Below are 115902 nucleotides of genomic sequence, written 5' to 3'. Positions count from 1 at the left end.
ATATATATATATATATATATATATATATATATATATATATATATATAAAGTGAGCAGGCAGGCAGTTTAAGCCTGGGAACTATCAGAGGAGGGGAGTTTAACCTGGCTATAGGAATCAGGGAAGTCTTCCTGGAGGTGGAAGGACAAAAGAAAAAAGTCATCGAGGATGGGAGAGCCACAAGATGCCTTAGTTCTATGAAACCTGGGCAAAGAAGGCCCAGGACCTTCAAGATCAGGAGGGAGACACACTCACATTTATTCATTCAACAGATATTTATTGAGTGCTTACTACATGCATGATGCTGGGGACACAGTAATGACCAAGACAGATACGATCCCTGCCCTCCTGGAGCCAATCAAGTGGTGGAATATAAAAATAAATGTATAAATTAATAAAAAATGAGCAAGTAAAAAGACAAAAATTAGGGGCTTCCCTGGTGGCGCAGTGGTTGAGAGTCCTCCTGCCGATGCAGGGGACGCGGGTTCGTGCCCGGGTCTGGGAAGATCCCACATGCCGCGGAGTGGCTGGGCCCGTGGGCCATGGCCGCTGAGCCTGCGCGTCCAGAGCCTGTGCTCCGCAATAGGAGAGGCCACAACAGTGAGAGGCACGCGTACCGCAAAAAAAAAAAAAAAAAAAAAAAAAAAAAAGTTCACGAATCTTAAGTTTAACAACTTGAAGGACTGTCACAGTACCCCAGTCCAGAAATATTAATACAATATTACCAGCACCCCAAAAGCCTTTATTTTACTCCCTCCAAAGCATTTCACCTCTCTCCTTCCCAAAGGTAACTACAATTGTGAGTTCTAACAAAAGAGATTCGTTTTGATTGTTTTTTCCCTTTGTATAAATAGAAAGTACAGTATTCATCCTTTGCTGTCCGGGTTTCTTTCACTAAACTCTGGGTTTGTGAGACGCATCAATGCTGTTTGGATATAACTGAAGTTTGTTCATTTTTCATTGTTATGTACCATTCCATTTCATGAATAAACCAGAATTTATTTATCCATATTAAGACTACTGGACATTTGGATTGTTTCAACTTAATGACGGTTATGAATAAAGCTTCTATGAATGTTTCTGCACATTTATTTTGATGCACATGTGTGTGCATTTCTGGTGGGTATGTACACAGGAATGAAAACGGCTAAGCCATTGGGTATCTAGATCGAGGCAATTTTAGTGGCTGCACTACATAGATGCATCCACAAGTTGTCCACAAATCGCACATTTAGATTGCTTTCAATTTGGGAGAAGGGGTAAAGCAAAATAGCAATTTTATAATTTGCAAAAATTTAGCAATCTCCAAAAAGGGCTTAGGCAATTATGGTAGTTTGTATGCTTTGATAAACAATGAGCTCTACTTTATTTATTTATTTTTTTTGAGATAAAGAGCTTACTCTAGGAAAAGAGAAAAATTCAATGAGAGTTGCCTTTTTTGTTTTAATGACCAGGACTTAATTTATTAACCGACCAAGCTCTGCTCTCAAGTTTGCTGGCGTAATAAGTCCTTGATGAAGATGTGGCAGGCACTCTGGGCATGAAATTAGGTGAAATAGCATCTAATCTTACCAATGCCACAGATTATTAATATAGTCTTTTTTTATGGCCACACCATGGCTTGTGGAATCTTAGTTCCCTGCCCAGGGGTTGAACCGGGGCCCTCGGCCGTGAGAGTGCAGAGTACTAACCGCTGGACCACCGGCGAATTCCCTGCTAATATAGTCTTTTACTTATTTTTGAAATCTCTTTGGGACTTGATTTGCTCATAAATGAGAAGATTAGACTATATTATTGCTAAATTAATTTCTACTCTAAACTCTAATATGATATTTTAATATAAAATTCATATTCACTCATTAATCTTACTTGTAGGCTGCATTGAATTTTACAGGACTTAGTAAGTAGTAAGTATTTGCAACCCCACTGAATATAACAAATTATCTAGTATGTTATTAGAGTAGCCCAAAATTGTTTCTGATAATTTTCCAGCATGAATAATTATTCTTCATTTAGAGAAGAGATTTTTATCTGTGCATTCATCCTCTAATTCCACTACTGTCATCTTCATAAATTAGATTTGGAGCATTGCAATTTCTATTTTAAGGCTTCCAATTAGAGGAACGACATACTGAGAACAATCACAAATCTGTGATTAGAAAACATTATGCTCTCTAAATATACCAGATTTTAGTTATTTTCTATGAAAAAGAACTCTGAGAATTTCAGAATGTATTGTGACTGCATGGAGTGGAAGTAGAGACACAATTAAAATTGCTTTAATGCACATTAATGAATGAACAACCATCTTCCCGTCACAAAGCTCTTTAAATGAGTCTTTTTTTGTTTTTTTTGTTTTTGTTTTTTTTGTTTTTTTGCGGTACGCGGGCCTCTCCCGTTGTGGAGCACAGGCTCCGGACGCGCAGGCTCAGCGGACATGGCTCACAGGCCCAGCCGCTCCGCGGCATGTGGGATCTTCCCGGACCGGGGCACGAACCCGCGTCCCCTGCATCGGCAGGCGGACTCCCAACCACTGCGCCACCAAGGAAGCCCCCTAAATAAGTCTTTTTGATTCTCCAAATATGCAGTGAGAATGACACTCTATTTTAATAATGATTATGACAGTGTTTTGTGTTTTTTTTTCAATTTCACCTATCCATATTTCTTAAAGCCCTGGCTGCCTTCAGACTGCAATTTCACAGTTTATCATGTTTCTAGGACATAAATGGTCACAAGAAATTTCGAGAGTAATGGTAGAGGAAAAGCAGGCAGAAGCAGTATCTCCTTAATGGGCATGGAAAGAAGTGTCTTAGAAGACAGTGAAAAGCTATGTAACTTGAGGTTTGTGCATTTGAGAAGCAGGTCATCTTATTTTCAGTGGGTTTCCATGAGAGCCTGGCACTGCAGGACTGGCCATTTCATGGTTTTAAAGCTCCTTACAGCCCTGTGAGTGCAAAGTACACCGAAGAGCTCCATTTGGCTCCGATTTTACTACAAGGCAACAGTAGTTCACAAACACAAAACTAAACAAAGACTGAGTGATCAAAAACAATTTTTTTTTGATAGAAAGAAGTGTTATACATGAACGGGAAGTGTTTCAAAGCAAATTGAAAGTTACTTAAAAAGCATTAGGAAAGCAAATAGTAATGTCCAAGGAGAAAAATGCAAAAGTAAGCCAAGACCAAAAAGGCTTCTGAAATTCTTTGTATGTTCCTAAATGGATACAGAAAGATAAGGCTAGAACAGGGAAATAGAAATTGAACAACGGACAGAATTAGAAGGAAAAATAGTCCATTAATGAAGAAGGTAGTATGTTATCAATGAGATCATAAGTTGAGATGTCACCAAAAATACATGTGGAAAAGATTCATAGGTATTATATATATATATGAAATTAGGATTTAAATTTAGTATGAAAAGGGGATCTCTTGGCTTCTATGTACTGCATTCCTAAAATGACATTTAGGGTTAAGAAGCGAATAAGATTCCCAAATGATCTGCAGTGAGAGAAAGCATATATAGTGCTGCATTACTCATGACAAATGGAAATAGATTATTATGCCCTGTTCTAGAAGCAACATTAATCTCATGGAAAGATTATATTGGTGATAGTGCAGAGATAGGTTTTCCTTGAGAATTCTATTTCCAAGAGTCCTCTAAAATTCTGAGTCTAGATAGAATCTGTATTAATTCCTTAATAAAGTCTCCCTTAAACATCCAAGACAGTTGGTTCTCTCTGCTGATAAAATGAGAAATCTTTAAAGTCCTTTATAAAGCCTTCCCTGAAAGCCCCAGTGGTAGGAGAAGGATTCAGATTTCACAGGTTTGAATGAGTGGCTTTGAAACAGCCTTACTGCTAGTGGTATCACTCTTGAGGCATTTGCTAGTGTGAAGGAAGTGGGAGAGGGATCACGCAAGGGGATTTTGAAGACAGAATTCCTAAAACATGTTTGTAGGGTAATGGATATAATGCAAGTGATTCAGATGAAATTCTTACTGTGCTGCAGAAAATGTTTTCTCTTTGCTCACTTATCTTTTTTTTTTTAATATAAATTTATTTATTTTTGGCTGCGTTTGGTCTTCGTTGCTGCACGCGGGCTTTCTCTAGTTGTGGCACGCGGGCTTCTCATTGCGGTGGCTTCTCTTCTTGTGGAGCACGGGCTCTAGTCACGCGGGCTTCAGTAGTTGTGGCACATGGGCTCTAGAGTGCAGGCTCAGTAGTGGTGGTGCATGGGCATAGTTGCTCCATGGTATGTGGGATCTTCCCAGACCAGGGCTCAAACCCTTGTCCCCTGCATTGGCAGGCAGATTCTTAACCACTGTGCCACCAGGGAAGCCCCTCACTTATCATTAAATAATGATAGATATATCCATTTCTGGTAATTACTTATGAACAGTGTCCATAGATTTCCTCCATGGTCTTTCTCAGATTTTATCAAGTTGTTGATTAAATTCCATTGTTATTTCTATAGCTGGAGCTCAAGTCCTCAGCCCCTAGATCAGTTCCCAGCATTCATTCATCCATCCATCCATCCACTCATCGACTCAGCATGTTTTTGTAGGTTTTCTGTCTGCAAGATGTTAAACTAGGGTGGTCATTTCAGATTGAGACATCTGAATTCTGATCTTCAATCTCTCTTACTTTGTTCTGTTATACTCTTAACTCATTCAGAATATGAGAAACAAACAACTAAACAAATAAAAAATCATCTTCTGTATGAACTGCAAGGGGTCTTACCCCCTTCTCCTTTGCCTCCACTGGCAGAAACTATAACAAAACAAGGATTAGATTAGAAAAATTAGCTTTGTGAATTAAGTTAAGAGGCAAAGCACAAACTGCAAAAAATGTTTATAATACATGGTGAAGTATGACTGATATTCTTTAAAGATTTAAAAAAATCAATTGGAAAAGAAAGATTACCAAAAATGGGAAAAATGATGAATAGGCAATTCTCCATAAAACAAAAAAGCAGATCATAATAACATGTGTTCAACCCACATAGTAAAAAATAATGAGAAAACATATTTTCCCTTTTATACTATCAATGAGTATAAAGAATATGAAAACCTAGTGTTGGGGAAATATTTAGAAACTGCCACTTTCCTATAATGCTAAGGGGAGGGTCAATTGGTATAACCTCTTTTTTGAGGACAGTGTAGACAACATGTATTAAACCTGACAATGTGAATTCTTTTGAACCTAGTAGTACCACTACTTAAAATTTTTTTTAGGGAATTAATCAAAATCTTATGCAAATATTCATGAATAGTGGGGTTCAGAGCTATTATCTATAATTGCAAAAAGCTGGAAATATCTAATTACCTTTCTTATAACAAGGATTTGGTTAAGGAGATTATATTGTATTTGTATAATGGTATACCATATAACAATTAAAATTATCTCATAGAGAATATTGACATAAATATGTGTGTTATATTTATTATTGATAATATTATGCATTTAAAATACAGATATATATGTACATATAAAGCATTTAAATATAGATATCCACATTTGTTTTATATGTACATGGAGAAAGAGGAATTAATACAAAAATGATAATATTTAAATGGTGAGATCATTGTTGATTTCTGTCATACTTTTTTTCAATATTTTTTTGTACTGAGTACATATTATTTTTACAAAGAGAAATAATTGCTATTTTTAAAACATAAGAGTGAATTATGATTCTTTCCCTAATTCCTAATGTTTAGATTGCAGAGAGTTGCAGTTTTTGGAGGTATGTATAAAAAGAGATCATGACTTCTGTTTCAAAAGATTAAACCGATTACAGCCTCTCTTTTCTTTCTCAAATCCATAAAAATAAAAAAAAACACTTTTAAATAATATTGACTTTAAGATTCTATAAAAACTTGGGAAAACAAAAGTGGAACTCCTTGATGAACTAAAAGAAGTAAGAAATCCCTTTGGGAAGAAAATTAGTAACACCCAATTAAAGAATGCCCAACAATGGGTGAACAGATAAAAAAGATGTGGTATACATGTATACAATGGAATATTACTTAGCCATCACAAAAAGGAAATACTGCCATTTATGACAACATGAATGGACCTTGAGTATGCTAAGTGAAATAAGTCAGACAGAGAAAGACAAATTCTGTATGGTATCACGTATATGTGAAATCTGAAAAAAGCAAACTTGTAAAAACAGAGAGAGAAATGGTAGTTGCCAGGGGCTGGGGGTTTTGGGAATAGGAGAGATGTTGTTTAAGGGTACAAACTTGCAACGAGTAGATAAATAAGCCCTAGAGATCTAATGCACAGTATAGTACATTGCGGAGCACGGGCTCTAGGCGCACGGGCTTCAGTAGTTGCAGCTTGTGGGCTCTAGAGCTCAGGCTCAGTCATTGTGGCGCACGGGCTTAGTTGCTCTGAGGCATGTGGGATCTTCCCGGACCAGGGTTTGAACCCGTGTCGCCTGTATTGGCAGGTGGATTCTTAACAACTGCACCACCAGGGAAGTCCTCTGTGATTCTTTTTAGTGAATTATTGAACCTGAGGGTAGTCTTGAGGACCTGATGAATTGCACTATGCTGCGTCATCTTGCGAATACAATCAGACTAATCTCTCCCTCTTCTCGATTTAGAACAATCAGAATTCATCCCATACATATTCCCCAGGTTTCTCTTAATATACAGCTTAGCAAAATCTTTCGTTTAACTTCCAGCAAAGAAGAGACAATTATGAAAATGTGACTAGCTTAATAGGTAGAAGAAATGGTCTAAAACTGTTAAATTGAGATAATGAAAGGCTAATGGTAAGTCCTTTTCCGATTCCCCTCTCCCTCCCCCTTCCCTATGGTGGTGTAGGGAAATGGATGGAAGCAGAAAAATAAGGATTGCCAAAACAATAAATCCCAGGGCTGAAGTTCTCAAAAACAATCTAGCTAAATGTGGCTGTCGAAAAAGAAAAATATCCCATATTTACCTAAAAAAAATAATTGTTCCACTCCTTTTGACATTTTTCAGATCTCATTAAAAGTATTATATTCAGACTATATTTTGTCATTACAATAGAAAACAGATCTTCATGTCATAAATAAAATGGAAAGCTTCATTAAGTAAAGTGTTTGAAAGTTCATGAAACTGATTATGTTCAGTCTGTTAGAAACATAGTAATAAAGCATGGTTATTTAATGGTACATAGGAGATCACTGTCAAGGAGATTTGGGTCACTTCTTCCTAGTTAATAGGAAGATAATTGTAAACTTAGGCCAGAAGAATTAAAATTAATCAGTAGGGACTGGATGAGGTAGCTACACATAAAATTTCATCCTCTATGTTATCCAGGCTTGGTCTAGATTGTTAACATTCCCTTGTGATTTAGCCCAAATTAACCACTGACCTCAGGGCATCTATCTACTTAGGTCTAACAAGAAAAGTGTACTCCAAGTACTTTTGCAAACGTGTATAGAGAATACTTGTACAGGTGATTCTGGAAGGAAGTTATTACTGTCATGCTCCCAGGATCCTTCCTGACTGCTTAACATTTTTGCCAATAACTTGGTTAAAGTTTTCTCCATGTTATCCTGTAATTACTGATATTACCGTCTGTCTTCCCTTAAGGGATTCTAATTTCTGGAAGGCAGGGAATATGTCCTATCAGATTTTTGCATCCTTACAGCCTAACATGGGGTCTTATACATTTTAGAAGCTCAGTAAAGGTTTAATAGAAAACAAAACCATGATAGACTATAACAACAGCCTGGGAAAATATTTCAAAAAAATCAATTTTAGAAGAATAAATGTAAGTTTCCACATATAGTTCCAAAGGTCAAAATTCATGATCACATAATGCAGCATGTGTGCTGGCAAACTGCATGCATTAAATGAAGGCTGAAGAGGTTTTGGATGACAATACAACCTTAAAATTCTCAACAGTATAATGTCATTGTCTAAAAACAATATTGATTAAATTATAATACCTTGACTAGAAGTGTTTCTAATTTTTAAGGGCTAATTATGGTGCACATGGAATTTGGGATTCATTTTTGTATGTCATGCTTTAAAAGTAACAAAGTGTAATGTATAATAATTGTTGAGATAAGAAAGCATAGGAGGCAAGGTACTGCCAAACTGGGGACAGATGTAGAATAGTTGAAGGATTTGTGCTGATTATTTTTAGAGAAGGGAATGAGGAAGAAATGATAGGAATTATTTGAAGAGTTGCTATGTGGCAAAGGGATGGGAAATTTTCTCATATGGTCTTTTAGGGCAACATTAGAATTATATATATATAAGGGGACTTCCCTGGTGGTCCAGTGGTAAAGAATCCGCCTTCCAATGCAAGGGACGTGGGTTTGATCCCTCGTGGGGGAACTAAGATCCCACATGCCACAGGGCAACTAAGCCCACATGCCACAAACTACAGAGCCCACACACCCTGGAGCCCGTGTGCCACAACTAGAGAGAGAAAACCCGCACACCACAGCTAAAGAGAAGCTGGCATGCCACAACTAGAGAGAAGCTCATGCCACAATGAAACATCCCGCACGCCTCAAAGAAGTTCCCACGTGCTGCAACTAAGACCAAAAAAAAAAAAAAAGAAGAAAATAAAAAAGAATTGTGTGTGTGTGTGTGTGTGTGTGTGTGTGTTTTCAAATCAATAGAAATACCTCTCACACTAGTCAGACGTATCACAAGAGAGACTGAGCTTAATTCCCTACCAATGGAACCTACCAATTCCCTACCAATGTTGTACCTAATGCACATCCACTTGGTAGCAAAAATATTGGGATTCAGGAAAGAGATGAGCCGAATGACCTTTAAAGTCACTTCAAACCTTTTGAAATTCCATAATTCTATATGTTTTTCATCAGTCTAGTATTTAACCTTGAAACATCACGAGCAAAAAAAAATAGAACTTGGTTCCTGTGGCTGTATTTCTTGGCGGCATTTTCTTTGTTATCTTGTAAAACTCTTATCACGCCATACTTATGACAATACTTATGCAATACTTATGCAATACTTATGACAATGGTTTCTAATATAATAAAGGAGAGAAGAATACTTAAAATTGGCTTCCTTTTCTCTTTCCAAAAACAAATGTCCAGGCAATCACAGTGGGCAATGTCGGTATGAAAAGGCAGATATTTGGAAGGAGAAACCCTCTATTTAGAGTGGAATTCAGTCAGCAAATACTGACTAGGCACCTACTATATGCCAGGCGCTGGACAGACTCCTGTAACACATGACAGGAGTCTGCCTTCAAGGAATGCATCTTCCGGGGTTAGGGGCAGGCATATAATAAAATGGCTGTTAAAGTAAGTGAATGGCACTAAAACAGAGATGTATGCAGGAGGCATAAAGGGAACGGCTGGAGTGAATAAGATGCCTTGAAGAAGTGACAGGAAAACATGTGTGGAACAGACAGGTTTGGGGACATGGGGATGGGTGTCCTTGGCAGATATTGGATCACGAATGTCCTCAGATACAAGATCAATGATTCTGGACTTAGAGACATTTCTGACAGCTTTCCTTCGTACACCAGGTCCTCATGGTCTTAAAATGGTCTTATTATGGTCTTCACATGTACAACATGAGACGAGGAAACTCTGAGTCCCATATTTGAATCACAGCTCGAAAAAGTCCTGTGGTACAGAAGCCTCTTTATCATTGCTGAACCAAGGTTTTCTAAATTACTAGCCCAGAGAACCTTAAAACGATGAAATGCTTTTAAACATCTCTTAAGAATCATCATGGAAAACAATTAGAGAGATGCTCTCCCATAGAAAAGGGGAGCCTGGGGAGTTATTGAAGACTTTACATTGGGACGACACATGAACAAACTTTTATTTGGCAAAAGGTCATCCTGAATGCTAAGTGGAGGATGGGCTAGAGGGAGGGAAAGCGGTCCCCTGAGAATAATCCATGTAGGAAAGATCAAGCCTGCACAGTCAGGAACCTTTACTGCCTGGAACCAAGGCTTTGATTTCTGGATGTCAGGCACCACCTTCAAAGCACTCCATACATGGTCTCAGCTCTCAGTGCACATCTTCTATTTTGTTTCTGAGGTGTCTTGTGTTGCTGTTGTGTTGTCTGAGGTTTTGTAAAATGGCCTCTTGAAAATAACATGTCAGCCATATCTTTTTCATGTGAACATCTTTCATGAGGTCTATGTGTTTCCTGTTAAAATTACTCCTGGATATATAGAGGTTTTTATATGCTCTCTCCTTTGTATATTTTGAGTCAGGAGACTACCTGAAGATGTGACCACTTCTAGCAGATGGCATTTCCCAGAAAAACAAACATGGAGAAGCAAACAGTTCCCCAGAGGCAGCGTGTTTCACAGGTGAAGTTCCTTTCTTGGCCTCTGCTCCCGTGTACCTCATTCTTTTTTTTGTTGTTGTTATTTATTTATTTATTTATTTTTGCGGTACGCTGGCCTCTCACTGTTGTGGCCTCTCCCATTGCGGAGCACAGGCTCCGGACGCGCAGGCTCAGCGGCCATGGCTCACAGGCCCAGCCGCTCTGCGGCATGTGGGATCTTCCTGGACCGGGGCACGAACCCGCGTCCCCTGAATCGGCAGGCGGACTCTCAACCACTGCGCCACCAGGGAAGCCCTGTTGTTGTTAATTTTTATTTTATATTGGAGTATAGTGGATTAACAATGTTGTGTTAGTTTTAGGTGTACAGCACAGTGATTCAGTTATACATATACATGTGTCTATTCTTTTTCAAATTCTTTCCCCATTTATGTTATTATGGAATATCGGGCAGAGTTCCCTGGGCTACACAGCAGGTCTTTCTTGGTCATCTGTTTTAAATACAGCAGTGTGTACATGTCCATCCCAAACTCCCTAATCTATCCCTTCCCCTCACCCTTCCGTGTACATCATTCTTGTTCCTTGTTTTGACCCATCTCTGGGCCCTGCCACCTCATGGGGACTTGATTTCCATTCCTTGCAGTCCTGACCTCTGACCTGACTGGCTCTGCACTCTTGCAGTGACAGTCCTTCTCCTGCTGCTGTATGGTTTATTTCACCGGCGTTTCCCTTCTCCTTGGGGCAGCTCGCTGAAACGGTCAGTATATGCCTGACCCACAGCAACTGGCTCCTCGCAGGCCAGCTGAGAATGTGTCTCTCAACTGGGAAAAAACAAGGTCAGAACAGATATCCTAACAAAGGATATCTCTCATACTTGAACAAGAAAGAGAAACCACCCCCAGTAATAACTAGGGGTCGGCATTTTTTCCAATGGAAATAGAAACTCTTTAGAAATATAATTGGCTAATAAAAAAGTTTTTTGCTTAAGTGATTTTTAGAGCTTATTTTCTAGGGATCTTAGTCTTTGGCCAGATTCAGCCAAAGCTCACAAAGTTTAAAGCTTGTGAAAGTAGACATGATGGCAATGCTTTAGAATATGACATTGCCATTGAGAAGGAAAGAAAACAACAACAACAAACCAGCAACTCCCGACATCTGAGAACTCGTCTGATGCTCACCGCTAGCCTATGTTTTTCTCATGTTAGAAATAAACAATCTCAAAGAACACCAGCCTCAGACAAGGTTACTTTGAGATCATCATAAAATGAGGCCAAAACAATATCTATTTTGGACTCTACTACCAGCCAAATATAAAATATCCCCCATTTACAGCTAATATGAGTGACTGCTGCTTTTTTATAAATTACAGCTTTAACCCAATAAATCTTACCTATAGTATAAATAAATACACTTCAAAAATAAAATAAATTTAAAATCTGACAGATAAGATATATTGAGATACCCAATCATAGAATCATCACTCCAGCTTCCTGTCAGCATCCAAATCCAGCCTCAAAAATAATTCACAGATAATACTGTTATAAATTTTTACTTTTTTCTAAAACATAATAATATATAAATATTAATAGATTAACAATAATATAAATCTTATAAAAAGGAGAGTAAATCAGTTCCAAACCTCATCATTTTAATTATCTTATGCTATACAACTATATAAGTGTAAGTCAACATCTTCAAAAGAGTCAAGCATGTGGTATTACCAATTAAAAAACAAAAATGTTGCATAATAGATAAAAATCTAATCAGGGCTGGATACCTATTTATTGTAGAACCCCACTTTTACAGATTGTTTAACTTTGGTTCTTTATAAAGACAATAAAGAAATTCATGGCCATTAAAAATGGAGTGACAAGTAGTATACAATTAATCCAATTTAACATGTAAAACTTTAAATGAATAATGGTGGAGTCTGATATTAATTTCCAACTCCTTCCCACTAAGGCCATAGTGAAAACCTTTGGTCAAATGAGGCAGAGAAATATCTCCATTCAGCCTAATCTCCTTTTCTGTATGGACTACATCTTGCCTCCGGGTGTGCATATAGATACTACTTTCCTCTTTCAAAGCCTCTGTTATTTGCCAAAAATGGTCTGTCTCTAAATCTGCAATTATACAAAGATCCGTTTAAAGGCAGATATTTGTTGTCAATGATATTCCTAAAGAGGTCATCATCATTGGAAAATCCCTACCCCTAGTTGCTTATTACTGGGGAGGTTTCTCCTTCTTGGTCCAGCAGTAAACTATCCATTGTCTGATTATCTGTCTTACCTGTGTTCTTCCCTGGCTGTGGGACAGGATGGTGTTCCCTCTGCTTCCCCGTGGGTGGGTCCAGATTGCATCTCAGGTGAAACTGAACTCCTGCATTGTCCAGACTGCATCTCAGGTGAAACTGAACAATAAGATATATACTGTGTGACACCAATAAGCGTAGTCTGGGCACAGTATATCAGGCATTTTATTATCCAGCTTTTTAAAACCAAGTCACTCTTCTCATAGACCATAGAATTTAAGTGAAAATTTAATTTCATTTTTTTCTTTTTTTCCCTCTTAACAGTATAACATAAAGTTTCTATGTTTCTATAAAACCTTCACAAATATCATTTTAGTAGGGTTCTTAAAATATTTCATCTAATGAATATACAATAATTTAGTAAAACAATTCTCTATATTAGATATTTAAATCTTGCTACCAAATATTTGGAAGCTTGGTTCATATTAGAAGATAAACTCATTTTCTTCACATATGTGCTAGAACAGAAAGGTAAAAACAGTCACCATAAATGCCAAAATGTTTGTTTAGTTAGGCAAATTAAATAGGTAACTTTGGACATTGCAACAAAATTTAAAAGCATATTGATTTTTTTATGGCAAAGAACAGCAGGAGTTGCCATTCCTGGTCAGAAAAAGACTTGCTTCCATAAGCCTGGTAAATAATTGGTGATTCAATGACTGACTCACAGATTGAATACAAAACAGCTACTTTACCAGAAGTTGAGAACTTTGTGGGAGGAAAGAGACAGGAGCAAGGAGAGGAAAGAATGGAGAGGGAAAGAGACAGGAAAAGATGGAGAAGAGAGAAGACAGCTGCATCTACCTTCAAGCAGTTACCCAGTTAGAAATTCTCCAAGGTTTGCTTCCTGGAGCCTTGTGTTTAAATTTCAGAACTACCTTCACAGACACATCTACAGACATTCTTTAACCTCCCTTTCTGTCATTCATTCTAGCAATCCTTTTGTCACATTTATACACCTTACTTAACTTTTTTAAAGTTTTCTTTTCAAAATAATGTTAAAATTTCATCTAGTTTTTCAACTCCATTTCAACTCCATTACATTGAGTAAATGAATATTTGATAAAAGCCTCTAATAAACTCTCCTCTTAGAGAGCAACATGTTTTTTTCCTAAATGAAAGCTACGAGCCTAACAACATCTTTGTAAGGCTCCAATAGGGTTATATGAAATGAGCTCCTTCTTTTGGACACATTCCAAACACTTTGCTTCTGTTTATTTAGATTCGTTGTAACTCTTTCTCTTTCAAGGTCATTCTTTTTACCTCTCAAATTCAAGATTGAGAAGCCCTCTCGGTGCAGGTGAGGATGACCAGGTAATTGTGTAGGACAGAGTCACAAAGTGGGGTGGTTAACACTTCCTTGCCTTCTGCACGGGGCAGCCTTTCCTCAAAGTTGTTGCTAGTTAACAAGGCAGTGGCACTGTTCTATTTTTTTTTTTAATTAATGACATTTCTCAACTGTTCTGACAGCATAACAGAAAACTCAGTTAATGGATTTGGATACCTTTTGACATTGATTATAAGTTGTGTGACTGGGACTTTCTTTTATAAGTCCCTTGAAAAGTTGGATATTAATCTTTTCAGCTAACTTGCTTTATGTTACATTGTTAGCAATCAATCAGGCTTGTAATTGACTTTTATAACAATTCTAACACTCATATGACTTTAAGGATGATTGAGCCCACTTTTGTTCTAGCTTCTTCATTGAATATCAGATAACCCAGAAAGACTATAAGTCATAATTTTAAGAAGCTTAAAGTAAAAACCTCTCTAAACTAAAACATTAAAATTGACAAAATGGGCAAAACTTTAAATCATAATAAGCACTAAAAATTGTCTTAAATATGTACCATGTTAATAAGTCAAATTTTTTTTTAAAATTATATGCCTTTTATGAGTATACACACATACACAAATATATATTCTCTAATGTATCAGCAACCACATCTAATAGATATTGTCCTCAAAAACTAATATTCATCAACAAATGCTTTGAAAGCCATTTGAGGATTGAATAGTTCTATGTGTTGTTTTTGTTAAAACCAGAAACTTATTTCACAGCAACTTCTACCTCTTCCATTATTTGCAGAATACTAATAATTTTTCCAAGATCCTTTTATGAGCAAGGAGAAGCAAATCATTTTCTCATTATTTCAAACAAATCAAATTTCTAATTATAAAACAGGATACATACAATTATATAACTGAAGAGTAAGATAGTTTGGGTAGAGTTGCTATTTAATAAAAACTTTTTAGACTTATATTTTATACCATTAATTATGAGTAAGTATTAAATTTGTAGGGATGATGAGTCCAGATAAATTGGGGAGAGGAAATCTGATTGTCTAAATTTTAATTTCTCAAGGAAATGAAAAACAAAAATAAGTATTTATTTTTGGAAAAAATTTATAATAGTTGGGAAAATGAGTTATCCCCACACTTTATTCCCTAAATCGATGTACTAAAAGTGGATGCAAGAGCAGTTCATGCGTAAATTTCTTGATTCATCCTTCTATTTCCCAGTCCAAATTCAACTTATACATTCCTTTGTACATACTTACTTATATAACCATAAGGTCCTTGTACCTGAACAACAGAAAATCCAGGCTTCATAAACCGAGGCAATGAGGCAAAAGTAGAGATCTACTTTAAATTTCACCCATGGATATAGATACATTTTAGCATGGCAGCTCTCTGGCAAGCTCAAAGTTTGCAGGCATATAAAATTATTTCCTCTGCCCTTTGCCAAAATGTACTTGCAGTAAGTGTGGTTGAGGAGTTTGGGGACAACAGATAGGATGGAGTATGAAATGGACAATAGAACTGTTAAGTAGAAATGTTTTTATCACTCTCTACAGGAAAAATGATCTTGGTAACTGATGTAAGTTGTGAACTATGAAACCGAAGCCACCAGATGTTTAGGGTTCTGTCATCTCAACTGTCCTACTGTGGACTAGATACAATGCTATGTTTTTGGATAACTTCAGTAGAATCATAGAGCTAGAGAAGACTTCCTAACTTCTTGAGATATTTCAAAGCAAAAAAATCTACTTCGAAAAAATCGATTTATATTATTCTCTTGAAGATTTTTAGGGATTATCACTTTTGCCTCCATTGAATTTAAATTCTACTATTTACCCAAAATATATGTCAGAAACATACACTTTCCCTCCTTTTGTTGAATTCTTTCACCATTTTGAGTACAGGCTGGAGTAAAGAGATTATTATGTTCAAGTATAGTTAATGGTTACAGCATTTCAGTCCAATTGCCTTATTTGATTCTTCCTGAATTTGTTTTAAAATTTTATTTATTTTTTTATACAGCAGGTTCTTATTGGTCATCGATTTTATACACATCAGTGTATACATGTCAATCCCAATCTCCCAATTCATCACACACCAACCCCACCTGCTGCTGCTTTCCCCCTTTGGTGTCCGTAAGTTTGTTCTCTACATCTGTGTCTCAATTTCTGCCCTGCAAACCGGTTCATCTGTACCATTTTCTAGGTTCCACATATATGTGATAATATGCGATATTTGTTTTTCTCTTTCTGACTTACTTCACTCTGTATGACAGTCTCTAGATTCATCCACGTCTCTAAAAATGACCCAATTTCGTTCCTTTTTATGGCTGAATAATATTCCATTGTATGTATGTACCACATCTTCTTTATACATTTGTCTGTCGATGGGCATTTAGATTGCTTCCATGACCTGGTTATTGTAAATAGTGCTGCAATGAACATTGGGGTGCATGTGTCTTTTTGAATTATGGTTTTCTCTGGGTATCTGCCCAGGAGTGGAATTGCTGGGTCATATGGTAATTCTATTTTTAGTTTTTTAAGGAACCACCACACAGTTCTCCATAGTGGCTGTATCAATTTACATTCCTACCAACAGTGCAAGAGGGTACCCTTTTCTCCACACCCTCTCCAGCATTTGTTTGTAGATTTTCTGATGATGCCCGTTTTGGTGTGAGGTGATTCCTCATTGTAGTTTTGACTTGCATTTCTCTAATCATTAGTGATATTGAGCAGCTTTTCATGTGCTTCTTGGCCATCTGTATGTCTTCTTTGGAGAAATGTCTATTTAGGTGTTCTGCCCATTTTTTGATTAGGTTGTTTGTTTTTTTAATGTTGAGCTGCATGAGCTATTTATATATTTTGGAGATTAATCCTTTGTCCATTGATTCGTTTGCAAATATATTTCCCCACTCTGAGGGTTGTCTTTTCATCTTGTTTGTACTTTGCTTTGCAAAAGCTTTTAAGTTTCATTAGGTTCCATTTGTTTATTTTTGTTTTTATTTCCATTACTCTAGGAGGTGGATCAAAAAAGATCTTGCTGTGATTTATGTCAGAGTGTCCTTCCTATGTTTTCCTCTAAAAGTTTTATAGTGTCTGGTCTTACATGTAGGGCTCTAATCCATTTTGAGTTTATCTTTGTGTATGGTGTTAGGGCGAGTTCTAATTTCATTTTTTTTACATGTAGCTGTCCAGTTTTCCCAGCACCACTTATTGAAGGGACTATCTTTTCTCCATTGTATATCCTTGCCCCCTTTGTCATAGGTTAGTTGACCATCTGGGCTTTCTATCCTTTTCCATTGATCTATACTCCTGTTTTTGTGCCAGTACCATATTGTCTTGATTACTGGAGCTTTGTAGTATAGTCTGATGTCAGGGAGTCTGATTCCTCCAGCTCCGTTTTTATCCCTCAACACTGCTTTGGATAGTTGTGGTCTCTGGTGTCTGCATACAAATTTTAAGATTTTTTGTTCTAGTTCTATAAAAAATTCCATTGGTAATTTGATAGAGATTGTGTTGAATCTGTAGATTGCTTTGGGTAATATAGTCATTTTCACAATATTGATTCTTCCAATCCAAGAACATGGTATATCTCTCTATCTGTTGGTATCATCTTTAATTTCTTTCATCAGTGTCTTATAGTTTTCTGCATACACATCTTTTGTCTCCCTAGGTAGGTTTATTCCTAGGTATTTTATCCTTTTTGTTGCAATGGTAAATGGGGGTGTTTCCTTAATTTCTCTTTCAGATTTTTCATCATTAGTGTATAGGAATATAAGAGATTTCTGTGCATTAATTTTGTATCCTGCAACTTTACCAAATTCATTGATTAGCTCTAGTAGTTTTCTGGTGGCATCTTTAGGATTCTCTGTATAGTATCATGTCAGCTGCAAACAGTGACAGCTTTAATTCTTCTTTTCCAATTTGTATTCTTTTATTTCTTTTTCTTCTCTGATTGCCACTGCTAGGACTTCCAAAACTGTGTTAAATAATAGTGGTGAGAGTGGACACCCTTGTCTTGTTCCTGATCTTAGAGGAAATGCTTTCAGTTTTTCACTATTGAGAATGATGTTTGCTGTGGGTTTGTCATATATGGCCTTTATTATGTTGAGGTAGGTTCCCTCTATGCCCACTTTCTGGAGAGTTTTTGTGTTGAATTTTGTCAAAAGCTTTCTCTGCATCTATTGAGAGGATCATATGGTTTTTATTCTTCAATTTGTTAATATGGTGTATCACATTGATTGATTTGCCTATATTGAAGAATCCTTCCATTGCTGGGATAAATCTCACTTGATCAAGGTGTATGATCCTTTTAATGGGTTGTTGGATTCTGTTTGCTAGTATTTTGTTGAGGATTTTTGCATCTATATTCATCAGTGATATTGGTCTGTAATTTTCTGTTTTTGTAGTATCTTTGTCTGGTTTTGGTATCAGGGTGATGTTGGCCTCATAGAATGAGTTTGGGAGTGTTCCTTCCTCTGCAATTTTTTGGAAGAGATTGAGAAGGATGGGTGTTAGCTCTTCTCTAAATGTTTGATAGAATTCACCTGTGAAGGCATCCGGTCCTGGACTTTTGTTGGAAGATTTTTAATTACAGTTTCAATTTCATTACTTGTAATTGGTCTGTTCATATTTTCTATTTCTTCCTGGTTCAATCTTGGAAGGTTATACATTTCTAAGAATTTGTCCATTTCTTCCGGGTTGTCCATTTTATTGGCATAGATTGCTTGTAGTAGTCTCTTAGGATGCTTTGTATTTCTGCAGTGTCTATTTTAACTTCTCCTTTTTCATTTCTAATTTTATTGATTTGAGTCCTCTCCCTCTTTTTCTTGATGAGTCTGGCTAATGGTTTATCAATTTTATTTATCTTCTCAAAGAACAAGCTTTTAGTTTTATTGATCTTTGCTGTTGTTTTCTTTGTTTCTATTTCATTTATCTCTGCTCTGATCTTTATGATTTCTTTCCTACTGCTAACTTCGGGTTTTGTTTGTTCTTCTTTCTCTAGTTCCTTTAGGTATAAGGTTAGATTGTTTATTTGAGATTTTTCTTGTTTCTTGAGGTAGTCTATATAGCTGTAAACCCGCCCCCCCCCCCCCCCCCCCTTAGCACTCCTTTTGCTGCAACCCATAGGTTTTGGTTCATTGTGTTTTCATTATCATTTGTCTCTAGGTATTTTTTGACTTCCTCTTTGATTACTTCAGTGATCTCTTGGTTATTCAGTAATGTTTTGTTTAGCCTCCATGTGTTTGTGTATTTTACGTTTTTTTCCATGTAACTGATTTCTAATTTCATAGTGTTGTGGTCAGAAAAGATGGTTGATATGATTTCAATTTTCTTAAATTTACTGAGGCTTGATTTCTGACCCAAGATGTGATCTACGTTGGAGAATGTTCTGTGCGCACTTGAGAAGAAAGTGTAATCTGTTGTTTTTGGATGGAATGTCATACAAATATCAATTAAATCTATCTGGTCTACTGTGTCATTTAAAGCTTGTCTTTCCTTATTAATTTTCTGATTGGATGATCTGTCCATTGGTGTAAGTGAGGTGTTAAAGTCCCCCACTATTATTGTGTTACTGTCGATTTCCTCTTTTATAGCTGGTAGCAGTTGCCTTATGTATGGAAGTGCTCCTATACTGGGTGCATATATATTTATAATTGTTATATCTTCTTCTTGGATTAATCCCTTGACCATTATGTAGTGTCCTTCCTTGTCTCTTGTAACATTCTTTATTTTAAAGTCTATTTTATCTGATATGAGTATTGCTACTCAGGCTTTTTTTTTTTAACATCTTTATTCGAGTACACTTGCTTTACAATGTTGTGTTACTTTCTGCTGTATAACAAAGTGAATCAGTTATACGTATACATATATCCCCATATGCCCTCCCTCTTGTGTCTCCCTCCCACCCTCCCTATCCCACACCTCTAGGTGGTCACAAAGCACGGAGCTGATCTCCCTGTGCTATGCAGCTGCTTCCCACTAGCTATCTATTTTACGTTTGGTAGTGTATATGTGTCAATGTTACTCTCTCACTTCGTCCCAGCTTACCCTTCCCCCTCCCTGTGTCCTCAAGTCCATTCTCTACATCTGCATCTTTATTCTTGTCCTGCAGCTACTTTCATCAGAACCTTTTTTTTTTTTTTTTTAGATTCCATATATATGTGTTAGCATATGGTATTTGTTTTTCTCTTTCTGACTTACTTCACTCTGTATGACAGACTCTATGTCCATCCACTAGAGGAGAACAAACTTTACAATACATTCAGTTTGGGAGATACAGAATTTGAGATACTTATGGTCTAATTGGGTGCTTAATGCAGTATGCAGCTAGTATACCAGTTGGATAAACAGATGTGTATTACATTGTGAAAGATCAGTGTTAAAATATATAGCTAACCAATAGCAAGATTCATCTAGTCAGTATTAGGAGCTAATAATATATTGAATGTTGGGTTGAATCCAGGTATTACATTTTTTTAAAGCTCTTCATCCTAATTCTATGTGCCATCAGAGCTGGGACCTGGCTGAGGGGCCAGCAGTGTCCTAGGGGCATGAATGGATTAGGAGAAGGCAGAGGAGGGAGGGATGGCCTGTGGAACCCAGACCTCCTGATAGGAGAGAAGTTGATGAAGGCAACAGAATAATGAGATGTAGGTGATGGAATGATGAGATGCTCTTAATGAATTCTTCATCCGAACTCTAGGTATTTATAATTTTAAAGCAAAATAGTCATAGATATTCATAGCCCCCTCCTTTCCAAGCTTCCATTTTTTTAAATAAGAAAAATACGTAAGAAACCCCAATAATTATGTAATCCCTGATAAGTATTTTTCCTTCCAAAATTGGTTGTCTCATTGGTAGGTACTTGATAATGACACAAGATTTATTCTACTCATTTTTGGTATTTTTGAAAACCAAGAATACCATTTTATCCTATTAGGATAAAGAAAACAGATATGATTCATTTAAATTTGCTCCCATTTCCTCAATGTAAATGAAATGTCTATATATAAAAGCATATTGGTTTGCAAATAACATGTCCTATAATAATATCTGTTTTAAAATTAGATCTGTCTTGGGAATTCCCTGGTGGTCCAGGGGTTAGGACTCAGTGCATTCACTGCCGAGGGCCTGGGTTTGATCCCTGGTCAGGGAACTTAGATCACACAAGCCGCACGGCGCAATTAGGTCTGTCTCAAAGCTTCTCTTAGAATTAGATCCTCATCAACTTCAGTGGCCTCATCAGAGCTGTGAATAAGGACAGAACAGCAGTTCAAGAGTCTCCCAAACAGACAACCAAGGGAGGAAAATCAAAAGGCCATATATGTGGACACTTGGGCTTCTCTAGCATCTGTCCTGAATTTCTAGAGTGAAATTATTTTTGTTTTTGTTGCTATTATTGAGATTTTTCTTTGCATTTTGAGAAAAGTGATCCCCTTTTACCCTTTCCTTTACTCCCCTCCTCTCCTTTCCTTCCTCCCTCCCTCTCTCCCTCCTTCCCTCTTCCTTCCTTCCTTCTTTCCTTCCTTCCCTTCTTCCTTCCTTCCTCCCTCCTTTTCTCCTTCTGCTTCCAGATGATCCATCCTAGGTGAGAGACAGGGTGACCTGCACCATGGATAGTAACAAGATTTCTTTACCCCCCTCACTGTTTGATTCTTTCCCCTAGACATAATATTTGGGAGAGCAGGGATTTCATTTTGTATCCTTCATGGATCACAGTCCTGACATACAGCACTGTCTCACAGTATAAGAAGAATTAGTTGGTTGAATGAATCAGGGAATGAATGCCCACCTCTGATCTTGATTCAGAAGCAGCCTTCAAAATAGACAGATAGTTAATGCTCTACCCTGGCCAAACCCAAGTTTTACTTATCTCAAAAAGCCTTTAACTTTTATCTTACCTTCATTTGAACTTCTTTAAGGTGCTTTATAATAGAGAGTTGATGCTTCCAATGTGCATGGAATTAATCCCATCCTTTCTAGACATGCATCAGCTCTCAAGACAATGAAGCCCTATTTCAGTGAATGGCTTTGTCTACTGTGCTAGCAGCCCTCACCCTTAAAACAAATCAATGCTCCTCTAAAGAGGGAGAACACTATTTTTCACTGTTAGTCAGGTATATGCATCACTGGCCTGAACAACCTCCTGACTAGAGATTGGTTATAAATGATGACAACTCCTTACAGAAGTGCAGTGAAGCAGCAGGAGGGGAGGGGCTTGTCTCTGCAGCAGTTTTCAGCGGGACATTTCTTCACCATGTTCCAAACTGCCCACCCCACTTCCCCAAATACCTGCGTTTAAAACAGCTGAAAGTGAAAAGACATAAATATTTTTTTAAAATTTTATTGAAGTACAGTTGCTTTACAATGCTGTGTTAATTTCTACTGTATAGCAAAGTGATTCAGTTATATATATATTCTTTTTCATATTCTTTTCCATTATGGTTTATCACAGGACATTGAATGTGTTCCCTGTGCTGTACAGTAGGACCTTGTTGTTCATCCATCCTATATATAATAGTTTGCATCTGCTAACCCCAAACTCTCAATCCTCCCCTCCCACACTCCCTTCCCCCTTGGCAATCACAAGTCTGTTCTCTATGTCTGTATGTTTCTGTTTCGTAGATATGTTCATTTGTGTCGTATTTTACGTTCCACATATAAGTGATATCATATGGTATTTGTCTTTCTCTTTCTGACTTACTTCACTTAGTACGATAATCTCTAGGTCCATCCCTGTTCCTGCAAATGGCATTATTTCATTCTAAAAAAACATAAATCTTTCTTCACTCAAGACCACTTGACTCTCTCTGGATGGATGAGAGGCGAGCCCCAGCTCCAGCACAGACATTGTGGAATAAGCCAGGAATGTGCCTGACACTGCTGTTCAGACTGAGCCCAGGTCCCTCTGGATTTGTGCTCATGGCCAAGAAGTAGACAATATTCCAAGCAGATAGCTGCCTGGGAATAAAATGCCACCTGTCACAAGTTAAGCAAAAATGCATCTCTCAGCTGTCCTTGAAATACATTACTATAGCACAAAGTCAGGAAACACACAAGAGTTACTTTGATTATGAACCCAAGAGAATTTCAACAAGGCCTTTACCACAGTAATGGGATTTATTTTTCCTGAAGCAGAAGAAGTATACTGAATGAAAATATACTTTTTTGGGCAATGAGGAGAGTATTTAAGGATCAAGAATATTATGACCATATGCCTTTTGGCCAAAATTTTATAGTTGATGTGTTGGAGTGAAACCCTAAGGCTGTAGCAATCAATCCCCAAAGTCACAAAATAAATAAAAAGAAGCATTCTTTTATTAAACTTTTATAATTGAGAATTTTACCAAGAATGGACAAAGCTTTGAAAGCCAAGCTTCACATGATTTTTAAAACTTAACTGATGCCTATTTAGCTCTTTGTCTAATTGTAAAATATAACCAATCTATATACAAGGAAAATCTGAACAAAATCATTACCATCTGTGTTTAATGTTTAGAAGGTTGTTTTTCCCTTTATATTTAATTCAGGTTTACAACCTCAAAGACTATTCATTATGAATTTTACCTTTAATGTATTCTTCAGAATTGTGCACCTGTGATACCTAATAAATTTATGCACAATAATAACACTTAACAATTATATGAAGCTTTTCATCTTCAAAGCATATTATGCACATTAGGAAATTCATCATTTCCTAATGAGGAAGGTAAATATTGTTATCTCCATTTTACAGATAGAGAAACCTAAAGAGACAAGCCATCCATAGGCGTAATTAGAAGGGAGCTTTAACTTTGTGTATGGGGTAGGGTTATGCAATATTTACATTCTATTTTAAAATTTATAAAACTAAGAGAGCACTAAACTATTATCTTGAAATTTTTCTATACCTGAGTCCCTACCCTTACCCCAAATGCACACACATATTCTCCAAATACGGTGTAAAGTTTAAAAATAAATTAGAGATAATTTATCTATATACCAACTCAACTTCCTCATAGTTTTTAAGCAGGTTCTATACTGTAAAAAAAAAAAAAAATTACTCACTATACTTTGTGGTAAGAGGGCTGACTTGTGCCTTGCTTCTTGCACTTAACCTATCAAATTGTTAAGAAGTTTCTTCTTCATGAGTTTTTATGGAAAACTGAGGATCCTTATGTTTTAATAGGTTGTCTATTGAGACCCATTCTCAATGCAATGATTTGTATTGCGTAACTTCAACATTCACGGCACTATGCAGCTATTTATACATTCTGTTTTAGTCTCAATATTATTTAAAGCATGTAAACGCAGCTGTTTTCCAGTCATGTCTGCTTATCAACATATGTCATTCATGTTCACCACGATACTGAATCCATTGTTATGACACTACCATGAATTTACAGAAGATGCCATGACCTGTTGAAATGGTTGTGTTGAGAAACATGGCCTTGGAGCCCAAATTAACATTTAATTGCAAGAAAAGATCACCACTGTCTTAGGAACGAACTCCAGTAAAGAGATTTATGTGCAGGTTTTATCAGAGACTGTTCATCAGAGGGAAAAATACCTATGAGGGAGCAAAGGAAACAGGATTGGGTTGAGGGAGAAGCTGGAATGTAATGCAGTAACAGTAGAGACTCAGGGATGACTTGAAGCTGGGATGGACCTTTAATATTGTTCCAATTCTGGGCAAGGACGCTGGGTCATGTATCCCTGAATCAACCAGTCATAGGATTCTGGATGCCCCTGTGGCAGAAGCATAATCTGGGTAAGGCAACTTCCTTCAGTCAGAGGGAAACTTCCAGAGAGGAAATCAATGCTGAGCTATCAGTGGCCAACAACATCCTCTACACTAATGCATTAGGTATCAAGGTAAGAAGCAACCTTTGCTCTGATTCCCTAGCCCAGAGATAAAGGCTGGGATCCAGTAACACTCTCATGATGTCTGTGTCAATGCAGCCTTTAAAGTTGTCTGATAAGAGAAGGTGTGAAAAGATTGGGAGGGTGGGCACCCAGAATATATGCAGAACACAGGGGAACATGCTTCTACACAAAATGATTGCTAAATCTCTCTCCTCAACACACTGGGAAGATACAGTTAATTTACTGGCCAAAGGAACCATGACCAAGACGTTGATCCCAAAGGGCTGAAGCAGGAATAAGTTTTTCCACAGAGTTACTTTGAAAAAATATTCCCAGAAATTTAAAGCTGAGACAAAAATAATGATCATGTAGCAACAAACACAGGGAAAGCAAAACTAAAAATGAAGTCCTGGAGACAGGAGCAAGCAGGAAAAAATTCAGGAGCTGAATGAAATTAAAAATGAACTAGAACAACTGGAGAGAAAAGAATATAACCCTGGCAAAGGGTCATGAACTGTTTCGGAGTATCTTCAGACTAGCCTTATTGGACATTGAGCATAGGTTGTGGTACAGGGTTCGGGCAGCAAGTTATGGGATAGACTTTTATAGAAGAGGGCCTGTATGTGCAAAAGAAGGCCCTTACTTGCTGAGCACTCATCAACCTATACGCTTCACCCAGGAAGTACGAAATGCCAACGATATGAAAAAGAAGGGCAAGTTCAAACACGTAATGAGAGAGTAGGGAGGAGAAGTGAAGTGAAGATTGACAATCATCTTGCTGTTTTTATGAAACCATTCTCCTCTGTCATCGAGAAATCTGTAGATGGAATCTGGGTGCCTGGATAAAATCAGGATAAACAGCTCTGTTCCTTAATCTCCTAAAGGAAGCAGAACATTCACATCTCATTGATAAGCCTTCTGTCTTTTCAGGAGGTCAGCAGAGAGATTTCTGCATTTGGTTTTCTTCAAAAATGTTAGACCTTTTAAATTGCTTTGATAGAGTATATGCTCTGAAGCTTAGTACAAAGAAAGCAATTGCTCAAAGAAGTAGAACTAAAGGATCTGTTACAAGGAGTGTGTAAATGAGTTTTTGGTGGTTTAAAGAGGTCATTCCGTTGGACCTGTTATAGGCTCTTACAGGGCTCAGAGAATTTACTAAAGTAGGAAAGTATTTCAAACCCTAGTTCCCATTAAATTGATACTTTATTCAGTGCATTTGACCTCTGAGCTTGACAATGATGCTTTATAAGTGAACCTTAAAGTGCCATCTGTAGCATAAAATATAAGTATGTGGGTGTTACAAAAGCATATGCTGTCTTTGTGTGGGATGGCTCTGGGCGGAGCTCACTACCCACAGGATCTTTTATCTGTGAGTCACAGTTCCTGGCAAGGGCAGTTTCAGAGTTACCTTCAATAGACATGAACAGTGAAGTAAATGTGCGTTCTTTGTTCGGAGTTTAGTGGACAAGTAGTATATGGCCAAAGTTCCCGGCACAGTTTGTCTCAGTTAGCCCTGTTTCTAAGCCTCAGCAACAAAGCCTGGAACTGAAATAATTGGAGAATATTCTAGTTTGCAGGCACAGCAGAGCGGATGAAGTAGACCACATATATTAAAAATGAACTAAGGTAGCAGATAACACTACTCTTCAAAGATGCAGCAGGTTGGAGGAGATAGTGGATGCAAACTTAAAGCAAATATTCAGTAAGATGCATTTATGGGAATTTTGATTTATTAGGAATAACAAGTTCTTATTATGCAGTGAAAAAATTAATCGAGTCATAAAATTTCATAGCTGGAAGAGGCTTTCAAGATGGCCTTGTTCTCTTTTTCCTAATAAAGAAACTGAAATGCAAAGAAGTAAATTGATTTGCCCAAGGTATCTCAGCTTGTTAGAGGCTGGCTTGGAACTAGAAAGCAGGTTTTCTAGACCCTTCCAGTCGGGGTCTAGAACCCTGACTTGACCCCTCACTAGAAGAACTGCCTGTAAGGCTGTAACTAATAAGGGAATCAGGTCTCCAGGTTTGCTTTATCTCAATCCCAGTCATTGATGAGCACACGTGCATTTACTGGGATTGAATCATTATAAACTTAGTAAGAATATATAAAGTTTACAATTGCTTACCAAAGTAAGAACAGATGCTCTTATTGACACAAATTCCCTAAAGTCAGGACCCCCACTGTATCCTCATCTGTCCTGTCACTGTGGCAGATTAAAAAGTGCTGAAAATTCTCTGACATTCTTCTCATCTGAAGGCAGGGTCTATGTCTCCTTCCATGAACCCAAACTGTGCTGTGATTGCTTTGGCCAAGAGAGTACGGCAGAATAACACCATGTCGGGTCTGTCCTACCTCAGACAGCTTCTCCCTTGGTCTTTAGAGCCCTGGGCCCCTTTAGAAGAAGCACAACTACCCAGCTATGTTAGTTTGCCAGGGCTTCTGTAACAAAGAACTACAAACTGGGTGGCTTAAACAACGGAAATGTATTGTCTTACAGTTCTGGAGGCTAGAAGTCCAAAATCAAGGTTTAGGCAGTGTTGTTCCTTTCGAAGGCTGTGAGAGAAAATCTGTCCAGGGCTCTCTCCTTGGCCTATAGGTGGCCACCTTCTTCCTGTGTCTCTTCACATCATCTTCCCTGTATGCGGGTCTGTGTCTGAATTTCCCCTTCGTACAGTGACACTAGTCATATTAGATTAGGGCCCAACCTGATGACCTCATTTTAACTTGATTACCTCTATAAAGACCCTGCCATCAAATAAGGTTACATTCTGAGATAATGGGGTAATTAGGACTTCAACATATGAATTAGGGAGACATAAAAAACCTGTAACACAAAATCCATAACAACAACTAAAGAGAGATGGTATGGAGAGAGAGGACGTCATTGAGCCCCACCTTTCACCCATTCTCACCAAGAAACCAAGCAGGCATGTGAGGGAAGACATTTTGGACTCTGCAGACCTTTCTAACAGTATATACCAACCTGCACTGATATCACAATAGGATTGTTTACTAACATCAGTTAGTATTAACACAATGCTTTCAGCACTATGTAATCTTATTCAACTAAAAGCTTATGTGAAAGTCATACTGATAAAAATTGAATGTTTGTGGATAAAGTAGGGGCAGGTGGGGATCCTCTATATCAGCATCCTTGTCATACTATCCTGTAGAAAATACTAGAAGACTTCAAATAAACCTCTGGTTTCCACACAGAAGCATTACTAGAGTAAATAGATGCTCTTGTTTGAGTTTTAAGAGGCTCTTTTCCTCCTCTCTAAAGGCTGGCTGACAGACATCACAGGAGAATTATATGCTAACTCCAAAAGAAAATATGGGTGACAATGATTTTGCAAGTGCCTTTATCCAGAGACTCCTGCTTTGAGATTATGGGGAACTTGCAAAATTAATCATCTCAAAGCAGGAGTCTGGATAAAAACTGGATTGGAGAATGTGACTCAGAGCTGAAAACGAAGTGGGGTACTTTTCTCCTCTTGCACTAAAGAAAAGACAGAGGGCCGTAGAGGGCAAGTCCTAAGCTGACTTATTCACTCATCAGGAAGAAGGACAAGCGGGCCTGTCAGGCTGGATGCAGAAAGTAAAAGAAGAAAATGTGAAGGTTGGAGAAGAGATGGATGTCTCTGCCAGAGGAAAAGTTCCTGGCCTCCCTATTGATCCATGACATTAAGGGAAAGAGGAAGTGTGAGGTTTGCTTTCTGCCCTTGACACCGTGGCTCCAGCCTCTGCTAACCTGGCCAAATGGATGTACTGATTCAGACAAGCCTGATTGGTGAGCTCCGCTTCTGGGAGAAAGACTGTATCCCCGTGTGGAGAAGGGGGCAGAAGTATACGTGCTCACACTCTTATCCTCAATGGAAACAGGAAAAATACGAAGAGGAAGGAGAAATTTCCCCCAAGAGTTTGGCCCCAAGTAGCCTTAAAGGAGAGAATGGGTATTTGTTGAAAAGTGGGATGGATTCTGTTCTTTGTTAGAGGGGTAGGCAGGATTCTGGCCCCCAAAGATGCACATGCCTTAATCCCAGAGCCTGTGACTATATTATATTACATGGAAAAAGCGAAGTAAGGTTACAGATGGAATTAAAGTTGCTAATTAGTTTACTGTAAAAAAGGGAGATTATCCTGGGTTATCCAAATGGGCCCTATGTAACCACGGGAGCTCTTAAAAGCAGAAGAGGGAGGCAGAACAGAGGAGGGAAATGGAGAGACGTAACACCCAAGGCTGACTATGCCAACCTTGAATCTGGAGGAAGGGGGCTCCTAAGGGCTGAACTGCACTCCCACCAAAGTTAATTGGTTGAAGTCCTAAGCCCCAGTACCTCAGAAAATGACTACATTTGGAGGTAGGACTTTTCGAGAAGTAATTAAGTTAAACGTTGGTCATGAGGATGAGCCCTAATCCAGTATGACTGCTGTCCTCATAAGAGGAGATGAGGACACACACACACACAGAAGGCAGACCGTGTGAACACAGAGGGACAAGGAGCCCATCTTCAAGCCAAGGACAGAGGCTGCTAAAGGAATCGATCCTGCCAGTACCTCTTCTCAGACCTCCAGCCTCCAGAACTGTGAGAAAATAAAACCGTGTTGTTTAGGCCATCGATCTACATTACTTTGTTATGGTAGCCTTGGCAGACGAATACAGGGCAATGAGCTGAGGCATAAATGAACTCACCCCAGCCTCATGCCTCCTCCACACCTCACCCTAGACTTATTGCTAAAGGAAGGAAAAGAGGAAGAACCGCCAGCATGCCAAAATTACCCCTTGTGGGGAACAGCTCACAGAACATCAAAATTAGCACCAAAGCTCAAAGAAGTTCACAGAAGCCTCAAATCAGCAAAGTCAAGAGCGTGGGTGGAGGAAGAACACTGACACTGTTTCCTGTCATGCCTCAGTGCACGATGTGTATGGAATAGAATACTTGTACTTTCATCTTTTGACTAATATTAAGAAAAAGCTGAGCTATGAATGGGAGTGGGGGATGTGGGATGGGGAATGGGGGAAAGAAAAAAAAGAAAATAAAGGTTTTTAAAAAGAAGAAGCTGGAGAGGCCTTTGAGATGGCATAGGACTAAGACGTGGAGATCACCTTCCTTCCAACAAATACATCAGAAATACATCTACACGTGGAACAACTCCTACAGAACACCTACTGAATGCTGGCAGAAGACCTCAGACCTCCCAAAGGCAAGGAACTCCCCATGTACCTGGGTAGGGCAAAAGAAAAAAGAAAAAACAGAGACAAAAGGATAGGGACGGGACCCGCACCAGTGGGAGGGAGCTGTGAAGGAGGAAAAGTTTCCACACACTAGGAGTCCCTTCGTGGGCGGAGACTGCGGGTGGCTGGGGGGGTAGTTTTGGAGCCATGGAGGAGAGCGTAGCAAAAAGGGTGCAGAGGGAAAAGCAGAGAGATTCCCGCACAGAGGATTGGTGCCAACCAGCACTGACCAGCCTGAGAGGCTTCTCTGCTAACCCGCCAGGGTGGGTGAAGGCTGGGAGCTCAGGCTTGGACTTTGGAGGTCAGATCCCAGGGAGAGGACTGGGGTTGGCTGCATGAACACAGCCTGAAGGGGGCTAGTGCATCACAGCTAGCTGGCAGGGAGTCCGGGAAGAACTCTGGACCTGCCTAAGAGTCAAGAGACCATTGTTTCGGGGTGCGTGAGGAGAGGGGATTCAGAGCGCCGCCTAAACGAGCTCCAGAGACGGGCGCGAGCGGCGGCTATCAGCGCAGACACCAGAGACGGGAGTGAGACACTAAGGCTGCTGCTGCCGCCACCAAGGAGCCTGTGGGCAAGCACAGGTCACTATCCACACCTCCCATCCCAGGAGCCTGTGCAGCCTGTCACTGCCAGGGTCCTGTGATCCAGGGACAACTTCCCCGGGAGCACACACAGTGTGCCTCAGGCTCCTGCTACGTCCTGACGGCCTCTGCCACTGCAGGCTCACTCTGCAATCCATTCCCCTCCCTCCCCCCCGGCCTGAGTGAGCCACAGCCCCCAACGCAGCTGCTCCTTTAACCTCATCCTGTCTGAGCGAAGAACAGACGCCCTCAGGCAACCTACATGCAGAGGTGGGGCCAAATCCAAAGCTGAGCCCTGGGAGCTGTGCGAACAAAGAAGAGAAAGGGAAATCTCTCCCAGCAGCCTCAGGAGCAGCGGCTTAAATCTCCACAGTCAACTTGATGTGCCCTGCATCTCTGGAATACCTGAATAGACAATGAATCATCTCAAAATTGAGGCAGTGGACTTTGGGAGCAACTGTAGACTTGGGGTTTGCTTTCTGCATCTAATTTGTTTCTGTTTTCATGTTTATCTTAGTTTAGTAATTAGAGTTTATTATCATTGGTAGATTTGTTTATTGATTTGGTTGTTCTCTTCCTTTATATATATATATATATATATATATATATATATATATTTTTTTTTTTTTTTTTCCCTTTTCTATTTTTGTGAGTGTGTATGTGTATGCTTCTTTTTGTAATTTTGTTGGTATAGCTTTGCTTTTACCATTTCTCCTTGGGTTCTGTCTGTACTTTTTTTTTTTTTTTGAGTATAGATTTTAGTGCTTGTTATCATTGGTGGATTTGTTTTTTGGTTTGGTTGCACTTTTCTATCTTTTTTTCCTTTTTTTATTACTTTTAAATTTTTTATTATTAATAATTAATTTTTTAAAATTAATAACTTTATTTTATTTTATCTTTCTTTCTTTTTTTTCTCCCATTTCTTCTGAGCTGTGTGGCTGACAGGGTCTTGGTGCTCCGGCCGGGTGTCAAGCCTGTGCTTCTGAGGTGGGAGAGCTAAGTTCAGGACATTGGTCCATCAGAGAGCTACTGGCTCCATGTAATATCAAATGGCAAAAGCTCTCCCAGAGATTTCCATCTCAATGCTAAGAGCCAGCTCCACTCAACGACCACCAAGCTACAGTGCTGGACACCCTATGCCAAACAACTAGCAAGACAGGAACACAACCCCACCGATTAGCAGAGAGGCTGCCTAAAATCATAATAAGCTCACAGACACCCAAAACACACCACTGGACGAGGTCCTCCCCACTAGAAAGACAAGATCAAGCCTTATCCACCAGAACACAGGCACCAGTGCCCTCTGCCAGAAAGCCTTCACAATGCACTGAACCAACCTTAACCATGGGGGGCAGACATCAAAAACAACGGGAACTATGAACCTGCAGCCTGCGAAAAGGAGACCCCAAACACAGTAGGTAAGCAAAATGAGAAGACAGAGAAATACACAGCAGAAGAAGGAGCAAGGTAAAAACCCACCAGACCAAACAAATGAAGAGAAAAAACACAGTCTAACTGAAAAACAATTCAGAGTAATGAGAGTAAAGATGATCCAAAATCTTGGAAATAGAATGGAGAAAATACAAGAAACGTTTAACAAGGACCTAGAAGAACTAAAGAGCAAACAAACAATGATGAACAACACAGTAAATGAAATTTAAAATACTCTAGAAGGAATCAATAGCAGAATAACTGAGGCAGAAGAAAGGATAAGTGACCTGGAAGATAAAATAGTGGAAATAACTACTGCAGAGCAGAATAAAGAAAAAAAGTATGACAAGAATTGAGGACAGCCTCAGAGACCTCTGGGACAACACTAAATGCATCAACATTTGAATAATAGGAGTCCCAGAAGAAGAAGAGGAAAAGAAACATACTGTGGAAATATTTGAAGAGCTTATAGTTGAAAACTTCCCTAATAAGGGAAAGGAAATAGTTAATCAAGTCCAGGAAGCACAGAGAGTCCCATACAGGATAAATCCAAGGAGAAACATGCCAAGACACATATTAATCAAACTATCAAAAATTAAATACAAAGAAAAAATATTAAAAGCACCAAGGGAAAAGCAACAAATAACATACAAGAGCATCCCCATAAGATTAACAGCTGAACTTTCAGCAGAAACTCTGCAAGCCGGAAAGGAGTGGCAGGACATATTCAAAGTGTTGAAATGGAAAAAAACTAAAACCAATATTACTCTACCCAGCAAGGATTTCATTCAGATTCTATGGAGAAACTAAAACCTTAACAGAGAAGCAAAAGCTAAGAGAATTCAGCACCACCAAACCAGCTTTACAACAAATGCTAAGGGAACTTCTCTTGGCAGGAAACACAAGAGAAGGAAAAGGCCTACAACAACAAACCCAAAACAATTAAGAAAATGGGAATAGGAACATACATATCAATAACTACCTTAAATGCAAAAGGATTAAACGCTCCAACCAAAAGACATAGGCTGGCTGAAAGGATACAAAAACAAGACCTGTATATATGCTGTCTACAAGAGACCCACTTCAGGCTTAGGGACACATACAGACTGAAAGTGAGAGGATGAAAAAAAGATAATCCATGCAAACGGAAATCAGAAGAAAGCTGGAGTAGCAATTCTCATATCAGACAAAATAGACTTTAAAATAAAGACTATTACAAAAGGCACAGAAGGACACTACAGAATGATCAAGGGACAATCAAAGAAGAATATATAACAATTGTAAATATTTATGCACCCAACATAGGAGTACCTCAATACTTAAGGCAAATGCTAATAGCCATGAAAGGGGAAATCGACATGAACACAGTCATAGTAGGGGACTTTAAAACCACACTTTCACCAATGGACAGATCATCCAAAATGAAAATAAATAAGGAGACAGAAGCTTTAAATGACACATTAGTCCAGATAGACTTACTTGATATTTATAGGATATTCCATCCAAAAACAACAGAATACACTTTCTTCTGGAATATTCTCCAGGATAGATCATTTCTTGGGTCACATATCAAGCCTTGGTAAATTTAAAAAAATTGAAATCATATCAAGTATCTAGATACAAGTATGTAGATACAAATTAAAGGAAAAAATCTGTAAAAAATACAAACACATAGAGGCAAAACAATACACTACTAAATAACCAAGTGATCACTGAAAAAATCAAAGAGGAAATCAAAAAATACCTAGAAACAAAAGACAATGAAAACACGACAACTCAAAACTGATGGGATGCAGCGAAAGCAGTTCTAAGAGGGAAGTTTAGAGCAATACAATCCTACCTCAAGAAAAAAGAAACATCTCAAATAAACAACCTAACCTTACACTTAAAGCAATTAGAGGAAGAAGAACAAAAAAAAACCCAAAAGTTAGCAGAAGGAAAGAAATCATAAAGATTTCTTCATCAGAAATTGATGAAAAAGAAATGAAGGAACCAATAGCAAAGGTCAATAAAACTAAAAGCTGGTTCTTTGAGAAGATAAACAGTATTAATAAACTATTAGCCAGACTCATCAAGAAAAAAAGGGAGAAGACTCAAATCAGTAGAATCAGAAATGAAAAAGAAGTAGTAACAACTGACATAGAAGAAATATAAATCATGAGAGACTACTATAAGCAACTATATGCCAATAAAATGGACAACCTGGAAGAAATGGACAAATTCTTAGTAAAGTACAACCTTCTGAATCTGAACCAGGAAGAAATAGAAAATATAAACAGATCAATCACAAGCACTGAAATTGAGACTGTGATTAAAAACCTTCCAACAAACAAAAGCCCATGAGCAGATGGCTTCAAAGGCGAACTCTATCAAACATTTAGAGAACAACTAACACCTATCCTTCTCAAACTCTTCCAAAATGTAGCAGAGGGAGGAACACTCTCAAACTCATTCTACGAGGCCACCATCACCATGATACCAAAACCAGACAAAGACATCACAAAGAAAGAAAACTACAGGCCAATGTCACTGATGAACATAGATGCAAAAATCCTCAACAAAATACTAGCAAACAGAAACCAACAGCACATTAAAAGGATCATATACCATGATCAAGTGGGGTTTATCACAGGAATGCAAGGATTCTTCAATATACGCAAATCTATCAATGTGATAAACCATGTTAACAAATTGAAGGAGAAAAACCATATGATCATCTCAATAGATGCAGAAAAATCTTTTGACAAAATTCAGCACCCATTTATAGAAAATATGCATAGAGGGAACTTAACTCAACATAATAATGGCCATATATAACAAACCGACAGCCAACATCATTCTCAATGCTGAAAAACTGAAACCATTTTCACTAAGATCAGGAACAAGACAAGGTTGTCCACTCTCACCATTATTATTCAACATAGTTTTGGAAGTTTTAGCCACAGCAATCAGAGAAGAAAAATAAATAAAAGGAATCCAAATCGGAAAATAAGAAGTAAAGCTGTCACTGTTTGCAGATGACATGATACTACACATAGAGAATCCTAAAATGCTACCAGAAAACTACTAGAGCTAAACAATGAATTTGGTAAAGTAGCAGGATACAAAACGAATGCACAGAAATCTCTTTCATTCCTTTACACTAGTGAGGAAAAATCTGAAAGAGAAATTAAGAAAACACTCCCATGTACCACTGCAACAAAAGGAATAAAATACCAAAGAATAAACCTACCGAAGGAGACAAAAGACCTGTATGCAGAAAACTATAAGACACTGATGAAAGAAAGCAAAGATGAAGCAAACAGATGGAGAGATATACCATGTTCTTGGATTGGAAGAATCAACATTGTTAAAATGACTATATGACCCACAGCAATCTACAGATTCAATGCAATCCCTATCAAACTACCAATGGCATTTTTCACAGAACTAGAACAAACACAAAAGACCCTGAATAGCCAAGCAATCTTGTGAAAGCAAAACAGAGCTAGAGGAATCAGGCTCCTGGACTTCAGACTATACTACAAAGCTACAGTAATCAAGACAGTATGGTACTGGCACAAAAACAGAAATATAGATCAATGGATCAGGATATAAAGCCCAGAGGTAAACCCACGCACATATGGTCACCTTTTTTTTGATAAAGGAGGCAAGAATATACAATGGAGAAAAGACAACCTCTTCAATAAGTGGTGCTGGGAAAACTGGGCAACTACATGTAAAAGAATGAAATTAGAAGACTCCCTAACACCACACACAAAAATAAACTCAAAATAGAGTAAAGACCTAAATGCAAGGCCAGACACTATCAAACTCTTAGAGGAAAACATAGGCAGAACACTCTATGACATAAATCACAGCAAGATCCTTTTTGACCCACCTCCTAGAGGAATGGAAATAAAAACAAAAATAAACAAATGGGACCTAGTGAAACTTCAAAGCTTTTGCACAGCAAAGGAAGCTATAAGGAATACAAAAAGACAACCCTCAGAATGGGAGAAAATATTTGCAAATGAAGCAATTGACAAAGGATTAATCTCCAAAATTTACAAGCTGCTCATGCTGCTCACTATCAATAAACAACCCAATCCAAAAATGGGCAGAAGACCTAATAGATATTTCTCCAAAGAAGATATACAGATTGCCAACAGACACATGAAAGAATGCTCAACATCATTAATCATTAGAGCAATGCAAATTAAAACTACAATGAGATATCATCTCACACTAGTCAGAATGGCCATCATCAAAAAATCTAGAAACAATAAATGCTGGAGAGGGTGTGGAAAAACGGAACCCTCTTGCACTGTTGGTGGGAATGTAAATTGATATAGCCACTATGGAGAACAGTATGGATGTTTCTTAAAATACTAAAAATAGAACTACCATATGACACAGCAATCCCACTACTGGGCATATACCCTGAGAAAACCATAATTCAAAAAGAGTCATGTACCACAATGTTCATTGCAGCACTACTTACAATAGCCAGGACGTTGAAGCAACCTAAGTGTCCATCGACAGACGAATGGATAAAGAAGTTTTGTCACATATATACAATGGAATATTACTCAGCCATAAAAAGAAACGCAATTGAGTTATTTGTAGTGAGGTGGATGGACCTAGAAGCTGTCATCCAGAGTGAAGTCAGTCAGAAAGAGAAAAACAAATACCATATGTTAACACATATATATGCAATCAAAAAAAAAAAAGGTTCTGAATAACCTAGGGGCAGGACAGCAATGAAGACACAGATGTAGAGAATGGACTTGAGGATGCAGGGAGTGGGAAGGCTAAGCTGGGACGAAGTGATAGAGTGGCATGGACATATATATACTACCCAATGTAAAACAGATAGCTAGTGGGAAGCAGGTGCATAGCCCAGGGAGATCAGCTCGGTGCTTTGTAACCACCTAGAGCAGTGGGATAGGGAGTGTGGGAGGGAGACGCAAGAGGGAGGAGATATGCGGATACATGTATATGTATAGGTGATTCACTTTGTTATAAAGCAGAATCTAAGACACCATAGTGAAGCAATTATACTCCAATCAATTCGTTAAAAAAAAAAAATCAAGGGTGATGGTACTGAGGTAAGAAGTGCTTGTCATGTTGGATGAGCCCCAAAAGGACATTACTGTTGAAAAAATGTGAGAAAGGTAATACTGATAAGAAATAAAACTGGAGTTCATGTCAGCCAGTGGCCAAACCTGTTAGATGCTTGTGGGCCAAAGAATAGAATTTTGCTCTAAGTATGATGGGAAACCATTGGGTTTTGAGCATGAGTAACATGTTCAGTTTGATGTGTCAAAAAGATAGCTCTGGGAAACTACCAAGAAAAGGAAAAGACAACCTACAGACTAGCAGAAAATATTTGCAAATGTTGCTACCGACCAAGAATTCATTTCCAAAATGTACAAACAGCTCATACAGCTTAATATCAAAAAAACACAAACAACCCAGTCAAAAAATGGGCAGAAGACCTAAAAAAACATTTCTCCAAAGAAGACATATAGATGCCCAATAGGCCCATGAAAAGAAGCTCAACACTGCTAATTATTACATAAATGCAAATCAAAACTACAAAGAGGTACCACCTCACTCTGGTCAGAATGGACATCATTAAAATGTCTACAAGTAATAAATGCTGGAAGGTGTGTGGAGAAAAGGGAACCCTCCTACGCTGTTGGTGGGAATGTAAATTGGTGCACCCACTGTAGAGAAAAGTATGGAGGTTCCTTAAAACACTAAAAACAGAGCTATCATATGATCCAGCAATCCCACTCCTAGCTATATATCTGAAAAAAATGAAAACTGTAAATAGAGAAGATACATGCACCCCAACATTCATAGCAGCACTCTTAACAATAGCCAAGACATGGAAGCAACCTATGTGTGTATCAACAAATCAATGGATAAAGAAGATGTGGTATATATGCACAATGGAATAGTACACAGCCATAAAAAAGAATGAAATAATGCCATTTGCAGCAACATGGAAGGACCTAGAGATATAATATTAAATGAAATATCAAACAAAGAAAGACAAATATCATATGATGTCACTTATATGTGGCATTTAAAAAAATGATATAAATGAACTTATTTACAAAACAGACTCACAGACATAGAAAACAAACCTATGGTTACCAAAGGGGATAGCGGTGGATGTGGGGGGAGACATTAGGAATTTGGGTTTAACATAGTCACACTACTGTATATAAAATAGATAAACAACAAAGACCTACTGTATAGCACAAGAAACTATATTCAATATCCTATAGTAACCTATAATGGAAAATTATATACAATAGAAAATTATACATACATACAATATATATATTTTTAACTTAAATATAGTTTAATGTGATTTTATTATGTTTAAAAATATTGTTCTGGGAAGGGTCCGTAAGCTTCACAAAATTGCCAGGAGTCCACAGCAGGAAAAAAAAGTCAAGAACGCCTTTGTCTGGCATATTCCAGACAGGCCGCTCCACCAGCCGGGTCCTGGAAGGAAGACCATAAAGACTGGAGCTGCCCCTGAGTCTTCATTTATATGTAACTTCAGTTATATGTATAATTGAATCACTTTGCTCTATACCTGAAACTAATACAACACTGTAAATTAAGTATACTTCAATTTTAAAAATGTTAAACAAAAGATAGCTCTGGATGTTATATTTAGAATATATGGGGGCACTAGAAGCAGGGAGCATTTAAGAGGCTTCTGTACTAGTTCAGACTTGAGATGACGATGGTGTGTAGGAGATGGAGTGACGGAGGTGATAAGGCATGGGTGGATTTGGAATCTAACCCCTTCTTTCCCAAAGGCTACCTTTTGGAGGCCTCCTTCTTCCAGGTCAGGTTGGCCTGCCAGGTCTTTTGCTCTGCCAGCCTGTGGCTGAGCTGTAGTCCAGCAACTGCTTTTGCTTTCTGAGTTGGTGCCACTGACCTAGATCTTTTGTTCCTTGGTTCACTGCTCCATTTTCCTGAACTTCCTAAGAAAATGTGCATGAAAAAACTTGTCATATTAATCTTCAGTCTGAGGTTTATGTGTCACCACATTTAATTGATAGTTTGGCTTTTGTTCAAAATTCATGAAAATAATTTCCCTCAAGGCTTTGAGTGTATTTGTCCATTGACCTTCAATATCTGATGTTGCTTGTCCTTGACAACCTTATTTTCTCTACTTTCTAAAGGTCATTTATCTTCTTTTCTAAATGTTTAGCATCATTTCTTCTTCCTAAAATGATTCAGACATTTCACAGTGATGTATCTGGTAGTAGGTCTTCATTCAGTGATTCATGAACTGGGCAACTCGTGGACCCTTTTAATCTGAAGACTTTTGTCCTCACTTAATTCTGGGAACCTCACTTACATTATTTCTTTCCTACTTCCTGTCTTGTGTTTCCTATATCATCTTTTTGGAACTTCATGTTTGATATCGAGACATTTTATTGATCTTCTAAAACTTCATATTTCTTCTTTCTTTTCCTCTTTGGCCATTGTCCCATGCTGGCAAATGCTGGATCACAGCTTTTTCTGTCCTGCTTCATCAACCAGTATCCGTGCATTAGGTATATATTAGTTTTATATTGTAGTTATGACAAACTACCCTGAAGATAGTAGCTTAAAACAGCACAACTTTGTTATTTTACAGGCCAGAAGTCCATTGCGCATTTCACAGGACTAAAATCAATGTGTCACTAGGGTTTCCTTCCTTTCTGAAAGCTCGAGAGGAGAATCCGTTTCCTTGCTTTTTCCAGCTTCTAGAGGCTGCTTGCGTTTGTTGGCTGACGACCCCTTTCCTACACCTTCAAAACCAGCAGTGTTGCATTTTTCTCTCCAGCCCTGCACCCTCCTCCCAGCCCCACTTCTGTCTCTGTCCAAAGCCAAGAAAAGTTCTTTGCTTTCAGGGACTCATGTGATTAGATTGGGCCTACCTGAATAATCCAGAGTAGTCTCTCTATCTCAAGATCTGTAACCTTAATCATATTGGCAAAATACCTTCTGCCATGTAAGGTAACATATCCACAGGTTCTTGGGATTGAAGTGTGGACATCATTGTGGGCCATTATTCTACCTATTATAGAACGTCTCCTAGAAATGTATTGGACTCTGTGTCTGCTGTTAACCCCCTTCTATTTTCTTCATGACTATTGGCATGTAAACCATTTTATATTATCTTGTGATCATTTTACTGTGGTTCTGGGAAGAAGAAGAGGTAAATAGATGAGCTAAGTGTGGCATCTTGAATCAGAAGCCTTTCCCCAGGAGTTTCTACTGTCTATTACTTAAAAACCATCATATAGGAGCTTAGGTACAGGGACAATGAAATAACACTTTTTGTAAAAATTTGTGAATGTACTTTGTATTTTCAAAACTATTATTTGAATTATTCTTTTTATTGTTCTCTGAGTTTCAACTTTATTATACATGGAATTACTTTATTTAATCTACTTAATTATAATTAATACTTGGGCCTGACTCTTATCAAGCCTTCTTGTATATTTTTAACATTTTAAAGTATTCTGTATATGTCTGAGCGTCGATACACTTTTTTTTGTATCTGTGTTTGTGTGTGTGAATCTGTATATTTTTAGGGGGAAGTCGTATGTTAAAGTGGTACCAATTATTTTGCTAGAGATATAAAAATTTCTTTCAAAATGACTTTTAAATTTAGAATGAAATTTGTCATAAAATATTTAGTCCAACCTTATAGTTTAATTATTTTAAATTTTAAAAAGTTCTTACTGCATTTTAATTTCTTATCAGAAATGATGCGTTTTCTATAACTCACTAAAACTTCAAGAACTCTATTATTCTTACTAGAAACCATAATTTTCCTAACTGTATTCCACAGAACACTAGACTATTGTGATATTTAGTTGCTCTTAGTTCAGAGAAAGTGTGTTCTGTGGGCAAACAATTTGGGAAAATGACTCATTCAAGTACATTTCCCTCCTGAATATTTACAGAGTGCATTAGGAGAGATTTTACAGCAAAGCAAAACAAATACATTTTTTAAATCTTTGATCAACCTAAAATATTCTAAATATATTTGATCATAAAACAATTTTTGATTTAAATTTGAGGATGACTCCTTAACAGCTCTTGTGAAACTGTATCTCAGAAACATAGTTTGAAAGTGCTGTTGTAGCCTATTCCTCTAGTTGTTTTGTGCTAAATAATTTGACTCTATCATATACAAATGCAATTCAGGGAAAGATGACTGGGACACAGTTTTACAGTTGAGAGGGAGTTAGATGCTGTGCTGGAGACATGTGACTAGGTCTTCTGTTGTCCTTACCTTGTTCTTTCATGACACCCATGGGATGGTATCAGTTTCCAGAGTTGTCCATCTGAAAGCTCAGCATGGACCTCCACAAGTTTTCCAGAATTACTCTGTGGCCACCAGCCCAGAATCCCTCTTTGTTTTACTCTTCTCTTCTAAGGAATGCTGGTGTAACACTGAGGTAAAAGAAAGAGCAGAAGAATGTAAGAAGGCACAAAATACTCTCTTCAGTGTGACTCTCATCTGTAGATACCACTTCCTTTAACTCAGTGAGAGGACCAGCCATCCTCTCTCACAGGCAATGTGAAAATGGCTCAAAACCAGTTAATTGGGTACTTATTTGTACCTTTTGATGCTTCAGAAAATATTTCAGGAAATTTTCAAAAATACTTAAATTATAACAATATGATGTTAAAATGAATATTATTGTGACCTACAGATTTACCATGATTGGGCCATAGTTTACTGCTTTTCCATAAACCAGTTGCAAACAAGGAATCCCTGTCACTTAACAAGAGTCGCAATATCCCCTGGATAAAACAAATCAATTTCTTAAGAGAATTACAACTATTCTTTAAACTAGGATCAGGCAGAATTTTATCCTGAGGCTGTGTAAAGAGAACTCTTTGTGATTTAATCAACAGCATTCTCACAATTCAGCACATTTCTTAGGGATCTTTTTTATAACACTGTCAATAAAGCTGATGTTACCACACCTAAACATAATTTAGTAACAACAATTCTTTATGTATATGTGCAGGGGGGAGGTATGGTGTAATTCAGTGCTAATTAGGTATCCATCTCTTGGCTGACCTTGAAGACGGTTGAATTCCCAGTACCTAAGCCATTGCCCTGAACATAGCAGGTAACAACAAATCTTTGTTCAAGGTGATAATTTTGTTATCATGTTTAATACATGTTCCCATGATAACATGTATTGTAAAATGCATAGGAATGGTTCTCCTGCTTATACAGGGCTTACCCTAGCATCTTGTTATAGTGACAAATTCAAAAATGCTGCCCTCATTCCTACACCCATGGTAATGCAGCAAAATGATGTCTTCTAACCCAGGCACGGTCAGAAAGATTGCTCCTCAAGCTCAGCCAGCCCATATTTCATAATATCCATCCCAAAAGCACAAAGTTGATCTTTCAAATATCTCTTTAACATGTCTATAGAATTACCCACAAGGCTTAGTGCTGCCCATTGCTAACAGATATAACAGTCCTGTGGAGTAGGAAGTTACCCATAAAGAAATTAAGATTCAGGATGGTTGAGCCCATTGATCCAGTTCATTGAGTCTAGCAAGTGGCAGCTGGGAATTGAACTCTGGTCTGTCTGACTTCACATTTCATAATTTTAACCACTACCATGTGCTAAGAGAGCTCCTGTAGGGCTTGAACTATATGTTTCCTTCCAAAGAAAGAGCAGGAAAGGGCAGCAAAGACAGAAGAAGCCATAACAACCTCACAGTCAATTATTCTGGAAATTCAGATATTTTAAATCTGCCCTGATGCTCTCAGGTCTCAAATCTTATCTCTGCTGTCTTGTGGGCTGGCCTTTCTCAATGCCAACCTTTGTTTTTGTCTGATGTACCTTTTGACTTCCTTTCATTTGTTTTGTGTGCTCTCAAGTGGTATTTAAGTTGACAGCCAGGTCCTCAGTCTTCTTCTCAAGGGATTATAGGTGTCAAACTACTTTCATCTTTGTCTGTGCATTTCTTTAAGTGATAAAGGATCAAGAAGGCTCTCCATCCTCCTCTCTCCCCTGTAGTCCCCTGGCATTCTCAGTGAGATGTTAGTTGGAAAACTGCACTCCTACAGTAGTGGTGAGATAATTGAAATTCAGCGCAGCAGGGAGGAAATCAGTTCTGGAGGCCTATTATTTTGCAGATTCTTTGTTAGGATTTTGACCCTAGATCTGTGCTAGCCAAGATGAGGAGAGTTAGAAGAGGGGAACACAGTTCCCTAGAATGTTTTGAATTGAGATAATCACATCCCAAATCCTTAGGCCTGAGATGACCTGCTTACCTTGCATACATCCCTCTGGGTTGCTGTTCTCTAGATGTTCTTTTTGATGTCAAGTCCTTCTGCAAAACACCTTTAGCAAACAGCATTTGAGGGTTAGATACCTAGTATTCATATTAATGTGAAAGTGTATCAAATACAGTTTCTTTTTAACTCTAAGCAGGCCGACATAACTGTTTCTTACACGATTTCCTCAGGCATACATGTTACCAGGATGTGTTTGTCAGTGAAGTCAATCTAACATTTTTTCATGGGAAATCTGGCTTTAAAAGAATGTTCTCTTCTAACAAGCATAAGACTGACACTAGCCAGAAAGAGAAAGTGTAATTTTAAAGTCTAATTTTCTGATGCACTGAATACAGTAGACACAGAAAGGAGCCCAAACTCACAATGTTATAAGATTTTGAAGAATATGAAAGGTAAAAGGACATTGTTAATCTTCTTTGTATCTGTATATGATAGCCCTGGGACAGTGAAAGAATCATAAAAAGAAAGGAAATGGGGAAAAGAGTTCTGCAGTGTAAACTGATAAGCTTGTAAAACGTATGAGGTATAAGTGAAGTATCAGTTCCTTCTTCCCAAATTTAAATTTTTGTTTGTTTGGGTCTTTTTTTTTTTTTTTGGCTACAGTTAACTTTCATAAAAAAAGTGATAAATGATATGTAATGGAAGGTGGTTTTTAATAAGGGGAAAATACTTGTGTCATCAGTGACAGAAATAAATTTAATATAGAATAATAATGTATTAATAGGTACATATAATGTAATATGTAATGGAGAGGCATTAATATATAAAAAGGCTTTCTGACATTTGTGTTACTTTGTTATTTGCAAAATTAGGAATCAAGAATCTGATAGTTAGTCAGATTGCTAAAGTTCCTTGAAATTACTCAGGAGGTGCTGAGGCAACCAGGACATTTTGTTTTTTATTTGTTTATTTTTTTCACAACTTTTTTGGAGTATAATTGTTTTACAATGTTGTGTTAGTTTCTGCTGTACAACAAAGTGAATCAGTTATATGCATACACATGTCCCCATATCCCCTCCCTCTTGAGTCTCCCTCCCACCCTCCCTATCCCATCCCTCTAGGTCTTCACAAAGCATTGAGTTGATCTCCCAACCAAGACAGTTTAATGCACAATGTTGAACATTCAATTTAAAAATTACCAATAATACCAAGGAACAGGACAAAGAGAAAGACCAGATAATAAATATAAATGAATTCAGACAATCCAATTTATCACAGCTGATAAGACACAGCTAAAAAAAGGAATTAGTGAACTTGAGGACATGTCAATAGAAAATATTTGGACTGAAACACGGAAAGTAATTAATGGAAAATATATACAAGGGAATTAAGGAAAAATGAAACATAGTGAAAAGATCATCAGAAAAAGGTCATACACGTAGTTGGAAGTTCCAGAAGCGAGAAAGAGTGTGAAGGAAGAAGCATTATTTGAAGAGACGGTGGATCAGAGTACTTCAAAATGGACAGAAGGAATCAGGCCAGAAATTCAAGAAGGGTTAGGAACCTTAAGCAAGATAAATCAAAAGTAAATCCTACTTAGATGCATCATAGTAAAAATGCTAATTTAAAAAAAAAAAGATAAAATCTTATAAGCTACCAGATAACAATAAATCAGAGCAAAACCAATACTGATAGCAACAGAAAAAAACAGAAGCTAGTGGACAATAGAATGACACCTCTACCATGCCAAAAAAGACCAAAAAACCCCCCAAAACCCCCACTGCCAACCTAAAATGCTACACTTTGTGAAACTAACCTTCAAAAAATAAGGTAATCCAAGGTAAAATAGCTAGTGGGAAGCAGCCACATAGCACAGGGAGATCAGCTCGGTACTTTGTGACCACCTAGAGGGGTGGGATAGCGAGGGTGGGAGGGAGACGCAAGAGGGAGGGGATATGGGGATATATGTATATGTATAGCTGATTCACTTTGTTATACAGCAGAAACCAACACACACCATTGTAAAGCAATTATACGCCAATAAAGATGTTAAAAAAAAATAAGGTAATCAATAATGAAAGAAACGGAAAGAAGTTAAACATCAAAAGGAATTTTTTCAGTAGAAAGAAAATAATCTTAAATCATACAGAATTGCAGGAAAAAAAGAAAGAATACTAGAAAGTGTAAATATGCAGGTAAGTATAAAAGATCATTTACTATGTAAAGACCAATAACAAGCCTTGTAGAATCAAATATATATGTAGAATTAAAATGCATGGCAACTATAACATAAAAGATGAGAGGAGAATAAAAGGACTTTAAAGTTTGAAGTTCCAAGTATTATCATAAAGTGAAAAAATACTAATTTGTATTCAATGTTAATAAGTTAAGGATGAATGTTTTAACCTCAAGGATAACTTTTAAGAGAAAAACCAAAGAACACAGAACTAAAAATTATAAAATAAGAATAAACAGAACAATAAAAAATACTTGAGGAGCAGTAGTTCCAGAGACAGTTAAGAACCGGTATCAGATTCATCCTTCCCCATTAACTGCCATTATAACTGTGTAAAAATATGTATAACAACTCTTTCGGGCCGTGGATGGCAACCAATATGGGACTATGAATTTTGAAAGATGGAAAGCACATAATATGAGTTCATATTCACCTGGGCTATCTCCCTGAGAATATTTCCAAATACGGCCCAGGAAGATAGAGCCCAAGTAGAGAGTGGAGGTATCACTGAATACAAGAAACAGAAATCTGATTTGGGGCTGATCAGGTAGGGTTTGGGGCACAGGGTAACGCAGAGAAAGGGTCCATTGAGAAGAAATTCCAAAATTTCCTTAAAATTATACCTTGCGTCCTTTTTCTCTCCTAAGCTACAGATGTGCGGGGCAAAAGACTTTAATAGACACATTCACAAAAAAATATATCCAAACAGCCGATATATTATGCATTGGCATCTCATTACTCATCAGGGAAATGAAAATTAAAATCACAAAGCATAATTCCCTGGTGGTCAATGGTTAGGACTTCGCCTTCCAATGCAGGGAATGCGAGTGTGATCCCTGGTCAAAGAGCTAAGATCCCACATGACTTGTGGCCAAAAAACCAAAATATAAAAAAAGAGAAGCAATAATGTAACAAATTCAATAAAGACTTTAAAAATGGTCCACATCAAAAAAAAACTTAAAAAAAATTAAAATCACAATGAAATATCGCACATATTCACCAAGCTAGCTAAAACTTTAAAGACTGATAACACTGACAAAGCAAAGTATTGGTGAGGATTTGGAACACCTGAAGCTCTCATATACCACCAGTGGATGGGTAAATTGGTACAATCATTCTAGAAAGCTACTTGGCAAACATACCCACCGTAAGAAATGATCTAAAGGCTTTTCTGCATTGTCATTTGTCAGTCAATGCCTATTTCTAGGATTCTTTAAGGGGATTCATTTAGTTTTACAGTACAAGCAACGTTTCAATAAGAATAATGAGTTTTCTGCCACACATAATAAAACAAATAAGTTCATCTATTTAAAGGAATGATAAGAAAAGGAAAGAAAAAAGAGAGTCCACTAGTTTAATTTCTCTGAATTAAGAAGGGTAATGGTGAAAAGTGTCATAAAGTCTTAAATCAGTAAGTACACAAGTACATATATGACAAGTACAGATATAAGTACAACAGAGATTACCAGATTGCACAAGACAGTTCCATGCTCTAAAGGAACTCAAATTTATTGTCATTTAACTTGAAAAAGAGTGATTCATTAAAAAAAATTTTTTTTGTTAACATCTTTATTGGAGTATAATTGCTTTACATTGGTGTGTTGGTTTCTGCTTTATAACAAAGTGAGTCAGCTATACATATACATATATCCCCATATCCCTTCCCTCTTGCATCTTCCTCCCACCCTCCCTATCCCACCCCTCTAGGTGGTCACAAAGCACGGAGCTGATCTCCCTGTGCTATGTGGCTGTTTCCCATTAGCTATCTCTTTTATATTTGTTAGTGTATATATGTCAATGTCACGCTCTCACTTCTTCCCAGCTTACCCTACCCCCTCCACATGTCCTCAAGTCCATTCTCTACATCAGTGACTTTATTCCTGTCCTGTCCCTAGGTTCTTCAGAAACAATTTTTTTTTTTACATTCCATATATGTGTGTTAACATATGGTATTTGTTTTTCTCTTTCTGACTTACTTCACTCTGGATGACGGTCTCTAGGTCCATCCACCTCACTACAAATAACTCAGTTTCGTTTCTTTTTATGGCTGAGTAATATTCCATTGTATATATGTGCCACATCTTCTTTATCCATTCATCTGTCGATGGACACTTAGGTTGCTTCCATGTCCTGGCTATTGAAAATAGTGTTGCAATGAACATTGTGGTACATGACTCTTTTAGAATTATAGCTTTCTCAGGGTATATGCCCAGTATGGGATTCCTGGGTCATACGGTAGTTCTATTTTAAGATTTTTAAGGAATCTCCATACTGTTCTCCATAGTGGCTGTATCAATTTACATTCCCACCAACAGTGCAAGAGGGTTCCCTTTTCTCCACACCCTCTCCAGCATTTATTGTTTGTAGATTTTCTGATGGTGGCCACTCTGACTGGTGGAGGTGATACCTCATTGTAGTTTTGATTTGCATTTCTCTAATGATTAGTGATGTTGAGCATCCTTTCATGTGTTTCTTGGCAATCTATATATCATCTTTGAAGAAATGTCTATTTAGGTCTTCTGCCCATTTTTGGATTGGGTTGTTTGTTTTTTTGATATTCAGTTGCATGAGCTGATTGTATACTTTAGAGATTAATCCTTTGTCTCTTGCTTCAATCACAAATATTTTCTCCATTCTGAGGGCTGTCTTTTCATCTTCTTTACGTTTTTATTTGCTGTGCAAAAGCTTTTAAGTTTCATTAGTTGCCATTAGTTTACTTTAATTTTTATTTCCATTTCTCTAGGAGGTGGGTCAAAAAGGATCTTGCTGTGATTTATGTCATAGAGTGTTCTGACTATGTTTTCTCTAAGAGTTTTACAGTGTCTGGGCTTACATTTAGGTCTTTAATCCATTTTGAGTTTATTTTTGTGTATGGTGTTAGGGAGTGTTCTAATTTCATTCTTTTACATGTAGCTGTCAAGTTTTCCCAGCACCACTTATTGAAGAGGCTGTCTTTTCTCCATTGTATATTATTGCCTCCTTTATCAAAGATAAGGTGACCATATGTGCATGGGTTTATCTCTGGACTTTCTTTCCTGTTCCACTGATCTATATTTCTGTTTTTGTGCCAGTACCAGACTGTCTTGATTACTGTAGCTTTGTAGTATAGTCTGAAGTCAGGGAGCCTGATTCCTCCAGCACCATTTTTCTTTCTCAAGATTGTTTGTCTCTTCGGGTCTTTTTGTTTCCATACAAATTGTGGAACTTTTTGTTCTGCTTCTGTGAAAAATGTCATTGGTAGTTTGATAGGGATTGCATTGAATCTGTAGATTGCTTTGGGTAGTATAGTCATTTTCACAATGCTGATTCTTCCAATCCAAGAACATGGTATATCTCTCCAACTGTTTGTATCAGCTTTACTTTCTTTCATCAGTGTCTTATAGTTTTTTTCATACAGGTCTTTTATCTCCTTAGCTAGGCATTGTTTTTAATTTAATTAATTTTTTATACAGCAGGTTATTAGTCATCCATTTTATACACATCACTGTATACATGTCAATCCCAATCTCTCAATTCATCACACCACCACCCCCCAGCCCCACCTCTTTATCCCCTTGGTGTCCATACACCATACATCTTTATGATTCCTATGTACAGTATCATGTCATCTGCAAACAGTGACAGCTTTACTTCTTATTTTCCGATTTGGATTCCTTTTATTTCTCTTTATTCACTGATTGCTGTGGTTAAAACTTCCAAAACTATGTTGAATAATAATGGTGAGAGAAGGCAAACTTGTTCCTGATCTTAGTGGAAACGGCTTCAGTTTTTCACCATTGAGAACAATGTTGGCTGTGGGTTTGTCATATATGACCTTTATTATGTTGAGGTAAGTTCCCTCTCTGCCTACTTTCTGGAGAGTTTTTATCATAAATGGCTGATGAATTTTGTTGAAAGCTTTTTCTGCATCTATTGAGATTATCATATTGTTTTCATCCTTCAATTTGTTAATATGGTTTATCACATTGATTGATTTGCATATATTGAAGAATCCTTGCATTCCTGGGGTAAACCCCACTTGACCATGGTGTATGATCCTTTTAATGTGCTGTTGGATTCTGTTTGCTAGTATTTTGTTGAGGATTTTTGCATCTATGTTCATCAGTGATATTGGCCTGTAGTTTTCTTTGTGACATACTTGTCTGGTTTTGGTATCATGGTGATGGTGGCCTCGTAGAATGAGTTTGGGAGTGTTCCTCCCTCTGCTATATTTTGGAAGAGTTTGAGAAGGATAGGTGTTAGCTCGTCTCTAAATGTTTGATAGAATTCACCTGTGAATCCATCTGGTCATGGGCTTTTGTTTTTTGGAAGGTTTTTAATCACAGTTTCAATTTCAGTGCTTGTGATTGTTCTGTTCATATTTTCTATTTCTTCCTGGTTCAGTCTTGGAAGGTTGTGCTTTTCTATGAATTTGTCCATTTCTTCCAGGTTGTCCATTTTATTGGCATATAGTTGCTTGTAGTAATCTCTCATGATCCTTTGTATATCTGCAGTGTCAGTTGTTACTTCTCCTTTTTCATTTCTATTGATTTGAGTCTTCTCCCTTTTTTTCTTGATAAGTCTGGCTAATGATTTATCAATTTTGTTTATCTTCTCAAAGCACCACTTTTTAGTTTTATTGATCTTTGCTATTTTTCATTCACTGGGTTTTCATTTATTTCTGATCTGACTTTTATGATTTCTTTCCTTCTGCTAACTTTGGGGTTTTTTTTGTTCTTCTTTCTCTAATTGCTTTAGGTGTAAGGTTAGGTTGTTTATTTGAGATGTTTCTTGTTTCTTGAGTTAGGATTGTATTTCTATAAACTTCCCTCTTAGAATTGCTTTTGCTGCATCCCAGTGGTTTTCAGTCATCATGTTTTTATTGTCATTTGTTTCTATGCATTTTTTTATTTCATCTTTGATTTCTTCAGTGATCTCTTATTTAGTAGTGTACCTTTTAGCCTCCATGTGTTTCTATTTTTTACAGTTTTTTTCCTGTATTTGATATCTAGTCTCATAGTGTTGTCGTCAGAAAAGATACTTGATATGAGTTCAATTTCCTTAAATTTACCAAGGCTTGTTTTGTGATCCAAGATATGATCTATCCTGGATAATGTTCCATGAGTACTTGAGAAGAAGGTGGATTCTATTGTTTTTGGATGAAATGTCCGATAAATACCAATTAAGTCCATCTTGTGTAATGTATCATTTAAAGCTTCTGTTTCCTTATTTATTTTCATTTTGGTTGATCTGTCCATTGGTGAAAGTGGGGTGTTAATGTCCCCTACTATAATTGTGTTACTGTCAATTTCCCCTTTTACGGCTGTTAGCATTTGCATTATGTATTGAGGTGCTCCTATGTTGGGTGTATAAATATTTACAGTTGTTATTTCTTCTTCAGTTGACCCCTTGATCATTCTGTAGTGTCCTTCTGTGTCTCTTGTAATAGTCTTTATTTTAAAGTCTATTTTGTCTGATATGAGAATTGCTACTTCAGCTTTCTTTGGATTTCTATTTGCATGGAATATCTTTTTCCATCCCCTCACTTTCAGTCTGTATGTGTCCCTAGGTCTGAATTGCATCTGTTGTAGACAGCATATATATGGGTCTTGTTTTTGTATCCATTCAGGCAGTCTATGTCTTTTGGTTGGAGCATTTAATCCATTTTCTTTTAAGGTAGTTATCAATATGTATGTTCCTATTAACATTTTCTTATTTGTTTTGGGTTGGTTATTGTAGCTCTTTTCCTTCTCTTGTGTTTCTCACCTAGAGAAGTTCCTTTAGCATTTGTTGTAAAGCTGGTCTGGTGGTGCTGATTCTCTTAGCTTTTGCTTGTCTGTAAAGGTATTAGTCTCTCCGTCGAATCTGAATGAGATCCTTGCTGGGTAGAATCATCTTGGTTGTAGGTTTTTCCATTTCATCACTTTAAATATGTCCTACCACTCCCTTCCGGCTTGCAGAGTTTCTGCTAAAAGATAAGCTGTTAACCTTATGGAGATTCCCTTGTATGTTATTTGTTGCTTTTCCCTTGCTGCTTTTAGTATTTTTCTTTGTATTTAATTTTTGATAGTTTGATTAATATGTGTCTTGGAGTGTTTCTCCTTGGATTTATCCTGTATGGAACTCTATGTGCTTCCTGGACTTGATTGACTATTTCCTTTCCCATATTAGGGAAGTTTTCAACTATAATCTCTTCAAATGTTTTCTCAGTCCTTTTCTTTTTCTCTTCTTCTTCTGGGACCCCTGTAATTCGAATGTTGGTGCCTTTAATGTTGTCCCAAGGTCTGTGAGACTGTCCTCAATTCTTTTCATTCTTCTTTCTTTATTCTGCTCTGTGGTAGTTATTTCCACTATTTTATATTCCAGGTCACTTATCCATTCTTCTGCCTCAGTTAATCTGCTACTGATTCCTTCTAAATAATTTCTAATTTCATTTATTGTGTTGTTCATCACTATTTCTTTGCTCTTTAGTTCTTCTAGGTCCTTGTTAAATGTTTCTTGTATTTTCTCCATTCTATTTTCAAGATTTTGGATCATCTATGCTATCACTACTCTGAAGTCTTTCTCAGGTAGACTGCCTATTTCCTCTTCATTTGTTTGGTCTGGTGGGTTTTTACCTTGCTCCTTCATCTGCTGTGTATTTCTCTGTCTTCTCATTTTTCTTAACTTACTGTGTTTGGGGTCTCACTTTCCCAGGCTGCAGATTTGTTGTTCCCTTTGTTTTTGGTGTCTGCCCCAGTGTGTAAAGTTGGTTCAGTGGGTTGTGTGCCTCCCGGTGGAGGGGACTGGTGCCTGTGTTCTGGTGGATGAGGCTGGTTCTTGTCTTTCTGGTGGGCGGACTGAGTCCAGTGGTGTGTTTTGGGGTGTCTGTGAACTTATTATAATTTTAGGCAGCCTCTCTGCTAATGGGTGTGGTTGTGTTCCTCTCTTGCTAGTTGTTTGGCATGGGATGTCCAGCACTGGAGCTTACTAGTCGTTGAGTGGAACTAGGTCTTAGCGTTGGGATGGAGATCTCTGGGAGAGCTCTCACTGATTGATATCTGTGGGGCCAGAATGTCTCTGGTGGTCCTTTGTCCTGAACTCGGCTCTCCCACCTCTGAGGCTCAGGCCTGACACCCGGCTGGTGCACCAAGACCCTGTCAGCCACACAGCTCAGAAGCAAAGGGAGAAAAGAAAAAGAATAAAATAAAATAAAAGTTATTAAAATTAAAACTTAAAAAATAATATTCAAATAAAAAATAAAAAAGTAATTAAAAGAAGTAGAGAGCAACCAAAACAATTCCACCAATGATAACAAGTGCTAAAAACTAAACTAAAATAAACATATAAATCAGGAACTAGTTAGTCACATACAGCAAACCCCATGTCTACAGTTGCTCCCAAAGTCCATCGCCTCAATTTAGGGATTATTCATTTTCTATTCAGGTATTCCAGAGATGCAGTGTAGATCAAGTTGATTGTGGAGATTTAATCCACTCTTCCTGAGGCTGCACAGAGAAATTTTCCTTTCTCTTCTTTTTTCTGCACAGTTCCTGGGGTTCAGCTTGGATTTGGCCCTGCCTCTGTGTGCAGGTTTCCCTCCTGCATCTGTTCTTCACTCAGACAGGATGCGATTAAAGGAGTGGCTGCTTAGGGGGCTCTTGCTCACTCAGGCTGCAGGGAGGGAGCAGGATGGAATGTGGGGCGAGCCTGCAGTGGCAGAGGCCAGTGTGACCTTGCAACAGCCTGAGTTGCGCCGTGTGTTCTCCTGGAGAATTTGTCCCTGGATCACGGGACTCTGGCAGTGGTGGGCTGCACAGGCTCCCAGGAGGGGAGGTGTGGATAGTGACCTGTGCTTGCACACAGGCTTCTTGGTGGCTGCAGATGCAGCCTTAGTGTTTCATGCCTATCTCTGTGGTGCGCACTGATAGCTGTGGCTCGTGCCCATCTCTGGAGCTCGTTTAGGCAGTGCTCTGAATCCTTTCTCCTCGTGCACCCCAAAACAATGGTCTCTTGCCTCTTAGGCAGGTACAGACTTTTTCCCGGACTCCCTCCTGGCTAGCTGTGGCACACTAGCCTCCTTCAGGCTGTGTTCACACAGCCAACCCCAGTCCTCTCCCTGGGGTCTGACCTCCATAGCCTGAGCCTCAGCTCCCAGCCCCCACCCTCCCTGGCGGGTAAGAGAAGTCTCTCAGACTCGTCAGTGCTGGTTGGCACCAATCCTCTATGCAGGAATCTCTCCACTTTGTCCTCTGTACCTCTGTTGCTGCGCTCTTCTCTGTGGCTCCAAAGCTTACCCCCATCCCCCATCTCCACCAGTGAAGGGTCTTCCTAGTGTGTGGAAACCTTTCCTCCTTCACAGCCCCCTCCCACTGGTGCAGGTGCCGTCCCTATTCTTTTGTCTCTGTTTTTTCTTTTTTCTTTTGCCCTGTCCAGGTACGTGGGGAGTTTCTTCCCTTTTGGGAAGTCTGAGGTCTTCTGTCAGGATTCAATAGGTGTTTTTAGGGGTTGTTCCACATGTAGATGTATTTTTGATGTATTTGTGGGGAGGAAGGTTATCTCCATGTCTTACTCCTCCGCCATCTTGAAGGTCCCGGCTTATTCATTTTAAACAAATATGCAATGCAATGGATTCAAGTTTTGTGTTTTTGATCAAAATTACAGCAACCTAAGATTCTGTAGATTATTCAAGAGGAAGACAGAGACATTTATTAGTGCCATAATCTCCTAGATGATTCTAAGACTTCATTTATTTTCAGGTCAACTATATAAAATGAATGGTGCAGAGTCCCTCCCCAAACCCCACCGATGGTAGCTTTTTCCAATTTTCTGCTTTAGTAGTACAGCCTTTCTAAACAGTAATATAAATTTCAATTGTTTTACTACAAGTATGATTTAACTGAACACACTGATTTTTTTTGCAATTTTTTAATGTCTTCAAGATACATATTTGTGTTCTCAAGAAACAAAATTCTTATATTTGCATCATATTTTACTGTTTTTGAAATTAAAAAAAGAAAACTTTGGCCATTGCAAACATTATAGCCAAGCATCTTAATAGAGCCCCCAAAATGCAAATATCATTGAGGTATATCACTTCCCAAAGAAAAATGTAGAAAATGGGCTCCAGACCCTTCATGATTTTCAAACATAACACTAAAGTTATGAGATTAAAACAAATTTTATTCCAAGAATAAAAGCTATTATTTACAAAGTTTTGGTGATAACATGAAACATATCTAAACCCACAATGGAAATCAGTTGTCATTTTACAAGAGGATTTTTGTGTGAGAAAAGAAGAGGCTAATGTAGTTGTGCTAAAGGATGGACACTGGGCAATTCATTAATTTCCGACTTGACCTAAATGATGTAGACTTACAGCAATATAGAGGGAAGAAAACTTGTGCCCGGCTTCCAGTAAACCCTACCATCTGGGAAAAGTATTCTAAACATTTCCTGCCATCCTTTGTCCCTAAGCTTAAGCTCATTCCCTCTAGGGTAGAAGCAAAGAATATTTTTTTTAGCTCAACATTGTACAGTTTTTATTAAAAGAGAATCACAGGCTGAACAGTCAATTTTTCATATAGCAGGTTTACCATTGTGTCTCTGAGGACTTTTCAGTGGGATAGAGGAAAAAATGAGAATTGCTCTAAATTGGTTTCTAAGTACACTGACTTTTTAACCTGGACAAATTAAGGACTAGGGCATATCTTAATGCCAAATCTATGAAGGGTTTGGCATTGCCATGTGTGATAATACTTATCTCAGATATAGTGACATCAAATATTTCTTTGATCCCAGAGGAGGAGCATGAGAGTTGGTAAACGACATTAAACTGTTTTGTGGGGAAAATATATACTTCATCCATAATGGGTTACTAAGTGGTGATTTTATTCAAGGGCAGGTCACAGGAAGCAGGCAATGGGTTATGTACCCAAGACACCTGGGAATACTCCTACAGAGGCCACCCAGAAGCCTGGATATGAGATTCTGAAGAGACTGATATCCTGTACAACAGCTTATTGAGTTTGTCACATTAGTCCTCCAAAGTGGAAATATACAAATGTCTTAGTGGGGGGTGCTTTTTTTCCACCAAAGCACTCAGTTTTTCTGATTTCTTTGAATTGACTTTTGATCTTGTTTTTCTTTTGTTTTCCCAATTATCTTCAAGTTGGGGGACTGTCCACCACAAACTTTTCTAGATCAGTTCCATATTATTGTGCATCCTTCCCCATTGCATTTGATATTAGAAAACAGAATTCCCGAATATTTCTTCTTTGGGGAGTCAGACTCAAACAAAATTGCAAAGTGAGTGAAATGTATCTCCAATGCCCTCCAGTCCTATTTCAGTCTTTCTGCCTTCCTTTTGGGTAATAGCCATACCAGAAGTGATACTTCACACTGTTCTGTCTTCTGTCTTCACAGTAGAACCCTACAAGTCTTCTACAATTATTATCCCCACTTTATTTTACCGATTATGAAACAAGTAAGAAATAGCACCAAGGGCACACTTCTTGAATACAAAATTCAAACTCCATTGAGGTCTGACCTAGTGCTCTGCTGAGGTGACATCTTATCTGGACTCTCTCCTCCTGACACTGCCCTGCGCTGCCATCTCCTGCCCCTGTTCTGCCCTCTCAGATGCCAGCAATGCTCTATAGGGCCCTTTTTCCACCTTGTTCTCTGAGTTAAAATCCAAATTACCTAACCTGTGCTGCACTAAGCAATTGGTAGCATTCTAAATAATTTGAGAAGCAATTTCAAGTAAAGGAACTCATCCGGGATAATAAATCCCTTGTTGAATTTTTTTGGGAGGACTCTGGAACTCACTAACACAAATCACGATTTTAAGTTTACAGTTTAAAAATCTTGGTCTCCAAATTTTGCTGTGTAAATTTAACACTGTTTTATGATGAATTAACTCTAACTGTGCAAAGGAAAAGCCATTCCTTTTAAATTCATCTCCCTCCTCTACCTCAATCCCCTTCACATAATTCATAAGCTACTGAAAATCTGAAGATCCTCTAATGAATTCCAGATGCTTCTGCAATAATTTCCAGGCTCTGTAACTTTTGCTAACACTACTTCACTCTTGCAGCATTACGTTTTTAGCTGAAAGCTTGAACCTTTTGAACTAGTGCTTTTCACACTATCCTCCCCAGTGGAGGACTGCCACGTCACCCTCACCCACACCCACCTGGGTCAGCACAGCCCTGCTTATAGATCTTTTCATGTTTTCACCATGACACCAAGGGTTCGAGGGTAAAACATACTGAAACCTTGAGCTAGATGTTTGAGAACTTAAAAAATTTTCTTATATGATATGGCCATATTGTTTTTACTAACACATTTTGACACTAAGTAATCATTGCTACTGATTTCTGAAGGACTTATTTTGCAGTGAAAGAATTAGAACTATTCATATATTATTCATGAAAATATTCTTCTATAAGAAGAAAATATTCTTCTGTAAGATAGAAGAATCCCTGCATTACAAATTATGATAATTATTCTAACTATAAAGAAAAAGAGGATAGTATTATTTCCACAAAGTGCCATAGCTTTTGTTTATGTGTTGTTGTTTATATTTTCCTTTAGTTTGGGGGAGAAGGGTAAATAATATGGGATATCAAAAAAACCAAGCTGTGTCAAGTTTAAAGTGTACAATGTTATCATACATATATGTAATCATCTTAGTTTAAGACTAACAATTTAAAATATAAAATTTACTAGCGTTAGAAAACAGATTTACAGTGGGTTTGTTAGAGAGATCTGTGTATTTATTAATATTACTGAGGAGGGAAAAGATTCATGCAAATACATGGGCTAAATACTGCAGGTGCATGCTACATCTCTCCATGATATGAAAAATTCTTTACAATTCCATGAGATGTGAATTAATAGTAGAAAATATTTTTTCCCAACTAACAGCAAAATAAGGAAATATTTCTCAGAATTATCAAAACACTGTATATGTGTGTATGCCTGTATATATCTTTGTGAGGATTTGTGAGCTCATTATAAGGAGAATATCATTATTGCTTATGTTCTAGAGATTTTTGACAAAAAGAAGACAATGGGGACCTTTCTACAATTTATATTAAGCATACTAGGATGTCATTTTCAATGAAGTGTATATACATATATACATATATATATATATGTATGTATATATATATATATAGTCTTCCAAAACACATGTGTTTATATTTGTTCTCTGCATACCTTCTGGGCTAAATTATTAGTTCCCTAAACTTTGGCATATTTAAGTTTAGAGCAATTACAGTCTTTAAATTAGTAAAAGAAATGTTCATATATCATACTTTAATTCCCATTAAATATGATGGTTCCACCTGGACTGGTATAAGATCATTTCAGCAATTCCTTTACCCTCCCCAATGCAGGAGGATCTCCTGATTGGTTTCTGAATTCTATCAGCTTCCATAACAAGAACATATCATTTGGACATTTTAAAACAAATCCTGGTTTGCTGTTCTTGTTCTTGTTGTGCTAATTATGATGGTTGGCTTAATTTTTTTTAATTAAATGAAGAAATACCACGTTCACATACAACAGTTAGTCTATTCCATCTTGTAAGATCCATTCTTTACCAGAAGTCAAATCTATTCGGGTCACTCAGTGGTGGCCCTCTCTAGGACATGTCAAGTAACTAAAAATAATGATAGCAGCTGTGAATAAATAGAATCAGAACAAAAGTGTCTTCATGAAAAACAAAGCAAACAAAAACACCATCCTAAAAGAAGAATACAATGAAAACAGCACATAGAGGAGATGCTTTAGCCGACCATTCTGCTACAAAGTCTGCTCTGACTGAAGTCCTTTCATGGAAACCGCCCATGGAACTTGTCAAATCCATGGAGGGGTTCAGATAGTCCATCCTAGGTACCCTAAATTTGTCTTCTAAATTATGAAAGGAAACAGAGGGAGCTATCATATTGGAAGACCCACGTGGCTAAGGTCTGGCAAAGCCAGGATGATCACGAGGTAGCATCCGATAAAACTTGAAATGAACACTTGTCAAAATTCTCCACCAGATGATCCAATCCATCCCAGTAAGGGGAAAATGTCCACAATATTAAAAACACTGATGGATAAAATATTTAAGGATAACAAAATATAGCCTCATCCACAGGTAACATAATTCTGGGAAAAAGTGTAAAAGCAAGGCATAGACTGGAACCATGCTCTGAGAGAACATTTGAGCATTTTTAACTGAATTTTATAAAATGACTTCCCTCTGGGTGATGAATATGCACAAATAATAGTATGCTTATTTTCTGGAGGGTTGAAATACTCCCTTGTTAAAACAACCACAGCACAGATTGTAGCTAAAAGACTGAATACCCTATTCTCAATGTAGAACATTTTAACCATTCTATTCAGTAAAAGGGGGCCATTTTACCAGCAGTTATTCATGAATTCTACAAGGATTTGTCCCCTGCTCAAAAATATTCACTGTCTTCATTACTGTGAAACCGCTAGAATAACAGAAAGCATTTTAACTGGAATTGGTAAGTTATACTAATTAAGTCCTAATAGTGGAAGATTTTCAGGAAACCCCACAAAAGTCTATGGCTAGCCCAAGATCCTCAGAATAAATAATGGCAATGGACAGGACAGAGCTTACATTCAACACCACCAAAACCAGATCCTCCTAAATACCTGAAACCACTGATTGTTACACTTTCCTTTGCACACTTTTATTATCCTTTTATTTGTGTCTTTTTCCTTACAAGTTTATACACTTCTGATTTTTCCTACCATGTTCCTCTTATAATAATATAAACTTGCTTATTTTTAAAATATACTAGAACCAATTACCTCCATAACTCTTTAATAGCTCTTCCAAGTGATTGCTGGTCACCTAATTTTAAAAAAAACTAAGTTAAGGTATGTTACACTGACTTTACTAATAATGAATCTCTTGTAGATAATACAAGTTTAGGGCACCAGAAAAAGGGGATAAGATATTTTGGGGATGAAAATATGACTGTCTTAACAACACCTTAAAAACAATATACTTACAGCTTCACAAAAGTTGTTCACTTCTCTCAGGAAGCACCTGTATTCTTCATCTTGTGTGAAAAGCAATGCTCTTCAGTGTTCACAGAGAACCACAGCTTTTTGTTCTGCAAGGCTATTAGTTAGGCTTCCCCAAGTGGATGACTCCCGAATATCTTCTGTTGGCCTTCAGATTTATAAAGATCCCAAAGTTGTGAAGTTCTTTGTAGAGAAATAATAACTAGTGGAACAGACCACAGAGTAGTTAGGCAACTCTAGGTAGGCATAAAAAGTCTGTTCTATAATTTGAATATTGTAATAAGTAATATAGCACAGAAATAAGTTTAAATTCCTTATATAAATCATTGGACAACATAGGATTTTCTTTTAGCTCCTCAGGGAAAATCTGTGCTGTTACTAACTTATCCTATTGTATCTGAATTAACACTACTCATAAAATGAATCAATCTATATCTAAATGAAAAAGAAAGTCAACCTGGCTACCTAAAGTAGACTCAGAGAGTCACTGGGATCTGCTTTCTTGGGCAACCTAGAAAAACCTTGGATTATTTCTGCAGTGCCTTTCCATCCCGTAGTTATTTTTATTTTTCTCACAGTTGTTTAATATCTGTTGTCCATAAACTTAAATGCTTGTATGCAGTTTCTGTCCTGATAGATGATTCAACAAACAGCTCAAAGACAACAGCAGAATAATATAATCATGCTGATCAATAATCTAACCAAAAATCATACCTGCACAAACAAACTTCATCTTAAAGGAGATCTGAAAACAAACCTCATCTTCAAGGAGAATCAACTACACCGGGGAAGAGCTGAGCAATTCATGATGGGCTTTATTTACTCCAGTTGGCTGTGAAAGAACCAAAAAGAACTATGAATAGAAAATGTCCTGCATTGTAGAAAAAAGCAAACCAAAAAACTGATCTTCTGTTGCCTTGCTAAAAAGGGCAATCAGAACTCATTTTTAACTTCCTCAATAAATAAATAACAGCCTTTCAGTCATCATAAAAATTAACCCCTAGAGCCAGTTTTAAATGTACTTAATCAACCAATGACAACTCACTCCAGTAAACATGGTTAGGCAAGGCAACCAAACAGAAAAGCCCTTCACTTCTGAAAGGCAGCCCATCAGGAAGAGGCTCATTCCACTGAACATGATTCTGAGTGCTAGCCAGTCACCGAAAGCCTTATCCACCTACAGTAATGGTAAATCATTCATATGTCTGAACTGCAGTGACGTTAATTATTGAATGTCATGCTTCCCAAACACGCTATGGAAGACTGCATTCTGCTCTGCTTAGAGACAGTGCCTGACCAACATAGTTCCCCCACCTGAAGAAAGCAGAAAGTTCAGCTGTGTGTGTATGTGTGTGTGTTTCAGGTGCTGAATGATGGTTTTATCCTTTACAGGGTAGCAGTTACATGGCTGTATATACGTTTGTTCAAACTCTATACAAACATTTATGATTTTTATTGTATTTTCCTTATATCTCAGTTGAAAAAAAGAGTATTAGGAATAAAACAGCCAAAAAGAGGCAGGTGTTTAGAACTGAAGTGGAAACTTTGAATACTGCCTATCTGGCCTCTCTCACATCTACATTAGCAGCCCCTAGGACACCTTTATGATCTCAATGGGAACCACAGAACACAGTTTAAAAACAGCTGCTATATACATGATAATGACAACTCAAGGAGGCACTGGAAAACATAGCTTAAAATTCTTAAATAATGATATTTTGACTAATTTGGAGAGGCTTAAAAAGCATGAACTAAAATACAAGACAGGAATGACATGAAAGTAGGGAAAAGGGATCAGAACTAAAGCAACCTAAGATACCTTAGATTATTCAAGAAGATAAGAGATATTGGTTAGTTTTTGTTTGTTTGTTTGTTTTTGCAGTACGCGGGTTTCTCACTGTTGCGGCCTCTCCCGTTGAGGGACGCGCAGGCTCAGCGGCCATGGCTCACGGGCCCAGCCACTCCGCGGCATGTGGGATCCTCCCGGACCGGGGCACGAACCCGCCTCCCCTGCATCGGCAGGCGGACTCTCAACCACTGCGCCACCAGGGAAGCCCTTGGTTAGTTTTTAAATCAATCTGCATGGCAAAAAATTCAAGGGTAATCACAGAGTTAATAACATAAAAGGTATAACTTCCATTCCAGTAAAGGAAAAGGAAGAGAATTTTAAAAATCTGGTCAATCCAATACAAGGAAGGAAAGGAGAAAAAAGAAAGAAAATGTATTGTCAGTAATGTGCTAGAGCCAGGTTACAAAGTCTCTCAAGAGCTCTCCAGAGCTGCTGTGCACAAGTCTTCACATCAGCTTCAGTTCTTTCATGTTGATTGCTTGCATTATGCCACACAGAATATTTACACCAGGGAAATAAGCAAATGTTACAAATTAGAGATTTTGTTACAGAGAGCCAGTTTTTAAACATTTACCAGTATACCTCTGTGCACATTAAGTAGAAAATGCAACTACTACTAATACCGAAAATAATAGCAAGAATATGGCTTAGTAATATTAATATCTACTCAAACTGGCTCTATGCCCCGCAAAGCATTTTTGAGGTAATTATTTAATCATATGAGATAATATAAGGATAAATTCATGTAAGGATGTAACAATCCTAAGCTTGTGTACAAAGTCTTAACATTTATAAAGCAAAAAAAAGAATAAGAAGTGGAAAAATTAGTAGGCAGACTGGGGGATTTTAACATACTCCCCTCAGAAGCTGATAGATCAAGTTGACCAAAAAACAAAACCAAAACAAAACAAAACAAAAAAACAAAAACAAAATCCCTCTCAAAATATATAAAAAGAGGGCTTCCCTGGTGGCACAGTGGTTGAGAGTCCTCCTGCCACTGCAGGGGACGTGGGTTTGCGCCCCGGTCTGGGAGGATCCCACATGCTGCGGAGCGGCTGGGCCCATGAGCCATGGCCGCTGAGCCTGCGCGTCCGGAGCCTGTGCTCTGCTATGGGAGAGGCCGCAACAGTGAGAGGCCCGCGTGCTGCAAAGAAGAAAATAAAATAAAATAAAATAAAAATAAAATATATATATAAAAAGATTTACTGCACAAATAAGAAGCATGATCTAATGTACACATATAGAACACTGCAGCCAATAAGTATAGAATACAATTTATTTGGAAGCACATATGATGCATTTATTAAATTGCCATAAAAAGTTCTGAATAGCTAAGAATTGGCACATAAACCTTATTTCATAATCATATTGTCATAAAAAGAAAACAAGAAGAGAACTGAAATTATACATTTGGTAACAAAATAAATAAATACTTATTTCACAGATCAGAAACTAAATATGAATTGAAATTTAGGAAATGTTTGAAACTGCCCTACAACAAAAGCAGTTTGTTATAAAACCCATGGGATTCTGTTAATCAGGAGGTATTTAGGGAGAAATGTACCGCCTAGAATACAACATGTTAGAAAACAAAATGACTAACCATAAATGAGCTAAGTGCTCGTCTTAAAAGTTAGAAAAAGAAAACTTACTAAACTTAATAGAATTAGGAAGAATGACACATTTTCTAGAAAAAAAGTAAGTACTCAAAACTAACTACAAAACGAATACAAATACCTCTATTAGCGTTAAAGAAATCAGTCAATCTCCAAATATACTCACAAAATAAAGAAGTGTAGGGCTTGGACACAGAAAATAAAATTACTTTTGGGAAAGGTCACTTTTTTTCAATCCAAACAAAGATGCTATATAGATTAGTATTAGTTTGGGAATCCCAAACCATTACTTTAACAATCGATTTCAATCTCCCTATTAGTGTGTGTGTGTCTTGTAATCCTAAAGTCTACATATTACCTCAAGAGACTTTTTCAAGTAAGTTAAACCACATAAAAATTAATTTGTCATTTACAGTGAAGACACAGCAAATATTTACCCTAAATCATATTTTAAATAAAACTTTAAAACAACTCCCTGAATAAGCACTATTGAGTTAATGAAATTAAATCTATATATCTCAAGTGCATAAAACATTTTGTAACCTTATTTTAACTTTCATCATGTGTAAACCATGGTATACTAGTGAACTGTATTCAGAAAAGAATGCTGTTCATGTAACACCACTTTTCCAAAGAGAAAAAGAGGTGAACCTGACCTCTGTCATTTTGACAAAAAAAAAAATTTGTTTTCAAGAATCTCCTACTGGAATCTGCAGAGAGTTGAAGAAGTAGGAATTATTTGTGGCTAATATTAAATTTTCTACTTGAAAATATTACTTTGCCTCAATATTAGTACTCAATACTAGAAACATAACTCTAAAATTCACTTTGTACAGTTTTACAATAATTTAATGAAGCCTAATGATGTCTTAGGGGAGAAAAGCAAAGATATCCTATGTTGTATTCTGTTTTGCCTTTAAAGTTATCAGTATCCTATCAAGGTATTCAAAGCTAAACTGAATCTTTAATACGCATTTTCTCTTCCTAAAAAAAGCAATTGTTTAGTGTTTTCCTTTAAATGTGAAACAAATCAATAATGCAATACGGGGCAAGGAAGAACATTTTCACAAAGGCCACAGGCTTTTTTTTTTTAACATCTTTATTGGAGTATAATTGCTTTACAATGGTGTGTTAGTTTCTGCTTTATAACAAAGTGAATCAGTTATACATATATCCCCATATCTCTTCCCTCTTGCGTCTCCCTCCTTCCCACCCTCCCTATCCCACCCCTCTAGGTGGTCACAAAGCAGCAAGCTGATCTCCCTGTGTTATGCGGCTGCTTCCCACTAGCTATCTATTTTACGTTTGGTAGTGTATATATGTCCATGCCTCTCTCTCACTTTGTCACTGCTTACCCTTCCCCCTCCCCATATCCTCAAGTCCATTCTCTAGTAGGTCTGTGTCTTTATTCCTGTCTTGTCCCTAGGTTCTTCATGACCATTTTTTTTTTTTTTAGATTCCATATATATGTGTTAGCATATGGTATTTCTTTTTGTCTTTCTGACTTACTTCACTCTGTATGACAGATTCTAGGTCCATCCACCTCACGACAAATAACTCAATTTCGTTTCTTTCTATGGCTGAGTAATATTCCATTGTATATATGTGCCACATCTTCTTTATACATTCATCTGTCGATGGACACTTAGGTTGCTTCAACGTCCTGGCTATTGTAAACAGAGCTACAATGAACATTGTGGTACATGACTCTTTTCGAATTATGGTTTTCTCAGGGTATATGCCCAGTAGTGGGATTGCTGGGTCATATGGTAGTTCTATTTTTAGTTTTTGAGAAACATCTATACTCTTCTCCATAGTGGCTGTATCAGTTTACATTCCCACCAATAGTGCAAGAGGGTTCCCTTTCTCCACACCCTCTCCATCATTTATTGTTTGTAGATTTTTTGATGATGGCCATTCTGACTGGTGTGAGAGGATATCTCATTGTAGTTTTTTTTTTTTTTTTGCTGTACGCGGGCCTCTCACTGCTGTGGCCTCTCCCGTTGCGGAGCACAGGCTCCGGACGCACAGGCTCAGCAGCCATGGCTCACGGGCCCAGCCGCTCCGCGGCATGTGGGATCTTCCCAGACCGGGGCACGAACCCGTGTCCCCTGCATCGGCAGGCGGACTCTCAACCACTGCGCCACCAGGGAAGCCCTCATTGTAGTTTTGATTTGCATTTCTCTAATGATTAATGATGTTGAACGTTCTTTCATGTGTTTGTTGGCAATCTGTATATCTTCTTTGGAGAAATGTCTATTTAGGTTTTCTGCCCATTTTTGGACTGGGTTGTTTATTGATAGTGAGCAGCATGAGCAGCTTGTAAATTCTGGAGATTAATCTTTTGTCAGTTGCTTCATTTGCAAATATTTTCTCCCATTCTGAGGGCTGTCTTTTTGTCTTATTTATATTTTCCTTTGCTGTGCAAAAGCTTTAGGTTTCATTAGGTCCCTTTTGTTTTATTTCCATTTCTCTAGGAGGTGGGTCAAAAAGGATCTTGCTGTAATTTATGTCATAGAGTGTTCTGCCTATGTTTTCCTCTAGGAGTTTGACCACAGGCTTTTAAATAATGAAAATACAGTCTTGAGAGTCACGTGCACCGGGATCCATGATGCCAGGGGATGTGTCTATGGTCAAATTCTTGCAGATGGTTGCTTAATCATAACAAGTAATGATTAAGAAATGTTAAACAAGTCTCATTATTCCCAGGCTTCTCAATGACTTCAATATTCTAATGCAAATTTTTAAATACCGAGAATATAATACACTGTGCAGCATTTTCCAAATATTCTTGAATATGAAACTTTTGTTTTAACAGAGCCCTTACTGGAGCAGCATTTCTTGCAGCATCTTTAGGAAATGCTATTGTAAAAAATGGCTCTTACACAGTTGAGAAGAGCCAAGCCTGTGGAATTAAGAACTCATAGTTCTGTAAAAAAGATTTTTTTCTCAAACTGTGGATGGAGCCAAATCCACGAATGCAATTACATTTAATTTGTGATCCACTGTATAAGTCCTAAAGAGAACACATAGTGTAGAAGACTTACTTTCAGTCAGAGTATCCCTGAAGAAGCAAAGGACAAAGTAAGCTGTTGAATTTGTTATTATAGAATAATATTGTGCCAAAAAGCCAAGCATCTTGGGGTTATGATTATTATTATGATTTACTATTCTCCATAGAGAACAAAGGTTGAGTTTATACCGTCTACTCATATAGAAACGAGTTTCACCAAGGGACAACTTCTGGCTCTGGTGGCATGAAGAATCTAAAAAATCCATTCCCCCATCAAATGAAGTACAAAACTACAAAATAAAATAAAAATAATTTCATGGATCTAGAAATAGATCAAGGTAAGAAACAATAAGAAATATACAAGAAAAGCTAACAGGACTCCAAGTAAGGATTATACGAGTCTGTAGCCATCTTGGCTGGAGATGCTCCCATCATCCAGAACAGACCATGTTCTAGGCCATAAGAAAAATTTCTATAAATTTAAAAAGATTGAAATAATACAAAGTATGTTCTCTAACCAAACAATTAATTTAAGAATCAAAAGTAGTCATAAACAAAAAAGAAATCGGCAAACAATTGGAAATTAGACAAGGTACTTCTAGATAGTCATGAGTCAAAGAAGAAATCAAGATGCAAATTAGAAAATATTTTGAACTGAATGAAAACAAAAATTCAACATATTAAAATCTATTAGTGCTTATATGGAGATTTAGAGCTTTAAACATTTGTATTAGGAAGTAAAATGATCCAAAATCAATCATTGAAGCTTTCACTTCAAAAAGCTAGGAAAAGAAAAGCAAATAAAACATGAAATAGAGAAAGATAAATGAAAGGTTAGAGAAGAAAAGAATAAAATAGGAAAACAACAGAGAAACTCAATAAAATCAAAAGTTGGTTTCACGATAAGATAAAACAAAATATGACATTAGGGAGTGGCAAGTTAAAACAATGAAATACCACTGCATACCAATTAAAATGGCTAAAATCCAAAACACTGACAGTACCAAGTGCTGACCAGGATGTGGAGCAGCAGGAATTCTCATTCACTGCTGGTGAGAATGCAAAATGTGACTTTACATTTCACTTTGCACATCACTTTGGAAGTCAGTTTGGAAGTTTCTTACAAAGCTCAACTTAGTCTTGATAAATATATGATGGAGCAATCACACTCAGTATTTATCCAACTGAGTTGAAAATTTATGTCTACACAAAAGCCTGCACACACATGTTTACTGCAGCCTTATTTATAATTGACCAAAACTGGAAGCAACCAACAAACCCTTCAATAGGTGAATGGATAAACAAAACCTGGTATATCCATACGATGGATTATTATTCAACAAGATAAATGAATGAGCTATCAAACCACAAAAGGACATGGAAGAATTTTAAATACTTATTGCTGAGTGAACAAAGCCAGTCTGAAAAGGCCACATAAAGTGTGATTCCAATTATATGGTATTCTGGAAAGGGTAAATCTATAAAATGGTTCAGAGTAATTCTCTGATGGCATATGCATAACATTATGCATTTGTCAAAAGCCATAGAACTGTACAACACAAAGAGTGAACTCTATGTACACTATGGACTTTTGTTAATACTAATATATCAATATTAGTTCATCAATTGGTGCAGCCACTGTGGAGAACAGTACAGGGTTTCCTCAAAAAACTAAAAATAGAACTACCATATGACCCAGCAATTCTACTCTTGGGTATATACCCAAAGAAAAGGAAAACACTAATTTGAAAAGCATATGCACTCCAATGTTCATAGCAGCATTATTTACAATTGCCAAGTTATGGAAGTAACTTTAGTGTCCATCAACAGATGAATGGATAAAGAAGTAATTGTGTGTGTGTGTGTATATATACATATATATAACATACATATGTATGTATATATATGTGTATATATATGTATATATATATATATATATATAGAGAGAGAGAGAGAGAGAGAGAGAGAGGGAGAGAGAGACAGAGAGAGACAGAGAGAGAGAGAGCGAGAGAGACAGAAAGAGAGCTATTAAAGCAGAAGGACATTTTGACATTTGCAAGAACAAACACAGATAGACCTGGAGGCTATTAGGCTTAGTGAAATAAGTCTGACAGAGAAAGGCAAATACAGCATGTTTTCACTTATATATGGAATCTAAAAAATAAATAAATGAAGATAACAACAACCAAAAAAAAACCAGACTCACAGATACAGAGAAAAAGCTAGTGGTTACCAAGGGGAAAGGGTTTGTGGGAAGGGGCAAAGTAGAGGTAGGGAATTAAGAATTACAAACTAGTAAGTATAAAATAAATAAGATACAATGATATAATATAGAGCACAGGAATTATAGCCAATATTTTATAATAACTTTAAATGCAATATAACCTCTAAAATATTGAATTACTCTGTTGTATACCTAAAACTAATATAACGTTATAAACAAACTATACTTCAACAACAAACAAAAGAATGTATAACACTACTGCAACATATTAATAATAGGGGAAATTGGGAGTGGCAGAGAGATATAGGAACTCTGTAGTATCTGCTTAATTTTTCTCTAAATCTAAAAATGCTCTAAAATGAATGTCTATTAATTAGAGCATAAAATGTAAAAAAAATCCACTGCCTTTTCCTTCCATCCCCAGCAAAAGAAAAAAAAAAGGATTATAAATCATGATCAAGTGTATTTCATCCCAGGAATGATGCAAGGTTAGTTGAAAGGATTGGACACAGACTTGAATAAAACTCCTAAGATTTGTAGAGCTGTTTCCCTTCATCTCCCTGCTTCCAGTGGTCTGACTTGCCAATTCTAGCAACATTAGCAGCCCCAAATCACTATCTTTCTACTACTCAGATTCTATTTCTTTCATCCATTGAGACCAATGTTCTCAGCTTGGGCTTCATGTCCCCACATATGGTTTGAAAACTACGGGCAGGAAGAAAGCCAGCTCCACTTGTGTGCTTTCCCTTTCTCCAGTTTCTGTGCCATTTATTGGGTGTATTTAATCCCTTTAATTAGCTGCTTCTTATATTCTGAATATTTTTATAGTTGTTTATAGCAGGAGAGCAATTCCGACTGTGGCCACTCCATCCTGACTCAACCCAGATGTCTCTATAAATGCATTTTATGTGATCACTCTTTCTACCAAGTTGCTGATGGATTGGATTGAATGCACTGAATAGACAGAGATAAATAAAGTTATGTTGCAATTATTCAGGCTAGAGGTAATGACAGATTTGTCTAGCATAATGGTGATAGTGAAGAAGAAGAAAAATAAACATTTGCGGAATATGTAGGAGGTATCATTTGGCATTTGATAATACATGACAATAAAATGAGGGGGCGTTACAGTATAACACAGTTTTCTGGCTCGTGTTACATGAAGGATGGTAATATTTTTCATAATGGAAAACAGAGCAGATTAACGATAGTAGTAAGACTGAGAGTTTCTTGACTTTTCACTCTAAGTATTCTATTTTCAGTGAAGTTTTTTCATTCTGCATTCTGTGTGTTCCATGAGGGTGTTTTATAAATAAGACTATGCCTACTTTTTCTTTTTTATGGCATAGAGGGAACATCTCTGAACTAAGGCAATAAAGGTAAGAGTAGTGGAACAGAGAAAAATACAGGGAAGGTTAGAGAGGCAGAATCAGCTAAAATTAGTAATTAACTATCTGTAAAAGATTAGGGCAATGGAAGGAGAGTAAAATAACTCTTCAGTTTATAGCATAGGTATGTGGATCAATGGTGAGACCACTGATCAAAATACAGATTATACGAGGAGAAACAGTCTTGGGGGGTGTGCAGTGAGCTTTGTTTTGGATGTGTGTGTGGGTGTGTTAGATGCCCACGTGAAGATGAAAGGTAAGCAGTCAGAAGTATCATCCTGAAGTTGATAAAGGAAATATGAGCTACAGATAAAAGACTGGAAGTCAGCATGTATGGCCATCCATAGATACGGATAATATGAACTGAGTATGGGGTCCAAACAGAGAAGAGTTCTGAGTGAAACCTTCAGGAACACCATCATTTAAGGTATTAAGTGTGGAAAAGACGATGAGTTCATTGAAAATCATTGAAAGGGCTTGAGAATGAGTAGCTAGAAGGGGAAAAGAAAAAACTATATATATCTAAAGCAGAGAGGAGTGTCATATTCCATTGATTTAGAATTTTAAAATTTCCTCTTTTTTTTCCCCTTTGCTGCTATGAAAGCAGCAGTTTGGGGCTTACATACACCTTTGCTGGAGGAAGTAAAAAATTTAGTGAGTCATATTCCTCTCCTTTGACTTTATCTTTTTTTAAAAAAATTAAATACTTTAAATTCAGTAAATGCCTTATTTGTAGCAGCAATTGAACACCTTCTTATTGTTTCTGCATCACTGAAAGAAAAAAATTATTTCAGCTGAAAGTTCGGAATCTACAGAAAATATACTCTACATGACACTAATATTGTGCTTTTGAATATATTTGCTGTGTAGTAAAATTCTTTTGCTCCACTTTTCAAATTTCAAAATGCAGCTTTTCATAGTATACCTTTGATATGTTCCCTTTGCTAATGAAATTAATAGTTCCATATTTAACCCAAATCAATATAGAATTTCTCAGTATATTATTCTTGAAACATAAACTTGCATGAAATACTTTATCTCAAAAGGCTACTTTTTAACTTAGAACAAAGCCTTCCCTACTCTCCCTGGCCTCACTCTGAACTCATAATCCATTTCAATTCAAGCCCAATATTACATGCACACACACAGGTACTCACATGCACATATAAATGCACCTTGCTGTTTCACTATGAGACTAGGGCCAGGCAGCGGTATTTGGATCATGAGATGAGCTTTGCAGTTCTTTACTCCATGGTCTCTTTGTTTCAACAGCAATTTTTCCTCACTAAGAAAGCTGTTTCTCTTTCCATGGTTGGGCAGACCCTAAGTACCATGGCCAGTGATGAGTCCCAAAGTGCTGAGTTGACACAAGGGAAGAAACACGTTGAGGGGATTCTCTGGACATCATGCAAACTCAATATATCCTTCCACAGACTCTTCACAGGGTTACACTGGTGACAAAGTAAGTTTCCTACTGCTCTGACACGTGGCTCGTTCCTGCTAACCTAACAGTCATTCATTCCCAAGGAAGCAACTTCTTACAGAACAAGCTTAGTTAGTGAGAAAAGACTATTTTCTCCTGCCAACCAGGTGTTCAGTGAAATGATACATTTTAATGCACTTGCTTAGCAGATTTCTTAGAGAAATCCTGCCTCTTTGCATAAACAAAAGGAAAACTTTCTACCCTCCTATCAGATCTGGCCAGGTACCTTTACTCAAGAGAAGAGCTAAGGTCACAAGTATTTGATCTCATATTATAATGTTTAAACATGACTGGAGATCATAAAATCTCTCTACTCCCATCTGTCTTTGAACATAATTGTAATAAAAGTTGTTTTATCTCTGAAAAGACTCAAAGGTTTCCAGGCCAAGCCATTAGGGGTCACACTTACTGAAGTCTCATTTAAATCTAAAATTATATGATATTTTAAAAAGTCAATTTCCCAGAAATTAGAAGCAGGCTGACCCAGGTCTTCTCCTCTGTATAAAAGACTTAAGGAATGATAACAATTGCATACTTCACCTTCTTTCTACTTCACTATTTCTAAGTTTCATCATCCTAATGTCTTATTGCCTCCAGCACATACCGCAAGTGGTATCAGATGCTCCACTGAGATTCCAAGAAGAAAATAATAGAACTTCTATTTCTACTTAACTTTTTCTCATCCCCTTTCTAATTCTGTTTGTAAATGTTTTTATAATGTACATAAGAAGTCCATAAAATATATATGTGTATACATATACATCTACTGGGAAGTGGGGAAAAAGTTTCTTTTTGATACGAATACACGTTTAAGAAAATCTGAGGAGGACTAGCCTAGGCTGTTCAATTGTCTCCTAATCCTGCCTATAAATCACACCCCCAATTCAACCAACTTTCACAGCCTCACTGAAGACTTTTTGAATGTCTAATCATTTTAGTTCTCTCTACAGGTATTTCCTATGAATTGCTAAAGTCTGACATTTAAGAACCTTCGGGGACTTCCCTGGTGGCACAGTGGTTAAGAATCTACCTGCCGATGCAGGGGACATGGGTTCGATTCCTGGTCCGGGAAGATCCCACATGCCGCGGAGCAACTAAGCCCGTGCGTCCCAACTACTGAGCCTGCGCTCTAGAGCCCGTGCACCACAACTACTGAGCCCACATGCCACAACTACTGAAGCCCACGTGCCTAGAGCCTGTGCTCCGCAATAAGAGAAGCCACCGCAATGAGAAGCCTGTGCATTGCAACGAAGAGTAGCCCCTGCTCGCAGCAACTAGAGAAAGCCCGGGTACAACAATGAAGAACCAACATAGTGAAAAAGTAAATAAATTAAATTAAAAAAAACAAAGACCCTTTGTATTCCACCCCACCCTAAAACCCAGTCTTAGTTCCAGCTATATTTCTTGGAGCTCTTCCTCCAGGGATTCAGTGCTTTTGTTGTGTTGGTGTTCTCATTATTGTCTGAACATACTCTAATGTTCTTCTGTCCGTTCCAAAAATGTTCATTTTGTCTTGAACATTCTTTGCTAAAAATTTCCTAATAGATATACTCTACTTAGATCTCAATGGGCAGCACTAAAACTTTTCCTGCCATATATTCACAAAGCACATATAACTCTCTGTAAGCATTTACCCCTGTGCAACGTATTTGTGTTTATGTCTTACCTCTTACTCTAAACTGTAAGCCCAGAGAAGGAAGGGCTCATTTTCAATTATCTTTTTTATTTTCTAAGCACCTTATTCAATGGCAATTTACCTAGTTGGTGTTTAGAAAGTATTTGTTGAATTATTTCAAACTGAATCAATAGGTAATACCAATAATTTATTTTTAGTAATAAGGAATAAGACATGTCTTGCTAGTTATTTGCTTCTAAAATATTTCCCCTACATGCATTTGCTGTGCATTTATATTTCTATTTACAGCTCTTCAAATGTGTCTAGCTTTAGAAATAAGATAACATTTGAAAAGATTTCATGGATGTTCAGGGACATTTTCCTGGAGAATGATCTTTATGATGACCTTAGGAGGTATTCTGAGAACTCTCTACTTATATTCTTTTATGTTTCAATTATTTTATTTTATTTTAACTCAGATGGAAAGCCCTCAGGGCAGTAACTGAGTCGTATTTTGTAAGTTATGAGGCCCAAAAGACACCTCTTGGCAATTCACACAGAACTATATCATCATCATTATGTTGCCTCTGAAGAGCTTGTTACATTTAAATAAATAAGAACACAGAGATCCATGGTATTGATGACTATGTTTTTATTGAGTTCTCCTCTAGCCCAGTTTTGTCTTGTACAGAGCTTCACACAGTGCTAGAACTCCCTCACCGAAACGTCCATAGTAAAGTGGTGTAGGGTTATGACTCCCGTAGGCTTTATTGACAATATATTCCCTAAGGTGAATTCCTCTAGGTTGTTCAAACAGAAAATAAAATACTAGTTGGACATATTTAGTACAATTGTCTATAATACCTTCTTTTAGTAATTACTTATAATTGACCCTTAAATAACACAGGGGTTAGGAGGGCAGACCCACTGTAAAGTCGAAAATCGTGTATAACTTTATAGTTGGCCCTTTGTATCCACGGTTTCACATCCAAGGATTCAAGTAACCACAGATTATGTAGTACTGTGGTACATATTTACTGAAAAAAATCAGAGTATAAGTGGATTTGCCAGTTCAAACCCGTGTTGTTCAAGGGTCAACTATATTTGCCTTTCCCAATCTCTCAGTAGTTTTAAATTTGTATAGATGATATAAACTTTACTATTTAAACTGTATTTTCATATAAAGATAGATTCACTTTTTAGACGTACCCTTTACAATTCATAGTATTGTCTAATTTTTAAATGAATGCCATTGTATCTTACATGATATACAAATTTAAATGTCTAAGGTATACAAAATATTCCTTTTATAAATAGTGATAACGATGATGGGGATGGTAATGATGATGACGTCATGATTATGATGATGACAGGAATAAAATATCCAGTTTTGAAAATCTATAAAAATTATTGATGTGTTTCTTTTTTAATCTCACAAAGCCTCAGTTCATCTGTAAAAAGGTATAATAATATCTATCTCATTTAATAGTCATAAGAAATAAAAGTTTTATATTTGCTGTTACGGGCTGAATTGTCTCCCTTCCAAGTTCATATGTTCAAGTCCTCACCCTCAATACCTCAGAATGTGACTGCATTTGGAGATAGGACCTTTATAGAAGTAATTAAATTTAAATGAGTCTGTTAGGGTGGCTCTAATCCAGTCTGACTGGTGACCTAATAAGAAGAGGAAATACAAAGAAAGAGACCAGGGGCATGTGTGCCATGTGAAGAGGCAGCAAGAGGATAGCTGTCTGCAAGCAAGGGGAGAGACCTACAACAAATCTTTCCCTTACAGCCCTGCCGGCACCTTGATCTTGGACTTGCAGCCTCCAGGACTGTGAGAAAATAAATTTCAGTTGCTTAAGCCACTGTGGCATTTTATATTGCTTAAGTCTGATATTTTATATGGCAACACTAGCAAATGAATACGCATATGCATACCAATATGCATGTACATTTGTGTGTGTGTGTTGCGTATGTGTGTATGCCTAGCAAAAATTTGTGGTTGTCATTGATCTTGATTTATGTAACCTACCTCCTAGAAAAGTGCTAGAACACAGAAGGTGCTCCAACATTTAATAATGAATTTATTAATTGTTTCATATATATTAATTCTCTCTTCCTTACTGGATCGTAAGTTCCTCCAGGGCAGCAATACTTTTCTGATTAGAGAAACTGACACAGAACTGAGCAGAGAACAAACACTAATTGATTACAGAATTCTTGTTCCTCCAGTGTAAATGTAATTTGAAAATCATTTTAAGGCAGGCTTACTGAGGTAAAATTTAAGACAGTAAAATTTTCCCCTTTGAAGTACACAGTCAATAAGTTTTGATAAATATAGACAGCCAGCTAACCACCAACATCATCTAAATATAGAAAATTTCCATCATCCCCAAAACTTCCCTTGTGTTTCCTTGGATTCAAACCCCTCCCCTCCTTGCAGCATGGAAGCCATGGATCTATTTTCTTACCTCTTCTTGATCAATATCCTATATCTTTGCCTCTTCCAGAATAGTATATGCCTGGAATCATACAGTAAGTAGTCATTCAGACCTGACCTCTTTAACTTAGTATACTGCTTTTGGAAATCATTCATCTTGCTGTGTGTATCGGAAGTCTGTTCCTTTTCATTGCTAAGCAGTGTTCTCTGTATAGTTATACCACAATTTGTTTATCCAATCACTAGTTGATGGACATTTGAATTGCTTCCAGAATTTGACAATTTTGAATAAAACTGCTGTAAACAGTCATGTACAGGTCATGGTGTGGGGCATGTGCTGGCATTATTCTTGGGGGGGAAATCAAGGAGCAGAATTTCTGAGCTGTATGATAAGTGTGTGTTTAGCTTTATTAGAAACTGTCAAACAATTTTCCAGACGGGTTGTACCATTTTACATTCCAACTGGCAGTGCTTTTGTGAATTAGCTTAGCAACTTATGACATTTCCAGTTACTTCACATTTTTGCCAAACCTGATACTGTCATGTTTTGGATAATTTTGGACACTACAAAATAGTTAAAATATTATCATATTTTGGTCTACTGTGCATTCCTCTGATGTTGCATTCCAATGATATTGAGCATCTTTTCATGTGCTTATTGATGGTTCCTGTGATATTTTCTAGGTGTTCATTCACATCTTTCATACATTTTAATTGGGTTTGTTTTCTTTTTGAGTTCTAAGAGTCCCTTATATACGGTGGATTCAAGTTCTTTATCATAACTGTGTTCTGCTTGTCTTCATATTCCTAAGCGTGTTATCCAAAGCCAAAAACTTTTAATTTTTATAATACCTAATACCATGTTTTCTTTTATGGTCTGTGATTATTGTGTCCTTTCTAATAAATACTGACCTAAACAAAGGTAAAAAATATTTTCATCTATTTTCCTCTAGGCATTTTATACTTTATATTTAGGTTTATGGTCCATATCAAGTTAATTTTTATATGATATAAGAGGTGAAGTTCCTTCTTTTGCATATGGCTGATCAATTACTCCAAGACCATTTATGTATTAAAAAAATTCTTTCCCAACTGAATTACTTTGAGCTCTTTGTTGAAAAACAGTTGATATATATACATATAGTTCTGTACTCTCTATTCTGATCAATTGATCTACTATATTTTTATCCTCACTCCAAACCCACAATGTCTCGATTACTGTAGCTTTCTAATAAGTCCTGAAGTCAGGTAACATGAGTTATGCAAATTTGTTTTGATGCATTTGAGATGTTTTAATGCATGTCAACAGTATATATCTCAATTTACTTAGATCTTCTTTCATTTCTTTCACCAGGATTTTGTGTGTTTTAGCACAAATGTCCTGCATGAATATTGTTAAATATATTCCTAAAGACTTTTTGTTTTAGTGCATTAAAAATAGCATTTTAAAAATTTCAGTATCCTATTGATCATTGATAAATTTTAGAAAATATTTATATTTATATATTGATATATATTGACCTTGCATGTTGTGAGCTCACTAAACTTAATGCTAGTAAATTTTGACTGATGCTTTGAAATTTTCTACATAGACAATTATGGCATCCGTGAGTAGACAGTTTAATTTCTTCCTTTCCTACCTTCATGCCTTCCATTTCTTTATCTAGGCTTCTTGCACTTTCTAGACTTTCCAGTACAATTTCAAATAAAAGTACTGAGAGCAGGTTTTCTTCCTTTTTATCAGATCTTACAGGAATTGATTTAGTATTTTACCACTGGGTCTGATGTTAACAGTAGTTCTTTTTTTTTAAAATATCCATTGTCACTTTAAGTATGTTCTTTTCTAAGTCTGATGCAATATTGTATAACAAATGAATATTTGGACTGTGTTAAAATGAAAAACTCTGCACGACAAAGAAAACCATCAACAAAATGAAAAGGCAACCTATGGAATGGAAGAAAATATTTTCAAACCACATATCTGATAAGGAGTTGATATCCAAAATATAAAAGGAACTCATACAACTCAATAGCAAAAAACCAAACAAATAACCAATTAAAAAATAGACAAAGGACCTGATTAGACATTTTTCCAAAGAAGACATACAAATAGCCAACAGGTACATGAAAATTACCTTATCATCATTAGCCATGAGTGAAATGCAAATCAAAACTACAATGAACTGGAGGAATCAGGCTCCCTGACTTCAGACTATACTACAAAGCTACAGTTATCAAGACGGTATGGTACTGGCACAAAAACAGAAAGATAGATCAATGGAACAGGATAGAAAGCCCAGAGATAAACCCACGCACATATGGTCACCTTATCTTTGACAAAGGAGGCAGAAATGTACAGTGGAGAAAGGACAGCCTATTCAATAAGTGGTGCTGGGAAAACTGGACAGCTACATGTAAAAGTATGAGATTAGATCACTCCCTAACACCATACACAAAAATAAGCTCAAAATGGATTAAAGACCTAAATGTAAGGCCAGAAACTATCAAACTCTTAGAGAAAAACATAGGCAGAACACTCTATGACATAAATCACAGCAAGGTCCTTTTTGACCCACCTCCTAGAGAAATGGAAATAAAAACAAAAGTAAACAAATGGGACCTAATGAAACTTAAAAGCTTTTGCGCAGCAAAGGAAACCATAAAGAAGACCAAAAGACAACCCTCAGAATGGGAGAAAATATTTGCAAATGAAGCAACTGACAAAGGATTAATCTCCAAAATTTACAAGCAGCTCATTCAGCTCAATAACAGAAAAACAAACAACCCAATCCAAAAATGGGCAGAAGACCTAAATAGACATTTCTCCAAAGAAGATATACAGATTGCCAACAAACACATGAAACAATGCTCAACATCGTTAATCATTAGAGAAATGCAAATCAAAACTACAATGAGATATCATCTCACACCGGTCAGAATGGCCATCATCAAAAAATCTACAAACAATAAATGCTGGAGAGGGTGTGGAGAAAAGGGAACCCTCTTACACTGTTGGTGGGAATGTAAATTGATACAGCCACTGTGGAGAACAGTATGGAGGTTCCTTAAAAAGCTACAAATAGAACTACCATATGACCCAGCAATCCCACTACTGGGCATATACCCTGAGAAAACCATAATTCAAAAAGAGTCATGTACCAAAATGTTCATTGCAGCTCTATTTACAATAGCCCAGAGATGGAAACAACCTAAGTGTCCATCATCGGATGAATGGATAAAGAAGATGTGGCACATATATACAATGGAATATTACTCAGCCATAAAAAGAGACGAAATTGAGCTATTTGTAATGAGGTGGATAGACCTAGAGTCTGTCATACAGAGTGAAGTAAGTCAGAAAGAGAGAGACAAATACCGTATGCTAACACATATATATGGAATTAAAAAAAAAAAATGTCATGAAAAACCTAGGGGTGAAACAGGAATAAAGACACAGACTTACTAGAGAATGGACTTGAGACTATGGGGAGGGGGAAGGGTAAACGGTGACAAAGCGATAAAGAGGCATGGACATATATACACTACCAAACGTAAGGTAGATAGCTAGTGGGAAGCAGCCGCATAGCACAGGGAGATCAGCTCAGTGCTTTGTGACCGCCTGGAGGGGTGGGATAGGGAGGGTGGGAGGGAGGGAGACGCAAGCGGGAAGAGATATGGGAATATATGTATATATATAACTGATTCATTTTGTTGTGAAGCTGAAACTAACATACCATTGTAAAGCAATTATACTCCAATAAAGATGTTAAAAAAAAAAAAACAAAAAAAAAACACATGAGATAACAAATGCTGGTGAGGATGCAGCAGCATCCTCAAAAAGGGGAAACTTCGTGCACTGTTGGTGAGATATAAACTGGTACAGGCTCTATGGAAAATAGTGTGGAAGTTTTTCAGTAAGTTAAAAATAGAACTATCATATTATTCCACAATCCAACTTCTAGGTATACACTCAAAGGAAACAAAATCATTATCTTGAAGAGGTATCTGTACATACCCCCATGTTCATTACAGTTCATTGCTACAATAGTCACAACAGCCAACATATAGAAACAACCTAAGTGTCTGTCAATTGATGAATGGATCAAGAAAATGTGGTATACACACACACACACACACACACACACACACATACACACACACACACACACACATACACACACAGACACACACACAGACACACACATACATACACACACACACACACACACACACACTCGAATATTATGCCAATCTTAAATAAAGAAGGAAATCCTGCCACTTGTGACCACATGGATGAAACTGGTGAAACTGGAGGGTATTATACTAAGTGAAATAAGCCAGAGAGAGAAACACAAACACTGCATAATATCACTTACAGTGGAATCTAGGAAAAAAAAAAGTCAAACTCAGAGAAACTAAGAATAGAAATGTGGTTGCCAGAGGTTGGGTGTAGGGGAAATAGGGAAAAGTTGGTAAAAGGATACAAACTTTCAGTTATGAGATGAATAAGGTCTGAGGATATAATGTGAAACCTGGTGACTATAGTTGATAATGTCATACTGTAAAACTGAAATTTGCTAAGAGAGTAGAATTTAATGTTCTCATATCCCCCACAAAAATGTAAATATGTGAGGTGATGGATGTGTGAACTCAGTGTGGAAGTCCTTTCACAATGTATACATGTATCATATCTTCACATTGCATACTTTAAATATCTTAGAAACATTTTTTTCCACATCTTTATTGGAGTACAAATGCTTTACAATGTTGTGTTTGTTTCTGCTGTACAACAAAGTGAATCAGCTATATGTATACATATATCCCTATATCCCCTCCTTCTTGAGCCTCCCTCCCACCCTCCCTATCCCATCCCTCTAGGTTGTCACAAAGCAACTAGTTGATCTCCTTGTGCTATGCAGCAGCTTCCCACTAGCCATCCATTATACATTTGGTAGTGTATATATGTCAATGCTACTCTCTCACTTCATCCCAGCTTCCCCTTCCCCACCATGCCCTTAAGTCCATTCCCTATGTCTGCGTCTTTATTCCTGCCCTGCCAGTAGGTTCATCAGTAGCGCTTTTTAAAATTCCATATATATGCGTTAGCATGTGGTATTTACAGATGGCCAACAAATACATGAAAAGATGCTCAACATCACTAATTAGAGTAATGCAAATCAAAACCACAATGAGGTATCACCTCACACTGGTCAGAATGGCCATCACCAAAAAATCTGGAAACAATAAATGCTGGAGAGGGTGTGGAGAAAAGGGAACCCTCCTGCACTGCTGGTGCGAATGTAAATTGATACAGCCACTATGGAGAACAGTATGGAGGTTCCTTAAAAAACTAAAAATAAAACATTTTTTTCTGATTTAAGTCTACGGGTAAGAATTATCTCAGAATATTTTTCCTGAAAAATATTTATTTTGGCTTAATTTTTTCAAAAGATTTCTTACTCAATATAAAATTCCTGACTGACAAATTTTTAAACTCTGACTTTTAAAGATGTGATCCCACTGCATTCTATCTTGCATAGTTTTAGACAAGAAATCTGTTGCTTTTAATCTTTGCTTCTCTGTGCATAATATTTTTTTTCTCTGTGATAATTTTTTTAATCTTTGTTTTTTCAGCAGTTTTTTAAAGAATTGTCTAGGTATGTGTGTATGTATTTGCATGTAAACTCGACTGGGTCCTCTGAGCTATTGCATCTGAAATTTGTTGCCTTTCATTAATTTTGTAATCATTTTATCTTTTCAAATATTTTTTTCTCTTTCCTATTATTTCTCTGTCCTCCTTCTGAGATTCCACTTACACTTATATTACACCATCTGATGTTGTCCCACTTGTCTTAGATATTCTGTTTATTTTTTTAACACATTTTTTCTTCTATTGGCTTGTTTGACTTACTTCTATAGGTCTTTAAGTTTACTAATTCTTTATTCTGTAACAAGTACGATGATAAGTCTATCAAAATCATTATTCATCTCTGATATCATCTTTTTTTATTTGTAGTATTTCTATTTGACTTTTTCTTATAGTTCCCTCTCTTTACTCTTTACTACTGTTTACTCTCTTTACTGACTTTTTCACGTATGTTTTACATATCTCTTAGCCGACTAATTGTAGTTATTTTAAATTCACATATATCTGGATCTGGTTCTGTTGCTTTTGCTTGCTTATTCCTCTTTTTGGCATGTCAATTATGTTCTTCTATCAGCCATTAGTCGGGGAGATTGAGCCAATCTAATCATTAGTGGAGTTGGTTTTAGGATGTGTTGTTGCTACAGCTTCCTTCATAACATTACACACTTCAAGTTCCCCCAGCTGTGGGCTGCTGGTATCTTGTGCTTAGTGTTGAACCTAGGTTTCCCAAGGACTTTTCTCAGTGTTCCTGTTCTACTCTTAACATTCAGTAGGACCTGCCTGCCAGAACCACAGAGGCTGTCTCCACAATCTTGCTTTCTCTCATTGGTAAAGTACTGTGACTTTTACCTGGTTAAAAACTCATACTGGGAGCAGAGAGGGACAGTTTTCAGTTCCCCTAGTCCAGCCTTATTCTTAGTCAGACACTGCACACTAAGTACTATAGACCTGCTCTTTTCTTCATTTCATCCAAACACTTCCTTCAATCAGTGTAGTGTTGATGTATGTGCAGCAGGCTGGGTCCAAGCTCCTTGCTCTGCAGCAAATAGCTTTTGTTGCTCCTTCAGTGACAATGTACCTGAGAACCTAATTAGGATGATTTCTTGGTCTTCCCACAAAAGGAGATTACTGTTTCTTTTTACTCAGTGCATAGCTTAAAGTGTGAGCCATAGGGACTTCCTTTTCCTCTCTCAAGAGAAGACAGGTTTTGTTTGTATCCCTCCTCCAGTAGCAGATGACCTGCTTCTACCCTTACCCTATAAACAATGGATCTTTGCCTGGGTTCTCTCCAAGTTGTCTGAGTCCTTTTTTTCATATAATGGAAGGATTCAAGATGTAGACCAAGTTTTGCGCCCATGCACCCCTGAGGGTAGCTCTTTCTTGCCCTGCCCCTAATCTTTCTTGTGGAAGAAATCATCCAGTGGATGCCCATGAAAAAGAAATGGAAAGTGAATGTACACTCCTGCTGAGTCTGGAGATTCCAGAGGTTCTAAACTTTCATGCTGGCCAAACCCAACCTTTAATAATACATTAAATTTTAACTGTTTTCTTCTTAACTGCTTTTACAGTGGCTGTTTCTTCATCCCATGTTCTGCCAAAGATGAAGCAATTCATTTGTTCCATCTCTTCTCAGAAGGGCCTAACAGTCTTTGGAATTTAGTCTACTGGGTTGCCTTGAGACCTCAGCTCTGATCATTTTTCAAGATGTTGTAATTTTGTAGATGAGCCTAAATTCTTGTTAAGGCGGGAGTTACATTCTCTTGCAGATTTTTTATATCCTCACAGCTCCCTACTGAAGTTCTTTTGAAGAATTTTCAAATATGATTACTTGGTATGCTGAGGTAGTTGAACGCAACAGTCAAAAAAAATGGTACCTTTTATGGATAAATCCAATAAATGTATTTTATATAGGTTATTTCCTTGCACTTGAAATTTACAGTTCTATATGTTGTATCTCTAACAATTTATATGAAAAGGCCTTTTAAGAATTAAGAACACCCAAATAAGTTTTAAAACTGGTTTTATTTCATCTAGAATATTTTACCTCATAGTTATGCTTCCGGTACAAACTCACCATATTAGAAACTGAGTTTGCATTATGAGAGAACACAAGAGAATGGAGACAACTTTTCTTAATGTACAAATAATTTACCTAACCCCCAGAGAGTCCTTAATACACCCTGAAATTTACCAGATAGCTAGAAGGAAAATATAGCTTCATACTTCCAAAGTTACAAATAGAAAATAGAATAAACTTCACTGTTATACAATGAGATGTATTTACCTAGAGCATGCATTAAAAAAAAAAAAAACTATATCGTTAAAGTAATAGAATTTGACAGGCTGAATGTTAGATCATAAGCCTAAGGTACCCATTCACTAGAGAGAGAAACAATGAGACTAGTAAACAGCAAATGTAGCAATGTCTCAATCAAGTGCAAGCCAATGAAAGGAGGAAATGCTGCATACATATAACAAGGGGCTACTAGTGGCTTGAGAAACTCCAGGAAGCCTGTGTAGAGAATGTTCTCTTACCAGACTTCCCACTGAGAATGTCCCTATGGGAAAAGCAAAGGCAGGAAAGTACTGCACGTTTTAACATCTCAATGCAAGGACTGAGTATTTACGCTCCCAACTAATCCTTGATGGCGCATCAGGGGGTGACACAATTGCAATAAGATATTTTGTTAATTACCAGACAAGGACAATCTGAGGTACAGATGGACAGAAAATGTTAGATTGTTCAGAAGGCTCTCATTTCCTGGAAGTTTTGTGAAAGCTTCCAAATGCCTGCACCTCCACTTTCTAATATAAATTTCAGTAACAAGGCATATAACCGCTAATCAGCAACTGTGTTGGTGTTATCATGTTGGGAAGTTTTCCTAACTCAGTCTTTCTTAAAATATGGTCAGGAGAATAGAAAGTTAATATTCCTCCATCTTCTTTGTCACCTTATGAATTTCAGTAAGATAGACACCAGCCTTTCCTCGACAAATTTTAGGAAAACCCAGCCTTTCCTCTTTAGTCCATCCTGACAACAGAGAAAAGGCCTGGGAAAAGTGAAAACGGTTCCTTCTCTCTTGCCCCAATGACATCACCACAGTCTGCTCACAAGAACATAATGACAAATGGTAAATTGCAAAAGGTAACTATCCTCTCTCCTACAATTAGCGATCTTTACATTGCTTATTGCTCTGCCATTGTGTGTCCTTGGACATAATCTTATCTGTTCAGTTCCATCTTGTAAATAAATGCAGAAAAAAAGTTAGATAAGGGATTACAACCATATAGTCCTATTGACCACGATGACCCTTTTTACATAAATACAATACAGCCTCAACCCTGATGGATTGCAAGCCTTAAGGGCTTGAGACAAAATGACCTTGAAAAGAATGGATTTTACTTAGCAGTCTTAAAAGCCACACTTCCACGTCTCAAGCGCTTTGTGTGCCTCTGAGGACTCTCCTCATCAGGTACATTGTCATTAGGTACTATATGACGTTTCATGTAAAATGATGGTATCCCTGAGAATAGTAAATATAATATTATTAACCCAATTTGAAACATTTTTAAAAGACATTTTTACCACTAGACTACTGAATATATGCTATTTTGAGGTAATATTGTTACAAGGAAGAACAAAATCTGACTACATGTTGCCTCTGTTTCTTTTACTTTCTTTGCTTGTTGCTTTGTTGCTTTTGTTCACTAAAAGGATACTGTCTACATAATGGCCTGCCTCAGGGAACCCTGCCCCTCTGCCTGAGTGTTAAATCAAAGTGCCTTTGTTCAGGTAAAAAACATGTTGACCCTGTCCACCTGTGAATGGCGGCAAAAAAGAAGAAATTAACACATCCCCTCCCCAAGGCTGGCCATTCCAGGAGATATCTGCAAGAATTCCTCACCTCCACCCCCTCTCTGTTCTATAAAAGAAACTGGGATCCAGACCCCGATAAGACGGCCTTTTTGAGACACTAGCCTGCCATCTTCTCGGTCTGCTATTCCTTACCTCAACACCTCATCTCCTGATTTATTGGCCTGTTATGCGGCAAGCAGAGTGAGCTTGGAGTCGGTAACAACATCACTCAAGAGACAAAGGGTTTGATTCTGTTAAATGTCAGCTTAAATTTAAATAATGTTTATACATTTGTGCAACATATGTTTCTTTTTCTGAATTTAGGGAAGTGCTAAGAACAAATGGGGTAAAATTGGTGTAAATTCACAATTTTTATACCCTGTTAAATGCACATACATAGTAGCAATAAATAAAATATGAAAAGAGAAAAGCAAAAGAGCAAACAACCTTTAGAAAAAGATAAACTTCTGTAAACTGGAAAAGGAACATATATACAAAGCAGTGAGGAGAATGAAGGCAGAGGCCTGCTGAATCTCGGGTTTGGGAGAAGGTAGTAGTAGACTGAAATTTAGTTATAGATGGTCAATAGAGACCAAAAGAGTCCTTTGTCTGCCTGGAGTCTAATTTAGACTCATGACTTAAAGAAAGAAGCTAAGAACAATTGCTGCTGATGGCTCTCTGTGACTAGGGTTTGTAGGAACATGCGGGCTGTAGAGATGGGAGGATATAAACACAGCCTCATAAACAAGAAATAAACCAGGACTGACTCTGTAAATAGTTGGATCCACAACATTCGCAAAGTAGAAAAAGCAAAATGATAGACCTATTCTAGATGCTGATTATGTGGAACACGGTTCAGGCCAACCATTAGCCAGAAATCACAAAGGAGCAGGAAGGGAGAGAGCGATGGGGATAGAAAGGACGGGAGAGAGAGAGAGCACGCAGAGCAAGAGAGAGAGAATCCTTTCTAATCAAAATAAGCTGCAAATAAAACTTTAGAATTGCTTGAAGAAAAATGTGCACATCAATAAAAAAGCAAACAGAAATCCACACTAGAACATAAAATCACTGCATATGAAGTCAATTCATTGAAGTATCTGATAAACATTTTAAAGTAAATATCTTTAGGGTGCTTTAAATTATAAATTAACATACAAAAGTGATTTAAAAATTAAGAAGAAAATGTTCAACAAAATCAGAGGAAATCTGTATGAAATAAACATAGTGAATGTTAAAAGAATCCACTAGAAATATGCTATAAAAATATAGTCATTGTAATAAACACTCTAGTAGATTGTTAGGATAACAGCCCTCAATGAATCATAACCCCCTCATTCCACACCCTTTTGAAATATGATTTCCCTGCTCCTTCTATTAAAAATTAGTGCCTTAACAGTCTCCCACTTCTTTAATCTGGCCTGGCTCTGAGACTTGCATTGACTAACAGAATATGGCAAAAGCGACATGGTGTGACTTCCTAAGCTTGTCATTAAGGGATCTTGAACTTCTGCTTTCTCTATCAACTGAATGAATCTTTCATCATGTGAAGAAGCCAGTTCTGGGCTCTAAGGGTAAGAGGCCATGTAGAGAAGAATCAGAAAGCTGCAGCCAACAGCCAACACCAACTGCCAGACACGGAATTGAGACCAACTTGAAATATCCATCCCAGTGAAGCTTCAGAAGACAAAACCATATATGAATGATCCCATACAAGATCAGCATGAGAACTGCCTGACAGAGCCCGAACTAAATTAAACCAACAAACAGTTGTTGCTTTAAACCCTGCAATTTGGAAGTGGTTTGTTATGCAGAAACTAAGAACTGACACAAAAATTGGCACCTACAAATCAGGTGCTGCCATAACAAAACCCTAAAAGCTTGGCATTGGCTTTGGGACTAAGTGGTGGGTGAACCCTTTAAGACAGTGAAGCAACCATCAGTGTTAAATGGAAAAACATTGAGAAACTGTTCTTTGTGGAAAGATGGGGATCAGTGATCCAAAACTACTGGCAAAACTTAAGACTTCAATAGCTGGGAAGATAGAAAGAGTTCTCCATGAACGAATCAATCTGTCCAAGGAGATATCCAGGCAGGATGTTGAAAATGACTATTGGCTTTTTGTGTCTGTCTATGATAAATATGGAATGAGAGAGACGAGCTAAAGAAAGAACCATTCATCTGACAAGTGTAATTTAGAGGAAATATAAACAATCAAGACATGCTGGATTATAAAATAAATTATGCTGGATTATAAAATAAAACCATTTCATATTTCTAGACTTTTCAGCTATGGTCTCAGAGTAAAGATCAAGTTAAGAGTGTGGCTCTAAGACCTTTAATTAAGAACACAGAGAGATTTATGGGAGTGCCCAGTAAATCCTCATAGTTAGAGGAAAATTTCTAAGAATCTTAAAGATATTATCTCACAACAACCTCACATAGGGCTCAAAGTAATTAGAGGTCTATTTTAAAAGAATCACGGATGTGGCTTTTGGGGCATGGAGCAAATCTCAATTAGATTCATAACCAGTCCAAAATCTTTTTGAGGAAGTTATAACAGGCTCAATTATAGGGAGTAGAGTAGTTCAAAATACAAAGAAGTCTCTGGGATCCCAAATGTCTATGGTCAGGAAACAGGCCGAGAATGCCTTTCACAGAAAAATCGGGCCTTTGCTATGGTTCATTTCCTTACCCTGGAAAGGGAGGCTCTGATAAATGCATACAATTAGATTTCAGAATTGCTATGGTCTAGGGACTGCTCTCTTCCTCATTCTATTTCTCCCCTTTTTCATCAGGTATGTCTATTGTAGTTAATCTGTCCATGTCTTACTATTATGTATGTTGGGGTATAGGTTGTAAATAATTTCTTTTTAACTTTACAAGTCTCCAGATCAAGAGTGCCTGTACTTGAAGAGTTGCAGATGGGGAGTCTCATCTATCACCTAATCTGTCACAGATAATGATGCTGTCATGTAAAATTGTGGGACTATTGGGAGGAACTAGGTATATCTTGCATATGGGAAAAACATGAGCCATTTGGTCTAGGTGGTGGGTGCTATAACAGATTGCTGCCATAATGCCCCTCCCCCAAATCACACTCATCTCGGTCCACACCCTTTTGAAATATGCCTTTGAAGCTTCTCCCATTAACAGGTAGAATCTAATTGTCTACTACCTTGATTCTGGGCTGGGCTTGTTTTTGTTCTAACCGATAGACTTTGGGGAAAATCGTGCTGTGTAAATTTGTGAAGTCTATGCTTTAAGAAGGCTTGCAACTTCTGCTTTCAACCTCTTGGAATGTTTCCCTCATCATAGGAACAAGCCAAACATAACGTACTGGAGGATGAGATGTTACAAGAATGAGCAGCAAGCCACCCTGGCCAACCATCAGTACCAACTGCCTGACGGGTAAGTGAAGCCATCTTGAAACACACCCCCCAGTTGAGTTGATTGTACCTTTGTGAACAAGTCAAGACCAGATCAGAAAAAGAATCACCCAGTGCAGCCCAGGCGAAATTGAAGAATCATGAAGAAATAAATGATTGCTTTAATCTAAAGTTTGTTTGGGGGAGAAAGGGAGTGGTTATTATAAGCCATAGATAACTGATACCCACAACTATTAGAAATATTAAAATCTAGTCAACACCCCAAAAAGAATTAGTGAATTAGGACATTCATTCAGAACAAAATGCAAAGTGATTAATATATTTTTTTAATATTAAAAAGGTATAAGACATAAAGAACACTTTTGAGAGAGGCTTAATTGTGACTGATAGGAGTTCTAGAAGAAGAGAATGAAGGGAATAGCAGAGCAGAAACACACAAAGAGATAATTTTGAGAACCAAGTTATGAGATTGCACTCTGAGTACTAGTGAGATAAATAAATAGACCCAAATCAGTGCACAGTATAGTGGAACTATAATACAGAAGTATAAAGAAAATGTATTTAAAAGCATCTGAAAGAAAAGACCCATTACCCATAAAAGAAGAGCAAACCAACAACATATTCTTCGCACTTTCACAATAGGTGCTAAACAATAATAGATATTGAATAATATCTTCAAAGTGTAGAAGGAAAATAATTCAGTCTGGGATTTTATATCAACTAAACTATCTTGCAAGAGTTGAAGAAAAAAAAAAATTTAGACACACAAATATTAAGAGTTTACCACTCACAGAATATCACCAAGTTAACAAGTAAACCATGTATTTAATTTTTTTTTTCTTTTGCGGTACGCGGGCCTCTCACTGTTGTGGCCTCTCCCATTGCGGAGCACAGGCTCCGGACGCGCAGGCTCAGCGGCCATGGCTCACGGGCCCAGCCGCTCCGCAGCATGTGGGATCCTCCCAGACCAGGGCACGAACCTGTGTCCCCTGTATTGGCAGATGGACTCTCAACCACTGCGCCGCCAGGGAAGCCCTGTATTTAATTTTTATATAGTTAATCTATCTAGAGGAAAACATAGATATAAGAACATCAGTGTGCACAGAAATAGATAAAACATATCATAGAATTTGATTAAAAACTAACAAATAAAATAAACTTTGCCATTTCCATGAGAATATGTTTCATGATGATTTTGTTTATCTCTAGAATGTAAGACTTAGTGCCTGGAACCTATTTAGGTTCAATAAGTATTTATTAAATAAAGAATTTAGGACCTTGTGCTTGCAAAAAGGATGAAACTATTGAAAATCTCAATTTGGCTGAAAAAAAATTAGCTATGCATTTAAATAATTAAAAATTCTACTTAAAATAAAAATATAGGGCTTCCCTGGTGGCACAGTGGTTAAGAATCCGCCTGCCAATGCAGGGGACACGGGTTTGAGCCCTGGTCCAGGAAGATCCCACATGCCGCAGAGCAACTAAGCCCATCTGCCACAACTACTGAGCTTGCGCTCTAGAGCCCATGAGCCACAACTGCTGAAGCCCCTGCGCCTAGAGCCCGTGCTCCGCAACAAGAGAAGCCACCGCAACGAGAAGCCTGTGCACTGCAATGAAGAGTAGCCCCCACTCAAAACAACTAGAGAGCCCGTGCACAGCAACGAAGACCCAGCACAGCCAAAACTAAAAACAAATAAAAAAAAATATATATATATATATATAACTTATAGAGTCCTATAGAGAAGGCAGAAAATGAGGGAGGAAGGATGGAAAAAATGATAGTGAACAGAAACATTAAATTCAGATGGTAGAATTGAATAAAATATATCTATTATCACAATTAATGTAAATATTTTAAACTCAGCTGTTATGTGATAAAGATTATAAGATTGGAGGAAATGAACAACTCATAAGAGACAACTAAAGCAAGCATATAGAAAAGTTGCAAATAAAAGACATGAAAGATGTAACATCAATGTCACTGAAACAGAAATTACTAAGATAGCATTTAAGACTCACTAGTATTGATACAGCAGTATGTTGCTGTAGCAGCCATGCATTTCTCAAGATCGCATGCTTTGCGGCAAGTAGCTCACACCTGCCCTCTTTAGTGGCTCACCTTTGGACACAAGAGCAAATTAACAGAGAATCAGAAGTGCTTGGTGTTCTACACTGTACCCCAGGGAAGCCCACAGCTAGTGTCCCACAGTTACTGGACTACAAAACTCAGTTCTTTTGCCTCAAGTCAGGATATACTCTGAAGGATGAGTTCACCAAAGGATCAAGAAGTCTGAGATATCACCAAAATTGTATCCTTTCTGCACGCTTTTCCCTTCCTTTTCCTGTTTCTCCCACACTCTTACCTGTTTTTTTCTGGGAGTTCTTCCTTAGTAAATCACTTGCACTTGAACCTTTGGCTCATTATTTACATCTGTAAGAACCTATCCCAAGACAGGTATATAATATTAGTTTAAGAAATAATTAGGAATTTCACTTACGCCTATGATGTGGAAAGCTGAAAAGAGCATTGCTTCCACACTAATAACAAGAAAATGCTGGATAAACTACAAAATTATAACTTTTTTGAACCTATCAGAGAACTGAGATTCTCAGGGCAACCGATTAGCTTGGAATCCAAGGAAAGACAGGTGCCTCAACGCAGACAGGACACAAACACTGCAACATGCCTGGCAGAGCATGGGAAGAAGAGACACCAGTGCCATACAAGAGGTTAAAAGAATTTATCTATTTTTTTTAAAAGAACTCTCTAAGGTCCAAGTATGGGCTAGCATAAGAGTACAGGATCCCTGGGAGTCACAGACAGCAGGCATTCATACTACTTGCAAGCTGTTCGCCACAGACCTCTGCTGGAGCTCAAAGAAGGAATTCGGGCATATTTGGAAAAAACAGAAACCCTCTCATGGCTGTGCAGGCTTGGATTAGGAGAACATCCACCATTAGAAATAAGGAATAACCCCCCACTTTTAAAGCTTTCTTCTTCATGGAACAAAAGCCCTGAACTGCTGGGAAGTTGCAACACAAACCACCACTTGAGGGCACACTTGAAGATGAAGCTGGGAAAAGGTAAAAGTAAAAAATAACCTGTATCCCTGGAGTAGGAATAAGAGACTGTCCTGGGGCCAGACCATAATAGGTCTCCTATTACTGTGGGAGGGGCAGTAAACTCTCTCCCACCCAAGGTCTAATATAGGTCCACAGCAGAGTTTGCCTTCCCTAGGTAGTGAGGCAGTTTCGCTAAGAAAATTCCAACTGTGAGGCCAAGCTAGTCTAAGTTCGAAGCTGGACCAAAATAAAAGACAACCCCCGTGCCCCTTAAAGCCAGGATCACAAACACAAAGTAGTAAGTACTAGCAGGCTACCACTGGAAAGAACAAGGACATGGAAGACCTCCTGTCAGGTGAAAGAGCAACAGAGAAGGCTAAAGCTGAGGGTGGATAAGGAATATTAAGAAAAATACAACGCGGTTTTGACCCTAAGGTACTGCTAGAAGAATCTGAAGCTGGTGATACACTGATGCTAACAACTGCAACAGAAAAAATCCCAAATCAGCTGAACTCGTGACTAGACTGACCCGAGTCTCCATACTAACAGATTAACAGCCTAGTGGAGAAGACACACACATTTCTATGTAAAACTGCTATAGCTCAGTCTGTACCGTGCTGCCCTTGATGTCCAGAATTCAATAAAAAAATAATTACAAGACACACAAAAAATAAGGAGAGAAGACCCCACTGAGATACAACAATTAAATGAGTTTGACTCAGAAAAGACCCCAGTGTTGCTATTAGGCAATAAATTTAAAGCAACTATGATTAATAGTTTAAAAGTTCTAAGCATAGTTTCCTCACCATCAAAATGAAGATTTTAAAAGTGTCTAATTCACATGGGATTTGTGCAGATTAAATGAGATAATGGTATTCAATGGATATTTAACAAAAATCCCTGATGCAGAGTAAGGATTTAGTGAACGACAGTAGCTGTGGTCACTTTTTTTTGTTTTTTTTTTGCGGTACGCGGGCCTCTCACTGTAGTGGCCTCTCCCTTTGCGGAGCACAGGCTCCGGACGCGCAGGCTCAGCGGCCATGGCTCACGGGCCCAGCCGCTCCGCGGCATGTGGGATCCTCCCCGGACCAGGGCACAAACGTGCGTCCCCTGCATCGGCAGGCGGACTCTCAACCACTGCGCCACCAGGGAAGCCCCAGGCTATATTTATGGTGTAAACATCATTGGCCATTTACTTGTAACCAGCAGAGATAGTATATCTAACATATGGCACCTTCATAGTTGCTGTAGTTCTTTCAAAAGTGATTTATCCATATTAAAGGTAGTGACAAATGCAACATGAAAGTAAGGCTGTGAGGTAACTTTGCATCCCTCAGCTGCCCTGCATGTGGTATCTACTATCGGAATCTTGACAGCCAATTGTACTACCACTGAGGATTTATGCGCAGGTACTAATGTTTCCCTAGCTACTTTGCTCTGGTTTCCTCATTAAGTTAGGATTAATTTTTAAAAGAAAAAATATTTAAAGAAGGCTAATCACAGAATGTTGATATCATGTAATTCATTCTTTTCATTTTGAGAGGATAACTGACCTCTGCACATCAGTGGCAAAGCTAGAATTGCACACCTAGGTCATGTGACTTGAGTCCATTCTTGTGACCACTCTGCTATGCTGTCTCTCATCATTCTCTAGCTGGTCTAACTCTGCCATTAATTGGATGACCTTGAGAAAGCCACGTAACTTCTCTGACATACTTCCTCATATGGAAAGATGGGGATAATAATAGTGCCTATCTCACAGAGTCATTGTGAGAAGTATATGAGTTAATATTTGAAAAAACTTACAACAGTGATTGCCACATTGTAAGCACTGTAAAGGTATTGGCTAAAAGAAGTTCTGTTACTTTAAATACCACCCTGGGGCTATCTTATTAACACCACTTAACATCTTGATAGGAACCTTAAAAAGTGGTAATGCAAATTATAATTAAATAAAAGAATAACTGTTAGGCTGTAGCTGGAATAAATTAGAACATTTACATGAGATCTCCTTGCAGTTGTGTGATCATTTGCCTGCCAGTGCCAAGTGAGCACACAGCTACTCAAATCCCTTGTGGAAGAAAACACACTCATAACTCAATGACATGAATTACGATAGCTAGCATTTACTAGGCTCTTACTAGACACATATTAATGTATTAATTTGAACTGCCAGAATAACCCTATGGAATACATACTACTATTATCCCCATTTTACAGGTCAGGGAACTGAGGAACAGAGAAATAACTTATGTACTGTGAACACACAGCTAATAACTGGTAGAGCTGAGACAGGAGAATCAGTCACGTCCCGAGCACTTCCCAATTCAGCCAGTCCTCCACACTTCCCTTACCGAGAGCTAGGATCTTACTGAATAATAAAAATAAAGAGTATATATGAAAAAAAAATATATATATATATAGTTTCTAAAATGTAGTTTTCTCACTGTCTGGTGGTAACAAACTATGAATGGACAGTTCTACTGGAAGTGATCATGTTCTGAAAGTAACTGAACTTTAGTTCTTCCTTGACTTTAGTGAAAAGACTGAGATTGCTAGTGACATTGATGTTTCCCCTGGGTATAAGAGAGCTGAGGATGAACACAGAAAGATAAAGAAGTGGGTGTGTAATCTGCAAAAAGTAAAACATCTTATGAAAGTATTAGTCAGTCTTACTGAGACAGGCTGGGATTTTCACTATGATCACTGGTCCCCCATGCATTTTAACATGTAGCAAAGAGTTCACACTCTCCTTGCCACCCAACCACTTCTAAATCCTTCTGCTTCCAGAGTAAGAACTTCATGTTCTGAGAGTAAAGAAGAAACTCCTGAGAGCTCCTAGATCTGGAATCTAGAACATAATTTTCTAGATCAATGACTTGCACATGATTGCAAGCCACAGGGACGCTGAGTGTGTTTGTAGAACTGAGTTGAATGGACTTCTCCAACAATCCAGGGAGAGTTTGTGGCCCACATGTTCTTTAAAGTTGGGCAGAATTGATCATGGAGACATAACTCCATTCTATTTTCAGGAGTCAGATATAAAGGATGTGGAGAGAATTTTGTTGTTTTCCCTGATACAGCTTCCGTTACACTGGTAACAACAACAACAAAAATGCGGCCTTGGCAAGAACTTCAGGGAGAAATGGTGAGATGGAAAGATGCCAGGATAGGCAGACTTCAATACACTGCTGGTGAGCAAACCTTGGGATGCCATCTCCATAGTGAGAATAGAAGCATGCTTGAGTTGGAGATTCATCTGCTTACCCCAGATGATTAAAGAGTAATTTCTCTAGTTGGTGAGGGAAATGAGGTAAGAAGGCAGGGGATGCAAGTAGAAAACAGACCCTTAAGCTACCAGGACACTGCCCGCCAGCCTTTGCATGGACAAATGAAAAGCAGAGGCCTGGACATTGTCTTTTTCAGCACACTGACTCAACGAGTAACTCTTTCCAGCTCATAATATGCTAGGCATACATTGCTCAACTAGAAAGATAGTTTCCTGACCCCAGGAGCTGATAGAGTAGAAGGGAATAATTGCACAATTGATTATAATTGTGATGAGTGTACAAAGAAGTATAGATCATTTTAGGAGCCCATCATGGGAAACCAAACCTTGCTTAGTCAAACAAAACAGAAAGAGGCATTTAAGCTGAGGCTTCAGGGATGGGTAGACTTCAGCCTTGCCATGTGGGGATGACAGGGACAAGCTGAGAGAACATCGGCTAGAGAAAAAAGAGACACAGCCTTGCTGGCTCCCGCATAAGGCTGAATTTATGCTTTAACATGTTCATCTATCTTCTCCCATTCAGAACCAGGTAAGGATTGAGGAAAGCAGAAGGATGTGATTAGCTAATACGCTTCCTTTGCTTTTTATGCACTGCCAAAACACGGAACTCTTTGTATTTGATACCTTATTTAATCCAAGCAGCAGCCCTATAATGAAAAGGCTATCTTTCCATTTTCCACACGAGGAAACAAAAGAGCAAACAGTATATACTGCATAAAAATGATAAAGCCAGGAATTCAAACACAGGTCTCCCTGCCACACACCCTAAAATGAACTTTCCACAACACCTTTCCACATACATTAGAGGGAAACAGAAACAAAAAAGTAGTACTCAGTAAAAGCAGAAGAAATTATCCTGTGGAAGAGGAATGAGGAGAGGAATGCTCCTTTCTGCCTAGTTACAACCTGTCTGCATCCTCAAAAGAACACTGCCAAAGTGTCTATCTGCTGTGAATGAACAATTCGTAGGGGTTCTTAGATATCAATACCAGGAGGAACCACTGGGAAGCCCATTACAGATGACCAAGATTTGTTCAGAGTCTAACTCTTCTGTTCCCTGGTAAGGTATCTGTCAATTCAAAACCCAATGGACTTCATTTTCAGCTGAAAGGACATTTTTCCAAGGTGAAATTAAAGGTGATCCTAACTTTTTCTTCAGTCATGTTTTATCATTGCCTCAACAGCCATTTTGTATAAGACAATTTTCTTCTCTTCAGGCCCAAAGTTGTTTTTATATTTGCAAAAAATAAAAGAATATTGTAGGGGAAAAATTTTCACAAAGATCAAAGTAATTCAAGTACAGTACAAGAATATACCACTAAATTTCAGTGAAAAGAAAGCTTCAACATTCACTCAAAAATATCATCAGATAGTCACACTGTCAGAAGACTTAACTTCTGTAATATCACTCAGGAACACAGGACTGATCATTCTCAGAATGCACTTTTCAAAGAAAAGAAGCCACAAATCCATTCACTTGTTAAGTGTTGTCAACTCTGTGTTTTAAAACCCATTCCAATCACACAAGAATAAGGCACTTTCTGCATCTTTTTTTTTTTTTTTTTTTTTTTGCGGTATGCGGGCCTCTCACTGTGGCCTCTCCTGTTGTGGAGCACAGGCTCCAGATGCGCAGGCTCAGTGGCCATGGCTCACAGGCCCAGCCGCTCCGTGGCATGTGGGATCTTCCCGGACCGGGGCACAAACCCATGTCCCCTGCATTGGCAGGTGGACTCTCAACTACTGCGCCACCAGGGAAGCCCCACTTTCTGCGTCTTTTAGTGAGTCAAAAGAAAGACAAAAATCAGTACACATTTTTCAGATCAAAAATGTATGTCTTCAATTCTGAAAGAAGACAGAAATAAATTTTTTTAATAGCAATAGTGGCATTAATCTTTTAACACCGCTTTTTCATTTTTTCAGTGATCATTTTTTTCTTATGTAGCATATAAAATGTTTAGAGTCTATTTCCCCTTTTATTAAGACTTCATAATAAGTTGCCAGGACCTGAGTTCCAAACTCTTCAGAAATTACTGATAGGTTAATTGGTTTTCTAAAATTCTCTTAAAAATATAAATTTCACTTAATTGCCATATATGGCCTTTCCATTAAATATTAATGACTCTTCAGCAAGTAGTGTCTATAAATAAAACCAGATTTCAAAAGCCCTCTATAATAGGAGAATGAAAGTTTGGTAGATTTTACTTACCTGCCACAAGTAAAAAAATTAATACATAGTTGAGGAAATGTTATTTTGCTTGGCGAGTGTAGATAAACAAGGCATAAGTGCACGTGTGCAGTCAGTGCTAAGAAATAGTGCAAAGAAGAGGAGAAACAAGGTCAGACAATTCTGTCTCTAGTTCAGAAACTGGGAAAAGACCAATACTTGTAGCTAGATTGGAAGACTTTTCTAAGACTTTTATTGAGGGAGAGAAGAGGACAGGAGCTAAAGTAACTAATCCCCTCACTTGACTGAGGCAGAAATGGAAGGAATGGAGGACCACGTTTACACAACTAAGCAGATCAACATAAAACGTCTAGTACAAGAGACCTTCAAGATGGCAGAGGAGTAAGATGTGGAGATCACCTTCCTCCCCACAAATACATCAGAAATACATCTACAGGTGGAACAACTCCTACAGAACACCTACTGAATGCTGGCAGAAGACCTCAGACCTCCCAAAAGGCAAGAAACTCCCCATGTACCTGGGTAGGGGACAAGAAAAAACAGAGACAAAAGAATAGGGACATTACCTGCACCTCTGGGAGGGAGCTGTGAAGGAGGAAAGGTTTCCACACACTAGGAAGCCCCTTCACTGGTGGAGACTGCGGGTGGTGGAGGGGGAAGCTTCGGAGCCATGGAGGAGAGCGCAGCCACAGGGGTGCCGAGGGCAAAGTGGAGAGATTCCGCACAGAGGATCGGTGCCGACCAACACTCACCAGCCCGAGAGGCCTGTCTGCTCACCCGCCGGGGCGGGCGGGGCTGCGAGCTGAGGCTCAGGCTTTGGAGGTCAGACCCCAGGGAGAGGACTGGGGTTGGCTGTGTGAACACAGGCTGAAGGGGGCTAGTGCACCACAGATAGCCGGGAGAGAGTCCGGGAAAAAGTCTTGACCTGCCTAAGAGGCAACAGACCATTGTTTCAAGGCGTGCGAGGAGAGGGGATTCAGAGCACTGCCTAAACGAGCGCCAGAGATGGGCGCAAGCCGCAGCTATCAGTGCATACCCCAAAGATGGGCATGAGACGTTAAGGCTGCTGCTGCCGCCACAAAGAAGCCTGTGTGTGAGCACAGGTCACTATCCATACCCCCCTTCCGGGAAGCCTGTGCAGCCCGCCACTGCCAGGGTCCCGTGATCCAGGAACAACTTCCCCAGAAGAACACATGGCGCACCTCAAGCTGTTGCAACATCACATTGGCCTCTGTGGCCGCAGGCTCACCCCGCATCCCATACCACTCCCTTCCCCGGCCTGAGTGAGCCAGAGCTCCCTAAAGCTGCTACTTTAACCCCGTCCTATTGGGATGGGGAACAGACTCCCTCACAAGTGACCTACACAAAGGTGTAGGTGACCTACACAAAGTGACAGGGTGACCTACACAAAGAGGCAGGGCCAAATCCAAAGCTGAACTCCATGAGCTGTGTGAACAGAGAAGAGAAAGGGAAATTACTCCCAGGAGCCTCAGGAGCAGCGGATTAAATCTCCACAACCAACTTGATGTACCTGCACCTGTGGAATACCTGAATAGACAACGAATCATCCCAAATTGAGGCCGTGAACTTTGGGAGCAACTGTAGACTTGGGGTTTGCTTTCTGTGTCTAATTTGTTTCTGGTTTTATGTTTATCTTAGTTTAGTGTTTAGAGCTTATTATCATTGGTAGATTTGTTTATTGATTTGGTTGCTCTCTTCCTTTTTACATTTTTCATATATATATATTTCCATTTTCTGTGAGCGTGTATGTGTATGCTTCTTTGCGTGATTTTGTCTGTATAGATTTGATTTTATCATTTGTCCTAGGGTCCTGTCTGTCCACGTTTTCTTTTTTTTTTAGTATCATTTTTAGTACTTGTTCTCATGGGTGGAGCTGTTTATTGGTTTGGTTGCTCTCTTCTTTCTTTCTTTCTTTTTTTAATGACTTTTAATTTTTAATAACATACTTTTTATGTTAATTATTTTATTTCATTATTTTTTCCTTCTTTCTTTTTTCACCCTTTTCTTTTGAGCCATGTGGCTGAAAAGGTCTTGGTACTCTGGCTGAGTATTTGTGCCGCTGAGGTGCCTGTGAGGAGGGAGACCCGAGTTCAGGACATTGGTCCACCAGAGACATCGCAGCTCCATGTAATATCAAATGTCAAAAGCTTCCCAGAGATCTCCATCTCAATGCTAAGACACACTCCACTCAACGACCAGCAAGCTACAGTGCTGGACACCCTAGGCAAAACAATTAGCAAGACAGGGACACAACACCACCCATTAGCAGAGAGGCTGCGTAAAATCATAATAAGTTCACAGACACCCCAAAACACACCACTGGACATGGTCCTGCCCACCAGTAAGACAAGATCCATCCTCGTCCACCAGAACACAGGAATAAGTCCCCTCCACCAGGAACCCTACACAACCCACTGAACCAACCTTAGCCACTGGGGGCAGACACCAAAAACAGGAACTACAAACCTGCAGCCTGCAAAAAGGAGACCCCAAACACAGTAAGTTAGGCAAAATGAGAAGACAGAGAAACACACAGCAGATGAGGAGCAAGGTAAAAACCCACTAGACCAAAAAATGGAGAGGAAATAGGCAGTCTACCAGAAAAAGAATTCAGAGCAATGATAGTAAACATGATCCAAAATCCTGGAATAGAAAGGAGAAAATACAAGAAAAGTTTAACAAGGACCTAGAAGAACTAAAGAGCAAACAATGATGAACAACACAATATATTAAATTTAAAATTCTCTAGAAGGAATCAATAGCAGAATAACTGAGGCAGAAGAACGGATAATTGACCTGGAAGATAAAAGAGTGGAAATAATTACTGCAGAGCAGAATAAAGAAAAAAGAGTGAAAAGAAGTGAGGACAGTCTCAGAGACCTATGGGACAACATTAAATGCACCAACATTTGAATTAAAGGGGTCCCAGAAAGGAAGAGAAAAAGAAAAGGACTGAGAAAATATTTGACGAGGTTATAGTTGAAAACTTCTCTAATATGGGAAAGGAAATAGTAAGTCAAGTCCAGGAAGCACAGAGATTCCCATACAGGATAAATCCAAGGAAAAACATGCCAAGACACATATTAATCAAACTATCAAAAATTAAATACAAAGAAAATATTAAAAGCATCTAGGGAAAAACAACAAATAACATACAAGGGAATCCCCATAATGTTAACAGCTGATCTTTCAGCAGAAACACTGCAAGCAGGAAGGGAGTGGCAGGACATATTTAAAGTGATGAAACAGAAAAACCTACAATCAAGATTACTCTAACCAAAAGGATCTCATTCAGATTCAATGGAGAAATTAAAACCCTTATAGACAAGCAGAAGCTAAGAGAATTCAGCACCACCAAAAGAGCTTTACAACAAATGCTAAAGGAACTTCTCTTGGCAGGAAACACAAGAGAAGGAAAAGACCTACAATAACAAACCCAAAACAATTAAGAAAATGGTAATAGGAACATACATATCGATAACTACCTTAAACGTAACTGGATTAAATGCTCCAACCAAAAGACACAGACTGGCAGAATAGATACAAAAACAAGACCCCATATATACGCTGCCCTCAAGAGACCCACTTCAGACCTAGGGACACATACAGAGTGAAAGTGAGGGGATGGAAAAAGATTTTCCAGGCAAATGGAAAACAAAAGAAACCTGGAGTAGCAATTCTCATATCAGACAAAATAAACTTTAAAATAAAGACTATTACAAGAGACACAGAAGGACACTACAGAATGATCAAGGGATCAATCCAAGAAGAAGATATAACATTTGTAAATATTTATGCACCTAACATAAGAGCACCTCAATACATAAGTCAAATGCTAACAGCAATAAAAGGGGAAATCGACAGTAACACAATCATAGTAGGGGACTTTCAACACCCCATTTTCACCAATGGACTCATCAACCAAAATGAAAATAAATAAAGAAACACAAGCTTTAAATGATACATTACACAAGATGTACTTAATTGATATTTATAGGACATTCCATCCAAAAACAACAGAATACACTTTCTTCTCAACTACTCATGGAACATTCTCCAGGAGAGATCATATCTTGGGTCACAAATCAAGCCTTCGTAAATTAAAGAAAATTGAAATTGTATCAAGTATCTTTTCTGACCACAATGCTATGAGAACAGATATTAATTAGAGGAAAAAAATCTGTAAAAAATACAGACACAAGGAGGCTGAGCAATATACTACTAAATAACCAAGAGAATACTTTAAAAAGCAAAGAAGAAATAAAAAATACCTACAAACAAATGACAATGAAAATATGACGACCCAAAACCTATGGGATGCAGCAAAAGCAGTTCTAAGAGGGAAGTTTATAGCAATACAATCCTACCTCAAGAAACAAGAAACATCTCAAAAAAACAACCTAACATTACACCTAAAACAATTAGAGAAAGAAGAACAAAAAACCCCAAAGTTAGCAGAAGGAAAGAAATCATAAAGATCAAATCAGAAATAAATGAAAAAGAAATGAAGGAAACAATAGCAAACATCAATAAAACTAAAAGCTGGTTCTTTGAGAAGATAAACAAAATTTGTAAACCATTAGCCCGACTCATCAAGAAAAAAAAGGAGAAGACTCAAATCAACAGAATTAGAAATGAAAAAGGAGAAGTAACAACTGACACTGCAGGAATACAAAGGTTCCTGAGAGATTACTACAGGCAACCATATGCCAATAAAATGGACATCCTGGAAGAAATGGACAAATTCTTAGAAAAGCACAGCCTTCTGTGACTGAACCAGGAAGAAATAGAAAATATAAACAGACCAATCACAAGCACTGAGATGGAGACTGTGATTAAAAATCTTCCAACAAACAAATGCCCAAGACTAAATGGCTTCAAAAATGAATTCTATCAAACATTTAGAGAAGAGCTGAAACCTATCCTTCTCCAAGTCTTCCAAAGCATGGCAGAGAGAGGGACACTCCCAAACTCATTCTAAGAGGCCACCATCACCCTGATACCAAAACCAGACAAAGATGTCACAGAGAAAGAAAACTACAGGCCAATATCACTGATGAACACAGATGCAAAAATCCTCAACAAAATAGTAGCAAACAGAACCCAACAGCACATTTAAAGGATCATACACCATGATCAAGTGGGGTTTATCCCAGGAATGAAAGGATTCTTCAATATACACAAATCAATCAATGTGATAAACCATATTAACATATTGAAGGAGAAAAACCATATGATCATCTCAATAGATGCAGAAAAAGCTTTCAACAAAATTCAACACCCATTTATGATAAAAACCCTGCAGAAAGTAGGCATAGAGGGAACTTTCCTCAAGATAATAAAGGCCATATATGACAAACCCACAGCCAACATCGTTCTCAGTGGTGAAAAACTGAAACCATTTTGTCATATATCAGGAGCAAGACAAGGTTGTCCACTCTCACCATTATTATTCAACAAAGTTCTGGAAGTTTAGCCACAGCAATCAGAGAAGAAAGAGAAATAAAAGAATCCGAATCAGAAAAGAAGAAGTAAAGCTGTCACTGTTTGCAGATGACATGAAACTATACATAGAGAATCCTAAAGATGCTACCAGAAAACTACTAGAACTAGTTATTGAATTCGGATACAAAATTAATGCACAGAAATCTCTTGCATTCCTATACACTAATGATGAAAAATCTGAAAGAGAAATTAAGGAAACACTCCCTGTTACCACTGCAACACAAATAATAAAATACCTAGGAATAAACCTACCTAAGGAGACAAAAGACCTGTATGCAGAAAACTATAAGACACTGATGAAAAAAATTAAAAATGATACAAACAGATGGAGAGATATACCACGTTCTTGGATTGGAAGAATCAACACTGTGAAAATGACTATACTATCCAAAGCAATCGACAGATTCAATGCAATCCCTATCAAACTACCAATGGCATTTTTCACTGAACTAGAACTAAAAATTTCACAATTTGTATGGAAACACAAAAGACTACAAATAGCCAAAGCAATCTTGAGAAAGAAAAATGGAGGTGGAGGAATCAGACTGCTGGACTTCAGACTATACTACAAAGCTACAGTAATCAAGACAGTATGGTACTGGCGCAAAAAAAGAAATATTGATCAATGGAACAGGATAGAAAGCACACAGATAAACCCACTCACATATGGTCATCTTATCTTTGATAAAGGCAAGAATATACAATGGAGAAAACACAGCCTCTTCAATAAGTGGTGCTGGAAAAACTGGACAGCTACATGTAAAAGACTGCAGTTAGAACACTCCATAACACCATACACAGAAATAAACTCAAAATGGATTAAAGACCTAAATGTAAGACCAGACACTATAAAACTCTTAGAGTAATACATAGGCAGAACACCCTATGACATAAATCACAGCAAGATCCTTTTTGACCCACCTCCTAGAGAAATGGAAATAAAAACAAAAATAAACTAATGGTAACTAATGAAACTTAAAAGCTAGGAAAAGAAACCATAAACAAGGGAAAAAGACAACCCTCAGAGTGGGAGAAAATATTTGCAAATGAAGCAGCTGACAAAAGATTAATCTCCAATCTTTACAAGCAGGTCATGCAGCTCAAAATCAAAAAACAACCCAATCCAAAAATGGGCAGAAGACTAAATAGACATTTCTCCAAAGAAGATATACAGACTACCAAGAAACACATGAAAGGATGCTCAACATCACTAATCATTAGGAAACTCAAATCGAAACTACAATGAGGTATCACCTCACACCAGTCAGAATGGCCATCATCAAAAAAATCTAGAAACAATAAATGCTGGAGAGGGTGTGGAGAAAAGGGAACCCTCTTACACTGTTGGTGGGAATGTAAATTGATACAGCCACTATGGAGAACAGTGTGGAGGTTCTTTAAAAAACTAAAAATAGAACTACCTTACGACCCAGCAATCCCACTACTGGGCACATACCCTGAGAAAACCGTAATTCAAAAAAAGTCATGTACCACAGTGTTCAATGCAACTCTATTTACAATAGACAGGACATGGAAGCAGCCTAAATAAATGTCCACTGACAGATGAATGGATAAAGAAGATGTGGCACATATATACAATAGAATATTACTTAGCCATAAAAAGAAACGAAATTGAGTTATTTGTAGTGAGGTGGATGGACCTAGAGTCTGTCATACAGAGTGAAGTAAGCCAGAAAGAAAAAAACAAATACCATATGCAAACGCATATATATATATGGAATCTAAAAAAAAAAAAAATGTTCTGAAGAACCTAGGGGCAGGACAGGAATAAAAACTCAGACATAGAGAATGGCCTTGAGGACACAGGGAGGTGGAAGGGTAAGCTGGAACAAAGTGAGAGAGTGGCATGGACATACATACACTACCAAATGTAAAATAGATAGCTAGTGGGAAGCAGCCACATAGCACAGGGAGACCAGCTTGGTGTTTTGTGACCACCTAGAGGGGTGGGATGGGGGGCGGGATAGGGAGGGTGGGAGGGAGATGCAATAGTGAGGAGATACAGGGATATATGTATAGCTGATTCACTTTGTTATAAAGCAGAAACTAACACACCATTGTAAAGCAATTATACCCCAATAAAGGTGTTAAAAAAATTAAAGTAACAGACATATTGCCTAGGAATGGTTCTGGAATAGTAAAAGAGAACTTCTTAGAAGAAAGAGGTGTCAACCACAAAAATATTAACATTTTCTTATTAGAGAAGAACTTCCAGGTTTAAGATGGCATTGAAAATTTTCACTACTACCTTTCCTAAGTTAAATCATACCAAAACAAAAAGAAGAATAAGAAACAGACAGATAAGACATTTTAACAGATCTAGGAGATAAAACAATAAATAGAATAAGATAAAGACAAACTTCATCTTTGTCAAATCCAGGAGGCATATGTAATCGTGTAATAGAGGCTTTGAGAAAAGGATGCCAATTGCAGTGAGGAAAACACAGGAGTATAAAATCATCCAGGCACTGTTCTCTGGCAGCTGCAGATCTCAAACAGCAGATTCCAAAGTTTAGACCACCTTAGGTGCAAAATCAACAGGAAGAAGGATATAGTAAAGATTGAAGCAGACATTAATATACTAGAATAAAGAACACTAGCAAAACTAATGAATAAGCTTAAGAATATGTGTATTGATTAGAAACAAAATAGACAAAATACTGTTAATTTAGTCATAGAAATAAGGACGAAAATAAGTACACAAAATAAGAAATGACAACAGGTAAATAATGACAGACATAAAGAAAATTAGAAGAATAACTTGAGTTTACATTGCTCACATCTATGCAAATTAGATTTAAAACATACATAAAAATAATGATTTCCAATAAAAATATAAAATACCAAAATCATTCACAGAAGATATCAGAAACTCTAAATTATTTAATTAACATGGAAAAGAAAGAACTTTGTCAGGGAATTACCCTACAAAAGGCTTTACATATAGACTAGAATATTATGCAACATAATTCAGAAAAAAAGTGAGGATTTGACAACTCAGATGATCTCTGAATTGCTCCAGTGGAAAGAAATGAAGGAAAGAATCCACCAGAGATAATTGTGTTTGATATGGAGAAATCATTCCTATACATTAAGGAGCCAGGCAATGGTGGCCACTATCACCAAAATGTTTGAACATTGCTTTCAAGGAACTAGCAAGTAAAATTAGACGAAATGGGAAATAAGAGTTATGAAATTTGGAAAGAAGAAAATAGAAGTCACCATTGTCTGAAATTGATATTAAACATGATTCAAGAGCATCAACTGAAAACTACTACGGAAAATTCTGTAAGGTCACAAAAGTAATATACACAATATAGTATCATAGTCATCAAGAGCCAGATAAAAGTATACTGTAGAAGAAAATACCCCCAAACAATAATAACAATACAGCCAAAAAAGGGAAAATTCCTAGAAATAAATGTGTATAATCTCTATGAAGAAAACCTTAAACTCTACTAAGCGACTTAAAGAAGCCTGGAATAAATAGGAAGATATACCTTGTTTCTCTATATGACTGACTCTTTAATTTCCTATAAATATCAGTTATCCCTAAATTAATCTATACATTTAATATGAATACAATAATATTATGATGGGATGCTTTTTAGAAGTAAACAAGCTAATCTGAAATTTCACTTGGAAAAACTGCATGGGAAAAATCATGCGAATTCAATTTTTAAAATATTTATTTATTTGCCTGTGCTGTGTCCTAGTTGCTACCTGTGGGATCTTTTATTTGTGGCATCTGGGATATTTTGGTTGTGGCCTGTGGGATCTTTAGCCTGTGGCACGTGGGATCTTTAGATGTGGCATGTGGGATCTAGTTCCCTGACCAGGGATCGAACCCAGGCCCCCTGCATTGGGAGCATGGAATTTAAGTCACTGGACCATGAGGGAAGTCCCTGAAAATTAACAAGGAGTTAGTCTTCTGAGATTGAAAAAATATTTTCTAAAGTTGCAGCATAAAATAAAATTAAAGGTAGTTCTGAAACCTAAATGGGCAGGCAGATAACGGAACAAATCAGACGGTATGCTGGTGAGCTGGGTCTTTGATCAGATATCCCCAAGTTCCCACACTTGCATTTCTCTTAGGCGAAAGGCATAGGACTACAGCTCCCAGCTCCTGTGTCCTTAGTCTTGTGGATGTGTTCATCCAACAAAAGGCACTGGCAGAGCTTGGCAGGGAGGAAGGGGAAAAATCCAGGATATATTTTAGGTGCCGTCTTTCTCCATGGCTCCTGATTCTGCAGGACAGCCACTACCTCCATGATCTTGGTTCTCACTGGGCATCCCTTGATGGCTATCTCTCAATGGAAGCACTGACTCCTGGGCTCTGATTATTAACTTTTTGCTTTATGACTATGGCAGTAGGAGTTGTATCAGCTTCCTGCTGTTGCTAATCTCTGGATTGCCTCACTGTCCCCTATTTGGTACCCCCATTTTCCCTAACCTGTGTAATGAATTCTCAGTACTCTCTATAATACCTACCTAGAGTGATTTCTATTTCCCTGCCTAGACCCCAGCTGTTCCTGCTGGCAAAGTATATCAGCAGAGAATGAACACCATTCAACAAATTGTGTTGAGAAAATTGAAAAGCTATTGGGAAAAAATAAATAAATCTCACTCTTCACACCACAACAAAATCTGGATGAATCAACGGTTTACATTTGAAAACATTCTGTGAACATGCTGCAAGAAACCGTAAGAGAATAAAACCTTCGTAACTGTGATGCAAAACTCAGATGTGGAAGAAAATATAGATAAGAGGCTACATAAAAATAAAAAGCAATCACACAAAAAAGCAGTATAAACAAAGTCAAACTATAAAATACATATTGACAACTTACAGATAATGGGCTAACTTCGTTAATATGTAAAACCCTGCTGCAAATCTCCAAAAACAGTGAACAGTATAAGAAAAAATGAGCAAAGGTACAAGTGAACAGTTCACAGAAGGAAAAAAAATAGATCTGAAACATTTCAAGTACATTAAAAAAGGTACTAACTCACACTCATAAGAGAAAAGCAAATTAAATTATGATATGCCTATCTGATGAGAGATTTATATGCTTTGTAGGAAAAGGGTACTTCATACTTTGCTAGAAAAATGAACAAATCCCTTCAGAAAGTAATTTGGCAAAAACTACCAAATAGAAAAATGCACACTAGATCCTAGAAAGAGCCAAGAAATGTACTCCTCTGCTACAGTTGTTATTTGCAAATTGAAATACTTATCAGAGTGTTTCCTGTGGCACTGTTAATAATAGTAAAAGACTGAAAATATCTAATTTGATACTGGTTATGTAAATTATAGTATGGACAGGCAATGAATACTGGAGTCATTAAAAAGAGCAGCAGACTTCCAAGATATATTCTAAATATAACAAGCAAAATACAGTGCAGTCTATATGGTATACTACCTTTCTGGTAGGAACGTATACAGAGGTAGACACTCATGATGACACATGCATAAAATATCTTTGAAAAGATAGTCAAAAACTATTAGTGGGGAAAAAAAGTGACTAACACATAGGGAGGGAGACATTTAATTGTAAGCCTTTTGAATCCCTCAATTCTTTCACCAATGTGCTTGTATAACTTTAAGAATTTTAAAATATTAGTATTTCAAGTTGAATTTATTTTTCACGTAACCCTCAGTTAAAAAACATGTAAAGGTAAAAGGCCAGAAATAATTTAGGTTTCTCAAGTGGAGATAATTTTGAGCCCTAATATGATTTTTGAAATGCTCATTTCTGGTCAGAAAAGAAAGAGTAAGTATTTTCTTTTAAGTATTTGCCTGAACACATATGAAATTTCTCTGTTCTGTGTTATCTCAGTAATCTGTAAAGAATTCTAAGAGGTCTCTCCAGGTGTGTCTGGCTGAGGCACACAAAGCTTTTTCCCTAACTCCCCAAAGCCTAAATAAAGAGGCTTGCCCACAGCCTCAGCACAGCCACTAGCCCAGGTCCCGGGTAAGTGCTCAGTTAGAACAAAGAATGATGCTACCATTAATTGGCCACCTACTACGACCCAATATGTGCCAGGAACTTTATAGTCTCTAACCCTTTCAATTACTCTAAAATTTCCTGCATTTTACTGATGAAAGAACTGGCACTCGGGGAAATCCAAGCATGTCCAATCTCATTCAGACAAGGTTGAGGCAGAATGCAACCAGATCTGGCTAATGGACGCCAACTTCGCTCACCACTTTGCTCTAGGTCTCCATTTATTAGCTCTCAATACACATCATTTTATTTCCAGGATCCCCAATTCATCCTCAGTAAGATGCCCTCCCAGGACATTCTTTTCCTGTGTCAACCTAAGTCCTCATAGATGTTCTAGAGAAGAGGCATTTTCCTCCTGGTCAATAAAAGCTAACAAAACACTAAACCCAAGTAGTGGGTTCCCTGGTTAACTCCTCTCTTCTCATTTACAGCCATTAATTAACACGAATTACATGCACACATGCGTGCACACACACACACACACCCCCCGCAATTCACCCATCCTAAGCTCCATTTATGCTACAAAGCAGACTATAGGGCTTACTCCAGATTGGACTGTAAGAGAGCTTTCTCACCTTCATATCATCTGAGCTCATATCCCAGCCAGTTCAAATCCCTTCCCTCTGCTCAAGTGACTAAGGCCCTTCTCATTAACACTCACTCTCAAATCTTACATTTGTAATCAAGTAAAAATAAGTCATAGGGACATATACTTGAATTTTTCTATTTGAATTCCATACAAGTTCAATAGAAATCATGGCGGTATAAGTGGTTTGGTTGATGTTGAGCTAAACAAAATATACCACTTTTACTGTAGGACTTCACAGAACATTTGTGTTGCTGACGTGCCTTGCAAGGAGGAGCCTACAGCAAGCAGTAGTTTCCAAGCTTAACGACCATGTGTTCCAAAGAAAACCATTCTGAGAGAGAATTTAAGTGCTCCAAACTTTGGTTCTTCAAAGTGAGGTGCTAAGAACACACGATGCAACTTCAGAATACACTTTGGAATTTATTTTCCTATGGTATTATCCACTTGGACATATTTGCGAATGTGTATAAATACCTTAAGACAAATGAGAACCATGAGGCGTTTGTCTAAAATATTGGGTAGAAAAACATTTGAGGGATAAAGGGAAAATTAGATCTTACCCATGACCTTGAAATTAGTTGAGTAAGCAGCCTCACTTATAAGATTGGAACACTTTTTCCCTCTTTTTTTTTTTTTGCGGTACGCGGGCCTCTCACTGTTGTGGCCTCTCCCGTTGCGGAGCACAGGCCCCGGACGCGCAGGCTCAGCAGCCATGGCTCACAGGCCCAGCCGCTCCGCGGCATGTGGGATCTTCCCGGACCGGGGCACGAACCAGTGTCCCCTGCATCGGCAGGCGGACTCTCGACCACCGCGCCACCAGGGAAGCCCGTCACTTTTCCTCTCTTTATCAACTGGTTCAAGTTTTCCTCAACCCATTCCTGTGTTTACTCTGTGTAATTATCTTATGCTTCTCATTCCTAAGCAAGAAAAAAATTAAATCAAACTCTACAGTCTTAAAAAGAAAGAAGAAAGAAAAAAGTTGAAATTATATTAAGATGCACTAAACTTCATTTCAAAGGTGATTCCAATTCCACGTTAAGTAAAAATCAGAAGACTAAATTTCACAAAAATATTCTAATGTATTTCTGAACATTTAAACATAACTGATAAAGTACAGACAATTCTTCCACAAATTAATTAAGACCAGCGAAAAAGCCTCATTGATGTGAGCAAATTAATATGCATACGCATCAGTACAAGGGAAATCCTGGGGAATGCTATCAGTAGATCTGAGGTTGGGCCTGAGATTTCTCATTTCTTGTCTTCTCCCAGCAAGGGTTGAAAGTGCATTATTAATGGTAACTCTTGTTCAGAATGGCTCTCATCTCATGAAAGCTTATGGATACGGACACATTGTCTGTTGATTATGACTAGGTTGTGCTAAACAAACAAATAAACAGAAATGCACATCCAGAATTGATGCAGGACTCTTTTGTCCAAAAAAGTAGACCTAGCATTTTAGAAAAATAGCTCAAGCCGAGAAAGCAGCATTTTTGCTTTACACGCTGAACTCATTTTGGTACTTTTAATTGACATGGCAGCGGGAGACTGGATATCCTCAGAGGGCTTCTGTTAATTAAGAACTGTGGTCTGTTGAGTGACGTCCCCTCCTCTCTCAGCCACCTGTTTGGGCCACCAGCCAAGAACTGAAAAGTTACAGGAAAGATGCCAGGCAGTGAGGAACGACTTAAGTAGTGCCAGATTTTATGATGTGAATATACTTTCTGTTGGCTATCAAAAGATGCTTTCTATTATCACAGCAAACATATTCAATTCTACCCTCTCAGCTGGACTTTCTTTTCTTCTGCCTCTCTTCTAAATTACCACCAGCGGAGGTCAACTACGGCAATTTTTCAAGCAGATTGCATAATGTTTTCATGTTGCTAACTTGCTCCCTTTTCTCCTATTTGAATCTATTTTTTATTCTCTTGATGAATACACTTGATTTTAGAAGTGTGTTGCCCTAAAGCTACATTATACATGTCTTGAAAAATGCTTGCTGAAGACTATTGATTTCTGAAATTGCTGGGCTATGGCCAACAGCATCCACTTCTAACGCTATTGTGATTTCAGTGACTTACAATGTCATGTTATCAAAAACGTTTTATGCATATTTGCAGAATGTGTACCCGAAGGACACTGATTAAGCACCTGGGCATTGAGTTCCTCTAAATGAAGGCAGCCACTTCCTCTCTTGCTGCCAAGGAAATGGCAGCCTCCGTCTCTCACTTGTCTCTTTCATTGTTGCTTTTCCATCATTTTCATTTTAAATTATGTGGCTATAGGTATAGCTTAATCCCATTGCCACACACTCTGACAGAGATCTTATTCCCTTATTGCTGTGGCTGGACTACAAGTTCCCTTGTGGTGATGTTGTTGCAATAAGAGTGCCATCCCCTATCTCCATCGACTTTTTGTTTTTGGCCTAAAAATGGGATTGAATGCAGGATCCCTGCATTGGAAGCGTGGAGTCTTAACCACTGGACCGCCAGGGAAGTCCCGTGGCTCCACTGACTTCTGGGTATTCAGATGTTTTTCTTGCAATGGGATTTGCTCTAACAAGATTTAACCTTGAGGGACCCCAAGAGTGGTGGCCTCTGTGTCCATGAGAGCCTTGGTGACTAGCATCAGTTGTATAGAACTTGATCTCTAATCGTCTTGGTTCCACTAAGTGCATTTGCTGAGAAGCTAACCTTTAATCTTCAAAAGGAGGATATTTACTTCCCAGAGCCATTTTACTAGAGTTACAGAAATGCACCAATTACTTCTGCCTTTAGAGCATGAACAATTTGACAACATTAATTAACTCAAATTTTTTTGCTCCCCTTCACCCCAAGACTAATAGAGTTAAAAAAAATAACCCTCAGGATTCTGAAAGTCACTGCAGAAGGGACTTGTAACTTCCAAAGTGGAGAGAATCCTAGACAAGAAGAGGCACAATGAAGACACTTTTACCTTGCTTAACTTTAAAAAAAAATTGTTGTTTTTCCATGTAAGTCATTTTTAAGCAGGCTTTTTTTTTTCATTTCTTATTTCATGATAGACCTTTTCACTACCAGAACCAGCATGATGTTTTTCTTACAATCAAGAAAAGGAAAAATTACATTTCGTTCTCTCAAGACTTGGTAAATAATGAGAAAAAATACAAAAAAAATGGATATTTGAATCAATAGATTGATTCTTAGATTGTATGTCCCCTACTTTGATTTGCCCCGCCTTGTTTATGCTAGAAAACTTCTCTGGGACACCAAGCAGTAGCATTAACAGTAATATTGTTCATAACCAGAGTTTATTGAGTGCTTACTACATGCTAGGCATTTTACATGCTTTATCTAACTTAATATTTACAACCTCTAGAAGTACTAATATTGGGACTTCCCTGGTGGCACAGTGGTTACGAATCTGCCTGCCAATGCAGGGACATGGGTTCAATCCCTGGTCTGGGAAGATCCCACATACTGCGGAGCAACTAAGCCCATGCACCACAACTACTGAACCTGCACTCTAGAGCCTGCAAGCCACAACTACTGAGCCCACGTGCTGCAACTACTGAAGCCTGCGCACCTAGAGCCCATGCTCCACAACAAGAGAAGCCACCACAATGAGAAGCTCATGCACTGTAATGAAGAGTAACCCCCGCTTGCCGCAACTAGAGAAAGCCTGCCCACAGCAACAAAGACCCAACACAGCCAAAAAAATTTTTTAATTAAAATTAAAAAAAAAATACTAATACCATTGCTGTTTTACCAATGAGAAAAGGAAAGCATAAAGAGATTAAGTTACTTGTCAAAGGTCATTGACACAGTTGAACTCAGTCTGAGTCCTTCCCATGACGTTTTCCTCCCATCTGAATGTTGTTTGCCATTAGAGAGATACAGTAGAGAGACAGCTAGTTTGCATGGGCTACTCAGTCGCCTTCAACTGACTGCAGCCCTTCCTTGGTGTGACTTCTTGGATTTGGATATTGAGTGAGTTGCTGGAAACATTGCCAGCACCCAGAGTCAGGGCTGAGATCTTGTACCAGATCCAAACTTCAATCCTCTGCATTGCAGAGATCTGCTCTATGAGGTCACAGAGGGGCTCAAAAAGGCTAAGGATGCCTGACAGAATACAAATGTTGTTCAGAATTTAAACTAGTCATTAATTATAGAAAACAACACGTTTTGACTAGTTAATTTGTCAAAACATGTATAAGTCTATCACACTTACTCCCAAGGTTTGTTTGCTGGAAAGTCACACTTCATGTTGGCTGAGTGACCTCCTTGCTTTGGTCCTCAGTCCTTCCCCCCACCCTCCCACCCCAGACCTCTAGTGAGATCGAGGTACACTGGGTCATCCTTCCAGATCTTTCCAGCATAGATGGCTGTGGAATCCTGAAAAGGTTGCCTCATTCCACACAGAGCAGGTTTCATTCACACCCAGTGTAACAGGAAGGTGGGCTGCTCCAAACACGGTGGCATGTCCCTCTGAGGCTGTAGGGAAACGATGAGGAAGCCAAATTTTCCCTCCCTTTGTCACAGAGCTCGGGCTCTCTCCCATTGGGATGGAACAAGCAGATGATCACCCTCAAGCTTAAAATTAGGAGTGTTCATTTCCAGAGACTCTCTGAGTGACTGCCAGAGCTCATCACTAGTGGGCTTCTTTTATTGCGTTTTTCCTCATTTTTGAGGATGAAACAATCCATCCTCCCACCTGCTCCTCTGACTACTTCACCATCTGTTGCTGGTTCTCTTCTGTTTCTTCCACATAGAGTTAATTGGTAGCAGGTAAACCTTATAGAATTTATCAGGGACTACATAATACACATTATAATTAAACTGCTTTGCAAATAAAGAAATGAATTTAAAACATAAAAGATGGCCAAATGCACAGACAGTGGTAATGTATCTGAGAACAATGAAGGCACATTTCTGAAACTGGCAGAAAGAGAGCACTGACACATTAGAGGAAAACGAGCGCATCCATTCAACACAAAGTAAGTGACCGCCTACAAGGAGGTGTTCTGTGAGCACTGTGGGATACGAGATGATGAATAGATATGGATCCCACCTCCAAAGTTTTTACAGTCTGGTGGTAAAATAAGGTTCATGTACAAATGAAAGTAATAAAAGACAGAAACCAATAAACAGTGCAATCTTCCCTCCCTCCTCTTTCTACGATCACATTCACCATAAGCACAGGTCCCTTCTGGGTATGATCTGAACTTCCCAGCACAGTCCCCAGTCATGCAGTTGTTCAAGCATGATTACTAGTTTTTCCTTTTCATCCGCAAAAATGACCCTGGTTAGGCAATTAATTATATGCTCACCTTAATGCTTATGCATGCCATTTCATTGCGTTTTTGATTTTATGGATCTATTTCTCCACTAAAATGTAATTTCCTTGAGGGAAAAAAACATGTTTTTCATTTTTTGGAAATCCTTTGCCTCTAGCACATGCCTGGCATGTAGTAGGCAATTAATTAAAAATAGTGAAAGAAGTAGGAATTCTCTATTTGGGGTAGAGGCAAATTTACATTTATTTAAGAGAAAAAGGGGAAATGTGAATGGAGATGGTGGTGTATAAAATGGACCTTGGGGAAGGGTAGGATATAGTCCAAGAGAGGCAAGGAGAACAGCACTCTAGGCGAAGGGATTGCCAGTTACATTAAGGAAAGTGGAGAGATTTAGACAGTGAGAGCTAATGTTAAACTACCACTAAGACACCTAAAAATGCAGTCTTACTTCCATTCTCATGCAGAGCAAATGAGGTCTGCCCTGCATTGAGATAAACTCTGAATATTCTGATATGGTCATCAGGATTCCAGAAATTTCCTTGCTACTCATTACTTACCAAGATAAAAATATATATTCCTAATGTAAACCCCAGTTTTCAGTCTTTTTATTTTTTTAAATTGCTGCTGGAGTATTAAAAAGAGCATAGCAGTACAGAGTATTAGTGAAGAGTTAATGTTCTGTACAGACTTGGTTTCAAGACATAACTTTGACACTCACTGTGTGTGACTCTGACCAAGTGACTGAACCTATTTAATCCCCAGTTTTATCATCTGTAATACAGTGAGGACCATGGCATCCTGTTGCTGTGAATACTGAGAGAAAAACTGGTACAAAGTAAGCAATCAGCTAATGTAGATATTATCATCAGGTTAGCAATGAACAAACAAAATTTGTCTTCAATGTGTAGAGATCATGACTGAAGAACTAATCCCAGATCATTTCAGCAGCAGAAAGAAAAGTAGATAAATTTCCTTATTGTGTTTCAGTATATATCTGGATTCTAAATACAGTTTTTTATAGACTTCCTTCATTGACTATAGCCATTTAAAATTTTAAATATAAAAATTATGTTTGAATTCTCCAGGGAGCCATGCTCCTAAGAGCTTTGTTTCAGTGAAAGGTAAACATTAAGCATAAAGGAGAAAGTTTTGAGTAAAGGAGGAAGTGATCTAGATTTTTTTAAGTCTTTAACATAGAGTACAAGGATTTCCAAGATCTATAAGCCTCTAATACACAGGCAATGTGAACATTTGTGGCACGTGATGATTTTTTTTTTCAGTCTCTTTTCCTGTTTTTAACACTTGCCTTCACTAAGCTAATATCCCATAATACAACTAGCCCCCTTATTCCCCCTTCCGCAAGCGACAGTCTCGTACTGTGGATGAAGAGACATAGATAAAGGAAAGCAAGTGATGGGACATGACTCTGGTTCTGGATGGCCCGAAGGGTAATTTCAAAAGATTTAGAAGATTTCTACCTCATGTTGGGTTTCAATGTGTATTCCTTTAGTTCTTCCTTTCTTTTCTAGAGAAAAAAAGGAAAAAAAATCCCTGATTCTTCTAATGGACACATACTGAGATTGAAAAATTTAAATGTAAAAACCCTATTATCTCTGTGGCTCAGAGCTATGTGGTCAACTGGAGGTGGACTCCTATTTCACTTAATTCTCTGCCAAGCCATTTATCCTACTTCAGTTGAGACTGGTATATGCTGTGTGAAGTCCAAGGTTGTGCTTTGAAATTCATCAACATCTCTAATCCAGCCAGTAGACTGTCCCCTGGATTTTGTATATGATATTCATTTTATTCAGTTTCAAGTTCCCTTAATGCTATTGTGTGTGTGTGTGTGTGTGTGTGTGTGTGTGTGTGTGTGTGTGTGTGTGTGTGTGTGT

At 37.8% G+C, this 115902-nt stretch overlaps 1 long non-coding RNA gene across 4 annotated transcripts; it reads right to left on the bottom strand.

The window, feature by feature from the left end:
- Positions 1 to 22600: 22600 nt before the first annotated feature.
- On the bottom strand, positions 22601 to 93479 carry LOC113612302 (uncharacterized). 4 transcript variants are annotated; one of them, XR_003429805.1, is made up of 7 exons: positions 93375 to 93479; positions 90418 to 90495; positions 60292 to 60366; positions 59520 to 59736; positions 43316 to 43385; positions 41300 to 41460; positions 38831 to 38987 (listed from the first exon to the last, which is right to left on the bottom strand). It is a non-coding gene; the product is annotated as an uncharacterized LOC113612302 (long non-coding RNA). The 4 variants fall into 4 exon arrangements; XR_003429802.1 differs by lacking the exons at positions 38831 to 38987; positions 90418 to 90495 and adding an exon at positions 22601 to 26290; XR_003429804.1 differs by lacking the exon at positions 90418 to 90495 and having other exon boundaries at positions 60249 to 60366.
- Between the last annotated feature and the right edge of the window lie 22423 nt (positions 93480 to 115902).

This window comes from Aethalodelphis obliquidens, unplaced genomic scaffold, assembly GCF_003676395.1.
Source record: "Aethalodelphis obliquidens isolate GAN/ISIS:26980383/991018 unplaced genomic scaffold, ASM367639v1 scaffold3, whole genome shotgun sequence".
NCBI lineage: Eukaryota > Metazoa > Chordata > Mammalia > Artiodactyla > Delphinidae > Aethalodelphis > Aethalodelphis obliquidens.
The sequence above is the reverse complement of the archived record's forward strand: the minus strand, read 5'-3'. Positions and strand labels throughout refer to the sequence as shown.